This window comes from Acanthochromis polyacanthus, chromosome 11 (genome assembly GCF_021347895.1).
Source record: "Acanthochromis polyacanthus isolate Apoly-LR-REF ecotype Palm Island chromosome 11, KAUST_Apoly_ChrSc, whole genome shotgun sequence".
Lineage (NCBI taxonomy): Eukaryota > Metazoa > Chordata > Actinopteri > Pomacentridae > Acanthochromis > Acanthochromis polyacanthus.
The window spans coordinates 27,750,333-27,889,008 of record NC_067123.1 but is presented as its reverse complement, the minus strand read 5'-3'; the positions used below and the strand labels follow the sequence as shown (position 1 = coordinate 27,889,008).

Genomic DNA, 138,676 nt, shown 5'->3' with positions numbered 1-138,676 from the left:
TTTTTCTCTATTTCTCTCTCATGCTGCTGCGTCACGGTGAGATGTGCCATTCTGAGCTCGTCCAGTTGCGCCACAGCTGCAGCCACAAAAGCAGAAGCAGAGCTTATGATGTCCACCAGAGCTGGGCTCGTTTTCAACACCACCCTGCATGTGATTGAAGTCACTGCTTCAGCGGGTCTTCTGCTGTCACAAGAACGTTTGGAAACAGCACCAAAGGGCTGCCAGACTGTCAATTCCGTACAAAAGTCAACAGAACAGCTGTAGAAAGTGATGACAGTCAGAAACAACAACATCTTTACAAGCTATTAAAGCTTAAATAGCACCGAATGGACAGATTATAGGGGCTGCTGAGGGGATGAGAAAATAAAATAATTTGGCTTTTATTATCTAGGTGGTATTAAATTTACAGAGAAACGAGGGAAATGAGGAGGATTTTAAAACTTTGAATCAGCAAACCCACAATGTAGAATCATTTCAGTGTATTTGCAACTCAGACGATCTTATAATATGCGTATTTTTAAAAGACTTTCATACAAACCTAGAAAAGTCGTAGCATTGTACGGAAGCCATAATAATGACCATGATGATTTGTGTTGGTGTTTTTTGACAGTAATTGCAGATAATTGCATATAATAACCCACAGATTGATCTATCCAGATGGTTAGACATCAAATTCATTTTTTAAACAAACAAACAAAATCAAAACACCAGAAGAAGAAGAAAAAGTTAAATCTATTTTTTTGTCCAAATAGGGATCTGAAGCTTTTTCTGAGTTTTTTTTTATATGGAAACTTGTTACCAGCATAATTCCACCAGCTCCATAGGATGGATGGATGGATGGATGGATGGACGAAATGACACATCAAATATGAAGATTTAGGATTTCTTCTTTATTTCATTCATTATCTTCATAACAACAATCCACTGATGAAAGTCACAAGATGAGACCAAAAGCTCCAGAAGAAACTCTTCAATATGAACCCTTATAGATCTGTCGTATTCTATTATTGCTATTATTTTTGTCTTTTTAGCTGAATATGATGTGTGGAAAACTCGTGTGAGCGCCAGTACTGTTCCTCTCCAGTAGGGGGCAGCACCTCTCCGCAGCTTCTCACCCAGCCTGCTGTCAAACCACAGACTGTGAAAGAGAAAGAGAGAGGGAAAAAAAAAAAAAAACAAGCTGTGAGGCCCCATGTACATTCTCAGTCAAATCAAATCACAGATTGATTGAGTTTATTACACTGTAATATGGCCAGATTCAGTTGTTAAATGTTAAACTGCACAACCACACAATTTTTTAAAAAAGTGAAGTGACCACTGTGTTACAAGACACTAAAAGATGCTGCAGGTGCTAGTTATGATCATTATTAAACCATGAGCTGATTAATCTAAAAACTAATCAGCTAATTTGTGTTGGAAATTTAAAAAAAAAGTCCATCAGAGTTATGTGATTGTTCAAGTGTTTTATTTTGTCCAAACTTAATTATATCTAGTTAATTAGCATTTAAAATGACAGAGAAAGAAAGAAATACTCCTCACCAAGAAGCTGGTTTTAGTTTTAAAAAGATGACTCCCATTTGTCCCATACTTTGATGGATAACTGCTGTAGCTCAAAAATATCTCTTTTACTGTCTCTCTGTGTGTCCTCAGACTCCAGACATCACTGGATGTAAAACAGAGAAATACAAGCCAGAAAATGCGCTGTGCAGCCAGCAGGCTCTTCTTTTCTCTGTTTCTTTCCCCACTGAGAGCTTGTCGTGCCTTCTCCTTTACAGCTCTGGACGGTGGAATGCAGAAACATTCCCGGGAATGTGCACTAAAACTCTGGATCTTCACTGTGTGTGTGTGTGTGTGTGTGTGTGTGTGTGTGTGTGTGTGTGTGTGTGTGTGTGTGTGTGTGTGTGTGTGTGTGTGTGTGTGTGTGTGTGTGTGTGTGTGTGTGTCCAAGAATCTTTTGGTGTTTGTGTCTGAAAATGTGCTGGCAGTGGAAACTTCAATTCAGTGTGTGCTTTGGCTGCTCCGTGGAACATATGGGAGTGTTCACTGCCTGTGCAGCGCTGGAAATACACGAAGACCTTCTTTCTTTTCCAATCTCCGAGCGCATAAACACATTCCCACAAGAACACTGGAGTCAGGAGCCGGTCACCTCTTCTGCTCTCTCTCTCTCTCTCTCTCTCTCTCTCTCTCTCTCTCTCTCTCTCTCTCTCTCTCTCTCTCTCTCTCTCTCTCTCTCTCTCTCTCTCTCTGATCTTTTAGTGTCTCTCTTTCATTCTCAGCCTCTTTGCTACACCCTCACCTTGCTGCCTCTCTCCAGGTGTCCCTCTTCATACTGTAATCATGATCATCAGAGGCCTCTGTGCCCTGTCATCCTGAGCAGCAGAGGAGGTGGGTGTCTATGGGTGGGCTAGAATGGGAGGAAGGCAGGGAGCTGTTAATCCCACCCACTCATTCAGACACAAGAGCAGCCAGACAGCCACCACCAGGACAGTAAACTGGTGTGTGACTGCAGCCAGACTGGCCTCAGAGCTGCACAGGCTGCTCTGCCAGCTTCCATGAAACAACTTCTCTGAGCTCCAGTCAGCCACAATGCAAACCAGAGCTGCTCTGACGCAGGAGCTCTTTGTTTCTTATGATGTGGGGAAGAAAAACTGTCTGACCTTCTGCTGGCTGTCACGAAAAAAAGCTTAAAAACCCCCATCCCTCTGAGGTCACTTGGAAAATGTATTAAGGAAATTATTAGGTCATATCTTGCCATTTTCCAATGCAATCCTTACATGACATTTTCTCTTGTTTTATTTAGTGCTGTGGAAAACTCCACATGCAGTGTGGTAAAAATATGAAAAACATTTTTGTTGTCTTACAAAACACAACTATGCAAATTCCAAGTTTTCCAAAACAAAGCAGTTGAAAACAGCAACGTCTGCTGCCAAGATCTCCTCAGAGGAACCGGGGAGATCGAAGCTGCGACCGCCCCGCTTCCCGGCACTGACAGACGGTCATGAGACCACGGGGCCCGCCGCCAGCTGGCCGGAGAGCGCATCTTTGATGTGTGACGCATCGGGGGAGAGACGCCTTCACCAAGCAGACCTTCACACACGAACCAGAGGAAATATAAAAGTTTCTTTCCACTGCATGTCAGTAACTTAGAAGGAACATACAGTTGTTTCTGGAAAGTCGTGACATTTCTTCATTATGAGCTCTTGTAAAATTGTTTTTTTTTAGGAATCTTGACAAGTCTTTCCAGGAATAAAGACTCCAAATATTAAAAATTGTCCCAGAGACCTAGTGATGCAGCGTTTAACCACTTTGAATTTGTGCACCATTGTGATTTTTCTCCAGCAGCATTTGTCTAAAGTAGCTTTATAAATCTCAGTTATCAGTGGGAGGAACAGGTGGATGTGGGACGTTAGTTGGATTGTTCTGCCGGTTTACTCAAATCCAACGTGATGCAGGCTTTAGGACCGCGGGATGAGTCGAACAAGAGGCAAAGTCTGCGCACCTCCACCATTTAGAAGTTGACTTTAGGTCTTGAACCTGCGCTGTCCGTCACTCGTGTCCCAGGTCTGCTGCTTCATGGATGCAGCTCCAATCCTCACCAGACTGATGTGCAGTATGTTTACTTTTCTGTTTCTGGGATAATCCTTGTTAGTTTTCATCACTTTGGTGAAATGCAATCGACTTTAAAGTTGAGGCAAAACTCAAAAATGTGCAGTTCAAGACAGCTGAGCTGATTCTGGGTGCCCCCTTCATCTCCTCTGCGCTCCTCAGCATGAGGCTGTGGAGCAGAGCGACAGCTGTCCGGAGGAGGATGCTCTGCCTCTGGTTGCTGCTCCTCGGGTTCACCCTGGTTACTCTTGCGCTCTCGGATCTTTTCAGCCGGGATCGCGACCACAGTCGTGACAAGCCTGGTCCTCCCCGCCGCCCCCTTCTCCAGCGGATCCCCAGTCCGCCGGACCTGGAGCTCATCGTGGAGTCCCGAGACCCCGCTTTAGAGCTCGGAGTCGACGTGGCTCCGCTGAAATCATTGCAAGAAGACGAGCTTTTATTCGTGCCATCCATACAGGGCACCAAGAGCGCGCCGCAGAAGAAGGGAAGCTACAAGGTGCTCATGCCCGGAACTAATAAAGGTCCGACTGTCCCGGGGACCATGGCGCACGGTGAGATGGGTAAAGCAGTGCGACTCCACCTGGACGGTTTGGAGAAGGATATGGAGCAGGCTGCGGTGCAAAAGTACGGCTTCAACGAGGTGGTCAGCGAGAGGATTTCACTGCGTCGCAGACTGCCAGAGACGCGTCATCCTGAGTGAGTGCACAACGGCCAAAGCGCACGAAGAACTCATAACCCAAAATTTTACTCATTTTGCGTTAAAAAAGCATTCAAAACAAATGTAGTTGTGCTGACAGGGTGTATTTGTTTGCCACTAAACAGGTGTTTTGGGGAGAAATACAGCGAGTCTCTCCCTTCAGCCAGTGTTGTGATCTGTTTTCATGACGAAGCCTGGTCCACACTCCTGCGCACAGTTCACAGTGTGCTGGATACTGCACCCAAACGGTATCTGCAGGAGGTTCTGCTGGTGGACGACCTGAGCCAGCACGGTGAGTCATCCATCCATCCATCCATCCATCCATTCATCCATCCATCCATCCATCCATCCATCCATCCATCCATCCATCCATCCATCCATCCATCCATCCATCATGTTCTAATCTCATGTCCTTCTTTTTTAGGTCACCTGAAGACTGTTCTGAGTGAGTATGTGTCTCATCTGGATGGGGTGCGTTTGATTCGTAGCACTAAGCGCCTAGGTGCTGGTGGTTGCCGTACACTGGGTGCTGCAAGGGCAGTAGGGGAGGTGCTGGTGTTCATGGACTCCCACTGTGAATGCCAGAAGGGTTGGCTGGAGCCACTGCTGGAGAGAGTTGCTCAGGACAGGTACTGTTTACTCTGAATTAGAATCTGTTCTTGCATTCTTTGGTAATCGCCTGTGCCCCCAAAGTTCCTCTTTAATCACACTAATTGTTAGTTTGTCTGCTGGTTAAATGCCAAAAATATCAAAACTTAAAAGGCCAGAATTTTGTAATGAAGAATAATTAAGATCAAGGAAACTATTTGGCCTTGGAAAATCCAAACCCAGCAGTCGTGCCCAAACTCTCTGTGTCTGCTCCTCTGTTGTGTTCTGCTATTTGACAGAACCACTTGTGGGAAGTGAGAAGATGGAGGGTTCAGAGTTATCAGTTGTCCTTACTCATTAGCACAGCACAGGGATACATGTGCTGTGTGTATCCAAGACTCAGCTCTCATGATTTGGCTCCGGCCTTCTGTCTCAGGCTGCCTGCAGCGTGGCTCTAATTAGACTAGGTAATTAGGCCAGGAATCTGCAACCACTCAGCTCTCTCAGCCACATGTTTGACCCTTCTCCCATTTCTTGCTCTCCCTATCCCCCCTTTTAATCTTTTCATTCCAGTTCCTCTGAGCATCACATCACATCACACATGGCCACTTGGTAGAAATATTTCAGACAGCATATGTGAAGCAGAACAGTCCCCAACAAAGGACCGGTTTCTGTGACACAGCCTGCAACACACTCACACATAAACGTTTGTAACCAAAATCACAGATGAGAAGACATGTTTCTTTTAGATGCACACACACTTTGACTAATAAGTGAAAATGTAGCCAAGGAAGGCTGTTTAATTATCATTCATAACATCAGCTTCACCACACTTGATAAATGTCAATAAAATAAGACTAATTTGAATATAAAAAGGACTGTAGCAATAAATGTGGTGTCTCTGCAGGACTACAGTGGTGTCACCCATCATGGATGTAATAGACTGGCAGACCTTTAGGTACAATGCCACCCAGTGGCCAATAAGAGGAGTGTTCGACTGGAGACTTGACTTCTATTGGGAATCAAACCCTGAACCGGAAGATAAGGACCCAGAGATGGCTGTTCGACCTGTGAGGTGAGTTTGCAGATGCTCCGCTTGTGCCACAACAAAGCAACGTTAAATTAACCCTAAGAGAGAAGGGTACTGATCAGATATGATTCTGTCTTTTTCTAAATGTGGAATTGACCTTTGACCTTTCAGAAGCACACAGAAGTTTGTAATGTAATGATTCTCAGACACCAACATATGTTTGTTCGTAATTCTGGCTGTGACAGGAGCCCTGCTTTAGGAGGCGAAGTTGTGGCCATCGACAGACATTTCTTCCAAAGCGTGGGAGCCTATGACCCTGGGATGCTGCTGTGGGGGGCGGAACATATTGAGCTGTCAATTAGGGTAATGGAAAAGTCATTTTCTATCACCTTTCCTGCTAAAACCTTCTGTCTAGGAACCCATGCCAGACTGTGAGAAGACAGACTGCCTTTGAGTTTTCATCTTAAGTCACATGAAGTATTTTAGCCATGCATTGCCTGAGTGATTCAGTTGCCTTCTGCTCGGGCCTCAGGAGTGTTGTACTGTGAGATGATGCCTTTTGCAAATGGAAATTTCGGGATGAATAGTGGTCTGGGAATGTCCTGGCCTGTGGATGAATGCACAAGTCAAATGTTACGAGTCCAACTAGTGGCCAAAGATGACCTTAAACACATGTAAAAATCAGATTCTTGTAGAAGTAGTGCACATTGTACTTCTCTGAAACACACAGAAGAAAACAAGACATTTCTGTAAATTTTTCTCCCAAACGTCTGTCACCAAAATACCCCTCCACTCCTACAGGTGTGGTCATGTGGGGGCTCCATGGAGGTGGTTCCTTGCTCACGTGTGGCCCACCTCAATCGCCACCACCTGCCATATCACTTCCCAGACCAGGACCTGCTGCAGAGGAACAAGATCCGCATCGCTGCCATCTGGATGGATGCATACAAGAAGATCTTCTATAGGAGAGAGACGCTTGCTCATTTTATCAGGCAGGTGTGTGTGTGAGGTAACACATTTGTGTCAGGAGAGCGGCTGGTGAGTGCATCGCGATCTGAAACTCTGTCTTTGTGCAGTCTGAGAGCCCAAACATCACAGAGCGCCTGCGGCTGAAGAGGAGTCTGGGTTGTAGGAACTTCCACTGGTTTCTGACTACAGTTTACCCACAACTCTACATCCCTCAGGACAGACCTGCTCTGTCGGGAGAGGTAGCAGACACACACAGGCACACACGCACGTGACTTCTCTATGATGGACATTACAGACTGTGGTGTTACATTCTGCCTGATTACAGCTGTACAGTGTCGGCACCGGTGGCTGTGCAGACTACCCCCGTGGGCAGGGACGGCAGGGTGGAGACATGAGTATAGTGCCATGCAGCGGGACAGGCAGCCAGGTAACCATGACAACAGGTTGTTATTTAGGGATGGCAGTAGTAAAGTGTCACACAGTGGCAAAGATGGTCTCTCTTCCTGTTGTAGCACTGTGATCTAAACTCAGAGGGTGAAGTGCGATGGGGTCCCATGGGGGCTTTGTGTTTGGATGCCAAGGGAGACAGGGTGGTCCTCTCTCCCTGCCCCACCCACCGACCCACCGCCAGCAGACTCCAGTGGAAGTTCATAAAGGCAAGGCAGATAATTAGATTTTTTTTTAGCACATATACGCGTACAGATTTTTGTTGCTATCTGGGGCACTTAGTTAACTGTCTGTATCTGTTCCCCAGCTGAGCGGCCAGCTTGTGCACCAACAGTCCCAGTTATGTCTGGAAGCTGTGAAGGAAGGAGGGCTCCTGCAAAGCAGCCCAAGAGAAGCCAACATTTACCCCAGCACAGGAGGTCTCTTCCTGCGCCAATGCACACATCACCCCAGACAACAGTGGCACTTTGAGCAAGTAGTGGCTCCTAAAGGTGCCTGAAACGTGAAGCACAAAGGGGACTAGTGCATTTTCAAGATGTGAATTATAGGCGTATCAGACAGGCTTTTTCTATATGTACTATCCATAGTGGTAGAAAAATATCCTTATTCTAATTTGTCTCTCTACTCCGCCACTCAGCATGTTTTGTTCCTGTTTTAAGGATTGCAAATATCATTAACTGTTTATGATAATTAAGTAATAATAAAAGTAATTATCTATTAGGAATATCAATTTTAATATCTACTACTGTATTCTATTTATGTATATAGTCATCATATAATATATAAAGATACTGTAGGTTAAATTATCTTAAATTATCTTTTGTGTCAGAAAATGCTTTCATTAATTCAAGTGTAACTTTGTTTTGTGTACATTATGAAAAATACTTGATTATGCAGGTGAGAGAAGTCTCTGAATTCAGCACTGGATCATGCCAGTTTTACCAAAGTGACCACTGTTCCATAGGTCTATGCTGTAGACTAAATAAATACAGTACCAAAAAGCTGAGCTTGTACTTTATGCTTACAGCTCTGTCCGTACTTCTCCCCAGCTTTTCTTTGAGTGTCCTCCTCATTTTGGGCACTAAGTGTAGCTCTGCATCACTTCACTAACTTTATCTTCTTCATGACAGATACACACAGGTGACAAATTAAAGGAAAAACCTACACAGAGTGTCTTAGTGAGATGTGGAGCCACCAGAAGTCTTAGTACCTATGCTCATCATCCCTCATTTAGTGTTTTGTTGATGATGGTGGAGAGTGCTGTCTCACAAACCTGTCCAAAATCTCCCAAATGTGATCAATTCAGTTGAGATCTGGTGACTCTCAAGACCAAAATATGCGATTCACATCATTCTAAGACCTTTCGCCGACCATTTGGATGAAGGCATGATCACCCCTGAGGAGACCACTTCCATCAGGACAGAAATGTTTCATCATCATCTCTTAATACTGATTTACTTGTCATAGTATGCAAAGCAGAGATGCTATCAGTGACACAGTGAGGGACATGCACAATATTCAGACACTAAAACAGTTGAATTCAGCCATTTTCAAGTACTCCTAAGTATTTTAATCACTCCTCCAGAATTTTGCACTCTAAAATGTCTTCTTCTTTTGTGATTTGTTGCACTGCTTTCTACTAAGTACATTAAGTACCTGAAAAAGTAAGCATTTTCATACCTTATTAGCTGTCAACAGCAGAGGGAGCCATCAGCCTTCATATTCTCATCTAAAGGCCCAGCTAGTCACTTTTCTATTGTTAAACACCAATAACCACCCATGTCATTTACTTCAGAGAATTTCCATCAAGATGTTCTAAACTAAATTCCCTGTCATTAGAGCTAACATAATTACATGACACAGTAAGCCAGTCATGTGACAGTGATGTCCTGATGTGCATCTCACCAAGAGAAGTAAATGCTGTCGACAACAGGCAAACCTCTGATTAACACCCAGACTGCAGGGTAATGGGCGGCGCAGTGTTGCAGTGGGTAGCGATGTCACCTCACAGGGTTCAAACCTGCTTTGTCATCTGAGGCCTTTCTGTGAAGTGTGTTTTCCCTGTGTTGTCTGTGTAATTCCAAATAGGTTGTGGGTGTGAGCTGGCTGTCTCTTTGTGTTTGCCCTGTGATGAACTGGTCTGGGGTGCACCCCATTGTCAGCTGGTGTTGGCTCCAGCCCCTGTGACCGTCTACATGGCGGGTACCTCTAATGGATGGATGGATGGATGGCCAACAGGGTCATGTGTTTTTGTGTCTGAGTATTTAAGCCACAGTCCAATAGATCACAAGTAAAGATGCTATTTAATTCATGGTGCTTTAGGTTAAAATAATGACTGACAGGCAGAAAAGACCCAGAGCCGATCCTCTGCAACTCTTTCTTCCTGCTCCCAGGCAATGAGTTCTTATAACCCCTCATACTCTGTCACACAGTAATGCTCTTCTTAAGCTATGGTGCACTTAGCCCAGTCAAGTACACGGCACCTTTTCAATAAAAAATCAGCCTTATGTTATGTCTGCAGCCTGAAGGCATAAGTCAGACAACATGTTGTTGATTAGTATGTCTTCCTCAGTTATGTAACTCTGGGTTTCAGAGCTGTTGTAAAAGAAGGGCAGCATCTCTCTGCTGTGGGTCTTCGGAGGATGGTGAGAGGTCACAGACTAATTGTGTGGAATTCACTGCAGAAACAAAAACCATGTTTCTCTAGACCTAAAGAATGTCACAGATGAAAGTGTTTGTTTTTACTTCTTTCGCTTGAAAACTGAACAAAATATGAAATTTGTCAGAGCTGCTGCCCACACTTCTCTATACAGCAATGCCACCGCTGTTATTTTTCCTACCCATAAAGCAGTGGGGTTTGTGGAGCATAAAACAATGAAAAGTTAAAGGCAATGTCAGCAAAACTAAAATAGCACCAGCATATCTCTCATCCAAAAGAGAGAAATAAACTTTTTAATGTTTCACTGTTTGTCTGGAGAAATGTGTTTTGATGCATGGATTCTCAACCATCCATCCATTCTCTATACACCGCTTTATCCTCACTAGGGTCGCGGGGGGTGCTGGAGCCTATCCCAGCTGACTCGGGCGAAGGCAGGGGACACCCTGGACAGGTCGCATGGATTCTCAGTCACTTTAAAATACCCTGATAAAGCTGCAGCAGCTGCACTATCAATGGTACTACGAAACTTTATTGGAGAGGTGTTTAGGATAACAGATTAGCGATTTATTGAGCAGTATCATACCAGCTTGAACAGGTCACATTAAAGCTGCTGTCCGGAGTTTCTGTTTGTTTTCAATTTATGTATCATTTTTTAACAAAGCTTAAATGTGTTAGTCTAGTTCGATACTATAATATAAAGTTAGTATAACGCGATATGAAAATTTATTCCTGAGCTCCGCCTTCCTCTCATAGACCCCCATGTTATTCCAAAAAGCGCCGGTTGCTGCCGACCAATCAAGTTCGAGCTTCAGCTTTGTCATGCTGTCAATCAACGGTTACGCGCACAGCAAGCAAGCCCATGCAGAGGTGGGCGAGCTACGCACTACGCAACCGCGCGCACATTTGTTTTGCTTGTGGAGGAGAGAGCATCAGGGCTCAGCAACTTCCAGAAAAGTTACCAATCCCACGGCTTGTCAGGCCAAGAGACTGCAGGACGTTTTTTGGCTCGGGGTGCTCGCGTCGCTCCCCGACCACGGCCTCCATAGCCCGGCTGACGCCTTCGTTTAGATGCCGTGGTCGGGGTGCTCGCCTCGCTCCCCGACCACGGCCTCCATAGCCCGCCTGACGGCTTCGTTTAGATGCCGTGGTTGGGGTGCTCGCGTCGCTCCCCGACCACGGCCTCCATAGCCCGCCTGACGGCTTCGTTTAGATGCCCGACCTCTGGAGGAAGATGTTGGGGCGTCTGGGACATACTCTTCGTCAGAGGAGTCATGCAATTCTGAACTCTAGATAGAAATAAATAAACAATGTAACACATATACACGCGTAAATGCACTAAGTTTGATAAACAACGTCATCGAGAGGGATACACGAGTGTAATCACATACTGAAACTTTACTCGTTCGTCCTATCAGATTCATGTTATTTTGGTATTAGGACAAGTTAGACTCAATACAGCATTCTAACGTAATTCCTTTATTATTTACTAAATGTAGAAGAGGGGAAAACAGCAAAACAGGCGAGATGCTGCAGCACTCCGGGCACTCCTCTCATGTACTGCGCGCGTGCACAAATAAAGGGGCGAAATCAGAGGGAGGGAGGGTGGGACAACCAGTGTTTTTGGAGACGCTGCGATTCAAACTCCGGACAGCAGCTTTAAGGCAGTCATTAACAACATCAAACATGCTATCAGATGAAGAAATAAGTACATCTCATAGAAATGGTTGATTTTTTAAAACATATTTGAACAAGCAAACCTGATTTTCTTTGAAAGAGGACTTTTTATTTAAGGAAATATAAACAAATACCACAAAAGTGGCATGCTGTAGTTATTTTCAAGATTAAAATGTTTATGTGTATATAAGAAAAACACATCAGTCACATAATAAAATGAATAAGTTTATCACACCTTCAAATCTATTAAATTAGAATCTGGGCTCCAGATTAGGTGCCAGTGATTAGAACCTCCTATGGGAGTGACAGGTGGAATCTGTCTTATTTAAACTTCTGAAATCTAGAGTCTGCTGTTCTCTTTGCTTATCAAGTGTGTGGTGCCAAGATCTAAAGAGCTCTCTAAGGCCTTCAGATAAAAGATAGTGGATGCCTGTGAGTCTGGCAAGTGATTTAAAAAGAGCTCTGAATTAGTCAAAATAATTCCACTGTAAGGAAAATCAGCTACTGCAGTCAACGTATCCCGGCTGCCCTCAGTAAATTAAACCCAAGAGTAGACCGTTTTCTGCAAAGAAAAGGCTCTAAGAACCCAAATTTTATCACAGGATTTGGTGGTAACTTTGCAGCTGATGGCGTCAAAGTGCTATGTCTACAATCAAATAGACATTTCGGAAATTTGACCTGCATTGTAAGTGTGCCAGGAAAAACGTTTGCTTTCCAAAAAGAACAGAGAAAAATGCTGCAGTTTGCCAGTGGACATACAGGCAAAGAGGAGGCCTTTTCAGGACAGTCCAATCAAATAGAGCTGAATGGCCACACTAACACATGATATATTTGGTGCAGACAAATTTCAGCTTTTTAGAAGAAAAAGCTCATATCAGCTGTGAAGCCCAGTGGTGGAAATGTTATGGTTTGAAGTTGCTTCGCTGCCTTGGGGACAGGGCAGCTTGCAGTCAATGATTCTACTATGAATTCTGTATCGTATTAAAAAGTGCTCAAAGATAATATGAGGCCATCTGTCTGAAAGTTGAAGCTGAACTGGAAGTGGATCTTTCAGCAGGATAATGATGCAAGGCACACAGCAAATCCACCAAGAAATGGTTCAAAGAACATAATAAGGGTTACAGAATGACTTCACCAAAGCTCAGATTTGAATCAATCCCATTTAAATGATGGAGAGGGATTTCAAACAGGTGGTGCAGGCAACAAAATCTTGCATGTGAAGGAATTTTGCAGGAGAAATGGTCAAAATTTCAGCACGCTGATGATAGAGATGAGAGGATATTTATGCACAACGCACATTAGAAATAATTTTTTGCTAAAGGGGCTTTGGATGCCTGCGGTGTAGTTAACTACTTTCTCTACAGAGGAATGTGACATCTGTTGACAATTTGCTGAATAATTCACTGAAAAATCTAAATTTTCCTGTACCTGTATTGTTTAAAAATCGTCAGTTTCAATTGGAAGAACTACCTTCATTACATGAATGTATAGGTTGTTAAATAACAGCACCACACAACATGTTTACCAGTGGTTACACTTGTAGTTATGCTCTTCCTCCTTTCCTGGAGCTCCCAAGGGGAGATTTATTGATAATTGGACTAAAATCCATTATGGAGTATGATTAGGGTTGTTCCATTACATCCGATATTCCCGTGTTGATCTGTTGCTGTGAGGTGGTTGTGTTCATGTGGCAACAAGGTAACACTGCTCCACTGTGCAGGGTTGATGGGTCAGAAAATAAAAGATCTGAGATAGGAGCCCACAGCTAACACTCCAATTAAAAAGCTCTGTTATATATTATTATATGAATTTCATCCTATAGTCTACAGGGATCTCTGATGTTTATTTCTGTTGCAGAATATGATAAGATGTGTGAAGACTTTCCCACCAGAGAATGTGATAAGTTATATGAAATCATTACAGCAGTAGACTGTGGTCTCTGTGAAGTCTCTGAGCAATACAGTGGCGGATCTTCCGTGGGGACATGGGGGAGCAGTGGTCCCCCCGTGATCTGAAAAAATGTTCTCAGTAGGACTCAGTAATGAGTAGCTCCACCGTTCTTGTGAATCACTTCAAAAATTTGTTTGGGCATGCTTGATGCGAGTGTTTCCAGGAAGCTTTTGGGAACATTGCTCCAAGTGGTGAAGATGGCTTCACGAAGGGCATCAACTGTCTGGAACTGATGGCCATTTTTATAAACTTCCCTTACCATCCATCCTCAAATGTTCTCTATGGGATTTAAATCAGGGGAACAGGATGGTCCAAAAGAGTGATGTTCTTCTCCCTGAAGAAGTCCGTGGTCAAGCGAGCATTGTGAACTACAGCGTTGTCCTGTTGAAAAACCCAGCTGTTACCACACAGACGAGGGCCCTCAGTCAGGAGGGATGCTTTCTGCAACATCTACACGTAACCAGCCACCGTTTGACGACCCTGCACCACCTGAAGCTCCAGTGTTCCACTGAATGAAAAAGCACCCCAGATCATGATGGACCCCCCCTCCACTGTGCCGGGTAGAAACATCTCAGGTGGGATCTCCTTGTCATGCCAGTAACGTTGGAAGCCATCTGGACCGTCAAGGTTACATTTTTTCTCATCAGAGAATAAAACTTTTTTCCACCTTTCAATGTCCCATGTTTGATGCTGCCTGGCAAAGTCTAAACAGGCAGTTTTGTGGTGTTGAAGGAGACGAGACCTTTGAATTCATTTTTTGTTTTAGAAACCCTTTTCCCGCAGATGCCGTCTGATGGTTATTGCGCTGCAGTCGGCACCAGTAAGGGCCTTAATTTGGGTCGAGGACCGCAATGTGTCTTCACGGACAGCCAATCGGATCCTCCAGCTCAGCGCAGGTGTAATTTTTTTGGGTCTACCACTTGACTTTTTTTTCCCATAATATCTTTCAAAATATTTAGAATGACCGTCTTACTGTGCCGAACCTCAGCAGCAATGGCACGCTGTGAGAGGCCTTGCTTATGCAGCTTGACGATCCGACCACGTTCAAAAGAGAAAGCTTCTTAGCTTTAGCCATCAAGAGGGCATGACCGTGTGAATGGCTGACAGAAAATGAGAATTTTGAGCAGATTTTGGCTTTTATAGCCTGTGGTCTTTAACTTTTGATCAGCTGATAAACAGCCTATTTCAGTTTACTTGTTTTCAATAAATTACTTTTTCAAAGTGCTTTTTGTCACACTCCCCCTTTTTGCTTTTGCATATTGTAGCTCTACTTAAAACCTCATTAAGATCCAAATGTGCAAAAGGTAAATTCTAGCAATTTTTCAACTGGTCTTAAGATTTTGATCAGGTCTGTGTACAGAACCCTATGATTTTTTGGGTATACAGCTGAGAACTAGTTGCTAAAAGTACAGAATATTATTTCTTATTTTAGGTGTGATAATTGTCAGTAAAGATTCTAAGAAGTGGAAATCCACAGGGTTGTATATAGTGCTGTTCTTGCACAATATTTGTTACTTGACTGCCCTCAGGATACAGTCGCTGAGCTTACTAGTTTTACATAACAAGCAGATGCTGCACCTAATGATGTTGTAATTGACATAAACAAGGAAACAAGTCCATCATAATTTGAATGTTAACAGTCCAAAATGAAAAAGGTCATATCCAACGTTCCTACTGGGTTAAAGAGCCAAAAACATGAAAAATACTTTGTAAAAGCGAGAGGTTGGTTGCAGCTTTCATTTTTTCTTACAACTTTTCGGTGGACCCCCTGTGCCCCCCCACTAAAATTAGTCTGGATCCGCCCCTGGAGCAATATCTCGTCAAGTCAAGCATGCTGACAAAGCAGCACCCTTTATAGCATGTTGGTTCAGGAGGGAATACTGTACTTTTAATGGTTGCAACATATGTCAACCTAAGGAGCTATCATTAAATGCATATTTAGCACTTAAGATTGTTTGACAAGTCCTGTAAATAACCAGAATTAAAAACGCCAACATTCCCTCATCAGTTATCAGGGTTGTTAATTTATCCAGTTAGTGTTCATCTAAATTTTTGTCTCTTCACTCCATTTAAGAGCAAATATCTCCTTTGTTTTCACATTGCCGTTCCCCTGTGGCTGTACTCCCTGCGGTCCTGAAACTGTCCTCCCTCTCTGATGCTGTAAGTGACCTTTTCCCTGCCCTCCCCTCCCCTCTGTCTCCCCTCAGCAGTGTCTTCCATCTCTTCTCCATGCTGAGGTGACTGTGATAAATACAGTGAGCACCCACATCAAATGCTGATGGCTGCTGGGCATGTCACATTCTTACCAGCCTCTTTGTTTCTGCTTGTTTTTCCCCTACAAACACACTCACTCACACACACACACATATATGAACGCATCTTCCAGGTAAAGCTGGGTGACTCAGATGGATATCAGCTGCTGTGTTGGAGGAAAGTGTGGGCTCTTTATGAAGATCCATGGGGCTATTTCACCCAGGACGGAGGAGGCTGTACTTACTGTGCAAGCCTCACAGAGCCTTGGGTCTTCTTCACACAGACACTATTGTTACCAGTGATTCGTAATGTGCAATTAGGTCTTTGTGGATGGGCCTCAGGAGCAGCGCTGACACTAAGCAAAGATTAAGTGCATTAAAATGTGACAAAAACTTGGCTTGCGGCAGCAATTAAGGTCAAAGCCAAAAACAGCTATTGAATTTCTCATTTAAAAGTTCCTGGTGACACAATCACTTCACACAGGCACCTTGCAAAGTCTGAACAAGTGCAACATCAATCCATCCATTTTCAATACCTGCTGGAGCCTGTCCCAGCTGACATGGAGCTGACGGCAGGTTACACGTTGTGCAGCTCATCAATCCATCACAGCGCTAACACAGAGCCAGACAACCATCATACTCAAACCTACGGCCAATTTAGAATTATCAGTTCACTTACAACATTCATGTCTCTGGACTGTCAGAGGAAGCTGATGCACCAAGAGAAAGTCCACACAGGTGCAGAATATACATGCAGACTCCACACACAAAGCATAACCAACCTGGAGATACAAACCCGAGATCTTCTAGTTCTGAGGTGACATTGCTCACAATTAGTGTAACAAGTCACATGTGTATTTTTTTGTGACAGTTAAAAAATATTTAAAATATGTCTTCAGTCATTCATTTAACTCATAAAAACTCATCTGTTTCTGAAAGGTACTTTTTTTTTGAAGATTTGTACATGAAAATCACTCATTTTTTAAATCTTTAAATAGATTAGATGCGGCTCTACATCTTTGTTTCCTTTAGAGTGTGGAGACCTATGAAGTCCCCTCTCTCTCCATCCAGTCTTTCACACTCGTTGCAGCTCAAGCTCACCAGTTCACCCATGACCAGTTTTAGAGAAGAATAATGATACAGAAAGAAAGGACTGGTTCTTTAGGTCTGTTATGTATGAAACCCCAGAAGTGTGTATCTGTGTTTTTAGACTTATGCTGCAGTTTTGAGGTGAAAATGTTTAGTCATGGTGTTGATTGTTTTGCACATGACATATGTTCTATGCATGTAAAAAAAAAAACCCACCATATACACAATTAACAAGGTAAAAACAAAACTTGCTTTTCACCTGAGAGGGTCTTTAAATACATGCTTGAAATTGCTCTAAAAGCTGAAAGTAATAGCTGCAACCTAACTTGACTGTTTTACCCAAAAACACATTTCTTCAGTTAGTCAGTCAAAGCATCGGAAGCAGAATGTTCCCAATTTTTGCATGTACATTAAATGTTTTAATACTAGCCTTTAAGTTCAGAACTCAGAGTTAAGTTTCTGTTCACCATATGAATGTAAGTCCAATATTTATTGTTCTTTTGCTATGTGACAGAAATATCTTACTTATTACTACATACATCAACTTTAATTGTTTTCATTGTTTGATATTAATATAATATTGATTGTAGTCATTTTTTAAAAAACTCCTCATGAGCCAGACAAAGTCAATGCATGAACTCAAAGCTATGATCCCCATAATAATGTTTTCTCTCAGGGAAGAAATTCAAATACACAATATATGTTTGACAGTTCAGTGCTGTGAGATAATCTATTGGTAAAAAAGGCTTCTGGGAAAGAAATGGATTCTATCTTTTCCTGCCTGCATGATGGAAGCAGCTTTTACCTTCCCTTTTTCATCCAACATGACAGGCTAGTCTGGAAAGCATTTAGGTCAAGCACAAAATGATGGAAAATGTAATAATTCATAAATGTTTACACATGCTTGACGTGTGTTAAGAAACCAGACATGAAGAATACATGATATTTTAGGGCATGCACTTTGTAAGCTGAGTTTATTTTTGGTGACAGACAAAATGCATAGAAACCTAATTGGGGCTCACAGACCAGAAACACATGCTGAGCCAGAGCCCTGCGACCAATTTAACACTTTTAGCTGGCATCTCAGGTTCTGAAATAGCCCAGCTAAAAAAGAAAAAATGCAGGCCTCTGGGTCTTTTTTGAAATGTTAATTTTTGGGTAGCTATCGTAGAAAAAAAGAAAAAACATTCACCACACAACAGAACGGAAAAGGCCGCCATCTACGGCTGTCTAACGGTGTTAAAGAATAAAACACTGGCAGGTGTTCGCAGAGAAAGGAAAGCTCTCTTTCTTCTTGCATGAATGTCTGAGCATTTTAATCGAGACTTCTCAACAGGGACTCTTACATCAGTGCTACCTCAGCATAATGGAAGACAACTATTTTCTTCATGCCGATGAGCCTCCTATCTTCTGCTTAAAAGTGCCAGACTGCTTTGTGACAGGCGAACAACGAAAGACGCAATTTAGCAGCCATTCCAGTATCCTCGGCTGATGGGCATAGCCAGACCTACACCTCTAAGGAAAGAAGCCACCATTAATCTCTTACTTCTGACATGCGCATTGTTCTGCCGCCCCTCTCACCACTCGTACCACAACACCCAAGGGAGCAACTCAGACTCATTTATCAAACACGCAAGATGTCCTGTAAGCTCTCCCCTCCCTTCCCACTTTACACCAATGCAAATAGAAGTGTTTGGTTGTGCAACAGCAGCCACAGTCTCACTTGGAGTGGAACAGATAAATGTAAGGCCCTTGTGTGAAGAGCTTCTCTGTTTTCAACTTGTATATATGTGCTCTATAGGCACTCGGTATGTATATAAATATATATTTATATATGCATATGGACACACACATAAACCAGAACCACACACAAACACAATGCGTCCTTGGTAGAGCGCACAGACTCCTCACTTGGACAGGCAAAGCTTGAATGGAAAGACCACACCACAGCTGGCCGATTTCTAACATATCTCCATTAAGTCCACTGAGATGAAAGAGAGAGAGAGAGAGAGAGAGAGAGAGAGAGAGAGAGAGAGAGAGAGAGAGAGAGAGAGAGAGAGAGAGAGAGAGAGAGAGAGAGAGAGAGAGAGAGAGAGAGAGAGAGAGAGAGAGAGAGAGAGAGAGAGAGAGAGAGAGAGAGAGAGAGAGAGAGAGCTGGGCTGGTTTTTATTACCTGAGAGAGAAGTTCTCACCTCCTGCACAGTGAGGGTGTTTTTTCGTGCTGAAATCTGGGCCGAGGGACGAGTGTAGAGGCTCTTTTCACTGGGATAAAGTGCTCATTTGAATGGAAGAGTGAATGTGAGAGTGTGTGTATGCTCTCACGCTGCATTTCTGTGTGTGTGTGTTCAGATGAAAAGGGTGGACAGGGATGAATAGTTGCTGTATTTGGGTCAGGGCCATCATCAAACAATGTGAATCGAGTGGATTAAAAACATACACAGGCCCACGGTGAAAGAAAGGACGTGAAACACAGAGTTAAGTGTGTGTTTAAGTCTAAAAATGAATATCCAGGTATCACATCATTGCACATCAGCCTGTATTTAACAATCCTTTCATTTTTTTTAGCAGTTCTGTAGAGCTTTTTCCTCGTTCTCTCCATGTCCCTGAATCAAACCCAACTTTCATTGAAAACCACAAGTGAAAAGGGGAAAAGAAGAAAGAAAGGGCGCAAAGCACGAAGCCAGATGGGCCTCGGTTTGCTAATGACAGATAAAGTGGAAAAGCGGTGAATAAAAGATGAGTTTGCAAGCAGGTGGATAAAACGATGCATAAACAGTCAGGATGGGATTGTCTGTACACCATTAAATATGGATGGGTCTTTGAGACCCCGGGCTAAATGACAACATTCCCACAGATGTGCTTGAGATGCTACTAAACACACAAATAATCATTTTCAGTGCAAACACACCCCCACCCAGCTGCTCCGTTCTACAGACAACACATTTTCTAAGAGGGGAGTATTTTAAATCCATATTTCGCCGACTCTAAAAAGCTTTAGCTCACATAGGTGCATTGATAAAATGGACTTAGGTGCGCTGGTATCTCCATCATCTCCACTGAGCACAGATCTCATTTAGATCCATCCGATATTCCCCTCACAGCACTTCCCAAGACAGACAAAAACAAACAGTTGAGCTCGCCAGGTGAGAGCAGCTGGACCAATGACAGGTGTGCCAATGTGATCCCCGGAACATACTCACTTTACACCCCCCACCCACGTCACCAGTTGGGCACGGCGGTGAGCACACTTTCACCTCAGATGAACCGTAGCCGCAGCTAACAAAAGGCAGACACACGGAAGTACACAAAACAAATACACATTTTTAATAGAGCAAGCAACAAGTCATGTTGCATGAGAGAGCTCTGAGTCCGGGAACAACTCAGCATCATGTCAGCTGCAAGTCAGCGGCACAAATATAAGGTTTCCACAGACATGTGGCCATGAGAACAGTGTAAAGTTGTATTTATGTGTTTATTAAGATTTGCACAAGAGCAGCATTTTATTTTTTAATGTACGTGCCACAAGCATGCTTTATTCTGGACATTTATAACAACCTACATCAGTTCTAGATATTTAAAATCCCTCTTCAGTCATTAATTTAACCCTGTAAAAAATAATTTCTGTGTATCAAAGTACCATTTCTGGATCTGTAAATAAAACTAATCCCTTCCTGACTTAAAGATGCTCAAAAATGGCTCAAATGTGACTCCACACCATTGCGTCCATTATCTTTTCACTCGCCCTTCTACTACTTGCTGCAGCACACCAGCTCACCTACGATTCTGCTCAAACACTGTAAAACTACTCTGTGCTACACAATGACAAGGTATTTCATAATTTAGCCATACTTGTTCAAAATGGAAGCCAGTTCTCCACAGTGAGAGAGAATGCCCCAACCTGCAAATTGAGAGGATAAGTTTCATATGAACCCCCAGAAGTCGGAATCTGTGTTTTTGACTGTCATTGGTATACTGCAGTTCCAAGGCAGAAGTGCTCAACCACAATGTTGATTGTTTATTTTGTTCATGATATGTCATATAAAAAATACCATATGGAAACATTAATCAAGGTCAAAAACACTGGAGGGTGCCTAAAATACGTAACGCTAATAATGATCTAAAAGGGTAAAAGAAAACATACACTGGAAGTGCATACTAAATGCACTTCTCGTGTGGATTTTTGTGTTGATAAAAACTGCTAATGAACCACAAAGAGAAATGAAACTTGTGCTGTTTAAAGGACATAAAATGAAGTAAAAAGTGACGGTCTGCAGGGAGTTTCCTGTTCACAGTCTGCTGTTCCGTCAGTAGTCCGTGTCCGAGCCCTCAGCGTTGTCCACGTTCCTGGAGAGCATGTAGTTGTCCATGTCGACATGTTGTCCAAAATGTGGCCAAAAACATCATAGTTTAGTATGTCATCCAAAATGTCACAAAAACGTCACAGTTTAGTATGTCATCCAAAATGTGGTCAAAAAGGTCATAGTTTAGTATGTCTTCTAATAAATGAAAAAGAGATGCCCAGGTAGCTCAACTGGTTGAGTGGGTACTTCATAAACACTATCATCTGAGATGTGGGTTTGATTCCAGCTCGCAGGTCTTTCTTGACTTCGTATTGAAGGAAACAAACAACAACCTCCAAAAAAACTTCAAAGAAAGTCATGTTTAGTTTGTATCGTAAATGTGCCCAAAAACATCATAGTTTAGTATGTCGTCCAAAATATTACAAAAACGTCATAGTTTAGTATGTCGTCCAAAATGTGACAAAAACGTCATAGTTTAGTGTGTCGTCCAAAATATAACAAAAATGTCATATGTTTAGTGTGTCGTCCAAAATGTCACAAAAACGTCACAGTTTAGTGTGTTGTCCAAAATGTGACAAAAACATCATAGTTTAGTATGTCGTCCAAAATGTGACCAAAAACGTCATAGTTTAGTATGTCATACAAAATGTGACAAAAACGTCATAGTTTAGGTTGTCGTCCAAAATATGACAAAAACGTCATAGTTTAGTATGTTGTACAAAATGTGGCCAAAAACGTCATAGTTTAGTATGTCGTCCAAAATATAACAAAAACGTCACAGTTTAGTATGTCGTCCAAAATGTGGCCAAAAAGGTCATAGTTTAGTACGTCTTCTAATAACTGGAAAAAGGATGCCCAGGTAGCTCAGCTTGTTAAGAGGGTGCTTTTTAATCACTATTGTCAGAGATGCTGGTTCGATTCTAGCTCATGGCACTTTGTTGCAGGTCTTCCCTGCTTTCCTCTCAACTTTCTATTTAAGGAAACCAACAAAAGGGCTGAAAAAACAACTTCAAAAAAGCGTTGTGTTTAGTTTGTCGTCGTAAATGTGACCAAAAACATCATAGTTTAGTCTGTCGTCCAAAATGTCACAAAAACGTCAAAGTTTCGTATGTCGTCCAAAATGTCACAAAAACGTCATACTAAAGCCATGCGTGTCAGTCGTCTAAAATATGACAAAATATGAAAAAAATGTCACAGTTTAGTTTGTCGTCCAAAATGTGAAAAAACATCGTAGTTTAGTAAGTCATCCAAAATGTCACAAAACGTCATAGTTTAGTATGTTGTCCAAAATGTGACAAAAACTTCACAGTTTCCTATGTCGTCCAAAATGTGGCCAAAAAGGTCATAGTTTAGTACATCTTCGAATAAATGGAAAAGAGGTGCCCAGGTAGCTCAACGGGTTGAGAGTGTGATTTATAAACACAATTGTCAGAGATGTAGGTTCAATTCCAGCTCATGGCCCTTTGTTGCAGGCCTTCCTTTCAAATTCCTATTGAAGGAAACCAACAAAAGGGCCCAAAAAACAACTTCAAAATAAGTCGTGTTTAGTTTGTCATCGTAAAGTTTAGTATGTCGTCAAAAATGTGAAAAAACATCATAGTTTAGTATGTGGTCCAAAATGTCACTAATCTGGTTGAGAGAGTGATTCGTGAATTGGGCTGCATCAGCGATGCAGGTTCAATTCCAGCTCATGGTCCTTGCAGAGTGTTCCCTGTCATCCTTTCTACCTCCCTTTTGTTAAATGGGCCCAGAAAATAACTTTAAAAAAAAAGTCATCGGATGTCGTTCTAAATGTAGAAAAAAATTTCATACTTTAGTATGTGGTCCAAAATATCACTAAAACGTCATAGTTGAGAATGTAGTCGAAAATATGACATAAACGTCATAGTTTAGTATGTCATCCAAAACAGGACAACAACGTCATAGTTTAGTATGTCGCCCAAAATGTAGAAAAAAACATCATGGTTTTTTATGTTATCCACAATGTCACTAAAACGTCATAGTTTAGTATGTCATCCAAAATGTGAAAAAACATCATAGTTACCTCCGCCAAGAAGGTTATGTGACACCCGGCGTTTGTGTGCCCATCTGTCTGTCTGTCTGTCTGTCTGTTAGGAAGATAACTCAAAAACGCCTGGACATATTCACATGAAATTTTGAGGGGATGTATACTATGGTAAGAGGAAGAGCTGATTTAATTTTGGTGGCAATCCAGAAAGGATCCTGGATTCTGGATCACTTTGCATTTTTTAGTATGTTTTAGTATGTGGTCCAAAATATGACAAAAACATCATATTTAATATGTCGTCCAACAAATCAGAGCAAGGCGTCCAGATAGCTCAACTGGTTAAGGAGGTGATTTGTAAACAGAACTGTGTCAGAGATGCAGGTTTGATTCCAGCTCATGATCCTTTCCTGCATGGGTTTCCTGTTTTTCTCTCTACCCTTGGCGGAGGTCTGCACTCTGAGTGCTTTTCTAGTTTAGTATGTCGTCTAAAATATAACAAAAATGTCACAGTTTAGTATGTCGTCCAAAATTTGGCCAAAGAAGTCATAGTTTACTACGTCTTCTAATAAGCAGAATAAAGATGCCCAGGTAGCGCAACTGGTTGAGTGGGTGATTCATAAACACTGTTGTCAGAGATGCAGGTTCAATTCCAGCTCATAGCAGTTTGTTGCAGGTCTTCCCTGCCTTCCTCTCGACTTCCTATTGAAGGAAACCAACAAAAGGGCCCAAAAAACATTGTGTATAGTTTGTCGTCTTAATGTGGCCAAAAACATCATAGTTTAGTATTTCCTCAAAAATGTGGAGAAAAAAAATCGTTTAGTGTGTCATCCAAAATGTGGCCAAAAACGTCATAGTTTAGTACGTCTTCTAATAAGTGGAAAAAAGATGCCCAGGTAGCTCAACTGGTTGAGAGAGTGATTCATGAACAGTGTTGTCAGAAATGCAGCTCGTGGCCCTTTTTTGCAGGTCTTCCCTGCCTTCCTCTCTGCTTCCTAATGAAGGAAACCAACAAAAGGGCCCAAAAAACGTCGTTTGTCGTCGTAAATGAGGAGAAAGTCAGATTAATATGTCATCTAAAGTGTGACAATTTAGTGAACAGAGCAGCCTTGTCGGAGTCCTGCACTCAGTGTTTCTCTCGTTTAATGTGTTATACATTTGTGCTTTGAGGAATGTTGCGTATATTTCTTGGAGAGGAAAAAACAGTGGTTTCTCTGGATGTAATGACCTCTCAGAGCTCTTTAAAGCTTTGTTAAACACAAAAACAACACAAAAAAACAGCACATAACAGTCATGTTTTTTGTTTATTAGCATAACATTTTGTATCTAATAAATATCAAAATGTTAAGGGGAAAAAAGTTTGATTACAGTACATTCCATTTGCAGAGAAGCAGAGTCAAACCTACATGAATTCAAAAAGAGAACCGTAGATCTGTCGGGACAAGAGTTATGACCTTTTTTTTTTTTCCTGGTTTAGGATTGCATTGGCTGGTACCTGCAAACAGCACTGCCATAACCTCTGAAACAGCAGCATCATGTACTGCCATCCCACACTCTTGCATTCTTTGAAGTAAAAAAATACATCTTTAGTATTGATACATTCATAGAAATATAAAAGCGTCTTTATTTCCTTATTGTGCTTTTACGTGGGAATATTGCCATCGTTCCAAACAGCTGAGAAAATGGACCTCAGAGCTTGTAACCCTGGGTGATGATCAGGGGGAAATAACCTACATTGTGGACGGTGAACCAATTTAGTCTTGGTGATGTTTGCTCCAGGCCACTTCAGAACAGGGGCGACTACTTAGTGGCTAAAAATAACCAAGTTGTTTAAATCAAGCCCACATCCAATAAATATGCATTGGTAAATGCCAGGTTCAGCTATTAAAAGGCTGAACCGTGTTTCCTTTAAATAGATAGATACATGGCAAGCTGGATTTCCACAGGGTGACATGCAGCATGTTAATGTGTGTCTACAGGCACTACTCAAAAGGCTCGGAAAGGCATGCAGAGAGAGAGAGAGAGAGAGAGAGAGAGAAAGGAAGGGAGAAGGCGTTAGAGAGAGAGAATAGTAGGTGTATGGAGAGAAACACTGGAAAAGAGAAACACAGAGGGAGGAAGAGTCCCTGTGCTCAGTGTGACAGACGACAGCAGGGGCTGCTCTGCCCGAGGCAAACCATACCCCAACCACCACCTCCATCACCAACTTCCTCCACCCTCCCCTGTTCCCCGAGGGCCAGCGGTAAAGAGCACAATAGGTCCCATCTCTCTCCTCACACCATCCTGAGTCCAACCAGCCACAACCAGCCGCACAATCCAGAGCATCTGCCACGGGTTGAGTGAGCAAGGAGAAGAAGAAGGGGTTAAAAAGGAGGGGAAATGGTAGAGATAGAGGATCAGAGGGGGGCTTTTTCTTCTTCCAAACAACCCAGCCAGCCTGAAACCATCTCTAATCAGGAGCAAAGAAAAAAAAAGAGCACAGAAAGAAATCTCTCCTCCTCCTCCTCCTCCAATGCATCTGTCTCGTCCTCCATTATGGCACTTGGCACTCCATTATCGCTCTTGGAAGGAGCCTTAAGGTGGAGGAGGAGGAGGAGCCACCGTACAGCTCCTCAACTGACCCAGACCTCTACATACCATCTAACAAGTTTAAGTTTCTATAAGGTAAAGCTAACACACCTAAACCTTCTGTACTTGATTTCATGCAACTGGATTTTTTAAAAAAAAACGTGCCTTTATTAAAGAAAAGTTGCGTCCCTGTAAACGTCTTCCAGTGATATAGAGGGGGACCCAATTAAGTCTGATCTTTAGTTCAGGACTATATCCCCTCCAAAAACAATGTCCTGGGATAAAGGCTCCAGGAAAGTTCTGATGGAGGTTTGCTACAAACCCGTGGTTGGGTTGTGGTAGACTCCCCCTAGTCCAGTTTGAGGAGAACACCCAGAGCTCTGTAGAGGGCCCTCATCTCCCCCGTCCTGCGGAGGTGGACTGTGCACCCTTGACCTGATGGAGTGGGGAAATTCTGGTGAGCTGAGGGGTGAGGAAGGCATGTGAGGCTCTGCGGTGATGGAGGATGGCTGCAGTTGGAGGGCTGATGAGGTGGCGGGTGGAAGATGAGCTGGGATGGGGGCAGTAGGGAACCCCAGCTGGAGGTCCTGGGGTCTATGTGCGAGGGAGTCCACGTGACAGACCACACCATGTTGCTGGGGAACTGTGAGGGGGGAGGAGGGCAATGACATGGGCGTGTCTGCCCAGATGGAGGCAGTCTGAGAGGACGAAGGTGACGGGTAGGACTGAGGGGAGGCAGGGTGGTGCAGGTAGGCGTGGTGTGTCGGGGAGTAGTGTGTGGGGCAAACGACCGCAGGTTGTGGCACTGATGGCATGAGTGTCTCCATGAGCTGAGCCATTCTCTTCATGACGTGCCCGAGGTCGGCCACTTCCCTCCGGAGGGTGCTCACCTGCAGACACACACAGACCATTTTTAAGGAGAAAAAAAATGCTTTCAGCAGTGGAAGTGGTGTGGTATAATGAATGCAACTTCATGCACACAAGTGAACATTTAAAAAAAATCTTCAAGATTTTTTTAGTAAAGCATAGTCAACATTTTTCTGCGATACACTGTACAAATGTTACAATAGAAAATGAAGTTTACTGTTTAACACTGTGACTAGACTTTCCAATAATATACTGTATGTAGTGTTTCCATTGTAATCCACATTAACTGTTAGTGTAATTCCTGTAAATTTGGATGGCTTCTTCTTTTCAAATATATGACTATGAATTGCATACATATATTACCATTCAAAAGTTTGGGGGTCACTTAGAAATGTCCTTATTTTTGAAAGAAAAGCATTTTTTTTCAATGACGATATGATTAAGTTGATCAGAAATACAGTCTAGACATCGTTAATGTGGTAAACGACTATTCTAGCTGGAAACGGCTGATTTTTAATGGAATATCTACATAGAGGTACAGAGGAACATTTCCAGCAACCATCACTCCTGTGTTCTAATGCTACATTGTGTTGGCTAATGGTGTTGAAAGGCTAATTGGTGATAAGAAAATCTCTGTGCAATTATGTTAGCATATGAATAAAACTGTGAGTTTTCATGGAAAACATGAGATTGTCTGAGTGACCCCAAATTTTTGAATGGTAGTGTATATCATAAATAATGTGTGTTTAATATTTATGATCCAGTACTGACATGGACCAACTGAATATCTAAAAATGCATAAAGCACTAAAACACCTACAACAATAAAGAATAAAGGGAGAAACCAGTTACATTTTTAAGTATGGGAGCAAAGGAATCAATGTCTGAAAAATTATGACGTAAAAACAAAATAAACAAGAAGGTAAAGTAGTCAGTATCAGTATCAAGTTAGTATTAATATCCTTAGCTGCCTAAATCAAGTCAAGACTCAAAACAGCGCTTCATGAACTGTAAATGTGAAATATTTTTGTCCATTTCACACTGAATTTTTACAGTAGCCTTCTGTTAATCATCATTTTTGTTTTTGACTCCAAAAAAGCATCAGTGCTTATAATTTATAACTATATTTTCAATAAACAAAAGCGTAGTTAATGCCTCTGTGTAGCAGTTTTTTGGAGTAGCGGTAAAGTTGGCTGTTCCTCTTCTGGATACAGATGCACACGGGATTTATAGATAATGATGCACACGTGTAATTAAACACAATCTTCTTTCAATGTTTCCTGCTGACTCTCTTTACACTGTGTGCTCAGTTACTGCTAATGCAGATGGAGCCGACTGCAGCTGCTTCACATTTAAGACATTCAAACGGCGAGACATGGGAGTGGCCTCTGACAGCTACTAGAAACAGTAAGTGCTAACAAAACACTGCAAAAGTACTCTGCTACAAGTAAAAAAATAAAATAAAATCTGTGCATCAAAAACAACAGTAAAAGTTAAAGCAAGTACTTTTTCATTAAGTGGTACTTAGAGGATTAAAAGTACTTAATGCTTATTATTATCAGCTTGTTATTCCTCATGCATTATGTAAAAGTTGTGGATGGTGGAGGTGGATCTGCGCCTGCTGATAATTTATTTTATTATGAATTAATCTAATGAGTGTTTTCTCTATTAATCAATGGTCTCATTTGTATAAATACAGAAAAGATGCTATCACAAGTACACTGAATGATTGTGAGAATATTTCCCAACTTTCTGTTGATTAATTGTCTAATTTCGTCAGGTGTACTTGTATAAACTGTTGGGTAGTTCAATTTATAACAAAACATCGTATTTTATAAGTTCCTTGTATGTTTTGTGTACAAAAATCTTAATTTGTAAAGTAACTAAAGCTCTCAGATAAACGTAGTGAATTAAGAAGTGCTAAATTTGCCTCTGGGATGTGAAAGTGAACTAGAAAGTGACTTGAGCCGTGAAATGAAGAACTGCACACCAAACAAACTGAACACCTCCGACTCCTCAGCAAGGTAGCCAACTTCACTGTGCCTTGCTGTTTCGAGGAAAACGAATCACACCGTGCGCTGCATGAAATCAGATTACAATTGCAATTATTCTGACTGACTTTCTTTTTTTAAAGCAATGTGTGCTTATTTGTTTATGGTGTAAACGAATACATTAGCTGCTCTGCATTACTTGTTATTTTTGAAAATGCAGCAAATCAACAAATATTGGCTGTTGTATTACATTAAACCACACTGGCTGTTACCGTGGCAACCACAGACAGCACAGAGTTAGTAAAGACTAAGATCTCACAGACTGCATTGGAAATGTACATGTGGTGTTTTTCTACACTGGAAGACACCATGAGAAAAACAAGCAGTAGACGTCATGGTTAAGTATTTTCTCGGAACTGTAGCTGCCTGATGACAGTCCAAAAAAAAAAAAAAAAAAAAAAAAACGGATTGAGATTTACAGAGTTTGTGATGTAAAGTTAAGGAGGCAATCCTGTCTTACTACAGGGTGGAACTTTCTGTACTGTCATCCATCTTCAGAATTAGTTTTTGATTCGGAAATGTATAGCTAAATTACAACTTGCCACTGTATTGTGTAGAGGAGTTGTAGTAGGTGAGCTGGTGTGCTCGAGTGGGAAGGAATGAAAGGAGACGGAGTAGAGCTACATTATTACTTTTTTATGGGGATAAACATGTAATTTTGATTGATAGAGATTAGTTTTTTTTAGGAGCTGAATTAACAGCCACAGAGGGAGGACTAGAAATTAAGTAAAAAAACAGACAGGAATACTTGTCTTTCTTGTAACTCAAACCAACAAAATTAAACTAGTAGGTGGTTTAATTGTACAGAGCTGCAATAAGGTGAACCCAATACCCGAATGCAAGTACATAGAGCACTTCTAGAGCAGCTAGTACTATGCTTCATAATGTTAATTAATAAATTAGATGAATATCTGCCATAGCAAAACAAGTCATGTTCAGAGTGACTTGTGTTTATGAGGCTATAGATTCAGTTTGTCTCTTATTTCTTGTGGTATTTGACTCACATTTATGTAGCTTCATTGGAAACGAACTTTCAGGAAGAAAAAGCCCACAGGATTATTATGAATTTGGTATTTTCTGGAAATCCTCTTTGGGTCAAAATATCCGTCTTGTGCCTGCCGTTCTGCATGTAACATCAAGCTGCCATAATTGGTCATTACACTGATGAGGGGCGCTGGTGATTAGCTGCTCTCTGCACGTGTCGAGTCCACACAGGGCACGACCATGAAGCTCTGCCAAGGTGCCATCTGCTTCTGCCAGTCAAAATGCTCATGACCATTCATCAGGCCAATCACGCACATCAGTGCCACTGGATGCACATCAGCCCTCAGCAGGACACACAACTCCAGGTGGGAACCGCTCCAGTCGCTGGGCGAATATGTCAAGAGGTGATCACGACACACCAAATCAGACCCAGGGCTCCCTCTTCTCCTTCTCTGTTACATGGACACCCTTTACAAAGCATTCTATACATACAGTACGAGCATTTAGGAGTGCGTTTTGAACATGTTGGCCAAATTCTTTTATCCCACTCAGACATCAGGTAATGGCCAGAATCTCTTTCAGGATCTTGTTACATCACTGTTGTTTAACTTTGATCTACTGTAGTGAGTCAGTGGTGATACAGGGGCTTTAACAGGACAAAATAGTCTCTCTCCCTCTTTCACAGTTGTCCCATCTCTCCTCCTCTCAAGTGGCTGATAAAAAGCCCGGGTCTAAACTCCAGCTCTGACAAAAATAGAAAAGCTGAGAGTGGCAGGGCAGTCCAATCTGACACGCTGTCAACATGATTCCGGTCCTCCTACATCAGAGACGAGCATCTGTGGAGATGGTCGGAGAAAACAGCAGCAACAGATGACCAATGCAGCTACAGGTCCATGTTAAGCCCCCTAAAAATCCATAAAAGCATTGTTCGACCAAACAAAGTTGATGCTTTTTGTCTGTGAGACTTTTTAAAAAGTATTTGAATCTGAATAAGTGTGTAAGAGTAGTACTACAGTGTACAATCCACCATATTAAGCAGCTTCTGATTCATCATATTGCATTAAAATCAGCCTGACTGCCCACTGGGCTGCCTGGGTGATCATACAATTAAAAAAATGTCCGTCTTTGCTCGCTGTTCGGTGCAATCTCACGCTCACAATGTAATGAATAAACATTCTCTTGTAGCTCATTTACATTTTGTTATTCAAATTTCAGTTTTGCATAAATACTCCAGCAAAAACGAAGCTCCGCTGCCCCCCAGCTGACCGACTGAAAAAAATAAATGACTGCCTCTTCAAGTCTATGCGCTGCTTAAAAATTCTGTCCTAAGTGCTTGATTTTGTTTCTTTACAAAAGTGGGTCGCTACTGCTGAGCAGGCAAGTGTGTGCCTCACTCAGCATGCGTATCATTTCGTAATGTGTTTCTAGCTGACTCTTCTGGTAATTACAAGTGCAGTCACTCAGGCTGCACAGGCAACGCTCTCATTGTTCAGCTCTCCTGTGCGGCTGTGCGTTAGGATTTCCTCGACACAGTACGGAGGTCAGTGCATCGGGTCTTGCTTCAGTCTTGTTAATTCCTTATTCATCTCCCGCTGGAACAAACACTTTCCAATGCACAGTTTTAGTTTCAAGTCAAAGGGTGAAGGTAAGAGACCATGGTTTAGAGGCAGGGCTGCTGTATTGCTGTGTGCACACGATTTGTAGTTCATTAAACTGTTGCCATGCTTGTCAGAATAAGCAATTGCATTAACCTTGTCAGTTGGTGGTTCAAATAAATGTTCCTCACAGCGAATATTGAGTCATGTTCTGCTATTCAAACAAACAGTGAAATGGAGAATCAATTGAAAGAATATACTCTTTGAAATAACGTCTGGCTTGATTTGAACATTTTATTGTAGAAATAAGGCACAAATTACTCAGAATGGCACAAAATAAATCGTTCAGTCAACCCTTTCATCCGTTATGGATTATGGTGATTTAATTTATATGCATGCTCCTGACTTCTCCTTTTAACCTTTCAAAGCAGTTTATCATTCTGCCCTTAGGCTCAAATCTGCTTCAGAACTCATTGTGTTTTCTATATGAGACTCTTAGGTTCCAGTCATTGGCAGAGTAAAGAGAACAGTTCTGAATTTCATTTAATTAAGGCACTTTTTGGCAAATTTGGCAAAAGAAGGCTTTATAACTATTAATACTTAGGTTTCACGTTATACAAGTCATAGAATATTTGGTTTTCATAAACATCATGCCAACACTGACATTAGGAAATTAAATTAAAAGCGTGTACCACATAAAATAATCTGTAAAAGCCGATAAAATTAAATAAGAATTAATCCATGTATTTTTTAACTGATGGTGTCCTTTACATTGATGCTCTTGGTGTATTTGTTGTCATTTTTATGTGCTTTTACGGTTTCATATATTGTGAATCCAAGCATCCTTGCAAAAAAAGAGCTCGATCTCAACGGGCCTCCCTGTTTAAACAAAGGTTAAATTAATAAATTAAACTAAATTAGTCTGCTGCGTAACTGTGGAAAATGTTCTCCACAGGCTCTTGCTCTCTGATTTTAATTTAAAAATCAGTACCTTGTTTTTTTGGGGGTTAATTATTGGGGTTTTTACGAAGCAGCAGAAACAACAAGGAAGCAGGAACGGATGACTGGTTTGACTTGACCACCTTAAACTCCCGAGGAAGGCAGTTCAAGTCAGCAGTGTTACAGCCTCAACACGAAGGAAATGGGCTAAAACAAACACACTATAAACTGCATGTATTAATTTTTTTGATAATAAACCTGATTTTGCACCTAAATGCACCGTATAAAATACAATGTCCTCATCTGCCATTTTGTCATTGTGTGTGCGTATTTGCGTATCAAATTAATCGCCTATGGTGATCAGTGTGGATGGATCCAAGTGTGGATTAACAACCACCAAGACCATGCTGAGAGTCTTCCTGTCAAACACTGCCAACCCACAGAGACAGAAAAAGCGCAACAGAGCTGATATGAAAAACTGTGAAAGTGCTGTGCCGTTGTCTCACTCCTCTCACGTTTCATCTTTTTCTTGCTTTCCATTCATCAAGTTTACTGTGATGAGAAGACTTTACTTCCTCATCTTTTTCCTCTCTTTGTGTCTTATATGTCTCTCTGCCTCTGCTCATCCCATGATGCACACTAAGGCTTAGCGGGAGGAAGCAAACACCCCTCCTCAGCTGCCAAAAGTCTAATGTCAATTTAGCCACTCGCCACTCAAAACCACAGGACGCAGCACGAGAGTCTGAGTGTGTATGTGTGAACAGATTATGCCAAGCTGGACAACAGACCACTCGGATCTATTAAACCTATACATATAATCCAACACCATCATATGCATAGAGACAACACGCAGCATATTCACTATACATTAACGTAAAACTATCATAGAAACTGTGTGTGGGAAGAATTCACAGCCTTAATAACCATTTTACCTTGTTATGGTTCAGTTTTTGGTTCATTACTTCTTTCGGTCTGACATGCTGATACAACCATATGGCTCGTGCTTCCTTGAGCCCACCTGTCTGTCTCTCTGTCTGCCTCACCTCACACACATACAGAGTCATGTTTCTTCAGAGGATTTGGCTCCCGTTCATATCCTGGAGGCTTAACCTAACGCTAACCCTAACCAGCCACTACTTCCTTAATCCTAATGCTGACCTCAAACCAACCTTAAATTGAATTATTCGCAACAGTCCTACCTGCCGGTCGAGGTGTCGCAGTTGTCCTCTGGTCTCCTCTGCTTTCGCTGCTAATTCTGCTGTGCTGATGTGCAGCAAGTCTGTGACAAATTGGACAAAATTATATATCACTTCAAGCAAGTACAAATTTCCACCCCACAGTCGTTACGTCAAGACAGCAGATATATACTGTAGACTTCCAAAGACATTAATCAGCCTCATTACTCCAAAGTACGGTAGGAGAACATTTTTCACTGAGACTTTAAGTGGTTTTATGTGATATCTGAGAGGTACGCTGCTGTGTGCGGTGCTGTGCTGTGATGGGAAGACCTGTGGTGGAGGCTGAGGCACTGGTTGGTTCTTTGACAGGACAACCTCGGCCAGTAGGGAAGGAGAAGGAACCCTCTGTCCTCTCGCTGTCCTCAGTACCATCCACTATCCTGCAGAGACACACCAGTGTTGGCTATTGAATCCTGGTGATGGATGTTGCTTAAATGTGGTCTTGAATCAGTAGCTAGACATTTTAGGAACACTTATTTGCTTGTTTTTTTGCTGAGTAGAAGTTAAAAGTTTGCTCTCATGTGAGACAATCAGACCAATTAAGAAGCTCCTGGGTTTTTACTACTAGAGGCTGTTGTCACGTCTCGATATGAGCCCACAGCTGCAGCCCGCTACATCTCTGTTGCTACAACTGCTCTCTTCCTCAGCTCCGGAGATCAGTCTTTGCTGGTTGATATAAAACATGGCTACCAGCGTGCCAGTGTAGGAATATCGGCACAGAAAAATAGATTTAAAACTTCGGCATACTGTCAAATACAGAGTGATTATCTGGTGCTGATAGGCTTTGTTATTATTGTGTGAAGTTGTTTGGCCAGAGATTGACTGTAGTGCATGGTGATTTATGTGTAAATTAAATTTTTCAACCAGCACTTTTAAATCTCTCAAATTATAGCGTTGCATCCTCTTTGTTCCAATGAAGTCTAAAAAAAATCAGTGCCAATATAATAAGCTTAAAAAAAATGAACCAAAACCAAACAAAAATAAACCCAAAAAGTAAAAATCACTTTATTAAACATGTCTAATTTAAAATTCAGTAAAAAATAAATTCTTTGCTCTAACCAGATTCTATAAAAAACAAAAAATTCTGCAGTTCTCAAGAAAACTAGAAAAGCATTAGTGGCTTAGCTGCGACCATTAATCACACACAAAAAAAATCTGAGTGTTTCGGCTGAACTGTTGGCAGCGGTTACACATAGCAGAAGCCAGGTAAAAATGCTACACGTATGTAGAGTCGACCTTGTTTCCACTATTGATAACACCTCTGGGTATTTGGTAAAAATGTTGCACATACCGATTCCTTTTTCTCATTTTTGTTGAAATTGAAGAAATGTAACTATTTTTTCATTTCTTTGAAGTTATGGCATTATAACTTTGTCATTCCGCACAAAAGACATTTTTGGATTCTCTCTCACAGTCATAGTTGAGGTTTTTCCACATACTGCAGTGAAAATTGAGCCCACAGTGAATGATAAAAAGTGTGTAAAAAGAGCGAGACACAGAAACTGCTTGGTGTTCAGAGGGTTAATAAAACAAATAAAAATGACGGTTTGCAGTTTTACTGAAACATTTACTGCACACAAACAAAGCTCCCTGTCTGTAGCTGCTTATAGTCTTTATGCTAACTATACTAACCAGCTCATTGGTGATTCATTCCTTTTTCTGTCAGGCTCCCCTTCATAAAAAAACAAACTTCCTCTATCCCAGAAGGCTGTACTATGAACATTAAAGGGTTAGCGAGGTATGTTGAGCCAAAGTTGAAAGCCTGAGTTGACAAAGAAAGTTGATAACCTCCTTTGTGATACCTGTTATCTCTGACTGAGGCTTTAGTTTTTGTCGAGCCGGATTACACAAAGAAAGTCTGGATATGTTGAACTGGCTTTGGCATACAGCCCTCTTATCTGGTCAATAGGCCACATCAAAGAAAATCAGATTCTTCTTCTTCTTCTTCTTCTGAATTCCGGCAGACTAGGTGCCTCACGGCACATTGCTGCCTTTCTTGGTGAAGCCTGAAATCGCAGCTACTATTAAATCCTTAGCAGATCAGTGGCTGCCAGAAAGCTCAAAATCGCCCTTACGGCAAAACCCTGTCCCTTGGACGGGCTTAGAACAGTTTTTAAGTTGATACTACTTCCACATACTGGTGTGATAGTATGAAACATCTGCTCTCTCTTGTCTTCATACAGTGGACAATCTATAAGGACGTGCTTAACAGTTTGAGGTTGTTTGCAGTGTTGACACAACCCATCTGGGTGTTTGCCCATTTTAACCAGATCCCACTCAAGCCCGCAATGACCCAGTCTCAGTCTGGTTAAAATTACAGCCGTTTTCCTGTCTAAAATCAGATTCTCTAACTTCAATTTGACTGTGACAAAGTTTAGCAAATCAAACAATGAAATTTAAATTTTGTGAGTCACTTTGACTCAGTCCTTGTTTGTACCACATGTACAAAGACTGACAAAAATAAACATGACAGAGACAGGCCTGGACAGGCCGACAGATAAATCACTGGTGATGAAACTCACCTGGGGCTGAGGCTGGAAGGATCTAGAGCGGTGACACTAATTTCCTGGATTTTCCTCCGAGATCTACTGGAGATCTGAGCCATGGTCTTCTGACTGGGCTGGCACAGAGGAGACCTACCACCAGCATCCCTGAGGTTCACCGCTCGGTTCTGCTCTGATGCCAGAGAAACAGACATGGCCTCTCGTTCCTCCTCTTCCTCCTCCTCTGCATCTTCCTCGTGTTCCTCCTGCGCCTCTATGATGGGCGGATAGCCCTGAACCACTCGCCCATTCCTTCTCACCCCTGACTGGTAGAAAAATTAACAAAAAAAAAAGACGTTGAAAGCAGCATCAAGCATGTGACTTGAGGACATGTTGGAATGATGTTGGAGCGTGGATGCTTAGAGAACTTTTGTACATTGTGTGACTATGAAGAAAGCTGAGAGCTGACATGAAATTAGAATATATTTATGTTGAATTGAGTCATGTGAATCATGTGTATTAATGATATCCACTTTGCTTAAATACCTCGTTTTCAAGAAAACTTAAATCTCCATATTTAAATGTTGCTATCATATTGTTTCTGCTTCCTCTAAAGATGTTGAATGTAAATTTGCACAGTTAGTACTGTGAACCTGAAAGGCTCAAAAGGTTCCTTCAGTACAAAGAAATGCACTTTTAAGATGAAGGAGCAGCTCACTCAGCTGGATTTATGAGTGACATGGGTGACCGGAAAGCCTCACATCAACATTTTAGACTACAGAAGAGGAAATTCAACACTGGTGACCTCTGACATCTGTCTCAACAAACACACACACCTGTTTCTTTTGGCAAAGGTCTGCAGTGTCGTTAAATTGCTGTGGAGCTGATCAACTGTAAGACGAGGAAACAATCTGATAACAACAGTCTACAGTACCCTATTGATCAGCGGCCTGTGACCCATCTTTCTGAGACCAAAATACCGCCAGTGTGAGGTTAATGGCCTCGACAGATGAATTGATTCAGCTGTAAAACATCTGAGCGGCTTGACAGTATGTATTTCATCGCCCTCTATTCTGGTGCCGCCACGATTTAATGACTGCAACTAATTTTGTGCAGAATTGATCTTTTTCCTTCATCAATCTTCACACTATATAAAAAAATCTCTATCTGAATCATTAAGTTGAAAAGAATGACTGCTTCCATTATCAGTGATGGAGGTCTGCTGGCGGGTCGACCTACAGACTTTTCAAAGGACAGAAAAATCAAACTGTGCTCAATTTGAGTCTTATTTTTGTATATTGTGGGCTGATGGGTGTTAACATATAAGGCGATGTGACTAGTCTGATGCATTAAGGCGACGTTACTGTTTGCGTGCTGACGGTTTGTTACCTGAGTCTCCAGAGCTGATGTGGACAGCCTTGCTTTCACCTGGAAGACAGCCAGAGAGGAAATATACAGTAAATGAAGTGCAGGGAAAAGCAATCAACATGTGCTCTTTCATTTCTCAGCTCTAATTTACAGAGGAGCAAGTTCACAGGGTTCTACAGTGAATTGTTTTCTGAAATGAGTACAGCAATGCAATGCATGAGGACGAAAAATAATTCACCTTAAAGGGGCACCGAGGAAGATTTTTATGCTCGTAACAAAGTCTCATATTAATGTGGATGAATCTTCGTTATTTACACTTATTAATGCCCCCATTTTCGATTCCTGAATCATTTGGTTTTGTAAATATTTGTATTTTATTAATTTTTTGTTGACTCGTCCAGAATTTCCTGTGAGAGACGGAGCGATTTACAGCAAATACGGTGTGCGTGCGCTGACGGAGCGTAGCAAAGCGGAGCTAGTTGTTTTTAGCAGTAGCAGAGCGGAGAGTTGGTTGAGAAGACGGCACACATGGAATGCAAAAGGAAGCGAACGGAGCAAAGTCTGCAAGCAAAAAGGTTGTCAGATCGACAAGGAAGCAAAAGAAAAGTTAATCTTGGACAGGCATTTCAGAGGTGGAGAGAATTCCGGGAGCAAAAAGAAATCAAAACAGATGCCGAGCTGGCTGTGCTTCTGCTAGACAGGTACGTAACTTTAGCGCTTTGTAAGTTTGATACAATTCTTTTGTCTTTTGCGTGTGTTGCTTGCGATGTGTGGTTAGTAGACTATGGGATTCATTTGACTGTGACTGGTTTAGCTGACTAACTTTGTGGCAAAAACACTGTGTGGGTATTGGCTAATGTAACGTTAGCTCGGAGCTAATGTAACGTTAGCTCGGAGCTAACGTTCGGTTAACTCCGTAGCTCCGAGCAGCTTTGACAACTCGGTTTTACAACATTAGACCGCGGAGTCATTTACACACGTTATTGTTCAACAATGATTTCAACTCCGCCAGCTTTCCTGAGGCTTGCTCGCTCGTTTATGACGGTTTGTGCGCGCCGAGGCTCACGGGAAATGTAGGCAACGCTACATTTCCACTAAAATCTTCCTCGGTGCCCCTTTAATGCACTGACACTGTTGTGTTTCAGTCAAACAGCAACATTTTAGCCACAAACAGCTCTCCATCCTGAACTGCTTCCTTCCTCCCGTCTTCATTTAAACTCCACTCAGTGCTGAGATTTGGGCTGCCCCTCTGCACACCTAAAAGCCCTGCGGCATGTAGTGTGTGTGAAACTGGGCCAGTGGTGTTTGAGCAGGAGAGACTGAAACACCTGACTTTAATTACAGCAGCAGAGCTTCTCCAAGCACCCCGGCTATTTTTGCCCTCCCTCAAGCTCTCTCACTCTCACACACACACTCATGATTTTAAAGCTTTTCCCTCTCTTGTTTTCTCCAGCCACTTTTAAAGTCCATTTCTTGCCCTCCAAACTTCTTTCCTCTCTTTCCGCTCATCAGTCTGTCTCTCACTGTTACATTACTCTGATTCCTTACACAGTGCAATTGACAAGTGAACAATAATTGCTTTCCTTGCACTGTACCGCTGTGAGTTACACTACGAGCCCATTCATTTATTTTTTTCTAATACAAAAAATTAAAATTTGCCACTATCAGGGACTATGAAGTTAAAAGATTATTTAGTTTTGCTGTTTCTATTTAAATATTTCCTGGCATAATCGGCTCCTCACATGTTTTCGAACCATTTTTCTCATCACAGTGAGACACAGTGACTCTTGGGTGCGTGAAGTCTAATTGAAAATCAGTTTAATCCTCTAAATCTTAAGTGCTCTCTGGACGTTTTTGGCTCCTGTGACATGTTTCATCACTGTAGGCTCATTTTTCACTACAGTATAAAGTCCTGCACCTCTATGGAAAAGGCACAACCATGACTAGAAGTAGAGAGAACTCAAGTAAGTCTTTTATGGAGTATAATGAAGTCACAATATAAACATAAATAATAAAACATTTCTCCTATTTTTCCTCTTTTGTATTTCACAAAAATGGAAAAAGACTGGAAAAAAGATGTACAATTTTTTTGACAGTGCCCACAATTGTTACCAACACTTGAAAAACATGGAAACTCTGTATGCTATATATATTTTACTATCTATATTTTGGTTTGTGTCCACTTGTTTTGTATGTGGTCAGTGTGAATACCGCCTGCAGTTCAGCCTAGATAAGCCAAAAAGTCCAGGAATTAGTTTTTTTTTGTGTTTTTAACAGAATCTAGAATAATTTTTGACATTTTTAAAATGAGGCACGTACAATAAAGAGATTTTGATGAAGTATTGCAAATTGAAGCTTAGATTTAGTACAAGCGCTGTCGGAAAGTTAAAAATCCGACAGTTCAGTAGTTTGTTGAATGTGCGATTTTGGTGTTTTTTTTAAAACATCAGTTCTTTAAAACCTGCTTCAAGGTTTAAGAGTTGGACGGTTAAACCACGGAGCTCCTTTTAAGAAAGTTTTTTCACTTTGAGTGTAATCGTTGGCGAATTTCATATTTATCTTTCAGTACTACTTGGATGCACTTACATGTGTCTCATGTCCCTCCCTCAGGTTGTATGTGAGGTCCTGCTGGATATCCTGGACAAAGTGATGAGAGTACTCCGGGTAGAGGTCCAACACTTCATAGAGTCCTTTCAGATTAATACACTGCAGGTCACAGTAGGTCAGGGCTTTCACATCCGCGTTGGTTTTTATCACCCGATCATCTAAGGACAGGTTCGCTCCGATCAGGTCACCTTTACCTGCTCAGACAGATATGGAGAAGACGGGTCAGAGAAAAGGGGTCACAGAATAAAATGTTCACATGCCCGTAAAAGAGGTGGAAGATGCAGCCTGTGTAGCTTCTAATGCAGACGCTCCGACATGTTTCAGATGTTCCATTTATTGAAGGCTTTCTAAGACAGCACTCAGCTTGGAGGGTGTGAGAGGTTTTGGAGCAGAATAACACTGAAGCATTAACCCCCGAACACTCACAAGCCTGAATACACGCCAAGAGAAGATTCACTGTTGTTCTATTTTACTGGCTCTCGCCCCAATTATACATTGTTTGAAAGCACAAAGCCTCGAGATTCAAATGGTGTAAATGATTTTAGGATTCTAGTATCACAGCTCCAGCAGCAACAGTTTCATACTTTGTAACAAGAGTGTGTAAAGAATAAAAGGGCTGCTTCTTATCTTTCCTGTTGTCTAGCAACACACACTTGTTGAATCATTATGTACTGCACAGTATTTTCACCTTAAGAGACCGACAAACCTTTTAGTCTTTTTCGACAAATAAAGGAGCACAGACAAAGCTTTAGCACCACACAACTGCATTCAAAATGAATGTAAGAAGTTGGAAAGCAAGAGCTGCATGATGGTGCACTGGTTAGTACAGACGCCTCTCTGCAAGAAGGTTCTTGGTTTTAACCCAGTCAGACACTGCAATGGTATATCCAGAACCAACCTTGTGAGAGAAACAGCAGCTGTGGATAAGAGCGATGTTGACGTTGTGCCATCTGCTTTATTTGAGTATGGAAAAGGTGGAACATTTTCCATAAAGTTAGTCAATGCCCCTCAACTAAGATAATATCACACTAAAAAGTTAACTTTAGCTTATTTTTAGGCTGCAGGCAGCTCATTTACAAACCAGCTCATTCTCCTGGCAGTAAAGTTCCCACATAAGTCCCTGTATCGTGCCAAAAAATGAAAAATGGAAACTTCACCCACATACACAAAAAAACTACTTGATTTTCATTGGTAATGGACAGCGGAAAAATGAAATGTACAAAAAAAAAAAGGACTATATTCTTGTTTTAAGTTTGAAATAGATAAAAAAGAAGGTATACCCAATTTAAAAAAGCTTCAATTTCCACTTAATTGCATTTGGTATTTATCAATAAAAAAAAGTGAGCAACTTTGTTTTTGTCAATACTTAGAATTTGTATTTGCGTTGCTAATGTACAAATAAGTCAAACAGAATTCTAGTCAGTAAATTATTCACGAATAAGTACAATAATACACCAAATCTATAACTGTCAATAAGTTTCGGAAAGAGGGATTTTAATTGACATGTGAGGAGGTTATGCAAAGAAGCAAATGCTGTTATACATTACGAGCATTACTATGTTAACTAATTAGCCATTGATGCCTTCCTTTCATCTCCATATGGCTTCTGCATGATTTTAAAGATCCATCTATTTTAGGGGAATGCAGTTTGGCCCTTTGATGTTTGAAGCATTCACTTCATTGTCATTTATCCATTTAATCTACACAATTTTGGGCATCATTTATAATTTTTTACCATAGAGTGTTTTTCTGTATGTTATTGAAAATTTCCCATTTGGTAGAATTAAGTTTTTGGATTAATGCTTTCCTATAGAGCAAGAGGAATTGTGGAGTTACAGCCAGTCTTTAGTTGAGACGGCTTCTCTTTGTAACAAACTATTCCCCTGATGAAATGGATTTTTGCAAATTAGATCATTTGCCGAAGTCTGTTTGAAGCTTTTTCATGGATGAAGTCTCATGAATAAATATGTGAATAATTTCTTTGTCCTAAGAATGAAAATGTTAAAGGGTCATCTGTGCATGTATCAATTTTTTTTTTGGACCGCAAAGTGAAAAACAGGAACTACTTTAATGACGCAATGAACATCCCTGTTTTGTTTTGGTGTGAGATTATTATTTGAAAAGCACAATGACTCTCAGTGTTTTGACTAAATGTTACGTGGCTATGACAGCTGTTCTCTGCATACAGCGTGAAGATGAGCACCCCGTTCGTCTTCATGTCCCTTCAGCAGGGATAAATAATTCATTATGGTCATTGTGAACGGTGAACGCTGCTAAATTACACTGCAGCTGATGGAGTGGCAGTCATGACTGTTCTTATTCTCTCCCTCTCCTTCCAACCCACTCCTCCTCAGCTCAGTCATTATGCCCATCCTCTTTCCTTCGAGCTCCATTTCTAGGTTTCTCACTGGTCCAAAAGTCCTTGTCACTGTCTTCTGTTTCCTCATTGCGGCCTTCCTTTTTGGGTTCCCCGATTCTTTTCTTACTCTTTTCTGTCTTTCGTGTTTTTTAATTACATTTTCCTTCCTTAATTCTTGCTACTTAGTGTTTTCTATCTTCTCATACTTTCCCACTTCTTTTCTCAGAATTTCAAATCTTATTCCTTTCCAAACTCATTCATGTTCATGAATATCTCTTCATTCTTTCCTCCTCTCTTATTTTCCTTTTGTCTTCCTTTTTCAGTGTTCTTTCCTCTTCCTTTCTGCCACTGTTACTTCTTTCTTTTACTTTGACTTCCTTCATTTCTTCCCCCATTCTTTTTTCTTCTTGTCTACTTCTTTCTGTGCCATTCAATTTTTGCTTTGCGTTATACTTTCTTCTGGTTTCTGTCCTTCCTTCCCTTATCATTTCTTCTTCTTTCCTTCTGTCTCCTCACTCTCCTCAATGGGCTTCAGCTTTCTAGTTTTCACTCTCCTCAATTCTTCTGCTGCCCTTTTATTTAATTTTCTCATCCCCTCCTCTCATCTAATTCACAACCTTTCATCTCTTCCCACTCTTGTTATTCACTTTTTCTTTCTTTCTTCCTCTAATTCCATTCTTCTTGTATTTCTCCTTTCATCCTCTCTGCTCCCTCTCAGTCCAGCCTCTGCAAATTTGGTTTCTTTTTGTTTTTTTAAATATCCCGCTACTCCTTTCTCCTCTTCCTCTCACTCTGTGGTGTCTCGCTCTCACCCACTCTCTGTTTTTTTGGGGGGCTGAGCTGCAGCCTTGTGGTGTGACAAGAAAGAGGAGGGGGATACAGAAAGACGCACAGAAAGAGAAGAAGAATGGGCGAGAAAGAAGCTTTTTCTCCTTCAGTCAGACACTCAATGTCAGCCTGACCTTCTGCACAGTCAGCAAGCGAGCACAGAGACAATGCTCTCTGCCTGTCAAGCCTCCACACACATATGCACCCACACACACACACACACACACACACACACACACACACACACACACACACACACACACACACACACACACACACACACACACACACACACACACACACACACACACACACACACACACACACACACACACGCCATTCTGTGCAGCAGTAAACAATTCCACCTACTCGATACACACAAACGCCCGAACGCATGCAAACTTTTGCTTTCAACGGCAGCACTTGCATGCAGGTGGTGAGAAAAACAGCAGGTAGACACACACACACACACACACATACACACAAACATCACACACGCAAAGATTGACACAGAGATTGTGAGCTCCACTCCAGCAGAGACAAAGCGACGGATGGAGTTTCAGATTTAGATCTTTAATTCACTTTCTGTGACTCACTCCCTCTCACACTCAGACACACACTTGTGCCAGATTGGTCTGTAGCTCTGTGTCATGAGGGTCAGCTAGCAGAAGCCACCGGGGTCACTCATGGCGAGAGGTTGTGTTACACAGCAGATGTGCGTGGTCAGAATTACAGCATGGTGGAGTTTGCATGTTGTTTCAGATTTATTCTGCGGGCAATGATATTTGTGGTGCTTTTCTCTACAGTCCTAAATGTTTATACAATTTGCGAGCATCAAGAGACTCTCCAGGATGCAAAAGCAGGTACACGCTCATGCAGATGTACTTAAAGGAAGTTGTGATGCAGACCAGAGGATGTAACCATCTGTCCACCTGAATGGTGCTAAATTAATTCCACAACAACTTCTGCAAGTAGCTGCTTTACAAAGATGGAAATCGGACAGATTGCTTCTGCTGATCTGATCTTCTCATTTACAGGACTATTTTGGGAGAATACAATAAATGGTGAAGAAGCTGCATTGGTAGACATATATTGTAATGGAGCAGATTTAGTAACCTTTTCTCCATCTATTCATCCAGGAGCTATATCTGCTTGTACCCTTTGAAGGATTGTGGTGTTTGGATCCTATCCAAGCTAACTCTTGCTGAAAAATAATGCCCAACCATCCCCACACTTACACCTGCAGCCAGTTTATAATCACCAGTTAACCTGCCATGCGTGCCTTTTTGATATTATTCCACATTGTTAGATTATTTCTTAGCATTTCTGCCTGTATTGACACCGGTAGGGTAGGGGGTATAACGTGCAACAAAAGGTCCAAGTTCTACCCGTTTGTAGTCTTAACCCTTTGATGCACAACATAGGTCAGGAGATACCCATTTTCCATTGAATGTGGGTCACTTTTGACCAATGTTGTACATCAAAGGGATAATCTAAGCCAATGAACAGCCGTCTGAACAAATTAAAGAGTGTTACTGATCATGTATTTAAACTCTCTGCAAGCAAGAGGATAAACCTACTGTAAATGACACATAATTCCTGTAATAACAAAAAAAAAATCATTTTATGTTTGTAGTGCACAAACTATTAAATCCAGATGCTAATAGGGGATACACGCATCAGCCACAACATTAAAACCACTGACAGCTGTATGACATTGATCATGTCGCTACAATGCAATCCTGGCATTCATGTGGATGTTACTTTGGCATGCACCACCTACCTAAACACTGTTACAGATCAACCATAGCCCCCAATGGAAGCACTGCTCGCAGATGGCAGGGACTTTTCCCTTGCAGGATGCTCTGGAAAGGCTCTAGAAACACATCAAAGAACTTAACCTGGCCTTCAAACTCCACAGATCTGAATCTCGAAGGTGTACTGGCACCACCTGGAACCCACAAGACCCAAAGGATCCACCTGTCAATATCTCAGTATCAGATACCACAGGACATCTCAAGAGGTCCCATGTCCATGTTTTAACTTGTCAGAGATATTTTGGTGGGACAAGAGGGAGCGAAACAACATTAGGCAGGTGGCTGTAATGTTGTGGCTGATGGGTTTGTGTTAAATGTTTCAATCAATTAAAGTTGATTACTTCATAAGAAAAGTGTAAAAAGGTGACTTTGCCATTTATTTTGATGTTTACTGCATTTTGATGAGCCCTTATGGATGCTCTCTGTTAGATTGTTTGCTGTCATTTGAGAGAGTGTTTGATTACTGAATGCCCTGCGGTTTTGTGTTTTAATATTTGCATTTTCTGTGCACCAAGAAGAGTAGCACTCCCAATTTCACTGCATGCAGAGCTCACAATGACAATAAAGGCGCTCTGATTCTGATTCGGAGTCTGATTCAGTTCCCTGTCACTGGCTACAATGGCTTGTCTGTTTTTCTTTTATGCCTCTTTTGAAGCTATTTCATCTGCTTTTTCTTTCAGTAGAACTTCACATAATGACTTCTGCTGCATGAATAGAGCAGCCTGTTCGATAAAAATGATGATCATTATGGTTTTATGAATAAAGACACACAAATATATTTTCTTAGTTTGAGCTGAATTGCAGCTTTTGCAAATGTTTTGGAATCTCATCTCTTCATTAATGAGAAGCCAGTTTCTATTTTAGCATGCAGCTTGTTTTTGGAATTGCTGATTTCGGGTTATCTGAAGCAGACCTTTTAAGTATGATGTTGTTCTGCTTCTGTTGTAGAATAAATAGAAGTTGATGCTGGAAGCTGATACTGAAATTAGCTGTACCTCTAGCAAATCAAACGTTAATTTAAAACTGCAAGTGAGAATGCAGAACAAACTTGGCCCCGGGCACCATATAAAGACTGATTTCAACAAACAATAAGGAACTGGGCCAGACAGCAGTAAACTAGTCTAGACTAGATGGACCTTAAATGATCCAACTCCAGTGAATTGGATGGATTGAATGGGCTGGACTTAACTAGACAGCACAGATTGAACGTGACAGAGGCCTGAATTACAATGCTGTGGAGTAGACTTGACCATGCTCAGCTGGACATCACTGGCTTGGGAATGGCTTAACCAGTACAGAATTGGAAAATCATGGGTTGAATGGATTACTGCTAGATAATATAATCCAATCTGCAGAAGCTGTATGCTTGTCTCTGTTCCAACATCTGCCTGTCAGCTCTGCTCAGCGAACCTGCAAATAATTTTCAAGGTAGCATCAAGAAAAGCTGTATAAATGAGGAATGCACCTCCCTCCTGTTGTATGCACAGCTAGATAAGGCCTTCTTCAGCTCTTACTGCTAGAACATATTGTTGAAAAATGACATCTAACTAGAGATGATTTTATGGGAGCTTAATAACAATAGCCTCCGGGATGTTCTATAGCCCTCAGGACACTGTAATGCCCCTTTCTTTTCATTTCATTTCTAAACAATGAGCTCATTTACAGGACCTGGCTTTAACATAATGAGCCACACAGAGCTTTATTATAAAGACTGCTGCAGGGAGTTTCTTTGTGAAACTATAATAATGGACACAGAGAGATTCTTGCTCCATCTTATCCACCAACAACCTCCCTCTTCATCCCTTTATCATACCCAGGATGGCCAGCACCATGCCATCTTTCAGCACCTCCATGGAGCCCGAGCAGACAAAGAAGATGGCCTGGAGAGCATCGCCCTGTCGGAGCAGGTACTCCCCGGGAGCGCAGAACGAGGTCTTGATGTGCAGTGACAGCGAGCGAAGGCAGCCACGACTGGCAGAGGCAAACAGTGACAGCTCCAGGATCTCCTTGTTAAGGTGCATGGTGATGTCGGATCGCAGCTCATCTGGAAAGTCCTTCAGCAGCTGTGAAGATGATGGAGGAAGAGAGGCAGAGAATGAAACGGAATAAAAAAAGAGAAAGCAGGCAGGAGACTGGGGGAACACGACAGCTGTGAAAACACTCACTAATTAAATTTTCAGCCTTCGTTATGTCTTATCTGATTCCTAACCTATGACACAGCAAGGAATGTTAGCATCGAGTTAGGACTTATATTGACTCAATGAGAGACCTTCAGAGAAAACATGTCATGTAAAACAAGCTGAATTTTGCATTATTACTTCTATGCTAATGCAGAAAATCAACATGTGGTTGCTGCACACATTAACATACAGTCAAAGACAATTTGGAAAACCCTTTTAAAAAAAAAAAGGAGAAAAAATAATCGCATGTCTGTCTGTCTTTCTGTTTGCCAGGACAAAAATCCGGGGCTCCCCGTCACGTAGAGTTGATCAATGAGTCATCAGATGCAGGCTGACTTTAATCAACAAGCCCATCTATAATTCATCTGTCGGATTTATCATCATCATCACTCCATCTAAGCCCTGCTCGGAGCTCTGACAGCTGTCTCGCAGGCATTCACAGCCTGGAGGGACGACTTACTATTAGACTCCTGACTGGCTGCTTCTGTTTAACAGAGCTTGTCAAGGGAAGGTGTTGTTCACTCCGCTTTTCTGTTTTCTCTAAATGCCAAACTTAGCCACTTGTCTCTATTTTTCTCCACTTTCTGGGGTTCATTAATGTGTGCTGTTCACTGTCTGCTGCTGTTAGCCTAAATTCTGTTCAAAACGAGGCGACGGAAAGGAAATTAAATCTGGTTGGGAAAACCACGGAGCAGCCACGGGATTGTATTTAACCTGATGTACTTCATCGAAATTGAGTTGAGGTTAACTAATTTTTCCAGTTTTCACACACCACAGGTCAAAATGTGTGAAACCAAATGGCCAAAAAGACTGCTGCATCTTAAGCTGAAATAAAACTAAACATCCTGTCATCCAAATATCACCATGTATGAGAGAAAAGTGGGATCTTTCCTTCATCATCGGTTCGATCCGAGAGTGAGAACATGCTCCTACATTGTGGAGGATTGTGTCATATCGATCTCTCTCATGATGTGCTTAAATGTGGCTGATATGGGAGTACTGAGAAGCATGTGATCTTTCAAATGAATTATTGATCCCGCTTTGTTCTGCTGTTGCATGTCTAAAACATCCTTGATGTGGGAACGGAGGGAAAGAGCTAACGCCAATTTAACTGAAAACTGCCTGAAAACAAAAACAATTCTGATTCGCACAAATGAATCAGATTGTCCTAGTTTGTTTTTTTTACCTCATTACAGTCGATGCCATTGTTGACCGACCAGGTTGTCTGAAAGTACTCCAACATTCGCTGCTTGAGGCTCTGCGGCAGATGATGGACGCGTATGAAGTCCTTGAGGTCTTTGGTTCTGGTGTGGTACTGGGACCAGCGTGAGTACATCCTCTGGATAATGGCTGTCACATTACCAAAGACCAAAGCATGCATCAGCGCTGCAGGTGAGCACACAGAGAAAAGGGATGAGAGTTAGACAGGTCATTGATAATGGAGCATAAGCAGGAATGAAATATAGTGAAAGGCTCACGATGGACTGTCAAGACGGGAAACCAAAACATAGAAACGTCTAGCCTTTGGGGCTTGCAGAGGCATATTTAGTGTATTTAGTGTAAGTGTAGGAACATTTATTCAACATTAGTAGGATGACTAGGAGATGCCTGTTCAAACCAGGTCACCAGTGCACTGAGAGAAATGGAGCAGTCAGGTGTATTCTCATGTCATAGATAAAAAGATATGTTCAAACAAAAACAATCTGGAATAAGGCCTAGTGCCTAAGTGCCTGTAGGTTGTAATCTAATGAACAGACAAACCATCCAGATCTTATATTTACAGTCATGTCTTGCACCTCTCCTCCTCCCAGAGGAATATCAATGTCAGGACTGACAGGAGCTTATTTGATCGGTATGACAGATACCTGCCCTTCCCACGCCCACAGATAATGTATTCTCCTAATCTCATTCAGTTTTCAACTGCAGCCGCAGCTGCGCTGCACGCCAGCAGACATGAAAGTATGATTGCTGTACAACTGATCACTGTTTCTGACATGGAGCATTGAAGAAAGAAAATTGAGCTTTTAGCCACACAATGGAGAGCTTTGAAAGTTTATTTTACAGTACAGCAATGGTTACTACAGGAATTATAGCAAAATTATGCCTCTTTAGGTGCACAGTTATTCACATTTTGAACTGTGCAGTGGAATAAAAGAGCATACGCTACCTGGAATTCTATTCCATCTATACATTTGACTCATAGGCACCTATAAATATGAACAGGTGCTTTGTTTTAGTTCTCCCCAGAGATGATGTGGCTGTGTTTGCGCAAGCACATGTATGTACTGTGTGTCTGTGACTGCTCCTGCCTCCAGGCAGTGGGAGACATTTAGCATTTAGCCCAACCAGAGTTTGGAGTGTCTACAGGGAAAACCCCACCACAGTGACCTCTCTTCATCCCCAAAAACCAAACCTAGTGTATCAATCCAGTTTAAACCGGATCAGACCATCCTGCAAATATTCTGTTATAATGGCACATGTGAAAGGTTTGGGTAGAAAAATCTGATTTGTTGATACTCCTATTGAACCTTTAAACTGAGACAAGATGAATTAGTCGTGGATTTGAAAATGAATGAAGAATGAAAATGAATGGAGTCTCAATCATCTGATCATTAGTGTTAGACACAAAGTGGGAGTCATTTCTGAAATGTAGTTTGTATTTTGCCCTGTCCTGGTTTTGAAGGTCTCATCTGTTCTGATCTGCAGTTACTGATCTAACCAACCACCAAGCTATTTATTGCTCTCTTATGCATTGTCTGCTGTTTCTCTGCTACCTCTCCCTTTCACCTCATGCCAACCAAGAGGTTTTCCTTCTTGGTAAAGGGGACTTTTTTCTCTCCACTGCTGCCAAGTGCTTCCTAAAAGGTTTTCAAAATGAAACTTTGGATATTTTGAGTTCTTCTGCTTAGATCTGGTAAAGTCTTTGCTATACGAAGTGCCTTGAGATGAAATGTGCTGTGAATTGACGCTATATAAATAAAACTGAATTGTAAATGTGTGCGCCTACACTAATGTGACTTTATTTTAGAGCAGTTCATGTAGTCTATGTATTCTGTATACCTCCGATAAGCATGACACAAACAGAGAAGATCTTCTCAGCGTCGGTGTTGGCCGACACGTTGCCAAAGCCCACGCTGGTCAGACTGCTGAGGGTGAAGTAGAGTGAAGCGATGTAGACGCTGCGGATGGAGGGACCATTGCCAGTCCCATTAACTCCTCCTATGGCAAAGTACGGTGACTCCAGACGTTTCCCCAACTCATGGAGCCATCCTGTTTTTAACAAGGTATATATATATATATAAAAAAAGAGACAGGGATGGTTACATAGACAAGTGGTAGGAACTAATTAACTTTCATTACAGTAAAAGAAAAACATGTGCCTTATTACAAATTTCCACAAATATGGCCCACTCATTGTCTTTAGTCATCTCATTGCTCCATGTAGTGCAGCATGTAGATACAGACAAACCAAACAGCATTGTGGTTAGCTGTCCTCCATGCTTTGTACATCCAGAACAATGGATCTCAGTGGAGGCAGATCAGATAGTTTGGGAACCAGAACTGATCCCTGGTCAGCACAGAGCAGAGACATGCATTTGATCCCAGGAGAGGCTCCTGCAGACACTGATGAATGGTAATTGGATGGGAGCACCTCATAGCTGCCTGACTTCAACACTCACTCCGGCATCAGAAATGCATAATTAGGATACAACACATTAATCCTGCCACATGTACTGGCCTGTTATTGTATGACACTGAAATGCCGTAATTGGAGAAGAGAAATCTGCATTGCTCCCATGACCCAGTCAATGCTGACCTGGAACCAGTTATGAAGACGCAAGAGCGAGGGAATTGCAGGCAGCGCAGCTCATTGATACTGACCGGAGATCAGCCCAGGGGGCCTCATTATATGAGTGACCTGGAGGCTGAAGGAGGAAGCCTGGAGACGCCATCATAATTATGAAAAGAATCAAACCATTTACCATGATTTTACAATACACACACACACACACACACACAACTGATGTAGTTGGCGCTTTCACATTTTCCATTCAATAAATATTTAACAACAGACTGACGAATCAATAAAATCAATGAGGAAATCCTAATTTTAATATAGCTGCTAAAACACACAATCTGCACTTGAAAGTCACATGCATGTGGAGTTTTTAATGTCACTCCGTGAGGGATTGCACCGTTGCTGTAATGCTTTATTACCAAACAACAAATCCATACTTGTGCAATATGCTTCATCCTGGATGGTTTTTAAACTTAAAATCTTCTAGGAGCATGACAAACACGACAACATGTGAATATCTTGCTGAACAAAACAGCAGCTTTTGTCTTTTTAGATACACAGTTGGTTTGAAAATAATGAAAAATTAAACTGCTCTGCACAAGCATGATGTCAAATGCACAATGAATTCAGTTTAAAAACAAAAACAGAAGAATGTGTCTCCAACACATTAATACGTATATAAATCTATATAAATATGTACATATATATGTTTAGATACAGACAGATGATCAGTACAAAATACAGCATTTTAGCTTTATGTCCTTTATTATGCATCACAAGCCACCATGTAATTTACAGATTTTTCGTAATAAAAGCCCAGTGTTTCCTTTTTATTGATTCAGTCCAGAGTTTGACAAACCTGGGTAATGGCTCTCTCAACTAGAAAAATAGACAGACCCCCCACCTCCACCCCCCCAAACATCCTCCCTTTTTCCACAAAGAACTCTTTATTGATTTAAAGCTCCAATCTGCAGCTGGTTTTCAGGCCCACATTTCTGGCCCGTGTTTGATGCCACTCGGATCCATTTTTTTTCCCCTTTTTTCATCTTGGAACAAAGTTGATGCTGCATGCACACCTCACATGCTACGCAACCCTCACCACAGCTACAGGTAGGAGACATGGAGCACTCATCTAGGATCACCGTTTTCATTTTTCTTGTGTTTCCGTTTCAGTGTCTGCAACAATACAACTGGTTTGCCGGAGAAATATCCAACAGCTGCTTTTACATAAGTTTTTACTTTCCTGTCAGCATTGATTCTTCTCGACTAGTTTGCCTGTAAACAAACCCTAACATATTATTTTCTTTCTCATTTTGGCAGTCACAGTTTTTTGATCTCATTAAAGCTTTGTATTAAGTGTCATTTTGAAATCTGATATTATAATATATTGAAGTGTCTCTCGAGACACAACAGGGAAACAAATTATTGTTTTCACTTTGTCTGACATTCCACAGTGTAATTGTGTTGAGACTTCTGGCAAAACACAAAATACTACTTTAAATGAAGGCAAACAATAAAGAGGCTTGTGAAATCAAACACATATACCTTGGATTATTTTACAATCCCTAGTTACACTAATCCAAGCACCAACAGCGCTGAAAGGATGCTCCGACTGATTTTGGTGTGGAGTCCAATAGCTCCCCCGGTGGGCTGAAAGTAACAGCAACGGAGCAGCCAACACTTCACTGTTTGTTTGAACATCAATGGAGCTTGTAGGCGTTCTGGGATTTAGGATACTACTTGGCATCATTTTGCTGCAACACTCACCGATATCCCAGTTGTAGGCATTGGCCTCCATCTCCATCTTGCCGATAATGTACCAGATGCAGGCCATCCAGTGGGCCAGGAGGGCAAACATGGACATCAGCAGGGTCAGGACCACTGTGCTGTGCTGCGAGTAGCGGTCCATCTTTTGCAGCAGCCTCAGCAAGCGAAGCAGACGCACAGTTTTTAACAGGTGCACCACGGACACCTGGGGACAAGGAACGAGAAACCAAGGTGAATTCATTCTTGGGATGCAGGTGGCGAAATTGTCAATTTCATGCAGTTCTTGTCATGAACAACATTTCCATAAAGACTAATTAGAATTGCGTTTACTTACTGTTGGGTCTTTTTAACAGAGAGGTACAAGCAAACATTTGATTTTCTTTGAAGCAACGTCTATTCACGAAGGCAAACAAATGGCACAGAAAATTTCCATTTTGTAGACATATACATAATTGAAATGCAAAATAAAATAGATCAGTCATCTTTATCATACCTTCAAATGTATGAGATTAGGATTAGGGTCCTCGGATTAGGTGCCAATGATTAGAACGTCCTTTGGCAGTGACAGGTGGAGTCTGTCTTGTTTAAACCTTTGAACTGCTGCTATTCATTTCGCTACTGAAGTGTGCGTTGAATCATAAGACCCAAATCTAAAGAGAACCTCAGAAACAAACACTGTGGATGCCCATGAGTCTGGCAACAGGCTTAAAATGATTTTCATTTAAAAAACAAAACAAATCATTCCACTGTAAGGACAATCTACTAATGGTGTAGATTTCGAATGACTGCTGCCAGGACTGGCCGCCCCTGCAAATTCAGCCCGAGAGCAGAACATTTGAAGCAAAAAGAGGTCTCCAAGAAGCCAAAAATTTCATCACGGGATCTGCATATAACTCTGCAATTGTTGGTGTCAAAGTGCATGGAAAAGCTGTTGCCATCCAAAAAGATGCTCAGAGCAAAACTACAGTTTGCCAATGAACATTTACCACCTCAGGAACCAGACGGCTTGGAGTCTTTGATTCATCAATAAATTCTGCATCGTGTCAAAGGCTGCTATAAAAAATAATCCGAGAATGTTCCTACAAAAGTTAAAGTTGGGGGGACTGCTGCTATATAAATAAAAGTGAAATGAACTGAAATCATATTTTACACTTCACTTGTTTAATTGTTACAGTGATAAGTAAGATGAAGTAGACTTTAGGCTAGAAGAAAAGCAAGCTGATGTCAGAGACTGGAGGACATTTCTATAAAATGCCTAAAAAAAGGTGTTTTTGCTAAAGGGTGTAATGCTACCTTCTGGTGCCAAAGGTATAGTTACTTTTTTGCGTAGAAAGATTGTAAATCTAATGGTATTTTTGGATGGCAAATAAAAAGTTTCTTATAGTTGTGTCCAAGTATACCATCTTTATCTGTACATTTTAAAAAATAAAGGTATCCTTGCCAAAAAAAAAAGCTTTTTCATCTCACTTTACTACCAAAACACACAACACTAGCTTCACTATATAGCAACACTATATCATGACACAGACACAGAGAGAGTAAAACAGAAATGCCTGAAAGAGAGGAGCAGAGCGCAGTCATTTCCCTTTTTGCAGGCAGTTAATCTCATGAGAAGAGTGATAAACCAGCTTAATACACACAGAAAGTAATATACGGCTGCAGACACACGCTAAATGAAGTGGCAAAAAGCATGCTTCATGTCCTCTCCAACGCTCAAATGCTCTCCGATTCTATAATTAGAACTTGACAAATGCTTGTAAACATTTCTGCAATATGATCTATATGAAGATTTCCTGATGAAGGACTCTTAGATGTAAAAATACCAATTAGAGCAATCAGGCGCTCACTAGCAGGTGTGTTTGTTTTGTTGTTTTTAACTTCCCATCCTCATCATCAGCATGCATAGCTCTGCTCCAGCTTCCTTCTTTATCTTCGTTGCCTTTTCAAAAGTCTTTCTCTCACCCTCCAGCAAATTTAACCGCTCTGGCCAAAGCTTTCTGAACCTGGATTTACACACACACAATGTTAAATTCCTTTTCACACCTTTCCCACTTTCATGTACTGCAGATGTAATGTGAATGTCATCCATTGTGCACCTGCTCCTCACGCAATCTCCACCAATAGTCTATCATTTGGGGCTTGCTGTCATGTATCCCCAATGGAGATATGCGCACACACACACACACACACACACATACATCAGCTATTATTTAGAGGGATATAGGCCATGGAGGATATTTGATGTATGTTGCATGTGTGTTTCTATAGTGGTGAAGGGCTGAGGGAGGGGTGGCGAGTGGAAAAGTGGGACATAGATTCTACAGAAAATGCATGTTGATGTAATAAAAAAAGGGGAAAAGAGGGATGATGAATAAGAAAGGTGAGAGAGAGGAAACAAGAGGGCAAAAAAGAGAATCAGAGCATCTGAACAAAGGGAAGAAGCTATGTGGACAGTCCTTATCAGAGCTGCTCCTGCACACGGCTGCCGCATGTTTTATGGTGGTTTTTCTACACTCTCTCTGTGAGAAATAGAGAACTGGTGCAGCACAAGGGGTAATGAAGCCTCCTACCGAGCCCTGGGGAGAAGCTCCATCTCCTCTCCACCATCTATCACCACCACACATCCCACCTATGGAGCGAGCAGGCTGCACCACATCCCATTCTCCTCCAGCAGCACGAGCAGTAAGCAATCTAACGTACCCAACTACGCATACACACCTCCTGCCACTTCGTCCTTCAAGTTCTCCCCTTGCCACTTCCATCTCACCTCCACGTCGTTCACATTTTCATTTCCTCTGCCCATCAGGTGTGAAATTTACGTTCAGCTACCTGATATTTTTAACTTTCTTTCTGCTTTTCAAGGCAGCATTTGCACACATGAGACTATAACTTCATATAAATGCTCATTATTTCTCCCCCTGCAGCCACGCCTTAAGTCCTACAAGCCTATCACAACAGCACGACTGGTCATGCAGTTTTATTTATTTTACTGATGAAGCTTTATCGGGCCAATAAGTATGAATAACGGTGTTATGGCAACAAGAGAATAATACCAGTGAGGCATCCAGCTCCTAAAGACACATTCACAGGAGCTTTAATAATAGCACTTAATATCTAGTAGAGGTTTGTGTTTGCATAACCATCTTTCTGTTGACCAAAATATTCAAGATATGTAAGATGGACGGTAAGTGACAATGCTAAAAGAAAAAAAACTCCTAAAGAAGAAGTGCTGCTCAATATGTTATAAGAAACAGAAACTTAGATGAGGTTGTTTTTCAATTCTTCTTATTTGTTTTCCTGAAAAACTACTTCAGCCTCCTCAGTCACCGGCTTCCATGTGTGGGGTCTCCAGAAAAATATGAAGAACTTGAGAATTAAGATCTAGCTGCTCAGATGTAACCTGATTAGACTGGATCAAATCTTGAAAAAAGCCAGTTTAAAAGCAAAAAAAAAAAAAAAAAAAAAAAAAAAAAAAAAAGGATTTCTGAAATGAGATCATGGAATTCAGTCTTGATTTTGATCCAGATCAAGTAGGCGTTATATCACAAAATCTGGAACTACGCGCCTCTGATCAGCAGTCACTAACCTCATCAACCTCTTCAGTGTTCTTTTATGTAGTTTGTCTGTTTTCTTTTTGCTTTTCTTCTGACTCTCCTCCTTTACCTTCACCTTAACTGGTCGAGAAAGATGGACGCCCTCACAGAACCTGGTTCTGTCAGAGGTTTCTTCCTGTTAAAGAGGAGAATTTTTTTCTTCCTTCCGTTGTCAAAGAGCTACTCAAAGTCAATACTTTGGGCTTCTCTCTGTAATACAATATTATAAGACCTTCACATTACAATGTGAAGTGCCTTGAGGTGATGTATGTTTTAAATCGCTGCTAAACAAATACACCTAAATCGAATTTAATTCATATTTTACACTATTTGCTGAAGTAGACTTTAGGCTCAGTATTAAGTCTTTTAGTACAGTTATTTTAAAAATGGTTTTGTCCCCAGCTGTCAATATAGGAGTAATATATTTAATTGTGACTGTCATTTATCAATGTATATCAATCGCAGTATGTCACTGCGCCTCTTAAAAGCTTCAAAAATCTGAACAAATGTAAAATTCTGAACATAATTTTATTAACTGTTCGGCATAAATGTCATTTAGGGATTTTAAATATAAATTTATAATATTTCAATTGGATTGATAAAAAAAGTACATTTATTTGTGTTTATTTGTTGTTTATTAGATTGATCAGAGGATGTTTGTGTTGTGTAATTGCACAGTTTTTTGCAAATAAAAACTTTTGAAGTGACTTCATGTTGGTTATTTTACCGGTTATTCTTTACAAACTGTATTTAGTAGTCGAGATAGAGAAATGTGGTTCCATCCAGAGCACTAGTAATCAGTATTTGGCACATTGTTTCTAGATGAGAGTGATTCAGTCCAATGCTGTTCTGAAACGCTGGCACAGTGCGATGGATTATCTGATCCTGAATAGCAAAACATGGGATTTCCAAACCCAAATTCGAGTCAATCTGTTTGGGTACTTTGTTTGAACTGGAACCAGGAAAAGAGCGCAATGAAAGAGAAGTGTAGTTTAACTTAACAGACAAATGCCAAAAAAGCAGAAAGGATTGCGACATAGAACTAAAACAAAAGAAAAGAAAGAACATGAGCGGGATGCTGCTGAGGCCCCGCGGCTCATTTTTGGCTTCTGTCCACAAAAGGGACATCAGTTTGAATGCTTCGTCCTGAGAGGGGACATCACGCAGAACATTCAGCAATTACCAGCCATTCCTGCTCTCCCCCCGTGGCGATGAGGGAAGTTGTGGCCTAGTGGCCGTACATCCAAATCCAGGCCTACTGGGATTGTGTGGTATTTCCATTAATAGAGTCGGGAGCCAAACTGGCACCTTCGCCTGAAGCAGTCTCTCACTACTCCTTCCAGTTTCCCTTCAGAGTAAAAAACACAGCATATCCTTTTTTTCTTAATTATTTTTCTATTCTCGTTCATTTTCACAGGTGAAAGTTTCAAAAATATGAACTTGGCGGGTGCCCCGGTAGCTCAGCAGGTTGAGCGGGTGACCCATAAACAGGGACTCTCCCACTCTTCTCCCCCACTTTCAGTTTCCATCATAATTTATCTGAAAAGTATGAAAACAGACACCAAGCTGACCACGAAGGGACATTGACTGAATCTCACTAAATTTACACTGGATTAGAATCACTTACTCCAGCTTTACGGCGGATCTTTTTGTTCTAGTTGCTCACACTAGAAAAATTCTAATTTAAATCAAGTGTTGTACAAAGAGCAATTATAGGAAATGTCGTGCAGTAAAAACACAGCATTTGAGTAGAATTACAAAGTTGAACAAAATGGAAAAACAAGTAACTGAACAAAAAATTGGTACTTAGTTCTAGTCTACCACTACCAAGCGCAACAGACACAACATATACAGTAAAAAATGAACATTTCAGTTTTCAACTGTATTTTTTTGCTTAGCAATTTACTTTTGTTTGGTAGATTTTTCCTGTTTTGTTAAATTACAGGAAAAATGCTTTAATTTCATGTTTGACTGCAAAAACATTATAAATTTTCTTTTTATTCTACAAATGGTGATTTGTACTTTTACAATGTTTGTCTATAAAAATTCACAACTTTTCTGTATTTCAATCAGCAAAAAATATCATCTTACATATATTGGGAGATATTTGAAAGAAAAAGAGTAAGATTAAAGATTCAAAAAGGTAAATATTTTCTTAACTGTTATTTTACAGATTTTCTCTTTACAATAAAATATAATATCTAATAAAACCACAGAAAAAAGTATCAATTTACACGCTGATTGTAAAACAAACAAAAAAAACAGACCAAAACTATACATAATGTCCACATCAAAATTTGAATTTTTCCAAAAAGGAATTAAGTCTGTCAGAATATGTGACCATAAAATGACATTGTTTTCCTGTAAATCAGCTTAAAACTCCCTTTTTTTTAAACAAATGATTGCCATTATTTTCATAATTTTATAGTTTTTGAATATTACAGAATTCCATATTTTTTATGTATTTTTGCTGCCAGGTTTTCACAGTTTAAAAATATGAACTTGGTGGACACCCCGGTAGCTCAGCAGGTTGAGCGGGTAAACCGTAAACAGGAGCTATAGTGGGTTCAAATCCAGCTCATGGCCCTTTACTGCAGATCCTTCCCCCATTCTTCTCCCCCACTTTCAATTTCCATCATAATTTATCTGAAAAGTTTGAAAATGGACACCAAAGCTGACCATGAAGGGACATTCACTGAATCACTTACTCCAGCTTTAAGGTGGATCTTTTTGTTCTAGTTGTTCACACTTGCACCGATGAGTGATTGGATACTCGTGTGCATCAGTCCAATACTGTGTATTGACCCCTTTGATTCACATTACTGTGCTTCTGGAAGCAAACAGCACTCAAAGCATCTCTCCATTTCTAAATTAGAGGACCAGAAAGCAAAAACTCACACGAGTCACCAATCAAAACCTCCCTATATTGCACTACTTCGATTGGGTGATATCATTCAGCCGGGGACAAGACAAGATAGTCCACCTAATTGCTCCGGATCTCCGTTTCTTCCTCCGCTCAACTATTCTTAAGGGGGCCGTGTATTTGACTCAAGCAGAACAGAAAAAAAAAAAAGGTTTTAACGATTCGGATTTGATTGTTTTGTCAGAGCTTGTACAATATGTGGAATCAATATAGCAAATCAAAGAGGCCAGGACAGCTTCAGGAAACAATCCAGATGATGTATTCTTATGAAATGTGAACTGTGCTGGAGGTGCTGTTCTTTACAATGACAGGATTAGAGGTGGCTGTTACCGGGCAACACATCAATCATGGGGTTTTTTGCTTTTCCACAATAGCAGTCGTGTGCTATTAACTTGTACGTAAACAGTAGCTCTAATTTCTTGAGTAATAAAAGTTGTATTAGATAAGACTCAGCTATTTGACTTCCAGTTTGGAAGTCAAATTGCGAACAAAAACTAACAAATGACACTGAGAACGTATTGTGTCTCTTTAATGACTTTCTATATTAAACCTGGGGGAGGTTAAGGAACAATTCAGCGGCTACTCACCACGCTGACTTTGAAGGCATAGAGCAGATCAAAGGGCAAAGCAGCCACCAGGTCGATGATGAACCATGTGGTTAGGTAATGGATGCATATCTGTCGAGCGTCGAAGATCACCTGCCCCGACTTGCTGACGTAAGTGGTACGAAAATTGAAAACAATGTCTGATAGTGAAGAAAAGAAGCACAGGATTTGATTATTGAAAATGCTGCTGATCTTAAAAGCTCAGTCATTCCTACTCAGATAGTTTAGAAGCCCACCTATTATGAACAGTATCTCCACAGCGATGTCACTGACAGTGGTGCTGCGGGTCAGATCATCGTCATCGCCGATGAAGCAAACGTTATACGGCACCGTCACAGCGACGTAGAACGTAGCGAGCAGAATCAGCCAGTCCCAGCCTGCTTTAAATGTGCTGTAGTGAAGCAGGATGAATTTGGACTTCTTGGCATCTGCTACCTTGTACTCTGGCAAAGCAGGCAGGTCCCCAAACACATTCTGAGCAGGAAAAGAGAAGTTATGCAGACTGTGTTTAATAGTTCTGATAGTACGTCCACCAAAGGGTGCAGAGCTCATCATACAGGAGCATCAGTGCATGGCACCAAATTAAATGACAAACCTCAGTGGTGGAAGAAGTGCTCAGATCCTTTACTTAAGTAAAAACAGCAATGCCACAATGTGAAAATAGTCCATAAAAGTTATAGTACTGTATTCCAATCATGTCTTAAGTATGTAGGAATTATCAAGATTTACTTTTGCTGAAAAATGTTCTGTCAGTGTTTTACTATTTTATATGATATTTTTGGGAAAACATCACACATAAAGATGCTGCATTTTACTGCTGTAGCTTATTTTAACTATTTTTACTTCATATACGGTTAAGTAGTTCAATCTACAGTAATATATCATATTTTATAAGATTGTCAAGCTTGCATTGTTGCTGTCCTATGTGAATTGTGCATTTCTTAAAAGTACATATTTATGAGCTCAGAAAAACAGCCTTTTTTCACCTTTGTACCATTTTTCACCTAAATCAAGAGGATTTTTGTTACCGTAAATTGCAAAATGTCTTAAGAAGTAGGAGACTATTCTCAACTTATAAAGGAACAAATGTTTAGTTTTTCAGAAAAATTCAAATTTGAATCAAATGTTGTACAAAGAATAATTATCGCAAATGTATTGCAGTAAAAAACAGTATTGGAGTAGAATTACAAAGCTGAACAAAATGAAAAAACTCAAGTCACCGAACAAATATCTTGAATGTGTATTTAGTTCTAGTCTACCGCTATTGAGCACAACAGACACTGTATATACTGTAAAGAAATGAACGTTGCAGGTTTCAACTGTATTTTTTGCTCAACAATTTACTTTTATTGGGCAGATTTTCCCTGTTTTGCTAAACTACAGGTAACTAGTAAAGTCACAGGAAAAATGTATGAATTTCATGTTTCATGTCTGACTACAAAAACATTAAAAATCTTTTTTTTTGGATATTTGAAAGAAAAAGACTTAAGGATTAAAAATGGTAAATCATTTCCTTAAAGGGGAACTTCGTTTGTTTTCAACCTGGGGTCTGTTTTCATATGTCATTTCATACATGTGAGTGATTGAGAAATTAATTTTCGACATAGCTCCAGTATTTAGCCAGGCAGGCAGCTTAGCAGCTCAGCTAGCAGCTCAGCTAGTGAAAAGTATGGGGCAACTTGCCCCCCCACTTCAAAGTCCGCCCTAACATGCTTTTTTTCCCCACACTGACCAGCTTGGATAGTCTCAACAAGTGTCCCACAACATACTAGAGATGAGAAGTGAACGAAAACCTCCACATTACCTGGCGATGGCTCTTTGTTGTGGTCTGTATCCAAATCTCAGGACGCTAGAAAGCAAATCTTGTTCCAAAATCACGTGAAAGCTCGCGCCAAAACCGGTGTTTTGGTGCGAGCTATTGCACGATTTCATTGTAATTGGGTTGGAGTTAACTGATGTTAAAACACATGTTGGAAAGTTCTGTTTAACTGCATTTTAGTAGGGCAGTATTATTAATATAGCAGTCAGTGGAACAAATAACAGATAGTTTTGTTCCTCGGCCATTTATGGGAGAATTGTGTTTATCAAATTTACCCCTCTCAGCTTTCTCAGTTTCCTGCCTTTGCTTTTGTCCCCTGTGCTTTAATAAAAACACTTCTCTTCTTATTTCCCATATTATACAGTTTGCCTCCACCCACTTTTGAATGGTCCTTCATGATGGTACATCCCATTGTGTGAAGGGTCTGATGGTACCTTGTTGAGTTTAATCTTGCTCTTCTCTCTGCTGTGGAGGTGACCAGAGATGTGGTAGAGAACGGTGCTGCTCCTCATCCGAGCCGAGCTGAATGGAGAGCCTGTTTTCACCCTGCCGCGCCGCCGCTCTGCAAACACACAGACAGCACACACACTATCACACTCCCATCTACAATACTTTACCCCCCAAGGTTAACTCCTGATGACTGAATCAGTCATTATGCTTGATGAAATACATAATATTCTGTCCTGAATAGGGAAACATGAATATGCAACAGCAAGAACGCTTCAATTCTGAGCAAACTGTGCAATTTGCTCAGAAATGCAAAGAGAGCGAGGTGTGGAAGGAAAAAAAAACTGTTTACTGTCATTTTGCTTTTGTGCATTCAAAGAAAATTTGCTACCTGCTTTGATTATTCAAAAATACATTTTGGTTGATAATGGCTTATTGTGTAAACGATTTCTATGGTGTAAACACCATTTCCAACAAAACAGGGCAATTTTAAGCTTTGACTAGTCGCCACTGGGGCAGGGAGGCAGTTAAGTAGTGGGGTATATTTTCTTTGCTAGATTGCCACTCGTGCTTTTGTGTGAGTGTTTCTTCCAAGTGTATTGCAGTGCCAGATAAAGCAGATATGGTGCAGGAGTGATGTGTTCGGACTGAGGAGTTGGGTAATAGGAGAGGGCACTTTACTGCTGCTGGGTTCTGAGTCCAGTTCTCCTTGCCGTGAGCCCACTGCAAGGCCAGATTTGCTCGAGGAGGGGGGATAACGACAATAACAAAGCCGGAGAAGAGACACGATAACTGATTCTGAACATCCTTTGGAGAAGTGAGTGTGTTCGGAGGTGTGTGTTGCGCGTACGGACCTCAGACGAGGCAATCAGACAGGGCCCATCCATAACACGGTGCAGCCTTGGGGGACGCGACACGGCAGGAGCACCGAGACAGAGACATGCTTATTTTTAGATCGAATGAATTTCCCCTCCACTTTTATAGTCGTTCTTGTGTAGGGGAGAGGGGAGAGTATAGGTAGGGAGTGTTGTGTATAAAGGTGGGGGGGGGGGGGGGGGGGGGGGTAGAGGCATGTAGGGCAGATTGGGGAGGCGGGAGGGGACAGATATTGTAAAAGGAGCAGAAACGGATGAGACGTGGAGGTGATGGAGAGGAAGCTAGAAATGACGAGACAAAGCAGGTGAAAAGAAAATGAAAGAACAGAAAAGAAGGAGAGGAGTTAGAGGTAGAGAGACCTCTTTTGTCCACCTTGTCGAGACAGACAGCTAAGTGGGTCATGCCCAAAGTATCTGTCTGCCCTTGAAAGGCTTCCCCGGCATGGATGGAAATGCCCCACTGATGTCATACTGTCTGTGCCACAGTGTTTCCTGGATCTTCACATTCCTATTTTAAGCACTAATAATTTCGTCTGTAATTATTGTTAAAGAGACTTTTCTGCTTACTTTGTAACTTAAAACAAGTTTACCTACACATTAAGTAACATTTCTTCGCTGCCGTAACCCTCGTGTCATCCTGCGGCGCAAAATTGACCAGTTTTAAGTTTGAAAATGTGGGAAAAAAATATATTTTCACAGTGAAAGTTTTGATGTCCACATTTTGAACATTTTTGGGAAATCTTGAACATTTTTTGGTGAAAAAAAAGAAATGTTAAAAATGTTACTTAAGAACATAAAAAAAAAAATCAACCAAAATCCAGCAAATTTCGCTGGATTTTGATTGATTTTTTTGTGAATGATCTTAAAGAAAATATTACAAGTTTTACTTACATATATATGTCAGGGTAGAGACTGCGATTTGGTAGAATTGGAGTCTCTACCAGTAGAGACTGCGATCGCAATCTCTACCAGGAGAAACTCCAATCCTACCAGTAGAGATTTGTCAGGGCTAAGGTTAGACTTTTAAGGTTAGGGTCAGGGGTCAGGGCAGGGGTCAGATTTAAAGTTCCATCTCCACTGGTAGGATTGGAGTGTCTACTGGTAGAGATTACAATCGTAAACTCTACTGGTAGAGACTCCAATCACAATCTCTACTGGTAGAAACTCCAATTCTACCAAATCGCAGTCTCTACCCTGACATATATATATATATATATATATATATATATATATATATATATATATATATATATATATATATATATATATGTAATCACTTTAGATAATTTTAGGATTATTTTTTTGAAGATTTTTACTCATTTTTTGAAAACATTTACAAGAATTTTCTTGCCAAATTTGGGGGATTTTTTTTTGAAAATAAAACTTTTAATGAATTATTTGAATTTTCTTCCTGAAGGTTTTGCAAATTTTCAGAAATTTGGGGAATTTTTTGACTGAATATTTGGATTTTTATCAGACAAGAAAACAGTATTTTTTGGTGCCTGTAAATGAGGACAACAGGAGGGTTAAACATGCACCTTCTATGTCTGCACTGAGAACAGAATTCAAATGTTTGTGAGACACACAGGGTTTTCATTTTAAACAAGCTTGTCAGACCCAAAGCCATTATAGTGAGGCGTTGGCTTCTGTCGGAGCCATGCACTATCAGCCTCTTTACTTTCTTATGAAAAGCGTGTCATTACGCGAGCGAAAATAACTTTTCTTTTTGCTTCTCGCTCTCCATTATTTACTGTAATGAGACTAATTAGGCAAATCCAGGGGAGGCAGGCCTGAGATGAGAAAAGTCAGTTTGCTGACTTCACACACACACCCGACATGCTCACACACTGCCCTTCTGTCTGGCTTTGTACGCTGCTTTTGACTTGAGCTTAGGTGTTGCCCTTTGAGGATATTGAAACAAAGTTTGAGGGCAAACTTTGCTTCCTTCAGTTGCTCATTGTATTTACAATAATGACGATAATTAGAATACCGGAAGCATGGAGTGAAGTATTTGTATCCCGCCATCCACCCCAACCAGCTGCATATGACTTGTGTGCATATTAAATCATTACACTTCCTGAACAGGGAACATTGCCACCAAACATAACCCAGGTGACGATCCCTTAAAACACACTTGATGAAATAAATGAGTAGTGTATGAACCTAACTTGGAGGAGACTGGGCTACTTTGAAATGAAACACAAGCCTAATGCATTGAGGTGTCAAAATAATCGAACCCTTCCACTCCTGGAGGTCCATGTACCGTGACCAGGCTATTATAAGAATGCAGCCGGCGCCGTTTTTCGAAGGTTGCCAAGCGTGGCATTTTCACTTGAGCAGGCTGTCTGGTCCTGCTACGACTAAATGGATGTAGCATTTGTTGTGCTTCAAGGCTCTTATTCAGTCTCTGATTTACAGTTTTGATTAAGTAGAAATGTCAAATATTGCTGGAGTTTTTCAGATCTAACCCTGGCCTGCTGATGAGAACAAGGAGGTTTATTGTGTTCCAAAATATATAAACAGTGTTTGTCATCCTTAGATTCCAAAGTTTTTTACCTTTGGTTTTATAGTTTTGTAGCTGGTACTGGCCGGTAAAGTTGTTTTGCTGTTTTGAGCCACGAGCTCTCTCTGTGTAGTTTCTTAGTCATCCATGTAATTGTAAGAGTTTCAGCAGAAAGCAACTAGACATCTCTAAGGCTCTTGAAGATGTTTCATCTCTCATCTAAGAGGCTCCTTCAGTTCTTTCAGTTCTCTCAGAAGTGGAGAAGCCTCTTGTATGGGAAGTGAAATGTCTTCAAGAAACTAAATGACAAGTCCAGTAGATTTCTACTGAACCATCTAGGACGGGCTTAAGGCTTTAGCGGAAGAATCTGGTGATGGTATAGTGATTCAGGAAGAACATTTTCTCATCTTTAACACAGATTTTGCGTTAGGTGTTGGCTTTCTCTAGAAAAGCAAACAAATGTTAGCAATTTGGTCTGATGGATAAACTGCTGCTTAGTTGACCAAAATCAGGATGCTAAATAAAAAGTGAGTATTTCAGGGGTTTGTGGATATTGTCATCCCCTATAAGGAAACCATTTCTATTCATTCAACAACTTTAACATGCACACTGACCTTCTCTTTTGTCTTCTTGGATGGCTTTGGCTTTAGTGTCAGTGATGTCCTTAAATGAAGCCAGAAAAAGCACCACGTCGCCTTTCTCATTCTTAATTGGCACAATGTCCAGCAGGCACCAGAACAGCACCGCTGAAAGAGAAAAACACTCCGATTAACACCTTTAAACAACGTCTCTGATTTGACTCTGAATGGGTTTACAATGTGTGTGTGTGTGTGTGTGTGTGTAGACCAGTTTGTGTGCGTCACAGAGCAACAGTTTCACAGATTCCCAGACTTATTAGTGAGCCTATCCACAGTTGGAAGTCCCTCGAGAGAAGCAGTGCCTTTAAATAGACCAAGCCACAGTTCCCCAGGCACAGCAAGAGATGAACCCATCTCTGAGGTCCCATCTCCTACTAAATAGATTGCTTTTCAAAGGAACTGCAGGTCAGCGTCTGGAAGCATGTGTGTTTCTGCAGCAGCATTGTGGTGCCTGTGCTGATTTTTGTGAAATGCTTGATTTATCAAAGAAATGTCATTTGGACACAGACACTATGTTAAGAAAATGCAAGTAGTGTATATTATCCTGTACATGGGTGTTATTCACACCCATGTACAGGATAATATATATTGTTTTACATACACAGAGCATTAACGAGTTTTAGTGTCTTTCAGGTCACTGTGGTTTTGCAGCTCAATACTTTACTTCACCCTCTGAACCCCAAGGAGTTTCTGGGTGTTTCTTTGTTCCTGTCCTTCTTACTCACAAAGGGCTCAATTTTCACTGTGGTCTGAAATCCTGTGCCTCAGTGGAAACAACACAACCACAGCTAGAAGTACAGCAAACACAAAAATATCTCTTCTACCCTGGAACAAAGTTAAAATGCCACAAATCCTAAACAAGTAAATACAAAGTTGGATTTCTTTGACTATTGATTTTATAAAATTTGCAAAAACCTTGAATCAGCTTGTCCAAATCTTTTCCAAATGCCAGTATGTGTTACAAACACTGGAAAACCGGTTGTTTTATATACTACAGATGTTTCAGTATATATTTTTAAAAGTGTTTCTATACTTATTTCTTATGTGTCTGGCAAACAAAGAAGGTAGTTTTACCCAATTCAGCGAAAAAGTCCTTGAAATTTTCTCACGCGATTCTTGGTTGCTGCCGAGTCATTAATGTTGTCTCAGTTGTTAAGAGGAATACTGAATTGTATGAATTTTACAGAATCAGGATATTTTAAACTATGTATGTGTATATATATATATATATATATATATATTTTATTTTTTTTTTTAATGAAAAATGTAGAAAACTGTGAAATACCATGATTTTAAGCCTTGATTTGGTTAATTCTCCTGACAACTACATGTCAAAAATATGCTCAAGAACTGTTTCAAAGTTGGAAATCCAATGATTATGTCTGCTTTTATTGGTTCTGTCTCTGATAAATGGCGTACTTTTGGCAATTTAAAAGAGGACATGCTTTTTGGGGTGCAGAGCGATAATGTTTGAAATCACTCCTACAGCTCTCATCCTCCCTGTTTTCAGTAACAACAGGAAGCTGTTTCCATCAAAAGGATAACCCCACTATGAAATGCCTGCCCGGCACCAAACAGACGACAATTAGCAACTTGCCAGAGAACACACTGGAACATTTAGTCGCCAAGAGACAGATACTATGTACTAGAATTTGGTTGAGCTGGATCATATCTCAAAGGAGTCAGTATTGGATTTGCGTGGCCAGAAAACTAATGTTGGTCCACGTCTCCTGGATCTGAACACAGGCAACTGTTTCTCATGAATTTGCCATATCAGCTCAAAATCCATTCAATAAACCCCTAAAAATCCATCTCTGTCTGTCAAAATTGCATATTTAGAAGTTCTTTCAATTAAATCAATCCCTTTCAGCCTTAAAATGGCATAGATGCAACTCTACACTGTTGCTTTCTATAAAATGTGCAGATCTACAAGTCCTAACTTATCTGTCCAGCACAAGCTGCAGCTCCAGCACAACCACAATTCTACTCAGCACAATAAAATTATTCCATGTCACACAACAGAAAGTTGTAATATTGGAATAATAAAGCCATAAAAGTTAGAGTCGGACACCAATCCTCAAGAAGATTAATGATTGTTGTTAGGGAATTCTGCCATGTAGAGAGATGAACTCTGGAGACTCAGATGACTTATGTTAGAATAAGGTTTGCTGATATCAGGAGAAGTGATACGAGCAACACAGTGATGTGACTGGCAGCATCAATTCTGAGGATTCTCTTCGACCTTCGGTATATAAGGAGCTGAGAGGAGGCCATGTTCAGATTACGGATGAATACGGAGCCTACTTGTCTTCTCAAGAACATCACACTAAACAGTATCTAATCTCAACCAAGTCATGCTTTTTCTATCTCATGTATCTTTGCAGCATCTGCCTTTCTCAGGTTCATATTAGGGACATGGAGGGCCTGAATGTGCTTCCAGCCTCAGTTTGGGAGAAGCCATTTCGAACAGGAATCAATATGAGGTGATCTATAGGTTCTACAACTTGATTTAAGATGACTGTACTTGACAGATGCAACCTGCATGTTCTGGGATGTCTTCATCTAACAGCTACGAGGAAATATCTCAATAAGGGGAAAGAGTCAATTTTCCTTCACAATTGTTTATTCTCCAATGTTGTACTTGAAAGGGAGAATTTGTGTGAAAATGCCACTTCTTGACTATTTGGTCACAATGAAAGTCATCTAAGTAGAAATTTGGCTCCACTTTTCATTCTATTCCATGCTGATCAGGAGGGATTTCCCACGGAGTTTCCTCCCGTCACTCCCACCCACTAAATCCTCCTCGCATGGTGATGTCTCAATCACAGTATTTGTGTCTCCGCATGTGTGTCTATGTGTGTGTGTGAGAATATCTGCATGCCTGGGAGACAAGGCAGCACTATCAAGCGCACAGCGCCAGAAAGAGCATTCCTGATTGCGAACACGCAGCGCTCTCTTCTCTCAGGCAGACAGACGGAGGACAAACTGAGTCTCAATCAGCTACGTTTACTTTCAGGACTCTGCTGTGACAGACGAAAAGAGAGGGATGAAGCAACAAAAAAAGAAAAAAAAAGGTTGAGGCAGGGAAGGAAGAGGCAAGACAAACACAGGAGACAAACTAGCACCTAGAGAACAATGTGGAGACTGTAAAAGAGGTGGAAAAAAATGCCACGAGAGGCACAAAAGGTACCAAACAGGAAGTGAGAGAGAACAGAAGGGATGATGGTGGAGCGCAATATAAGGCAACAAAGCAAGAGACAGAGTGGTGCAGACAGTCACATCTGTGATGGTATTAGCAAAGCTGTGTGTATGCAAACTGCACTGAGCTGCCTGGTAAATTTGCTTTATAATTCAGGCAAAGAAAATATCTTTTAAAAAAAAAGCAGCAGCACATCTAAGTCATGCACATGCCATCAAAGCTGTATTAGTCACTTTCAGCATCACAAACAATCTCTGCAGCCGCAGTCAAAGCAACATCATCATAAGGTGCATTTAATAGCTGCTCTGGAGTTTTTCATCAAATCACACGATCACTAATCTGCCTCCAGACCTCTCAAACGTCTGGCAGCATCTCAGATTTGTGGCTGCACAATTTCAAACAGGTCTGCTGTTGTGCTCTCTCTCTCTTACAGAAACGATTCGCCAACATTTGTAAGTGAGGCAAGTTACAGGAACAGCGGCACTTAATCAACATGTTCATTTGATCAATGAGAAAAACATTAGTTGCTCCTATAGCAACCGCTGCCACTTCTCAGTGCCAAGTGAAAAAGATGCGGTTGGGACAGATTCATTACTCACCGCCGACAAAACAAAACAAAATAACCCCGTTTTACAACAGGAAATTGGCTGACAGGAACACATTGTCAGGCTGAGTGAATGAAGCGGAAATAAAAGGTGATTCAGACAAGGAGCTGTGCTGTACACGTCCAGATTTCCATTTTTCCCCAAGACTATAAAGATATATTGTATGTCAGACAGCTCAAGAATGAACTACAATAGAGAGCTCCAGAACAGCAACTAAATGGAAATTGTGGAGGGAAATTAGAAAGCATGCAGAACTGACATAACAAGTGACTCTCCTCCTGGATTGTACAGTGAAATTCAAACACAAATGTTGCCTGGCCTGATTAAAATACCTTTTTTTTTGCTACATCCACGCTAGTGAATCGACTGCAACACACACAAGAAGCATCCAAGTCTCTGATAAATATGCAGGGGCACATGGCAACATCTCATATCACAGCGAGCGCACATCCACGGAGGCCGAGATGCGCTCATTATTTTCAACTCCATTTTGTTCGTCGGCCAGCTGGCTAATCAGCGTGGCACACACCAAACCGTACCACACCACAGCTACATACTGGGCTCAGTGTAATTGAAGGAGACAGGTTTAAAGAGTCGGCCATTAAAGCTTAATGCATTACATAATAACTGGGGGACACTTCTGACTGATGGCTTTGTTTAATCACCTTTTAATGAGAATGGGTCAATAAAAGAAGTTATACGTCCAGTCCTGCAGCCCTTAGTCCGTCGATCCATCGGCTCATCTACGCCAATTTAAATGGAGCTTCTTCAGAAATAGCCACGGAGAGATCTGCCCTCCATTTATGGTAATATGAAAGGCAATGCCTCACATGGTAATCGCTCTGTCTGTGCGCTCCCTAATGGCTTTCTCTGCTTGTCTACTGGCCTTCGTTCTAATACTTAATTGGTAAATTGTGGAGGAAGGCGCAGAGTCAGGATGGCACCTCGGACACAACGAGCTTTGGACTCCTTACCTGTCTTTTTGTAGAACATGATCTCATCTTTAAACTCTTTGCGCTCCTCCAAGGCGTCGTCGATGCTGAGGATGATGCTTTCGCTGGTCTCGGGCCCGTATAGGAACTTACAGGCACAGCTCTTCTGCATGACCTCGGCCCGAGAGAAGCCCGTGAGCTCGCAGAAGCCATCGGAGCAGTAGACGATGGGAAAGCCCTTCGACACCTGAGCGTTGGCCAGGATGAAGTTGCTGTCTGCGGGAGAAGGAGGGAAAAAAGGAGACAGGATGAAAGGACAGACAGAGCTGAGCTGGTGACGTCATTGTGAAGATTATGTGGAGTTATGATAGAATTTCGCTCGTCATGGGTGTCGTTTTGATGCTTCTGTTTAAAGGAAAGGTGTCTGGACAGTTTAGCCTAGCTTATATCTATTCCCAGGTGCTTTAAAAAGAAAGGAAATACACTGTTACAGGTCCCCGAAGACGGTTTAGGATATCTGCACTCTGAATGCAGGCACATAAAAATAAAATCCAGTGTGTTTAGTTGGCTCTAGGCAAGGAGACCAAAATCATTATTTTACTCCTTCAAGACTCCCTCGAGGTTTCAGCACCAACCCCTTAGCAACCACAGAGTTATTCTGATGTCTGGCAAAACAAAGCGTGGAAATTGTTACTTAGCATCCCCAAGAAAAGAAGTTTTTAACTTTCTATCTTTTTGCAGATAGTGTATATTGGATATTTGAGAGGTTTTTCACTGCAAACAGTGTCCTTCTATGGTGGGAAACAAGGCTAAATGAGATTAAGGGGAAAAGTGCAAAGCAGTGATAATTTTCATTCACAAGCGAGCACTCTTACTATGAGACAACTTTCATATCAACACCCTCTTAAAATAATCAATAAGCCATTTTTTCAAAAAACACAAACCACATCACACTGAACCTTGACCCAGGCCATTATACTACAGGGGTAGAATTGCATGATTGCAACTGAAGATGTAGACGATTTTACCATCATGAGGAGATGATTTAGACAAAAAAAAAAAAAATCACTTGTCAGAAAATGACATTTTAGGAAGGTGATGATACTAAAAGACTGTCATTTCATCCAGTTTTTGGTGTTGTGACAGTGGAGAGAGGCCAGAAATGTGGGGAAAGACAGCGAGTGAATGACATGCAGTAAAGCTCCAGGCTGGCCGGGAATTGAACCGGTGTCAACTTTTATTTCCTGTCTTACAAGTGTTCCATGTGGCCACCGCATGCAGCACGGTCAACATCAAAGCGATAAGAGAATTCCTCCCAGACGCGTATCAGCATATCACGATCCACCGAGTTGATCGCTGCCGTTATTCGATGTCATTCGATGTCATTCGATGTCATTCGATGACCTTAAACATCAAATAAAAGTTGATTGTGAGTAGAGTACTTGCGACTTCGCTGGAGTTTTCTATTGCCTCTCCTTATTAAAATATTGCGTAATGAAATTGGTTCATTCTGTTTGAATAACCCTGTATGATAATCTGTAATAAAATTATGTTAACCGGTGAACAAAGTTAAGAGTTTTAATGAGCAGACACTTCATAATTGGTAACATAAACAAGTTTTTAAGCATCGAAATCCTGAACTGAAGGTGAAGTAAAATGAAGTAATATATGCCAATTTAATTAATTTACTACAACTTCATTTTTGCTTAAAAGCAAATAACACAGAATTCTTCGTGTAAACGGAAGACAATATTAAATTGGCATAACTACTACTAACTATTCCTATTTCAACACAATGTTTGTGACTTAAAAGGTTTGTCTATATATATATATATATATACATACACACACACACACGTTTGTACTTCTATCTTAGTGAGGACATCCATAGGCGTAATGCATTTCCTAGAGCCTTACCCTAACCTTAACCATCACAACTGATTGCCTAACCCTAATCCTTACCCTAACCAAACCTCAATTCATACCTGTTCTCTAAAAACAAGTCTTCACCCTCAAACATGGCTGTTTCAAATTGAGGACCGGCCAAAATGTCCTCACTTTGTAAAAATGTCCTCACTTTGATAGTTAAATGCAGAAAATGGTACTCACCATGTAGCAAGTACAAGAACACACACACACACACACACACACACACACACACACACACACACACACACACACACACACACACACACACACACACACACACACACACACACACACACACACACACACACACACACACACACACACTTCAGTTGCCATCTTTCAACAATGCATTTAATTGAGTGGTGGAATTAGGTCCAATGCACTACATTTTAGAGTGTATTTGAGATTTCTTAGCAAATTCATCCTTAAATAAAGTTGACTTAAGTAAAATAAAATTAAAAATTCCACTATTTGGTTGCCTATTTGCAGCAATAGTGACTTTTTCATCACCATGGATGGATTTACATCAGGACAACAGTCCCTGAAAGTACTTTAGCGTAGCCGGAAATGAGATCACCAACACTGGCTGTCAGACCCCTGTTGTAACCTCCCAGCTACCAGTATTAACCACTGAAACTTCACAAAGCAGAAATAGAAGCAAATTCAACTGGTCAAGTGGTGCCTCTCCAGCTGGTTCAATAAATCTCTCTCAGTCGCCACTGGGGCCAAAATGTGACTTTTAACACAGAGATACAAAGGCTGATGGGATCTTCAGCTCGGGTGGATGAATACCTGTGTGGGCTGCGAAATGAAGGTCATTTACCTCAATAAGTGACTGATTTATCTGCACACAGAAGGGCAACAGAATCCTACTCATTCCCCAGTGTCAAGAAACCAACCCTGAATTCATAACACTTTGAGTGAGCGCTACGTTGAAAAACGGGTTGTGTGTTCGGGGGTTGATTTTGGTAAAGAAGAGAGCGAGAGAACGAGCGGGAGTGGAGGATAAATGGGGAAGCGCTGGAGTAGTGACAGAGAAAGCAAGAATCTCATAAGTGCTGAAGTCTATCACAATTAATTAGCCTATTTGTGTCACGCTCTACATACAGAGTTGAAGAGGAACAGCTGTTTATACCTGAATCCATCCATTATGGCACACAAACACACACCCATCCGAGCAAACAAACACCCACATCGCCAGTGTGTGCAGACTGATGCTGAACCGTGCTGATAGACAGCCAATGTTTACAGTACAATGCCCATTGTAAAAGACAGTGGACAGCAATTTGACAGATTCTATAATGTGCGTGTGGGGATGTAGGGTTTGTGTATTTGCTGTAATTCGATATCCAGTCAAACCAGCCAACACAAGCCTACAAACTGCACAAATAATGCAGATACACATACACATATACGCTTAAATTTTTTCGAGATATCTCCATAATTACGGTAAATAAATGAGCAGCACACACATTCATATCCACAAACACACAAAGTGACACGAGCCTGTTTATAACTGCTTGAGACGTCCCGCAAAGCAACTTGTTTCAATTACATTTCATTACAAAAATCAATTTTCTGCATCAATAATTCCTTTTTCCGCCAACCTGCATGTTTAATTGTTTTATGTTGCACGTCAGGCTTTGTTGAAGGAAACCACCTCAGATTTGAACTGGGAATACAACGCCAGAGAGCAAAAGTCTTGTATGCGTCTCTCAAGAGGAATGAGCAACATGTTCCCTTTTATGATCCCATTCAGAAGCGAACGACTGCATCTGCACGCCTGCCGCACTCGCTAAAAATTATGATTCCTGTCACTTTATTCTACACTCTGAGATTACGTAATAGCGAACAAAGGATAGCTCTGGTTTAATAAAGCTTCTTTTTATCATTATAGACATCATTTCTATTACCGACACGGAGCAAAATAAGATGTGGAGTAACAGCAGCAGTAGTAATGGGGGCAACAAACCACTTTAGACATAATATTGATGTGCCTTGTCACATCCCTTCCAAATAAGTTTAGCTAACTAGAATTTAGGCCTTTCTATAATCTTTACTTTTGTTGCCAAAACCAAAAATAACAATGCATTAGTCCATCTCATCAGCCACATCATTAAAACCCACTTACAAGTGGAGTGAATGACAAGGATCATCTCGTTACAATGCAATGTTCTGCCGGGAAATGTTGGGTCCTGGCATTAATGTTGCTGTTAATTTGACATGTGCCACTCACCGATTCATTGTTCCAGACCAACCAAACACACACACAGTTACTTATTTTTGCCCTTTTTGGCCATTTCAGCAACTGTGACAGAGGAAAAAAATGAGAGCGGTCCAACAGAAAGGTTCGAAACAAGCCTTGTGAACAGTCACGCTATCCAACTCTTTATTTGGAGACAAAATTGAAAGTGAGCGTGCCTGAAATGCAAATCTTTCACTGCACACGAAAACTATGTGCAACCTGTGATGAATGTTTCCAATACAGCAAACCTCCATCTTTTACAGCAAATAAGTTTGGCTTCCCTGAAGGCTTGTTTAAAACCGATAAGCTCGCCATTGTTGCATCTGACTTCTTCACATTGTCACTGGGATTTCTAGATCTCTGGTTAGTGCAATGCCAGTTTTACACATACAGGTGGAAATAAAACATCCACACTTTATGGAATCGCAGCTAGGATCAATGAATAAATCGCAGTGACAGTGATGCCCATTTGGGAAAGAGAAAGATGCGTGAGAACGTGTCATGTCAGCAGTAATGCTCAAACAGATGGTCAGAGAGGGTCTCAGGGTTGGGATCAGCTGTCAGACGTGAGGCCCTCGAGGCTCGGGGAAAGAGAGAGAGAGACCGACAGGACCGGTGGAGTCTCAGAGACCCGAAGCAAAGGCCTGCAGCCTATCTGTTGGCAGCTCCCAGAGCAGACAGAAAACTAATGTTTACAGAGAAATACACACTATAGTGTGTTTGACAGCAGATTACTTTGGTTGCATAGAATTGACAGATATGCTGCATATAGTCTGAGTGTACAGTATGCGTGTAGTATATGGTACTGAGGGGAGACATGAGGATGTTAGGGAACATATAATGTGCTTTATGATGTAGACAGGACCTTTAATGTGTGCACAATGATCACAGGAAAATCAAGCACAAGACAGTCTTCACTTGAAAGATCCTTGTTATATCACAGAATAAACTACACTGAAAAAAAATTGGGAAAATGTTGCAGTTAAGGTACCAGACAAAAAAGTGGCAGAATATTCTAACATTCAAAAACTGTAATTACTGCAAAAATAAAAGCACATATAAATATTATTATTTTTAGTTAATTTAAATACAGTAAAACAAATTCTGCAGTCAGACATTATAAAAGAACACACTACTACATTACTAGATGCAAAAATACAAATTTTGGGGGAGGACATTCTGAATTCTATTTGTAATTTAGTAGCACAGGAAAAATCTGTAAAATAACAGTTAAAATGTTTCATCACCTTTTCAATCCCTAATATACAGACTGTTTCTATCAAATAATAGCAATTATCTGCAAAATTGTGTTTATTTTCACCTTGATTTAAATTTAAAAAATGTGCAATTTTACAGTGAAATATACAATCAAACTTTTTTGAGGGCAGTTTGGGGATTTTTGTAAGCGTTACCATGTCAATAAATTCTTCTGTTCCATGATTTTACTAGTCACTGTCTGCATTTAAAAAAAAAGAAGGAAAATCTTTAATAAAATATCAGGAAATTGTTGGAAAAATTACAATTAAAACTGAAAATATGTTTTTGTTTTTTTTACACTGTACAACCAAGGAAACAGACTAATGAAGTATATAAAGACATCACCATATCGCAAATGAAGACCAACTGTTTTCTTTATTTATTTAATTTTGCTCATTTGGCACATGAGGATGGTCCAGTGTTTTAAAACCAATATGTGAAAAACCAAAACCATTTGGAATGAAAATCCACACCTATCGGCTCAACATTAAAACGACTGAGAGGCTCCTCTTGTTACAATTCAATGTTTGGCTGGAAAACCTTGGGCACATCCCCTCATGGCAACAACACTCCAAACAATCCCAAACATCGACTCGGCCGCCAAAACTCCCACACCTCGATCTGATTCAGCATTCAGAGGATGCGTCAGGACAAGCCGGATCCACGGAGGACCCACACCAAAAGGACCCAATGTTACAGTGCCAGACACCACAGACACCCAAAGAGCTACTGTGGCCATGCCTGGACTGGTCAGAGAGTGCATTTTAAATGGATGAATAGATGAATAAATAAACAGAAAACAAGAAAAATGATTTTGTCACTGATTTTCGTGTTGTTTCAAATCAGTGCTGGCTAACTCAGAAACAGATAAAGTTGCAAATCAGGATTTTAACACATGCATTTAGTCATAAATATTTATTTTAAATAGAGAATTTTCTAACTTTTAAGAGGTCTGATTGTTTCTGTATCATTTTTTAACATTCTCAGCAAAAAAAAAAAAAAAACACAACTGTCGTATTTTTTCATCTACAACTGCAATAGGTTGACATCTGTTTGTGGTTGACAGAACCATTATCCTATCTTTTGTCCTTTGTCTGAAATTTCCTCATTTATCTTTTCTATACCTTTCCTTCTCCCCCTCCCGAACACTGTCCTACTTTCCCCTTCTCCTTCCCTCCCTCCTTCGCTTTTGCACCAGCATCATGTCACACCTTGTCTCCCTCCTCATCTCTAAATTTTCCAACCTTTGCTCCGTCTGCTCCCTCCCTCCCCTTCTCAATCACTCCAACCGTCCTTCACCCCATCCCCTGCCTATCAACCTTGCTTTCCCCCCAGCTGTTCTTCACGTCCCTCCTACCGTTATTGGATCTTGCCGCCTAATTACTCTTCATCTCCCCTCTGCCCCTGGAATTCCACCAGACCTCCCTCTTTTTCCCAGATCCATTTATTTCCTCCACTCTCCACACACATTCACCTTCTTCTTCACTGACTGCCTCAACAAAAGCATCATCTGTCTACTTTTATCTTTCCGCTGCACCCTGAACCTCTACTAAAGCAAAATTCTGAATCATCTTTTCCTTCCGACTCCCTTTTAGATTTCATATCACTGTCTTCCCTCTCTTCTCTTTCTTATGCTCCTTTAATTTAAAACTATGCATCTCCTCTCTTCTATCTCACCCTCTTCATTACCACCCCTTTCTCCGTGTCTTCTCCTTCATTCTGATTTTCTTTTGGCTAATTGCTCTGATGCAGAAGCCCATAGATCATCTCACCTCTTGCTCACACTGCTGCATGACAGCTGCTGGAGAAACCCCACAGGTACACAGGGAATAGAGGAAGGAGGAACGACAGAGACAAAGGAAAGGGGGCAGCGAGAGGAGAGAGGAGTGCAAGATGAAGGAAGAGAAAAATGGTTACAAAGTCTTCCTAAGTGATTAAAGACAACTGGAGGACCTTGGTGGTGCACAAATGATGTGGAAAACACATGCAAGCTATTAATCAAAGACACTTTTGAGTGTAATTACAGAAAGAAAATACCAGTATATAAACAGCTGTTTCATTTCGCAAAGTGCTTTGTTTGGTGGCTTGGAGATTTATTTCCTTAAAATCTTTCAAATAATTTAGTTGTTTAGTGAAATGCTTGGATAAAATTTTGCATTTTCTTGACAAGCCACCCTTGTTATTGCACAAAAATGACTTTTCTAATCGAGTAGTTGTTAGCCAAGTTAGCAGGGCTGCATTAAGGATGGAAATTTTGGCTGAATTTTTGCCCACAATAAATGTGTGTATAAATACATTTTTATTAAACACACAAAGAAAAGCCTCACAGAGCAGCTAAAATACCTCATGGAGACTTTTAGTGTTAGAAATGTAACTATTTTCTAAGCTTACTCAAGTAGTATAGCATTTACATTACATCAAATCAATCAAACTTCATTCATACAGGACTTTTTATACCAATGAAAAGCAACACAGATGAAAGGCATAAATGTAATAAAATGATACAAACAACTCCACCCATGTTGTAAATAAATTATTCAGACACAGGGATTGAAGAACTGAGGAAACACTATCCTAGAATGAGGAAACGAAAAAATATGATAAAATTGACGAAATAAATACATTTAATTCAATTTAAAAGTAAAAAAAAATACAATACCTATTACTCAGATATAGATGGAAGAGAAGGGCAAGATAAAAATCAAAATTCACAAACAGAAAAAAAAGCTAACACTACACTAAAGAGACTAAAATGTGTAAATAATAAATAGAGAAATAAAGAGATAAAATGATTTCTAAGTATTAAATATATAAAATCCAGCAAATCAATGAAAAGCCAGACTAAAAACGTAGGTCTTGAGTTTGCCTTTCATGGTATAGTAATATATGATGTCTTTACAGTCGGGTTGTCGGGTCAGAAAACATCATGTCAGTCGTTTTCGTCGACAATAAGAAACTGCATGTTTTGCTATTTCAGTCCTGAGTTCATATTTAAGCCCGTTTCCACAGCAGGTCAGCGCTACAATAACTAGGAGTGTCAGAGGTGTATTCGCTCAGCGGCGCTCTCTTAAGCAGATACAGTGCAGGAGAGGCGAGTGTGTGCTTTTGTGGCGTCTTGTTCACACACTGCTTTGTCCCAGATTTGTGGGTTTTAAACACACTCACAAAATGCTCCGTGTGAACATTCACCAGCTCATCGGCAAGCCCTCGCGCCGCCACATAAAGCAGCCCCAGGAGCTATTTAAGGCACAACGGTTCTTATGATGGCTGACCAAGCATGAGGAAGCAATGGAGACATAAAGAGAGAGAGAGGGGGAGTAAGAGAGGGAGGTGGGGAAGCAGAAACCAGCAGAACTACACAGCAGCCAGAGAAAGAGATGGATGACAAAGCAGCAGAGAGTGAAAGCTGAAAGGAGAGGACGTGGATAGGTAAGGGGGGGAACAGAAGGGGGAGGCTGAGAAATACACTGAGGCAGACAGATGAGGATGGGAAAAGGGGCATGGGGTGAGGGGGTGACGTGAAAAGTAAGTGAGATGGAGCTGTGAGAGGTGGAATGATGAAAGATGGAGGGTAGTCAAAATTGGCTGGGAAAGAGGGGAGATGGATGGAGAGACCTCCTCACCTTTTTTTGCCTAAATTCATGTAGCCTTCGAAGAAAACCGCTACACAGCCCTTACATAAGCACAAAAAAAGTCACAGTTGCCACAGTAACCACTGACACACACCATGGCAACCAAGGTTACAACTGTACAGTTTGCTTTTTGGATACAGACTTGAGTCAGCATATGGGATTATGAGATTAATGTCACACGCTAAAGTCGTGATCAACTAATTCTAGTCGGTGTATCAATTATTCTTTAAAACATGCACACATATGCAAGCACACACCCATTCAAACGTAATCCTCTCACACCATGTAGCTGAAAGGAGAGAATCATTACAGCCTTAATCACTTCTGTGGCTCTTTATCAAACAATCCCTCCAGGCTCTCACTGAATGAAACATCACACTAGTCATTACAACATTCTCAGGCTCGTGCTTTTGTTCCTCTGTCTCTCTGGGTCAATATCTCTTTCACCCTTCCTCTTAAAACTCATGTCATAAAGCTCCTCTCCCTTCATCGCAAAGCAATTAACAGAGTCTAAAAATGGTCATCGTGCCCCAGACTTCCGCCGGTGGAACCCCCGTTTGTCGATCCTTTCGGACAGCCCATTAGAGACGGTGATTAGGAGTCTGGCTAATTAGGCGGTTTAACAAGGCAGAACATCCGCGGTGGCGTGGAGGCTCTCCTAGAGAGGTCCCACAAGTTTGGAGAGACAGATGAGAGCCTCGCCCTTCTCCCCCCACACTCACACTTTTAGTCCACAGCAATAATCAAGTCCAGTGAACTTACAGTGAGGACAGAAATCGCCCGCAGAGTTCGTGGTGATGAAGGTTGCTGTGGTCTCTGAACTGAAAACTTCATCAAAGCCTTGTTGAAGCTGGGTTGCTATTAGTTCAATGCAGTAGTGTACATTTTCCACAGATGATGCCAGTGACTTTTAATCAATGTTGGTTTTACAATGAGGGGTTGGGTAGATGCTGCGAGGGGTCTTGTTACTTTTACCACGACATGCAGCTGATGAAGCCCCCTGGCCCCAGCCCCAGCAGCATTAACAACCCCTCCTCTAGTCTGGGTCCTTTATTAAGTATGCTGGCACCACGCTTGCAAGTGAACCGACCATATGACTCCAGTCCAAGCTGCTGTTCATTTGTTACTGGCGACTTTTAGAATTTATTTGAAGATCTTGCTGCTTGCTTGAAAAGTCTCAACGGTCTGCTGACTCCCTAAGAACTTTATCACTGTCTGAGATCCTCCTGCAGCATCTTACTAGTGGTTTTTAAAGTCTTGACGTGCCACTAAATGTGATCAAGCCCTTACCTGTTGGGCCCCTCAGCTGTGAAACCTCCTGCCTGGAGATCTCAAGCATGCAGACTTTGTATCATTTAAATCTCTTCTTTAGACACTTTGCTATTAAAGATTCAAGAGGTTTACTGTCATATACACAGAAAACCAGGTACACTGCACAATGAAAGTCTTACTTTGCTGATCATCCTTAACCAAACAGACACAATCTAAGAAAAACTATAGCAATTCTGAACAAATAAGCATATGTGAACCAACTGCGGCAGTGGTTGTGAAGAGCACTGTGCATTATTGTCAACCTTGGTTTAAATAAAGTGATAGAGGCAGTGATAAGGTGATTACAGCAGTAATTAGTGCTTATTGCATTGCAGTAATTCATTATGTCTAGTGATGATATGGCTCCTATTTACTTGTAATATTTGTTTTATAGTAAAAGACTTGTTTTAAATATGCTTTGTAAAGGAAGTTATCATTGCTATGTTGCATGTTTTTGAATATTACAAGCTCAACATGCTGGCTTGAGGCTCATAATTGTTCTTCCTACAGTGGAAAAGCAGGCAGACTGCACTCTACCTGCCCAGAAACTAATGGAAAATAAAGTTAATGTCAAGCTAGCTGTGGGAACAGGTGACTGTCTGTTAAAACCACATCAACTTAATGTGTTGCTCTTACAGCTTACGGCACAAAGGGCAACAAACATACATCAGCGTCAAATATACACCGAACCTCCAGGGCTGCATCAGCCACTATACAGCACTGCACCACTATTTGTGTTTATTTATTTTTTTACCCTGAAATGAAACAGTCTCAATATTAAGTGGGCTTTGGAGAAAATTGGAACAGTAGTGCCAATCCAGTGGCAGTAAGTGAGGGCCCCTCTGCACCCTGCAGCACTGCAGTCGATGATGATTGATTACTCCCTCACAGTCTCATAACTGCACTCATTATTTCTTTCAGAGTCGTTCACGCACTGAAGACAACGCAAGACCTGTTTTTTCACAAGTTAGCATAATTATATTGGAAAATATCACTCTTCTAGGCAGTTGTTAAGGGAGAATAAAGTGTTTTTGTGGTTTTTGGTGCTCTATGACGTGTAATCCTGGTTAATTCCTGAACACAGCGCCAAGTAGCTTCCCTTTAAAAAGCCTTGCTGAAACATATGTGCATCAGTATGTGGTCTGTGGGCTTTCATACTCAGTAATTAGCTCCCTCGGTCTTCTCGCAGGTCATAGGGCTGCTGGTGAGCCACGGGAACACTGACAATATACACTCTGTCTTGTCTGAGACAGCAGGATATGATGGTGACGACTTCCTCTGTTGTGTGCGATGGGCTTTTAAACATTCACCTGGCAGCAAGTGGTAATCAATGCGGGTGCCCACAGTGGCTTTTTACTCACATAATTAGATGTGCTGCACTTAAAGAAAGTTAATCAGTGGAGAGGAAACTTCAGTTTTACTATTCTTATGTTCAAAGACAGCTGAGCACACAAACACACACACAGAAAGTTCAGTGACACAAACAGGGAAAGTGTGGAAAAAGCTCTCCTCCTTCCTCTCTCTTTAGTTTCTTTATCTTCTTTACTCTCTCTCCTGCTTTCATTCACATACACACTTAAACATTACGACTGCCGTCCTGTTCCGGCTCAACACACAGCTGTTCCAAGGCTCAATGATTGTGACAGTAATTACCTGCCTAGTGGAGGTGGAACTAGTGTGCTGAGAGCTAGAAAATGGCAATCTGGGAGGATGGTGGTGGACGGGGCGCAGGCAGCACACTGGGAGCCCTCTGCTGCAGCACCAAGCCGTAAGCTTAATTTGGCAGGAGGACAGTCCAGTACCATCTCCTTCTCCCTCAATGAAGGCCGTCACTGGTTGACAGAGAGTCAAGTCAGCAAGTATTCTGTGCTGCTGATGAGTTTAGTTTAGAGGTAGTCTGATAACTAGATAAATCTACGCTTCAGTCACACGATCATTTATGCATTCTACTGTGAGTGCCAGAAGCTAAATCTTTTTAAAAAACACACTTAATTTTATTTTGAAGTAAGTTTTAGAACATAAAATACCAGAAATGTGCTTTCTATCATATAAAGTGGAATATTTGAGCTTTGGATGTTGTCTGGACAGAACTCAATTAGAATAAGTCAATTTGAGCTTTAGAAAATTAAAAACTGACAATTTATGGATCAACAATTAACAAAAAAATTAAAAAATTGTTACTTGCAACCCTAAAGAGCCAACAGAATTTACTACATCATGGCCCAAGTGACAATATGCGAATGTGACGAGCAGCACCACTAGTGAAGGAGTGAGTTAGTGAGATTAGTCACCTGGATGCTGTTCAGTTGTAGTGATGACAGAATTTGGTAGTTTGATAACTGGATAAATTTACGGATGCACTTCAGTCACTTGGTCATTTATGTGGTCGACTACTAGCCTAGCCGCGCTAGACAACCCACGGCAACGAATTTAATTCTCTGCCAGGGTGGGTCTAGTTACCCTCCATAAGGCTCGAGGCTGGATTCTCCTAAAACTGGCCGGACCAATCACCATGAAGTGTAGAGTCAGAAGGCGGGTGTAACTAAGTGACGACAGAGGCGCGACGATTCTGACAGAAACAACCGGAAACAACTAACCTAGCCGCGCTAGACAACACACGGCAACGAATTTAATTCTCTGCCAGGGTCGACAACAAAAACGACAACAGTTGTTGAGCTCCATTAGCACCGACTCTGAATAATCTTTCTGTTAACATGTCTGTAATATACTTGAGCTTCACCCATTGACTGTATAAATAAGGCTTCTCCGAACTCCCGCATCCTCTGATTTCCGGCGCTCTAGGAGCCTATTCGTTGCACTGATTGGTTGTATACCTACCCAATTGCTGCAGAGTGATTTGATAGACAACCTTTTAGCCCGCCTCCCTCCCTGTCGAGCGTGCCTAGACCCTTGTGCCTTCAGAAACATGGGTCTAGCTGGCTAGGCTAGTCGACTACAGGTGCCAGATACTAATTCTTAAGAAAATACATACTTTTCATTTCAATTTAAGTCATTTTTCAAAATGTGTCTTTTATCACATACAATCAAAAATCTTTTAGTTTTGATTCTAGAGTAAGTCAACTTGAGCTTTGAAAATTCAGCCAAAAATGACAGAAATTGTTACTTACAGCCCAAAGCTTTAGATACTCTTTAACTTACTGCGTGATGGCCTGAGTGGCAATATGTGATTTTGATGAGCAGCTACACCACAACATGCAGCATGAGTGATGGACAGGTGGTGAGATTAGTCACCTGGATGCAGCTCAGTTGTAGTGATGACAGAAGGTGTCACAGCATTCTCACACAGTCATCGCAGTGCACAGCCACAGGGAGATTCTGTTATTTTAGTTGTACTGTGGACAAACAGGTACAATACCGAGCCCAACACCAGCAATCTGAGGTGTTTGTGTCTGTCAACAAATCAGTCGACAAAGCACATGGTGAAACACACACTCTGTTACTTTGTAATGTCACCGAGTGATAGATGAGATGAGTTTGTTCAAAGTAAATGGCAGCCTAATGTGAGCTGCGGGACGCTGGAGAAATCATTTGAAAAAAATTGTAACTTCTCCCTCATTCTCACGGGAATTTGGAGAAATTGCAAAGCTGCTACTTCCTCCAAATGTAGAAAAATGATTTAAAGCCTTAAATATTCTACATCTACCCTCATCGGAGCTATTTAAATGCGGGCATTTTGTGTCTTCTCAAAGCTGTTAACAGGATTGATCCTGAATGTTTCCTGTTAATGACTGTCTCTGAAGACTCTGCTTGTAAAAGGGGCAGCTCAATTTATTCCAAAAGAAAAAAAAAACCTCAGTCTCAACATAGAAGAGAATATCACCCTTTGTGAGCATGGAAACCCTAAATCCATTGAAAGGGTCGCCAGCAAATATAAAAACCCTTTCTGCGAGTACAGATCACATTAAATACTTGGCTACTTTTACATTCATCCATTTGTAAGTGCTCGCAGCTCCGACCTGTCCGCCTTGGGCTCTGGATGACGTCAGAGGGGATCACATAGCAGTGAACCTCGCTCTTCCTCCTATATTTGCTCTTGGCCAGGCCATCAGACCCAATTTGTCCTGTCAGGCTCTGCTGCCTCTAGTCTGCCCCATCGTGCAGTTCAAATCCAACGTTAATTTCCTATACCTCGCCGGCTCAAGGACAGCAGTTCATTCTCTGGGGCTTGACAACCCACTTGTGCTAGGTACAGCACCACTCCAATTCCCCTGTGTTAGGACGGAGCTCCTGCCCAGGCAGCTGAATGTTTGTTGCCACTCGACATATAGGCTGCTCCTACCCGGCAGATATTGGGACTGAATCAGGATGGATGTCTCCAGTTATTACTATGTCTCGAGCACAGTGGAGGAAAGGCAGAATGTTCAGAAAAATAAAGGAGTAAGGTGGTGAGCTTGAGTTGAAATCAGCCACTAGATGCAGGATGCTTTATCATCATTAGGGTCTATAATGGATTTTCAGATTAGATGGAAAGCACTGGAACAGATGGAAGTGCGTTGCAGTGACAATTTTGGTACAGTTTCAGGCTCTAAGAATGTGTGTTTTGACCAAATTACCAATAAATAAGAGTAGTCTCTGTGCAATACACTTCTCAGATGCACTGACTCTGGAATAAACAGCAAAATCACAACACTTAAACCACAATTTCTAAACCAAGCACATCTTTGCAAAAACGCCTGCCCAGGGGCCTGCACAGCTCCCCTAACAAACAAACAACACCATTTCCTTCCATGCAACTCTCGAAAAACCTGAAGATAAACTGATTCCAAGAAAAAAAAAGAAGAAAGAAGAAGCTCAGATGGACTAAACCTCAGCTGCACAGCAAGACTGATTCCCAAGAGATGATTAAGGCAGTATCTTAGTTTGAAACATGATGAAAGAAAGCAGACCACTAGGATTAGAGGCAAGAGTTCAGACAAAAGTTGTCGCTGAAAAATGCCTCTGTGTGTGTCTGCGTGTGTGTTTCAGTCAGAGGAAGGTCTTTCTGTAATGCTGCCGTCGACCAATTAACTTTGATAAATGTGACTGCCGGTTTCGGCGGGAGGAAAGGCTGCAGGATTCCTAATCATCATCATAATAAAAAAAAACAGAGATAACATAGGTTAGCAACGCTGCAAAGTGACTGTGTAAAATTAAAAAAAAAAAAAAAAAAAAGCCAGACTGATTGAAATGCGCTCACAAGTCTAAATCTATGTTGAATATGTGACACAACTTGTGAACAAGTTGTCCAAACGCGCGCTGAGGAGCTGGAAGCTGGGAGTGTGAGCGCAGTTAACCCGTTGGTCGCTGTCCGTGGTGCTGAAAGCGCAGCACCTCGGACAGCGACAACCTCACCAATCACTGTGGGAGCTCTGCTGCCTTTGTTTGCTGCCTTCTCTTGAAGCTAGAAACAATTTGTGTTGCATTAAAGTTCACTAAAATGGGAGAAAGCAGCAGGCCTGAGATACCTGACGCCCTGATGTCATCTTTAACTGAAAAGCCATTTGCACCGAGAGCAAAAAAATGAAATTGCAAGTGTGGAAACATAATGAAAGGCGCGGACAACTCCCTATTCTTTGTTTGATTTAGCATTCTTACAAACTAAGCAATTCAAATCAGCCAAGCAAGAAAAACTTACTACTAAAAAACTGCACGAGAAGGATTAATCAAAAGAAAACTTACGAGTGCCATCAAACCGTGTGGCTATAGTGTCCAGAAACGTGTTCTGCGGCGCTAATAATCCCTTCATCACAGGCATTTTCCCTGCTTAGTGTCGAAGTCCCCATCAAAGTTACTGGAGAGAAGGTGCAAGTCGTCCAAACGCGGGAGGCGCTCCCATTTAAGGCGCCGAGGCTGGAAATGAAGCAGCAGCTATCCAGTCAACTCAGCACAATGCCAGTCCTGGCTGGTGGAGGGTGCACGTGATGCGCGCACCCGTGCGTCTGTTTGCATGCGTAAACGGCGGGAGGAGACGGCGCCCACAGGTGCAGATCAGGTAATAGCCGGGGACGAACCGTGAGAGAGGGAGGCTCCCTGTCAGCGGTGCCATTATTGTGCCGCTTGGATTCAATGATCGTCTCTCCGCGGCGCGCAATGCTGGAAGACACCAATCACTCTCAACAGCAACTGTGACTAAAAGCGCAAACGGGGGAGTTTGTCAGGGTGGAGGCCCACAGAAATGACGGAAGAAAAACGGAACTTATATTTGCATTGTTAAAAAATATTTGCTTGCTTGGTTTGTTTTTCTCTGCAGCTTCTTTAAGGAAACAGAAAAAAAACATATGCTATCCAGACATCCTGCAAAGGTGCCGGAGACTAACCAATAATGTATGAACTTGCACAATCGTGAATAAAAAGATGGAAAAATGAAGAAAAAAGCACAACACATTGCAGAGTAATTGATTCTAGAGTTACACAACTCATACAGCTGCACTGTTGCGTCGGTCCACACTGCTCTCTACTACAGCACCTGTCAGCAGGTACACAACTATCCAAGATACCATGACTTTTTAGTGCCACCTGGTGGTAAGATCCATTCACGACATGCACGAAACGCAACTCTCCACAGACCAGACTCCAAATACAAGCAGCAAAATACTCAGCAGACCAGATCCGTTGCATTATAGCGCCCTCGTGTGCACAGTTACATGCCAAGCCCTAATACATGACATAATATTTCTTAAAAAGATGTTAATTTAACTTCATAAATCCACATACAGCCAGTAGAGAGTGCAATGTAGCAAATACAGTCAGGGAAAGGAACATATCTGGACAAGCAAGCAATTATTTGTAATTAAGGTGGTTCCAACTAATGATGTGGAAAACTGACATTTGGTAGTCATTTTGATAATTGAACAAATATTTTTATCAGCTCTTCCAATCCATAAAATTTTAATAACAGGTTCCAGATTAGTTGCCAGTGATCAGAACCTCCTTAGACAGTGACAGGTGGAACCTTAGATGGACAGATTCTGGTAATCTCATTTTTCTTGAAGTGTGTTGTGCCATCATGTTTAAGATCTAAACAAGTCTTCAGTAGAAAAAAAAAAGGTTGGATATCTGGGTATATTAGATGCAAAAAGAAGTCTCTAAAATCCCTCAAAATTTCACAACAGGATTTGCAGGTGTTTGTGCCAAGGTGCTGTGTCTCCAATCAGAGAGAAATTGCACAAATTTAACCTCCATGGGAAGCGTGCCATGATAAAAGCCTTTGCGCTCCAAAAAAAGATTAAAGCAAAATGAGAGTTTCCCAAAATGAGCAAAGACCAAGCCTTTTAGACTAATGTGTGGTGGCTGGACGATAATAGATGCTTGGCACAGACCAAAGGCAGCTTTTTTTTTTAGGAGAACATCCTCAAACCAGCTGTGAAGCCTGGTGGTGGTAGTGTTATGGTGTGGGGTTGTTTTGCTGCCTCAGATACTGAATGAATACTACGTTATTACAAAAAGGGCTGTACATGTAAGAACCTTTTCAAAAGCCATGCAACTAAACGGATTTGACAGGAACAGTGGTCAAAATTTTCAGAAAGTTGATGGCACACACTAGAGGACAAATATGCATATTGCCTACAAGCAGTTATTTCTGCTAAAGGGAGCAACAGTAGCCTCTGGTGGCATGGTTGTAGTTACTTTTTCCATTAAAAATATCATATCTACTGATAATTTTGTTGAATAAATGATTGAAAAAGATCGTCTACATTGTGATGTTGTTGTAGTATATCAGCTTTACCTGTAGGTGTCCAAATATGTCAAAAAAAGTCCACAATGTTCATGGTTTGAACCTATGCTGCTTAATCTTCTTCATGGTTATTTCAGTTGTGGGCCAAACATGTTCAGCCTACTTGACAGGTCATGTTGTTCATAAAGACCACGGTTGTTTTAAGGTCAGATACACTCGTTTCATGTCAAAGCATCGCTGAAATTGTAGGCAAGAAGACTCCAAATTCTGATACAACTAATGACAAAATCCAAATTTGCAAACCCCCATTTTTAACTATACAACAACTGTACAGCCAACAGTTTTTCCCTTACTAGTTTTATGTTCCAGTTACAAAGAGCCTCCAGCAAACTACAAGAAACCTTCACACACACGCGGACACAAACACACATACGTATGCATGCAAAACATAACACACACAACCCAATTCCATTCTAGGTCAATCCCATTACCAACGGTGTCACACTAAAAGTCAAGCACTGCGCCTCCTACTCGGATTCTCCACTAAAGCGAAGCAGCTGTTGCAGCAGTTATGTCATTTGGACACAGTGTAGTCATCAGGGGCTCTAAGGCTCAATGCTGTGAATCATGGATCACTTCAGTGGCTTCAAACAAGTCCACACACTCAAACGTTCAGCATAAAGAAATTTGTGAATCACAGCAGAGGTGAGGCGGCGTGCAGCGGTTAAGCACACAGAGATACTTCCGTCGGCTAATGAAATTAAAACAGGCAGCCAACGCACAGCGATGCTTCACCTGAGTAATTAAATTGTTAATGCATCATTTAATCCTGATCACAGCTCCAAACACACATTTTATGTGTGTGTGTGTGTGTGCTACATTTAAGAGCACAGCAAAGCGACAGCTGACTCAAAGTGAGTCATTGTGGACTGTAGTGTTACTTCACCAAAAACTTTATTACAGTCTCTTTATTCCAGTTAATGTTCAGCAGTCGTTTAATTAGCAGTCGATCACTGTAGCTGCGACACCACTGAGATAAACTGTACGTTGAAGTACGGCTCTATAAAGTTAGTACATACAAACTTTACCGCTTTCTGTCTAGATAGCTTTACTTTCTATATATATATATATATTTTATTTTCAAATAAAACATTACTACTCATTCATGTTTGTTGCCATTTTAAGATGGAAATATCTTATAAAATCAGTGATCTATGTGAGGTGATGATATAAATAAACCTTTTGTCTGTCATATGTCTCATTGCTAACTTGGCTGAGTGTTTCAGTGCTGGTCCTAATGTGCACATTTACAGACTGCTTTGACTGAACCATTGTTAACATTTATAATTATACAAGAAACAACCAGATGCAAAACATACATCTGATTTTTTTTAAAAAGTACATTTATTCAAGACAAATCTGAGCTGCTTGTCCTTTACTTGTGTCCATCCATAGTGTACATCTTTATACTTCTACTCCACCTTATCCTCATATTTTTTGCTCCACTACATTCATCTGATCGCTTTTGTTACTTCTCAGAATAAAATTGCTCATGTCCTTCTTTCTTGCTTTCCAGTGTAAACCACAGATGTGCCGATTTTGAATGTATGTGATAAACAAAACAACTGTTTTCCTTTATGGGTTGAGAAAATTCTTCTACTTCTTAAGCTAAATAAACAGTTGAATAACTCTTTTGGCTCAGCTGAAAAATGTATTGTTGCAATGCTGTGAACGGGACAGTTTTTCAAACTCAAATTGAATTTTATATGGTTCTTACTGGACTGCACTGGTGCAAACAAGGATCTCAGAATATGTTGCATCGCTTTAGATTTAACTTCCCAACAGGATATAAAGCACTTAATATCAGCTCAAACTTAGAATTCTACATACACATTAATGCAGCAATAGCATTGATCCAACTCATGTAACACATGGTTCACTTAAGTAAAAGCAGATTTTTCTATATTTTTATTCTTGATACTAAAGTACATTTTTCAAATAATATCTAAGAAGGTGCTGGAATGCATAAGTTACTTGTAAAGAAGTATTTTAATGGCACAAAATTACTACTTTGGCAAAAATAAAGTGGCAAAAACTTCTTCCACCCCTGCCAGTTTGTCAGACGCTGTTTTTGATTGCACCACTAGAGGTCGCCAAAATTTACTTTTGCTTTAAAATCCTGCTCCCAGATTTTGACCGTATAGAAATGTGCATTTAATTTCGAAATATGCATGCATAAAAGTCCTTCAAATGGGCTACTCAAGCCTGTTTTAAATTCCATCACAGAAGTTGAATGAGTGCACAATCATACAAACTGTAAAGATGACAGTTTCATCTGTATAGATTTGGTTTTGAATGAGTCGTGCGATGGTTTTACTGTGATTTCCGCTCCAGTTCCGTGTCTCTGTGTTCTCTGGTTTCATTTAAACAGTCTGATCTGGCTTTGTCCCTCGAATACATACAGTTATGCTTAGGACTCCCCTGCTGCATTGCAAGCGCAACACTGTGCCAGCATTTTAACTTTATGGTTTTTATGATGCCTCCGGGTGTCGTACAGGGAGAGGGAATGGCTGTTTAAAGATACGGCTATAAGTTCATCTAGCGCACGCACTTTCACAAAAGCCTTTATTTTATATGCGGCGTGTACAATCACACTGCAGTCATCACTGCACACGACCTCCTAATAGAAGCAATTATAGAACTATCAGATGACATGTATGACCCATGTGCCATCTTCTAACCCACTGCTTACACTTTCTATCCCTTCCCCTCATTTTAAACAAACAACCCACAACATGTTTTTCATTCTTCCCACAAAACCAAACCCATCAATTTTTCAATCAAATAGGCAAAGAGGGCAGCATCTTGCATCTGATCCTGGGCTCACAATCTCATCTGAAAGCTGGAGGGCCCTGAATTCAAACCTCCTTTGTGAGAGACTTTCTGATTTGTATACATACACCACAATCACCTTAACCCGAGGCTATGTTTTTCTCAGCCAGCGTTTGATACCCATGCCGGTGCGCTGACAGACTGAGGAGCCACCCCAGATCGGGAGAAACCTGAGGAGAGGCAGCTGCCTTCAAGCCGAGCTCTGGCACAATGTCAGCGATAAGATTATTGTATGGACATCTAATACGCTTGCAGGGCGAGGTTTCTGGGTTAGGATGTGTCAGATTAGAGCTATGACAAGGACAGAGGTGGAAAAAGACCAAAATATTACTGTCTTGGTACACTGCATGTAAAAGCCCTGTATTCAAAATTCTAATAAAGTAAAAGAGCATAAATATTGCAAGCAAAATGCAATTGGCTCAGCTGAAATGTTGCTTGCACCGATGCACGAGCAGTGTTTCATTGATGTAGCTTATCTAAGTGCTACTTGAAACTGTTTTTTTTTTTTTTTTTTGCAGTTTATTAGACAGTTCACAGTTAGACACTGTGTCTGACAGGATCACAACGTGAAATAAATGAAAAACATTCATTTAATCCTAAGTAATATATTGAATTTCATGAGCTGAAGATGTTTGTTTTTTAATAAGTGCAACCTTAATTTATGAAGTAACTGGCGACTATAGCTGCCACATGGGTACAATGTGCAAAAAAGTGCAACATTTTTCCTTGAAACGTAGCGGAGTAAAAGCATAAAAGATATACAGTGTTGAAGAAAACTGGAAACACCCATACAAGGATCCAAAATATGTATTTAAACCCAACCCTTAGTGACTTTCCATCACTAGACAAGAGAATGAAAGTGCAAAATTGGTGTCTGAAGCCCCGCTTTGTGCATGTCAGTCTGCACAAACGCCTCCATGCATGCATTTGTCAGTAACTGTGTATGTTTAGCATTTCATTGTGTGTATCAGATTGTAAAGCATTTGTGTGCAAATCGGAGCACACACGAGCAAGAGAAACAGAAAATGTGCAGTACTGAGTGCTGGCAATCCATTTCCCCCCTTTAACGCGCCAACATGATGCCTCCACCCATCTAACGGCAGCAGGCTCACTAACCATATCATGAGTTTATAATAACCACATCACATCCATGGCGAATGAGGTGGAATGAAAATCTAACCTAATTTGGAGAGATACACGACTGTGTGAGTAGTAGGGTGTCCCCTGAGATGAGGCTCCGATTTGAGGGAGCCGTGTGCTGCACTGGTAGCATGCTCTGTGAGCGTGTAATGGTCTTAATTATCATTTAGCATGCCAGCCTCATCGGCGACGTATCGAGCCACTGATAAAATAGTGGAGCAGAGGGTGAAATGAAAACTTAAAGACACACGCACACACAAAACAGTAGTAGACTGCACTCAAATGCATACACACACAAAAAAACAGTGCAACATAACCAGAGGTGCAAGTAGAATGATACACACACACACACACACACACACACACACACACACACACACACACACACACACACACACACACACACACACACACACACACACACACACACACACACACACACACACACACACACACACACACACACACACACACACACACACACACACACACACACACACACACACACACACACACACACACACACACACACACACACACACACACGTTTCCACCCGGCTGAGTGACATCTCTCTCTCTGAATTAGTCACGATGAATGATGTGTAACCAGCCATGACTCGTTCTGGCTGGGGAGATAGCTAATTCACTTTGTTTAATTAGTCAAAAGTAGTAGAGCACACTCCCTCTCCTCAAACACACACTTCCACTGCACAACATCTACGTGCCTGGAGAAAAAGCCGACCTGTAACATTTCACGGGAGCAAGTCTTTGACTATTATCTGCCAGGATGAAGGATCTCTGACTCCTTCTCATCCCCTCTTTTTCCCACACACAAACAGCACATCTTGCTTTCTGATATCTTTCACAGAGATTTCATCCGGACATGAAGATCATCTTGTGTTCAGTGGACCACATGGTGGAGGTCCGCTGATGCTCGACTGCAGCTTCCTGTAAACGGGACGGAGGACAAGTTGTTTTCTATGCTAATTGATTCAGCTCTATCAACACTTTGAGGTACAGTGAAGAAATGTTTCCCTTTCATGTGCCTTTTTTTAAATATATTTGTGAGCTTGGGTGCTTTTGTTGGTGCCACTTTGAAGTGTTTTTAAAGTGTGATTTAGCAGTGTCAGAGTTAAATTTGTAGCATCTGCATCTTTGCTCACCTTATGAGTTAATATATATTTTGCATCATAAAAGTTACTACAATACCCTGTACTGTATCAACTTTATAGTGCAGTATAGGGCCTACTTATAGCCCCTATAATATCATGTCTGGCTTATTACAGGACTCCTGCTTAAATTTGATGGGACATGGAGCACATTCTTGGAATAAAAACATATTAAAGATGAGCTATGGATGATCTGGAGACAACACAATATCAGCCTTCAAAAGTTAATATCAGGGAGCCAGTTTCCACCTTGCCCTGCTCCACTTTGTTACCATGGAGAGCTCCAATACCCTAAAGACAATAATAAGTGCGTGCACAGCATGCGGGAGAACATAATAAATAGATTTATGCGCAATTGTCACATTTAATACATTTACGGAGCGCGCTAGTGAATTCATTATTACACCATATGTTAATGCAGCTGGGGCCGTGTATTTCTGAGACTGTGTGTGTGTGTGTCTGTGCAGTGTGTGTGTTGGGGGTCTCTCTCCCTCTCTCTCTCTTCTCTCTCCCTTTCCCTCTCCCGCCCTCTCTCTCCGTGGGCGCACAAGGCTTTGAAGTGTAACCAACAACTGCTGTCCCGGAGTCAGCGGTGCAGCCTCATATATATGATCATCGGGAGCCTGTCATCCTCCTACAGGAGCTCCTCGCCGCGCATTGTTCTCCTCCACACAGGCAGCGTGTCCCGGCGCTCCGGATGGGAGGTCGCTCACAACTTGCGCTGAGGCCAATTTATCGTTTCATCGGAAAAGCGACGCGCCGCCGGAGAACAAGGGAGGGCACAGGCAGAGAACTACTCACACTGTAAACACGAGGCGATTTCGGTGCTAAACGAGCGATTTATTGTGAAGGAAAAGGACGCACGGGAGCGCACGGGGGATCCGTTCCTCAGCTGGAGATCAATGGAAGCGAGCAAAACATATGGATACAGCCGGTGTCTCCAGGAACGGACTGTTGATGTATGATAGCAGGCCGGGCGTGCACGTTGTGCCGACTGAAACAGGTTGGTTTCACCTCGATCAAACTTCATCAGGATCACACGTTGGATGATTAGAGCTCGTCTAGGTGCTAAAACGAAGTGAATCGCAGCGGCGCGTCTGGAGATGACAGCAGGGTTTATTGTGGGAAACTGCACTGGCGCATCCAGTGGACTTTTACTGGATTTAGAGGGGTTTTCTAATCGCTGCATCTGAGTGAAGGTCACTGCTGAAAGGAATATCCTTCACATCTGACTGTGTTTGTGTGTCAGCATTGTGCTTTCTGAATTCAGACTACTTGTTAGACACAGAACTGTTAAATAAATGACTGACAGTTTTTTCTCCTGGCACTTAACAGGTACAGAAATAAATGTGCACTTAGTGTGCAATTATTTCATTGCTGTTTAGTGATGATGGGCATATTCAGACAGAACATTAGTTACAATGACTGTCACTGCAAAACTTATTTTAAATTATGTGTAATATTCTTTGGAAACAAAACATTGGGTCAGAGCACAAACGCATCACCATGGTTACACATGGTCAGTTTACCACATTACCAGAAAACAATCTCTTTAAATTTTAGAGTTTGGTTGTGTTTTCGTGGAGATCCATCACAAAGAGTTTGTGTGAGGAAATTTATTTTCACAATTGTGTTTTGTTAAGTGAGTTGTGCACAAAGACCCCAACCCAACCTCACACTATTATAAAAAACGTTTTTGGAAAATGTGCCCAACTCATAGAAAACGGTATTTAGGGGTCACATTTATAATAATATAGACATTAAAAAGGTGATTATTGTAACTTTTTATTCCTACAGAGTGAGACATCCATCAATCAGATTGGGCTCCGGCAGACTTTTGGCTCCCAAACTATATTCTGTAGCTCATGAATATGTTTTTGATCCATTGTCAACAACAATAAGTTTGCCAATGACTGACAGTCTTGGGTCAATATTCATATATTGCAAATATTGTTGTGAAAATATTCCATCTATCTAGATCCATCTCTCCATCCATCTGAATATTAAGTGACGATAGACTGATAGATGAAGGATAACTAGACCTCTATGGACGCTTTTACATCCATCTGTGATGTGGGTTTATGTCCACACATACATATTTATCCTTCATCTATTATGGATGGAAAGGAATAGACAGGTGGATCGTATTGATCATGCCATCCATGATGAATGGATGGTTCCATGACGGATCAATAGATGGACAGAAGTGTGGACATCCATCAATTATATAGATCCACAGCATCCACTTATAACACTATTGCACTGAATTATTTACATTCAAATTGACTTTTCAAGCAATGTACAGCTAACCATCTGTCTTTTACAATTCACGCCACCCCAGGGGTCAGTGGGAACATTTCACTCATGCTTTTCTGCGTGGCATTGTACAAGAAAAGTAGGTCGCATAAAAATAAAGAGTGTTCATGTGTCGCAGAGATGTGTGTGGTGCTTGTTAACTAAAAGCATGATTATTCTAGCTCTGATATTAAGTTATTTAGCCAAACTGAAAACATGTTATCTTTTCCTTTGATCTTCCCCACTAAGTGATGTGTGTGAGGTTACCTTGTCCAGTCTTTGATGTTTAACTGTCTCCATCTCCGTAACAGTGTGACACCACAGATGGATCCCCTGTGCAATGGAATCAAGAAATCAGAGGGCTGTGATCTTGTCATTGACCCACGGGCCCCTCCTGCTAAGCTGGCTCGACTGGAACAACACGAGGTGGGACCCTTGAGCCAGGAGATGAACCGCCAGGGGAGTCCTGTGGCCGTAAACCCCTGTCTGGCCCAGAAACCCACGGCAGCGAGGCCACAGGGCAAGAGCTGGCACACCAGAGGTACACGGGCTGAAACGGGGAAGGGTTTAGAGAATAGATGCAAAGGAGGAGCCCAGAGGGGGAAAGATATTTTTAGTCACATGTACTTGAAGCTTTACAAGATCGGATCTTCAGTGCAGTGACTCCTGATGAACTGAGGGTTGTCCTACCATCACTGTAAATGTGACTCTGATTAGGATTAGGTTCTGACATGTTTAGATTTTAAAGAAGAAACTCAAAAGCATGAATTGCATTAATATGTTGTGAGAAAAAAATGCTTGTGAAACGACAATGAAATTAATCATTACTTTATAAGCTAATGAACTACTTAGGACTGCATCCCCAAATGTCATGCTGCATGGAATCATTTGTGTCACCTCAGGGAGCCTGCTGCCGGTGTTCTGCGTGGTGGAGCACAGGGAAAGCCTGTTGGAGGGAGAGAGGAGGGAAGAGCATGCTGAGTTTGTGTTGGTCAAGAGAGATCTGCTGTTTAACCAGCTCATAGAGATGGCCCTGCTCACACTGGGATACTCACACAGCTCTGCTGCACAGGCTAAAGGTACAGAACACACACAGTTCACAGAGAACACAGCTACGCCTTTAAGCATTCTCAGATTTCACGTGTGTGTGTGTGTGTGTGTGTGTGTGTGTGTGTGTGTGTGTGTGTGTGTGTGTGTGTGTGTGTGTGTGTGTGTGTGTGTTCAGGGCTCATCCAGGTGGGAAGGTGGAACCCGGTGCCTCTGTCCTGTGTAACAGATGCTCCAGATGCCACAGTGGCTGATATGCTGCAGGATGTTCACCATGTTATCACCCTCAAAATACAACTGCACAGGTACAGAGCAGATATATGTGACTACAGTTCTAGTCAGGCTCCATCTACATGCTGTCTATGTGGAGTCAAATTAACATACGCCTTTTTTTTTCTCTAAGAAGACATTCAGACATATAGCAGGAAAAGCATGTGTTATTAATGCCATTAATTATTCCTCTGTTCTACTCAAACATCCCAGTGTGTGACATTTGAAGTGTTTAGTTTTTTCTCTTAGCCCAGACATTCATTTATACTGTGTGTGTGTGTGTGTGTGTGTGTGTGTGTGTGTGTGTGTGTGTGTGTGTGTGTGTGTGTGTGTGTGTGTGTGTGTTCTCTTCAACAACATTAGTCATTTTATGCATGTGGTTCAGTATTTAGACAAGAAGTCCATGCTGTGAGTGTGAATAAAAGTCTGAGTGTGATTACTGCAGTGCTGTCAACAACTCAGCTCTCCGTTAGGCTGAATACGTGCCTGGGATCTTACATATGTAGCAAGCAAGGAGATAGTTTTTAGGGACATCTTCTACTGACTTTCCACATGAGGTTGAGTTTACTCATCACAGAAAGAACAACTGAGTCTGTGAAAACAATTGTATAAAATCTTCCGTGGCTTTCATTTTTAGTTTCTAACATCTAAGCTAAAAACATAACCTAGTCTAGTATCTAATGAAAGACACCTTTGATTTACATTATGGGAAGTCTTTAAGTCTTTTGAAAGTCCAATACTTAAGTCAAGTCACTGTTACTTACATAGTGTAGCACTTGTAATAGAAATGTGCTACCATTAGGTGGGCTTAGGGCTAGGTTAAGGAAAAGGTTCGGCTCTGGGAGCTGTGTGAAAATTATTGAACACAAGACTCAGAAATTAGGTTACCGGTAATGTATTAAAAATAAACAGAAAATACTTGAATATATCAAGATAGAACAATGATCAAAATAAAACAGAACAATAACAGAAGATCGGAGTCAGAATAAATGAATAAATCAAACATTCACCTGTAATTCAAGCGATTAAATCATAATTCAGCAGCTTCACTTTTAACAATTAAAAGCGACAGTGCTATGTACAGTTCGACAATTCAACGACAGTTCTGAATTCAGGTTCGTTGCTCACCAACGTTCAGCACAGTATGGGTTCAGGTGGGTGGCATCCAGAAATCCAGAAGTATGGTTCCAGTGGTGAAGGCCTGTTAGCATTGGCATGAGCATTAGCATGATACTAAACAGCTTTCAACATGCTTAGCAAGAGTTTGAACTCGCTTTCTCCTTGATGGTGTGATTTCCAGGTTTCTAGGCTTGTGAAAAGTGAATGGTTTCCAGAGATGAGTGGTGTGGGGTGATCCTGTTGTTCAAGTTACTGCTGTGTGTGACTGAATGAAGTTGATGTGCTTCAAACAAAGGAATGGGGTGGAATCCAGGTGGGAGAGAGACTGCTGGTGATTGGTTCAAGTGTTGTGACTGACAGTGAGGAGGTCCAATAATATGGAAGTGACTGACTGTGACTGCTTGTGACTGGCAGGTGTCTGTTGATGTTGGGAATCTTGATGGCCAACATGAACTATTACAGAGTGAGTGCTACAATAGCACATTTAAAACAGCTGTCAAGCTAAACTGTTTTCTTGCATAGAAATTAGATTGGCCTTGCAACTTTTCCACACAATCATAATATTAAAAATGATAATTAAAACTACAAAATTCAAAATAAAATAAAATTTAAGGGTTGTTGGATACTCTACAGTATTACTAATTATGGAGATTTGCCTGACTAATTTAAAAATTGCAGTCTACAACACTACACATGGAAAACCAAATGAATCGGAAGATTCCCAACGAGCAGGCATATGGCGAATGTGGAGAGGACTGGTTCCCTTTTAACAGGAGGAGACCTCCAGCAGAACCAGGCTCAGGGAGGGCGGCCATCTGCCTCCTCCAGTTGGGGTGAGGGTGAAGGGGGGAAAGCCAAAAAGCATGGCAGAGCTGGAGCACAGCTTAAAAACTACAATATATAGAATACATACTGCAGTTCATTGTCTTTCCTTTGCTCTTTGTTTAGCTGCCCCAAACTGGAGGACTTGCCAGCAGAGCAGTGGAGTCACTCGACAGTGAGAAACGCTCTGAAGGAGCTCCTCAAGGACATGAACCAGAGCACCCTGGCTAAGGAGTGTCCACTGTCCCAGGTAGAAGACACACACATAGAGTGAGCAGACCAAAAAAAAGAAAAAGATATATTTGACTTTAGTTCAAAATGTGCATGTAATGTCTTTGCCCTTCCATGTCCTGTGTGTGTTTGTGTCTACTCTGACGCAGGACAAAGAGCAAGCATGTGGTCCAATAGTTAGACAGGAGCTCCAGATGCAGAGCTAGATAAGGTGTGGGGGCAGAGCACAGGAGAGAGAGGCAGATAAAGAGAGATGGCTATCTCTTAAAAAGCTACACTGCCTGGGCTGCTGCCTATCTGAATCCTGTCGACTGCCAGCCTGTCTGTCACCCTTACTATCTGTCTGTCCGTCTCATCAGCCGTCTCACTCTCGCTCACGCTATCTGTCCATCACTCTCACTCGTTGCTATTTAGCTTTTTCTGCACTCTTGACTGATTCAGCAATAACATAAAAATCTGGTTTTAAGATCTTTCCTCAATTCTTGTGTGTTTAATTAAGCAAATACAGACACAAGTGCAGAAATCATTTACATTAATCATGCAGTGTTTGGGGAAGGCCTCTTTATGAATATTCATAATTATCAACTTAGTCTATCAGTTATTTTGCCTGAGGGTGCGTAGGACATCTACGGTTTGATAAAGGGAAAATGTTCACTATCTCTCTCTGCTTCATATTCCTTCCTTCTCTGCAGTGTTAAGATCAGATACAAGCCAATCCTTCCTCCCCCATCTCTCTCTCTCCTATCACTCCCTTAACCCCCCTCTCTTGTTTGCAAGAAGCAGATTAAAATAAATATGAGAAGATGAAAGGTGTAATCAGATGTAAAGATTGCACAGGATGGTCTTTTGGGAAAAACTGTGTGTGTGTGTGTGTGTGTGTGTGTGTGTGTGTGTGTGTGTGTGTGTGTGTGTGTGTGTGTGTGTGTGTGTGTGTGTGTGTGTGTGTGTGTGTGTGTGTGTGTGTGTGTGTGAGAGAGAGACACAGTCTCTGATGACCTCTAGTGTTTTGTTTCACCACACACACACACACGGAAAGACACACAGCTCTCACAGACTGACACACTCATCTGTCTTTATTATCCTATTTACCTGGGGGTCTTTTTAATAACACAGATCGGAGTTCATTAATATCAGATGTGTGAACAGCTGAGACACCCAGACCGCCCATAGCAGGAGCCTGGAAAATGTAATGAATTTCTATTGTCTTTTCCCCTCTGTTTCAGAGTATGATATCATCTATTGTAAATAGCACTTACTATGCAAATGTGTCAGCTGCCAAGTGTCATGAGTTTGGTCGATGGTACAAGCACTTCAAGAAGTCCAAATGCTTCAAGGGTGAGAGATTACAGTCTCGCCTGTGAACACTGAATGCACATTTTATGTTTTACTCCATGTCCCAAATCAATTTCACATACAAAACATATGCAGCATATAGTAATAATAGTACATCTAGGTGTCTTCTGGCAGTCACAACACAAAAAATATATAATAAATAAACTCGTTACCATTTCTGAAATATGAAAATACATTCAATTAAAATATATTCAGAGCTTCATCTTACTTACAATTCTGAACAAACAATCTATTTTAACTGAGAGCAAAAATCTACATACTGTCCAAATGAAATACATTATTTAGACATTCACAGTATGTGAATGAGGCTAATTACACCAAAAAAGTCAAATCCAACTAGAGTCTTCAAACGTGGTGTCTAATTAATGAAACAAGATTGGATGTGTGTGAAAGAACTATAGAGACTCATGAAAACATTTTGAGTTTATTCACCATCTGCTGATGTCAACCAGGCCTCACAGATAAGACACCTCAGCTGGAAAGACTTACAAAGTAATCAGTCTGCTCTCTGACAGACAGACAATAAATGTAGATAATTCAGGCAACTTTTCCTTTATGTAGGTGCCTTGCGAAGATGACTAAAAAAGAAGGCCAGAGTAACTGCTAAAGGTTATCATCTCTGTCCATGAGTCTAACATACACTAATTATGGTGCATGACTTTACAGAGGAAGCCTCTGTTCGTTCTCCCACCTTGACCCTCCACGATACTCCAGGGAAATTTTGTGTTTGACTGATGAAGCTAAGGTTAAATCATTTGGGGAGAACGTGCTGTATGTATGCCATTAAAAGGTCACAGTATGCCAACCCAAAAACAGCATCCCAAAGGTACAGCATTGTGATTTGTAGCTGCTTTGCTTCTTATGGGCTTGCCATCATCAAGTAGAACATAATTTCCAATTTTGTCACGGTATCAAACAAGATAATGACAGGATGGACGTCCGCCAGCTGAAACTCAGTAGAAACTATGTGATGGGGCAAGACAGGGAGCCTAAATGTGTCACAGAATGGCTTCAAAGAAAGAAAAATCACCTCATGGAGTAGCCCAGTCAGAGATCAGACCCAACAGAGACACTGCTGAAGGCCCTCAACAAAGGTTAACAAATTGTGTTTATCTGTACTTGTGACTTTGATGAAGCTCAGATTTGTATTTCATGACCAGTAAGTGTAGAAGAAATTGGTAATTCCAAAGTAAAAATATTTTTTCTAGACACAGTGTCAGACATAATCACACTGCAATTTTCAAATGTGACTGCAAATTGACAAAAAGAAAGCAAACTGCCTTATTTTTTTGCAGTTTAGTATTTTCACTACCACACACAGTTTATTGCAATTTTTCTAGCTGATTATACCTCTACTATTTAGTGCATGGGATCGAAAATTGACCACAAGTAGAAAGTATTCTCAGTACTTTTTTTTTTGTTAGATTTCCAGTCTAAATACACATACTCAAAATCAGCCTACAATTAGTCTGTACTATTGATTTGGGACTCATTTGCAGTATTTAAAGCGTTAATAATGGTATATCTGTCTTTGCTTTCCTTCTTCTTTCCCCAGAGATTGACACTTTTTCTGACCAGTCCACACATATCACCCTCACCCAGCAGCCAGTCACAAGTAGCCCCACTGATCAGGGCTCAACCCTAATATTCCCTCGTGCAGCAGTAGCCAACATACACGGTCGCTCCCCCCTCAGTCTGCACCCTCCCGGTCTGGTAACTCAGCCTCTCAGCTCCCACATGGTCAACCAGCAGCTGGTGATGGCCCAGTTTCTCAACCAGCAGTATGCTGTTAGCCGCATGTTAGCCGGCCAGGGTCTCTCATCATCACCACAGCAGTATCTCAACCACCCGCCTGTAGGGAGGTCCCCTGCCAAGGTCTTTTCCAAAGCCCCGGATTCCCAAACCCCACAGCAGGTACAGTGCGGCTCAGGGGGAGGCCCTGTGGCTGGGCTGCAAAATCAGACTTCAGCAGGGTCTTCTCTGGGACCCACAGACGTGCCAAGTGACATCTACCAGTGTGTGAGGGAGGAACTGAAGCGAGCAGGCATCTCCCAGGCCATCTTTGCTCGTGTGGCCTTTAACAGGACCCAGGTATGTTAAGAGGAGGGGGCAGTTTGGTGGTTATTACCTCCTGTGTTTTCTGGTGTGGTGATTGGAGCGATAATGCGCTCAGTGAATATGTGTGTTTGATGGTTGGCACATTGGCATGGCCTTTGCCGCAGTCCCCCCTCCCCCTGTGCATGTGTGTCTGTATGTGTGTGTGTGTGTGTCTGTGTGTGTGTTTGTGCCAGCTCTCTGCAGCACAAAGCCGGTGCCAGCACTGAAGCAGCTGCTAGGCCAACTAATCACAACCCCTCGGAGAAATGCTGTCTCCCTCCCTACCGCTTCTCCTATCTCGCCGTCCTTCCATCTTGCCACCTTTCACACTGGCGACCCTTCTATTCATTTAGTCTCTAACTCATCTGCATATTGAATTTTTACTTTTTTAATCTTTCCCTTTCTTTACCCAATGCAGTCCCTCATTTTGAATCCATATCTCCCTCTCCAACACTAAAATCCTACATTTTCTGTGCACGTCATCTCGGATGCAACAACGCGCCCACAGAAATGGGGCTCAAAGGACAGGCTAAGCCCGTTGTTATTATTATTATTACCATCATTATCATTTTCATCACAATAAGCCGAGTTAGTTATTATCCACCCCCGTGTTTCCCCGTTGCCAAGTCCAAGGTGCTCTGGTGCCAGCCATGCAAGTTGGGCACGATGCCAAAATGTCATCTAGAAGTGAAGGAAGCATTTGTCATCTGATTCACATAAAGCCTCCGTCTCTTTGGAAGGCAGGGTATGCTGGGTCCATCCAACGGTGATCCATGATTTGAATAAGAAGGCTGTTTCCTCGCTTGCCATTCTTCTGCCAGCGTGAAATCTCATTTCGTTTCAGGAAGGAAGCCCTACAATTTGCATGTGGTGCTTGTATAGACTGATAGACGCAGAATAGTGCTAGCTGTACAGGCGAGTAGAACTCTTAGCAGTGACAAGGAACTGGCTGTGAAACACTAAACTGCAAGATTTTGGATGCCTCTTTGAGGAGGATCCATAGTTGGATATGGGGAGTTTGTGAGAAATTTCTTCAGGCAACCTTTGCATAAAGACAATTAAAGTATACCTAATTTTTCCTATGAAGTTTATCTCCTGTAAGTGTGATGCACAAGAGATTTCTAGGTTGTTGAACTGAGTTTTACTGTATGCCGACATGTTGAGCATACAGAACCAAGGAAAAGAAGTCAGTGTTATCTGTGCATTTGGCTCCTCATTGGACATCTGTCATCCTACTGTCCAGCTAAATGTTTTCTTTTTCTCTGCTTTGGAAAAAAAGTGGCAGTTCAGAGTTAAATAAGAGGATCAGTAACTCTCATATCTGTTTGCTACATATAAAGCTACAGACATCAACTGGAAACCAGTTTAAACCGGTGGTCTAACTCAGTCAAAAGTAAATCCAGCCAACTACACCACAAAAGATCACTAATTCAAGCGTTATACTGTGCTTGATCCATTCATACAAAATCAAACTATAAAGCAGTAAGTTGTGGTTGTATGTAAGTGTTAGGAGTCAGATTGCTTCTTAGAGTCTGTAAATCCCCCAATGCCAGCTTTAAACCACCAACCGTTCCCTAAAAGAATGAATCCAAAAACAGGATACATCAGTATCTCTAAATGAGACTGACGTTGCATGCGTCCCACTGAGCACTGCTACAAGATGTTGGATGAAGGATCGCAGTGTGACCGTATTTCACCAGGATTTTCAAGAGTTAAACTTTTCATCTAGGTCCAAGCGAGAAATTATTTACTTACTACTATTTACTTATTGAGGAAGATAAAAATACACGCCACAGCCTTTTAGTGCATATTCTGGAAGAGCGGAGGACACATTCCACCTTTGTAGTCGAAGCTGTAACTCTAACTACTTGTGCGTGCGTGTTACAGCAGTAATTGTGCAATTTCTTACCTTATGTTAAAGTATAAAGCTCTTGTTGGTGGGCAGCACATAGCCATATCTATCCATATTCATGAGATTTTATGAAAAACATTAAATGCATCAAAGTGACTTCTCTATCCACATCACATTTCACCTACTATTGTAATACAACTTTGAAGAATTATGTTTATCCATATATTGTATTTTTGTATTTTCTTCACTTCTAAACTACCAACTTAATATTTTTGACTTGTTTCTTTAATGACACTGGAGAAATTTCATCACCCTACAACTGAACAAAAGATCAGAAAGACCAAACAGACATTCTAACCGTGTTTTAGCAGGCCTAAAAGAGGGCGTTTAAATCAAACAATACTCAGTTTTCAACTACAAATCTACATTCAAATCCTGGTTTCTGCTCACAATAATGTATCACCGCGTTTTGCGTAATTATACTGAGCAGTGAGTATCATCTTACATGTGTTTGTTTACCAGGGCCTGCTCTCAGAGATCCTACGAAAGGAGGAAGACCCCAAACATGCCTCTCAGTCTCTGCTGGTCAACCTGCGGGCCATGTACAGCTTCCTGCAGCTCCCCGAGGCTGAGAGGGAACGATTCTACCAGGAGGAGAAGGAGAGAAGTCTGACAGGGTTCACTCCCAGCTGTAACAACACACCACCCAGATCCACACAGGTCAGCGGGCAGAAACACTGAAAGATGTGAAATCGAAAGTCAGCCTCGCGAAGCTGCTGTGAATTGTTTTAACTGAGTTTCTGCTCATAAAAGAGTTCCAACAGAATGATGAATTGTGTGTATGTGTAAGGCTACTAGCATGACTGTAGACTATTATTTGTGTGATTTTATTAGTTTTCAAAATGCAGTATTTTGTTAAAAAGAGATCTTGATATGCTCATACTAACTGGTCCACTAACCAACACATCAGACTTTCTTTTTTTTTTGCTTCTGTTATTTGATTTTCCAAAACTGCAGGAAAGATTATATGAACTGCGTGAGTTCTAATAGCTCCAATGAGTCTTTCTTCTGTGAGGTCTCCTGTTTTTTTTTTTTTCCAACCATTCTTTGCCCCAAATACAAGCACCCCTAGGGCCGCATAAAGGACACGATCTCTCACTGGCTTCACATTTCTGAAAACTTTTGTCTGCGCTCTGTTTTAGTTTCATCTCACTGCCCATTAGCCTACTTTGTGCAGCTTGTATTTGAACCTGATCCTCTTTCTTTTCAGGCAAGACTGTCCCCAATTACAGCAGACAGAGGGCTGAGGACAGACAGCTGCGTTCTCAGTGTCAGTGCCTCCATCTATGAGGAGATTCAGCATGAGATGAAGAGAGCCAAGGTATCTCAGGCTCTGTTTGCTAAGGTGGCCGCCTCCAAGAGTCAGGTACTTGCTTTCTTGTTAATGTAAATCTAACAGAGTCTGATGCCAAAGCCGTACATATTGCAGCCCAATCGTCTCCATCGCTTGATCACATGTACAAATTTAGCAGCTATGATGATGACTCCATCTCCTGAGTAGAAGCAGGGATGGCTAGTGTGCATGTGGAGGAAAGCCCAGATAATCAAGCAGCAGCTGTACTCTGCAGAGGACTATCATCAGTGCATCAGACTGCTATTGTGCCCTAAATTATCACTTTAATAGTCGGCATACACACACACACACCGTTTACTTGTGCACACAGACACACTGTACAAGCACATGCAACTACACACCATTACACAAGCACACACAAATGCACAAATACAAATATGCACACAAGCACGATTTGAGTGTTTATTGTTCTCATTTTTATAGCGGCCCCATAAGCTTGTTATTGCCTTTTGTTTTGAGGATAATTTCCCTTCATGGAATGGGGGGATTTTAGCGGTCTCGTTTTCTCTTCCTCTCGAGCGTACCTCCAATTTTTAACTTCTCTCTTCCTTTCTGGAAATTTGCTCGCTCTCTCTGTCCTCATCATTAAGATGTTTAGAGGTCATTCAGCGGTCATGTCAGTACAGCCAGGTGGCCCAAACCCCCGAGGTTCCTTTTCTATCTCTTTGCTGGCCTCCATTTTTACCGTACTTTCTCTATGTTCTCTCTCTCTATCTCTATTCCCCCCATCTCTCTCTCTCCGTCTCTGTATTACCCGGTTGTTTGGCAGGCAGAACCATGCTGGATCTCTCTGTTCTATCTGCACTGTGCATCTGGATGGCATTGTGTGCTAGAGTTGGGCTATAGCCAGGTGTAAGTGTGTATGTGTGTGTGTGTGAGAGCGGGCGAGCATATCAGCCTGCTCGCAAGTATAATCATGCTCCAGTTCATGAATCTGAAAACCTGCTCGGCTTTACGTTCCTCAGTCTGCCACTCACAAATTTCTTCTGTCGTGATACAGAAACAATTCAAGCTGATGAGGAAATCTCACTGTGATCTTCAGATTAGCCAGTTGAGCATCTTCAGATTTACTCTTTTATTTGCTCATGTTTGTATATTGGCAATAAACAGAAACTGGTTTTGAGTCAACGTGTAAAGAAAATAACTGGACATGTTGGTAAAAAGATCAACAGAAGGTGGAGCATGTTTGCTTTTTTACTTGTCACCTGCAATTTTGGAGGTATAACCGTTAATATCTATTAAAATTATTACTTTGTGAAAGATATTTCTGCATAAATACTCTTAATGAATAGAATTACTTGTATATAGTAATCTAATATTGCACCTGTTTTAAATTTTCCACCTTACTTGGCATTGGACAAACATACACCTTTTAGCCTGTGCATTTTCACAGTGACGATAGCCTAAGTTTGTCTGTGGAATCAATTTGCAGACAGTAAGATCAACATATATTCAAAAAGAAATATGAAGATGAGCTTGTTAATATGGCATGGCTAATAGACAAATGTGCTACAGTGGAGTTCAATGGGTGTCAGGGTCTTATTTAAGAGCACATCCGAAGTATACGAGTGTGCCGACACAGCTGCTTGACCTCTGGGTGAAGGACAGACTGTTTCATATCACAGAACATTTTCATTTGCTCAGTCTGACACATACCTTCACACAAAGGTCGCTGTGTGTGCGCTGTATCCTCCTCCTGTAGGGCTGGCTGTGTGAGCTGCTGCGCTGGAAGGAGGATCCCAGTCCAGAGAACCGGACCCTGTGGGAGAACCTGTGCATGATCCAGCGGTTCCTCAGCCTGTCGCAGACTGAACGAGATGCCATCTACGAGCAGGAGAGCAGCAACATGACAGCACAGCAGCACTGCGCTGACAGGCTCTCACTGCTCAGCAACGACAATACGCTGGTAAGCCTACAAAAAGACAAGACAAATACAGTATTATCACACACAGACAGCTGTTTTGGACTAGGCAGATAATCATCAGATGTAGAGTTTTGTCATGCTATGTTGCTAGCTATAAAAAAAAAACAGCAACAGAGAAAGAAGAGAATACAAAGAAAATTCATCACAGTGAATGCCAATAGATCTCATGGGTGTGCAACGGAAAAGCAGCGCGGTAATGACAGCTAAATGCCAAAGATGTCAGAAACAAAGATGATTACCACATTAAGCAATGATCCATGAGGCTAATTATTTATTATTATTTCACTTCCATTACTTGTACATTCGATTTATGGCTTGATTGTGGCACAGACTCATTGTTAACATGTGAAAACTGATTGTGTATGACTTTGTTTGTGAGACACAGTGAGTACAGTATGTTGCATGACATGCTATTGCAACATTAGACAAAAAAAGGCAACTACACATGATCAGGTTCAGATTCTGGTCTGCTCTGTAGATATCAGTCCTGGATGGCTGCATTGCAGACCACCTCATAAATGAAAACTAAGCAGATCCAGATCAAACAGCCCACAATAGCTTTGATTTGTTACCAGATTAGCATGTCCTGGGTTGGCTCATATTGGTACCCAGCTAATATGTACATACAGTGCAGATTTAAATAAATGTGGTCCTAGCCCTGTATGTAACTGTGTCTTCTACTAACATAATAATAAGATGATATTGGGTAATATTCTGTAAATTAATAATTCAACCTCATTTAAATTCAGTTTATATATTCATTATCAGGATATGGGCAATAAAGGCAAAAAAAAAATGCAAAAAAATACAATATTCATTATATGTAAGACCTATCACTTCAGATCATACAAAAACATTTCTGTGCAGGCCGAATTCATCTTTACTTCATTCCATACAATTAAAATGAAACACAATAACATTCATATTACCATAATGGAAATTAGCTCATTAACTACCACTTTTTACTCTAATTACTTCTAATTTCTGTCATCAGTACCAACGCAACTCCCCGATGTCACAGCAACACCATCTTCAACCCCATCAACCCCTGCAGCCCGAGGCCGGACCTCACCTGTCTCCACGGCAACCCTGCACCGCATCGCCAGCCGAGTCCGATGCTGGGGCCACCTGGGGGCACCTCAGAATGCGTCTGCAGGGCAGAAGCAGTAGCAGTGAGAGAGGGGACAGTAAGGACTGGGTGGAGGGGGAGGAGGAGACAGGGGCAGTCTGGGTGGGGACTGGGGTTGTACCGGAAGAGTGAGGGACAAGAGCACAGAGAGCAGTGAGCAGGTCAGGGATGGAAATTTGGTCAAGGAAGGCGTGGATGAGATCAGTGGAGACAACAAAAAGGGCAAGGTTAAGGAGAAGCTGTCTGTGAAGTGGCCCAGTGTGAAGAATGAGGACCACGGCGGGGCTGGGGTTTGCTTTGGACCAGAGAACAATGGAGGTCGAGATGAGGTGCAAGGTGAGGGGTTAAGCGTGTCCAGTGAGGCTTTGGGAATCCTGCAGAGCTTCATCCAGGATGTGGGCCTCAACCCAGACGAGGAGGCTGTCCACACTCTGTCTGCACAGCTGGGGTTACCCAAACACACCATCCGCAGCTTCTTCAACAGCCAATACAGAGGACAAATCGAGGACCGCAGCCAGACCCCAAAACACAGTCACGACAACCAGCACGGCTGTCCAGACCCAAACCCCTGCGAGGCAGAAATAACTACACAGGAACTAGAAGAGGAAGGCAATGAAAAGACTGAGACAGAACGAAAGGAGGAGCAGAAGCAAACAGGGAGAAGTGAAACAAGTGAGATAACTGTTTTGAAAGAACTGGATGTCGGGACTCAAACCCTTCCTCCTATGAAGGAGGAGCAGGAGAGCTACATCTGAGCTGCCTACATCCAGTGACAGAGCTTGAAGAAGCCATATGTTCCCTGTGAGCTACAAACAGGTGCTTTTCTTCTCTAAATATACTGCAACCTTGGTACAAACTCAACTGCATATCGTTGCAGTTCAGATTCACAGTGTTTTGGTGTTGATGTGTTACTGGCGTGTGACATTACACACTGTGGAAAAACTCATTCTTACCATTTCTGCCACAGCTTTCACAAGCAGAGACTTATATTAAGTATTTATATAGAAAGCTGTTCTGTGATTTGAGGACCCTTAATGCACTTGAGACAGAGTTTACTGTGACTATGTGTACAGATAATGTTTCTGTGTGTAGATACACATCTGGAATAACGGGAGCCAGTACAATGAGCCTCAGATTACATATCACTATTTAAAAAGAGTAATAGTAACTGGTTGACTGATGTACATTTTGGAGAAATGTTCATACCAGAAATGCCTTGTAGAAAGTGGCACTGCCAATCAGTTTTTTTTTTTAAAAATCATAAATATTTCCAATTTTATTTTTATTATGTTTTAAAATGCTACGTCATTTGGCTCTGACTTTCTCTAAATCATTGCTGTTTCCTTCATGAATCTGTTCATGTTTGTCTGTCGAATCATATTTAAATATCAAGTTTCCTCATTTTGTTTTAAATTAAATGTGTATGAGGAAAACAAATGGATTTGCGTAACGCACGTAATATGCTACTGACACGATGGCATTATACAGTGTGACATCCAATGAACTTTAAGCATAGTCATTTAAAAACAATTACGGTTGAAAATGAAACGAGTTACCGAAACCGAATAACATGTGAAATGCTTCTACTGGAAATGAGTCCTTGCCTAGTCCTACTTCTCACATTTGTCTGCAATATCAAATCTGAACACAATGTAAGCCTCTGACAATGTACTGTTGCTATTTTAAAAGTCTCTTAAGCTTTTTTTTCTCATTTTATGGTTCACACAGAGTGTAGAGTGCACAGTGTTTAATGTTTCTTCATGAAGAAAGAATTGTGGGCTGAACAATTAAACAAAATCACAACATGGCTGAATACAGTATCTAATAACAGGGGGGCATTTTTTTTTGATGAAGCTAAAATGTGTTGTAAAATACTGTTTCAAATGAAGCACTGTGGTGCTTAAGACATGCTCCAGTCTACAAATTATATTATCTAGACATGAAGTAACATGCTTGTTTGGTTCACACAGCAGCAAAAATCACATCACCATTATTTTTCCAGGTGAAAAAGAAATTACAAGAATTTGCACTAAAATTGGGATTCATAGCACAATATCTGCAAATAATCACAACATGATTTTTTTTTTTTTTTTTTGCAAAGCAATCCGCTCCACTGGACAGAACGCACCTAAAGATATCTAGAGAACATGACAGCACTTACAGCATATGCAAAAATACTAACTTTACCTGTTTCCTAATTATGTTTTTGTCATTTTAATCTATTTCAACCACCTTCCAGTAGTAAGCCACTTTTTCACAAACACTCCGAGTAAGAATATTTGAGTAAGCCTAGACCGCTACCGATAAACAACAAACAAATGTGTGAATCTAGCTACATTGATTTATTTTTCCTCAGATGATCCCTTTCATTACAATAAAAAGTGGAAACTTCCCTTACAGAGAGTGACACATCATATTTCCCACAAGGAAACTTCAGCTGAGGTTTCTAACCTTTAGAACCTTGTGACCAAATCTGTGTGAGCGCACAGAAAATAACTGGAGGCCATCATGCTATTTCTGTTTTCTGACAGACAATAAGATGGTTGCATTCATCTTAAATAGCATAAAAACCTGTAGGTAACATTTGTACTTTAGAAAACATTCAGTTTGCATGTGTTAGCAATGCATAGTACTGGATTTGAGGACAGTATATAAGATTTATCACACTTTGAATCAAGCAGAGAGATAAAGTTAATTTATAACTACTACTTTAAACCTGCTGTAGAAGAGCTGTTAAAGATTAACTCAATGGTTCTAAAGCCCACTGTCTGCATTAGTGTTAGTACTGATGATTTTCTCTTACATTACTGTCTCTGAATCGTGTCATTGTTTCCAACCATCAGACAGTATTCCTTTGTGTTGATTACCCCTCTGTACCAGTACATCTGTGGCTCTCCGCGATCACATGCCCTCCAGTGCTGACGGTGTTTTCTATCTTTTCTCTCTTTGTATTCTTTTCTCTATTTTATAAGTGTGAACTGCTATTTTCATCCCTGTTTCTGTCCCTCCTTCTCTGCGTCTGACTGTCATGTGTCTCTGCTCAGGACTTTTCACATTGCTGCTCCTTTACAGACAATGCAACATTCAAGCCCCATTTGGTCTGAATAGCTTCATGGAGTAATTCAATAAAGTTACGCTCCTTTCTGTCATCCGTTTCCATGACAATACCTTAGTCTGGGCCAACGAGAGGCCACGGAAGCCTCATCATCAGTAATATTAGCTATAATAATGACGATAATGGCGCTCTTGAAATGCCAAGCCTGTGATGATGATGGTAATAGTGATGATGGTCATTACTCCCGCTTTGTGTCAATTCCCCACCACCAACAACAACACCACACAAACACAAGCACACACTACTAATGCACACATTTAAAGCAGTAATGTTATTTAATGACGCCACCCGTATATATTATCCCACGAACTTCTGTTTTTTTCCTCCATCAAGACCATTTCACTGCTTTGATTTAGTGTTTTCTTGTGGTTTGTCTTTTTCTCCTAGAAGCACTTTGTGATAAAGCTGTTTGTTAAAAGCGCTCCACAGATAAACTTGACTTGGCTGACCTCAGAAATCGCTGTAATTAAGTCTACATAAAACTGTTTTAATTACCCGTCATGTTGTTCTGCCCCTTTGGTGGTCTTGCTTATTCATGATTCGTTTTATTTCTCCTTGGTGCTGTGATCCACCACAACTTTGTGCTTTTCAAATGCACATTAACATCATCATTCTGTCTGTCTTGGGTTCTTTCTTTCTTTTTCTTTATTCTGAACAGTACCTCCTATATAGATTCTTCTACACAACAATATGTCGTCTCCTTTCTCATGCAAATGAAGACCCCGAAAGCCGCAGTCTATGTGCTGATAAAATTGTAACTGAATTTGCAATCTTCTGTGCCGTTTTATCTTTGCAATCTCAAGTGATTGGAGTAATCTCAGCATTATTTTCTGAGCCTGCCTAGTGGCTGAGAAGGGACAATGAAAAAGACAAATGCTATGGTACAATGCAGAGAATATAAAGTACATCACGTCTGCCACGAAGCTCAGTGTGGACAATCAGTCCTCCTGTTTGTCATCTGTAAGACTAAGTTCTTTCCACAACTTCCAGGTGTGTGTCTACGAATAAACAAAGTAATTATTCTAAATAAGTACGCCTTTACATCAGATTATGTTTCAATTTATGTTTGCCCTGAAAAGTACTATAGCTTAACTAGAAATAAATTGGTAAAGTCCTACTACTTTCTGAAAATGAAATAAGCTACCTACACTGATTGCATGCTTTACAGATCAATTACAAGTAGGGTTCGAACACTTATCGACCTTGGAAAACTGTTAATAGGATACTCAGCATTTGTCTCATTAAAGCATTATTGTGCCTACATATAATGTGATTGGTTAGACATCACAGGCGACATCAGTATGAAAGCACAGAGGTTAAAAAAAATTCTCTTTTAATCAAATATATGTCAAACATAAATAAAATAAAGCACTAAGTAAAGGTTCTGTGTTGGAATTTGTGTTACTCTAAATACTTTAAGATTTTGACTTCAAATGTGTGTCGCTTCCAAACATAGGTTATCTGTCTCCTTTTCACAAGAGCACCACCTAATAAGCTGATTATCTGAGAGAGTATCTTTACCTCACAAAAACTGAAATTCAGTGATATTTCTGCTTTCCATTAAATTTCAAGGGGTGACAGTGATGTCCTGTAATCTTACACTGTAGTTAATTTTTTTCTGCTTAATCATTTGGGTTGTTTTTGCTTGTCTTTTATTTGACAATGGATTGCTAACCTAACCTTAATGTTATTCCCTTCATTTTCTTTATCCTAACCTTAACCTCTGTGGATTTAGACTGACTGAACAGTAACTCTCCTAATCTTAACCTCTTTGGCTATGTAAATAATTTGTTGAATATTCAAATCATTATAACCAGACTCTAAACTCCATTCCTAACTTTGATGTTTCTGAAAATGGCAGCAGCAAATACGATTATATTCTGGGTGCATTCTAATGTCACTTTAAAGGTCCACATTCTTGTGTTTTCGAAGTTCAAAAGACAAAATCTTAAAAGAATAACCATCATCCAGACCAATGCTTGTGGCAGGACAACAGTGCAACTCTAAGAGTTATGGATTAAGTCACCCAACAAAACATCCTCCAGTCACAAAACTGCAGCTTCCTCTAGTGCAGACACATCATACTGTTATGTACCCTGGAAAATATACACATTTCTCAAGCCCTAGTTGTAAATAATAAAAGAGTGAGCTTTTGTTTTGCATAATATACTAGTTGGTGCTTTTCCTCTTTATGCAGGACACTAGTAGGGTTACTGTCTCACTTCTTCAATAGACTGTCTGACTTGTACGACGTAGATCTGTGAATTAAAATAATTACATTCAAAACTAATCAACATGTAGTGGCAGGATTCATTTGAAGATCTTCATTGCTGAGTTACAAACATTTGCGGACACGTGTCCTGCCGAAGGAGGATCTACTCCAGGACTTTCACAAGCTAGAAAACCTGAATAAAACAAGCACCGGTGCATGATTTAAAACCTTCGTGTGTGGCAAAGTATAAATCCCCTCGCTTGAAACAGAACAAGCAGAAGTTGATGTTTTCTCCAGAGAGCACCTGCAGACATGATCCTCAGTCTGCAGGTCACATGACCAGTCAGCTGGTCTGCGCACATCCGCCTGACCCGCTGCTGTTTACAAATCAGCAGACACTCCGACAGCAGAATGAGGATTCCTGCATGATTTGAACAGGTACTTGAACAACACCGAGAACCCGTAGCTGCTAACTAATTGCTCTCTGCTGCCGATCGCGGTTGTGTCGCCTTGTCTCTGTGTGTGAGAGTGCGTGGTACAACTTAGTTTCGTGGTGTGCAGCGGCAGTGTGTGTGTCGGAAGTAACGGCAGGCCGCTGCGTCGGCCCCGGTTACTCGCTAACAGCCAGGCTAGCTCCCATTAGCCCCGCTGCTGCTGTCGTCTCCAATCATATTCAGTCAACACCGACAGCTACAGCATGCTATAGTATGAGTTTACCTGCTTTAGCCTTCATTTAGCTTCGCTAGCTAGCACAAAGTACATGCTAGCTTAGCTGTTGTTTGGCGTCTTGCCCCGTCTGCCTCCACAATCCCGCTGACTGCCTCCTCCGTGCTGCACCAAACACGGACTCTTTGCGCATTTTACGCCAAATTTGAGCTGAAACGTCAGTGCTACATATAAGATATCTAGTCAGAATTGTGGAAAAACACATTTCTATGGCGGCTTTGGTAAGTGTAGGGAGTGTTTAACCTGCTCTGTTGGGCTGGGCCATCTTGCATGACAGGTTTAGTGATGAGTTCAGGGCAATGCAGAGGTTCGGTAACATCTGCCTGTCTCTGTGGTTTCACGCTCTTCTCCACACCGCCAAGATACTGCGAGTGTAGACTACAGTCTCTGCAGGATATTTTGGACAGACATGCCTGACTAGAAAGGCAGAGAAAAAGCTGTGTTGTTTACACCAGGCACTATGCATCCTTGCACAATCTCAGGTGAATTATTTGCACATTCTTGCACACTATTAATATTTCTGTTGCTTCATGTTCCACTTATAATACCTTGGATTGCTACACTTGCTGTGATTGGACTTCTGAAACCTCTCTTTTTTTTATCCTTCTTTAACAAGTTTTTACAAGTTAGTTTTTACTGTTGTGCGTTAAAGCACCAAGTCAAGTTCCTCGTTTTTGAAAACTTACTTGGCAATAAAACTGATTCCTTTTTTCTATCATTTCACTGTAGAAAGGACTGAGACTGGCCCATTGCTGAAACACACTACCTATTGTGTAGGGAGGCCTTCGCTGCTAGTATCTGCACTAACTTGTACAGTAGGAGGAAGTAGGCTGAAGGTGAATGTTAGGAAAATTTGCTGTACTTGCTGTTCCAGTCTCTTCCTTTAAACCACACATTATTTCTGAATGTTACAAGGTTTTGTCTACTTTCACCATAGGTCTTTCCTAAGTGCATTGTTTCCCAGACTTGCTTGTGATCTGTTATCCCAGAGGTATTTCTCTTCTCTTAGCAATGCTGAACCTACTGAGCTGTGAGCAGGGATTGTTTTATTTGCATAGTTTTAGGCCTGACAGAGTAGAATTATCCAGTCTTTTCCAAAAATGAAGCGAAGATCAGATGAAGAACTAGCTCCTTTTAGATTTATCTTGTGACTCGTTGAGGGTGTATTGAGCCCCAGGTTAAAACGTGGCTCTACTTCCTCTATACAGACAGATGCCTGTCAGATCTCATCGCTGGTAATTGAATCAGTCAAGACCCAGCAAGCTTACGGTATTTTGCCAAGGTTAAGTTTCCAACATGTTCTCAGCCTTTTGTGGAGCATGTGACTGTTAAGGCTCCTGAGCTCTCGCTGTGTGCTGAAGTAGAGGCATGTGAGTTTGTTTAGCTGGGGTGTTTCTTCACTTTGACTGAGCTACAATCTGCCGCTTCGACTGCAGCTGCCAGTGACAGCTCCTCTCATCGCTGTTCGCTGAATCCTCTTTGAATATTCATCCTTTAAAAAGCCTACAAGCTGATTCTTCTTCTGTATTTCTTGCCACGGCTCTGACAATTGTGGATCTGAGATAAAGACTAGTGGACTGGCTCAGTTAATGGCTCTTGTTATTAGTAAATTCCTGAAAGTCTGGACTTGATTATTATGAGAAATAATAGAAAGCATCTTCCAAGGCTGGAGACAAAGCGGCAGTTGTAATTCAGTCGGATGTCTTTTGGTGGAAATTCTGTAGGCACTTCAGCAAACCATTTAATACAGTTGAGTAATCTGGATTTAGTTTTCAGAATAGTTTAGCCTTTGTGCCTTTAGACCAGTGAGACTGGAGCTTTCCTTTGTGTTGCAGCTGCACATGAATATGAGATCTTTTAGCGGGTGGTTGTCCGGTCAATACACGGCCAAAACCAGTCAGTGAATGTTAAAGAAGAGTTTAATTGAGTTTTGTATATATCAGTCTGACTGCTGCGGTGAACAACTCTGTGCCTCTACTACTCAGCTGATCTAAAATTTGCTCATGAGGCTGCCTGGTTTTGATCAAGCAGAAAAACAAAGAAGTGGAGGGAAGCTTTAGGCTGAAATCTTGTGATATTCATGGCTGCTTTCAGACTCGGTAAAAAGGCTCTATGTATGATTTTAGCATTCAGTCCAAAGCTTCAACATTTTTTGTTTTACAATTATGCGTAAGGTAATAACTTTGAGAAAGATAACACTTACAAAGTTAACTTAAGATGGTGTAATGGCTGCAATTTGGATTTAGAGTTCCACACTTTTGCTGGTAAATCCCAGGAACAGATCTTCTACCTCTGAACAGATGGACTCACTGTTATTTGTCTGTTGATTTATTTATGCATTTCATTATGTATTGATTTGATTATTTCATGAAAGATTCGTGCTTTGAATTATTGAGGTGTTTCCAGGTGCTGTGAATTAAATTATGCAGAAGTTAATTTGCCTTGATTATTATTTAGCAAAAGTTCGGGTGTCGTTTCACATTCGGCTCTGGTAAGAAGCAGCAGAAGGCCAAGAGAAAACCCGCTTCAAGCAAAATTGTGGTAACACGGCAAGGCCTCGAGTCTTCTACCCCAACATCATCTTTTGCTCAGACACATAAGACGTGATTCCTCAAAGAACGAGTAGCAATGAGTGATCTGTAAAGGCGTCTTTAGAAAGTTTAGAATGACGTTTTATTTTTGGAAAGAAGGGACAAAGCACTGGATGCGTCTGTGGGCCTGCAGGGAAAAATGTTTCTCAAAATATCTTTGACTTTGTGCAAGGCAAATTTCTCTGAGATAGTGATAATATGAATTAATATTCTGTGCAAGATGACTGCTGTTTATATTTGTAGTCACTCAGGAGACTTCAAATCTTTCATGCCAATCTTCTAAAGTAAAACTAAGAAAAACAGGCTATTATTGGAGATGCTTATTCACAGCATTCGTCTGGTTCTCCCTATAGTTGTGGATTAGTTCCGATTATTTAACGGGATAATGTTGTTTTTATGAGAGAAGGGAGAAACCCCCCCCATTGACTGAAGGAGAGCATTAGTCTTTGAGTAGAACAGATGTCCTAAGAAAACAGGCACATACATTATGCATATGAAATCATTTCTATTTTGATGGCGTGTGTAGCTAATTTATCGAGCAGTGTTTCATTCACATGGCTAATAGGTTTAAGAGATGCCTTTGTTGTGTTATTTCCACAATTAATAAAGTGAATGAAAACATAATGCTCTGTGGGCGCATGCTATTCTGTAGGCCTGTGTATTAGGCTAACCATATTCATAAACATGGAATAATCCCAAGCCGGATAAAGAACGGAGGCAGAATTGGTTAACCTAGATTGCGTTGTCTCACTGAGAAAGTAAAACTTTTCTGAGAACTTGGCGGAAGAGAAGAGTTGGCAAAGAGTTTACCTGGTCAGGATCTTGTTTTTCTTGTGTGAATTTTTAGATGATTTCCGTTTTGTACGTGGCTCGACGTCAAATCAGTACAAGTTGGAGCATTTACCACCAGAGCTGGTTTGGTGCCACGAGGGGGACCTACACAATAATAGGCATGTGTTTACAGTGCATAGACTGTATATAAAGATGGACATAGCATCTGGCTCCAGAATTGAAGCCCACCCGGAAGTGTCAAAAACTTGCAATATCACGCCGTCCGCTAGGGTTGGCTCCGAAAAGCTTTTGCTCCATAGACCCCAATTCATTTTTGGAAAAAAATAAAATTTGATAGACTGATTTTCTACAGCTCAGGATTTTTTCCCGTTAGTTTTCATGGTCAAAATGAGAGATCAGGTGGCCGATCTTAAAATAAATCAATACTGAATTTTAAATAAATCGTTAAAGTTGGCGGAGCCAGGGGGCATGGCTATACTTGATTGACAGTCCCATTGACTGGTCCTGCCCCGAGTTGCTCTCTGGTCCAGTCTGTTTGATGACGCTTTTCACTGGCTCCAAAAAATCCAAAATGGCGACCAGGAAGTAGCAAAATCCGAGCTTCATTTTCTCGGCGTTGAAACCAACAGGTGACGTCACGGTTAGTTCACGCCTGTTACAGTGTTATAGCTGAACAGTGTATATTGAAAGCTGAGAAGAGCAGCATTAAGCAGTTTGCAATTAGGCTTGGTTAATTAGCAAAACTATAAATCGCTGCTGATCAATTTTCTGATAGAGAGTTGATTATTAAACAATTGTTCTTTCACGGATAACTATTAGCGATCATCTTTTTGTTCATGAGTGCTTTCTTTCTGTCCTGTTGGTGACTAACTTGTGAAGCTTTTGTCCTGATTATTTACAATTAAACAGGACTGTGCTGTTATCGGCTTCATAGGGATTTTTAGCCATACGTTATTGAATGTTGAATCATTTTATGTTTTACTTGATGATGCGATTTGATATATTTTGCCTCCTGCCACTGTGCGGAATATTATGTGTGTACAGACACATATTACTCAACACCAGTACATTAACCCCCCCTGCAGTGTTAGATGATGTGATTACATTTTGAAGCGCAGCGCCACATATATTTGCATTTATGAGGAACAGCCGATTTTCTAGAAACTACATTTCCTTAATTATTTCAGAAGCTCTGCTGTTTGTGTGCTATGTGAAGACGAGTCTGTTGACATTAGAATATTTAATTAATGCATTAATTTGCCTCCTTAATGACCTCATTAGCTTTGCTAGTTATGTTCAGTATATCACGTCGAGCACGGTGGAGCATCATGCAGCTCGAGTGCTTCTTGTTAATATCAGCCATTCTTCACTGACTGTAATGACTGTCAGTGTTTTATTTTATGCTGTGAAATTGGGATAAATCCAAAAGGAGGATACACTGTAGCCCTGTTTGATGATCATGCTCCAAAAAAATCACAAGTATAATCCAAATTGTCTGTGAAATTGACTGAAACGCTTATGAATGTTTCCTAAAGTCTTCAATATTTATTATTCTTGCTGCTGTTTTAAAGTGAATGTGATATCAGTGCTTTATGTAAATACTATTCTAAAAATAAAACAGTGGTTTTGCCATCATCTACTTCCTTGATTTTAGAGCTATGTTGTATTTAGAGGCATGTCAGGTCAAAGTGCTCTGCTGTACCTTAGCAAACAACATTTCTTTTATCAACCACTTTTAAGTAGTCTTTCTGTTCTGTCTGCAGCTGTTCTGTTGACTTTTACCACACTGCATATTTGTTTGGCCCTTGACCAGCGTCGTCCTTTGTTTCTCCCGAAGCTGAAGGTGTTAAGTTTCATTTTGCTTTTTTCTTGCAGAACCTACTTTTTCTTCTGACTGAGGAGAATCACGAGGCTGTGGCAGTAAGTACTGAACTCATACTGTTCAAAGAGTGTCGTGTTTGTTAATGATCAGCGGAGAAAATTTACAGATTTTCCTGCACAGTTACATGAAGGGGTCAGAGGGTGGGGTCAGCTAGAGGTCAAGAAGAGTCAAAAGATGCCTGTCACCCCCCTTAAAGAAAATCTGTTCCTCATCACCAGAACTTTGGGAGTTCAAAAGTCATGTGTATGAAAACCAAAAATATGAAATGCTAGTCGCTTGAGTTTTTGTTACCGTTTTCTATCGTTTAATTCAGATATTCTCTTTTTCCGTTTTTTCCTCATTCTCCAGGTCCAGCTGGGTCGCGGTCATGCAGCACCCCAATTTTGAGACCCCTCACCCACTCCAGACTGACGAGCAGCAGGAGACGGGGTTTGACCCACTCAACAATTTTAACAAGAATCGCAGCAGTACGTCGCCTCTTTTCACTTTCCAAACCCTTTTCCCGTGACCTCGATCCATATCTTCATATACCAGTTGGCTCCTTGATTAATTTTAAAGAAACCGACTCGATACTTTTGAGTCATTTCATGAAAGTACTCCCATCAGGCCCTTCTAGAGATGGAGGAAACCTACTTTTAGAGTGATGGATACGCTAACAGATGCTTGGACCAATAGACAAGGTATAAAGTGGAAGATGTAGCGATGATGAGTTAAGATTCATAATAGAGATAATAAAACAAGTAAATTCTGAGCTGACTGAAGCGTGAGTCACAGACGGGGCTGGCAGCACCCCCGGGCTGAGGGTGTTTTTATGTTTACGTGCGAGAGAGAGAAAATGTTGCGGGCTGGCATGTTGTGGAACTGATGAATATTCATACTGAGTGTCCCTGTGGAATGATCTACTCCTGTAACTAATGTTGATAGACAGCTTTCCGACTTGAATGCATGTTCACCTGCAGGCCAAATTAGACTTATTACCGCCAATATAGAGGAAGATAAGTACGGTGCTTTACTTTTTGTCATCGCTTTCCCTGCCTCTGGCCCCTTTTTTGCTCGACTGCGTGGTTTGTAAAAGAAGCAACAAAAAAAAAAGGGTGATGAGTCATATGGAAACAGTAAAAAAGACAGTTTCTTGTTATAGTTGTAAAAGTTTTTTATGGTCTCCCAAGCTGTAAAAAAATAGTGATTTCTACTTTCACTCTCGAGCACTTGTTGCTCACATCTCCCTCCTGTGCTTGTGTCTGTTTCATCAGGAGGCTCTCTTGACGACGGCGCTCACTCACTGTCTCAGTCCACCTTCCTCTCATACAGGTGAGTTTCTCCCGGCATCTTCTGTTGTGGTTGCATCGTTGGCACTCGGTTCAAATCGCTGCTCCAGCGTCTTGGTTTACTGCTGGACGACACTTTAGATGGAACACTGTGCCCAATTTGGGTTGAGAAGCTCATAAATCTCCTCATCCTCTGCCTCCCCTCCCCTGTGCAGGAAAGAATGGGACGACTTGTTCCTCAACAGTAATTACCTGGCCAGGATCCGGCAGGCAGGCATCAACGGTCGACTGAGGAGCAGCCGCTTTCGGAGCGTGTGCTGGAAGGTAACTGCCAGATGGATCAAGCAGTCTATCGAGTTTGATTAAAGGGGCTTTGGCAAGTTCCCTGACACAGGAAGGAGTGTGGTTCTGGCAGCTTGGAGGCCTTTTTTTTTTTTCTTTGTGGAAATATCTGCCGAGAGTTTAGTTTTGAAAGTTTGTGAGTTCTGAGAAAGGAATGCTCGTTGGCGTAGAATGGACTCACCTGTTCGCTGTGTGTCTGCAGTTGTACCTGGAGGCTCTTCCTGAAGATAAGGGGCAGTGGATCAACAAGACTAAGGAGCTGCGGGCCCAGTATGAGAAGATCAAGGAGACGGTGAGATCGCCTCTCTGACCATTTTCTTCAGTGTGTTGAGAAATTAATTATATGGAGCATTTTGCCTTTTTTTTTTTCTTGATATAGATGTCCCACTTAGTAATTGCTTCTACAGTTATTGATACTGCTTAGAATACAGTCATGCATTTTTAGCAGTGTGGCCCATGAGGAAGTGTATAAAGTCAAGAGAGTATGTTTTGTATAACACATTTGAAACAACAGCTATTTCGGTAAATTGATTTAAAGCAAAAATGGTTATGATTTGCATTTCATATTAACCCAGCAAGTTTAAATATTGGGGTAAGACCCTGTGGTTATTTTGTATGCTGTGATGTTACCTGAATACATGCTAGGAACTAAAATCCTACAAAAAGTAAATAAACTTCTACTTCAGTTGACCATAACATAAAGGCTGAGACCCTAAAGTGGCATTAATGATGGAAAATAATGTCACTCGTGTAGTAATCCTGCTAGATCCCTGCGATATTATAGAATACGAAACTTATCCTAACTAGTATTTATATTAATGCTAAGACCTCACATCATTAGCAATTATGGAGATCAACCTGATGATTTAGAGCGGAAGTTTTGAACCTAATAAAAAAAAATACACAAAACCCTCATTGATGGCTGTCCATTGTTTTTTTTGTTTTTTTTGGTTGCTTGGTTTTTGTCACAGCACATCACAAACCCCCGCAAAGCTGCAGGCCAGCAGGACTTGGTGGTCAACAACCCACTGTCCCAGGATGAGGGGGTGAGTGTAAATTTATTTTGAAATGGAGCTCCGTGTGTGCAGTGCCCTTTCTCCATCTTTATTTTCATCACTCAGCTGTTTCAGGTTTGCTTGTATAACGTTCCCATTCCCTTCATACTGCGTCATTGTACGCATAGACAATGTCGGTGATTGCTATTGCTTCATTAACCACAACTTCTCAGTAACTTTTTGGAGGTAATTATTAATTTTATGTTAATTAAAGCAACTATCAAAATATCCAAAAGCTTATTTCATTTTTTTTCTCTGAACCTTTATTTGTCCTCCTTTTATCAGAGGGCATTTTTGGATGTTTTCATATTTGGCCATGTTTTATTATCCCTGTCTGGTTTCCCTTTTGTTTTATGATCTCTGCTTTTTTTATGATTTTCATTTATTTTTATGATCTCTGTTACTTACTGAATGCGTTTGAGTCTTTTTTGTTTGTTAAGCACTTGGTAGCTTTGTTAAGAAAAGTGCTATCTAACAGACGTTGTTATATTTCTTTTTTTTTTAAATCTGAAAATTATTTGCTTTGCACTTTTTTACTGAGTGAAAGCCACTAAGAATGACTGAGAGGCAAGAGGGGCCCTTAATTGGCTACTATGGAAAAGTCATCATACTTTCCCAGTAAATTCGTTAAAATGTCTTGGTCTGATTCTTAGGATGGACTGCACAATCTGATAGTAATTACAGAGAAAATGGAATCAGTGTTCAGTCAGTATGCTTCTCTATAATGAAGTCAAAGTAAATGATAGGATTTTTAGTCAGCACAGCTGGTCGACAGAACATAGAAAATGAAAACCCTTGGCACACAAGCAAGCATTTTAATACGTATTAAAGAAGTTTCCAGTAATTAATGAATGTTGACTTTGGTTTAAATTTAAGAAAATTGAAACAGCCTAGAAACTAAACACAACTGCTTTCACTCAAATAGGATCCTCAAGCCTTTACCTCTATTTTTACTTTAATTATTACTAAATCGCATATTTGTTTTCGGGAAATTGTTCTATCTTTGATCAATTTCTGCATAAAATGCTGTTGAATTCCACCAAAATGACCAGATACTTTAGCAGTTACAATTCCTGTCATTTAATCAATCAAAGTTTGAACTAGACAGCTAGTTTGGTTAAAGAATTATTATTAAAAAGTTTTAAGTGCGTTATTTGATCTGTCTTCTGTTGATGGATGGACTTTAGTCACTAAACTGTTATTGTTCTTAATTAATGCAGCAACGCACGCATTACTTCATTACTTTTTGACTACATTTTGTCTTCCTGCCCCATCCAGAGCCTGTGGAACAAGTTCTTCCAGGACAAAGAGCTGAAGGGGATGATCAAGCAGGACGTGTTGAGGACGTAAGTATCTTTGCCACTCAGTGCATTTGTTTTCAGCTGTCACCATGAAGTAAGTAACCTTATGTGCTCTCTGTGTTTTTTCATCTTGTATAAGATTCCCGGAGATCCGTTACTTCCAGGACGAGGACGTGAGGACCAAGCTGACGGATATTCTCTTCTGTTACGCCAGAGAGAATGAACAGTTACTGTATAAGCAGGTAAGATCACACATCGCCCCAGCAGTAGATGGACAGAGTTTAATGGTGAAACTTGTACATCTTTGCTTATTTGAAAATGGGTCCTTCCTCCTCTGGGAGGCTTTTCTCAGAGAGTCATTGTGTTGATAATCCAGGCATGTGTGCGGGTGTGGACTTGACAGTACCCAATGAGCTTCGACAGAAGAACAAAATGCCTTTGTAACCTAATCATTATCAGTGTCTCTAACAGGTGCCAGTGAATGAATAGATGGCCAGTACAGCATCTTTTTGCAAACTGGAAGTGACGCGTGGCCGAGCAGTGGCTAACAATATCTAAATTAAACCTGTCATCACGGATTAGAAACCTCGTGCATCACTATTAAAGAAAGACTGACCACAAATGAACCATATTTTCTCTCTTTCCCCCTGCCCTTATACGTCTCAACCTCCCTCTGCTGCTGTCTGTTTTTCTTTTTCTGTAGGGGATGCATGAGCTGCTGGCTCCCATAGTGTTTGTGCTGCACTGTGACCATCAAGCCTTCCAGCATGCCAGTGAGACGGCCAGTCCCAGGTGAGTTTGTACTCGATGTGAAACTGAATCTGTCACTCTTTAGCTGCCATTAACACCTTTTGACCTGCGACTGCACCAGCAGCTTGTGCTCTCGTCTGAAGCCAACAAAGCTTTGCATTTTCAAAGGTGAAATGTAAGGGGTCTGTCTTTTTTTTCACAGCGAGGAGATGAAGTGTCTGCTGAACCCAGAGTACCTTGAACATGATGCCTAGTGAGTACACGAATATCAGGCTAATATCAAGTCGTCAAATTAAAGAAACGTAAGTAACTATAGCTGGAAATGTTTTTGTCTGTAGTGCCATGTTCTCACAGCTGATGGAGACGGCGGAGCCATGGTTCTCCAGCTTTGAGAGGGAAGTGAGGAAGGTCAGTGTCATAAACTGCTTTGGGCTTTTTAATTACAATAATTGTTTGTACAATGTAACACAACGTCACCGGATTGATGATGGCACGTCATGACAGGATAACGGCGCTCAAAAGTTATAATGTTGATAATTTTAATAAAAGTTGATTTGGTGACACGGGTGGTTACCATGGTAACAGCAAGTGCAGTTTAATAACATGGCAAATACACATTGAGTGGCTGCAGTTGAGAAACAGAAAAAGCAACTTAGTCTGTGTTTAATATTTGTGTCTTGGGCTCAAACAGATCCATTTTTCATAAAGACTTCAGGAGCTGCTATCTAGGGCTGAAAAATTAATCAATTCTAAATCAGAATTGCAATTTTAAACAATGCAATTAGTAAATTGCAAAACTGCAATTTAGTCTGTATTTATATTGGTCTATATTATTTATGACTCAGGTTTTACACTGTCATGCCAATCATGCCGCCTCACTTGTGTGACCATCACTCTTTTGATACTATTTCCTTTGGTAATGCTCACACATTTTAAATCTATTACATGGTGAGTATTAAACTTGTGTCCCAAATCAAATTGCAATATCTGCTGAAAAATTGCAATTCGATACTTTCTCCAAATCGTTCAGCCCTATCGCTATCTGATTTCATGCTGCACACAACATGAAAGGTTTTCCATATCAGGGCGCTGTGAATATGTTTGCCTGGCAGAAGAGCTGGAGGTGTGCAGCCTGTCACCTGAAACTCTTCATCTGTCTGCTCACTGTGGCTGTTCCTGTTACTCCCTGCATTATTTAAACTGATCTGCTGTCAAAAACAGTGTGCAGGAAGATCGCCGTCTTGTTTCGTAGATGCATTTTTGATGGATCACAGTCACCAATAAAGTAACTGTTTTTTTTGTTCAAGTGAAATTCAATATCCTTATCAGATTATTACATCAGTCCAGGAGACTGTAAAGCTCCTTGAGGCCAATATAATTTACAATTTATAAATAATGGGATATAGTGTTGTATAAATAGAACTGACTGAAACTAACAGATTTCTTGTGACTGTCTCGCAACAAAAGCCATCAGGTGTCCTTCCAAATGGAGGCTTTTAATGTGTACTAGCAGCATTAGGAAATGTTGGGTTTGCACCAGTCGTAACCTGATTAATCTTAGCTATTGCTGCAGGAGTAGGACAGTAAACAGTGGAGCAATGAAATAAAAATGGATTATATACTGCATTGTTTCTCATAAATCCCTAGTGCTCTGGTTGGCAATTTGAATCCAGCTGCCACTAACAATAACAACTACTATATAGAAAGGTAATTACTCTGTGTGCATTTATTAAATGTGTATTGCAGGAGAAAGGACTGACCATAAATTGTATAAAAATAAGACTAGGTATAATTCAAATCTTGGTAGCAAACAGCAAATTTTGACAGGCTTTTGTTTTAACTCCCAATGGGATCCTTCCAAAAAGAGGTTATTGTTCCTCATCAGCACATGTATTGAATGTTGGTCAGTCAGATGCTGCTGATTGATGTTTATGCAACGATTTGACAGTTATGTAATAACCTTCTTGCCTAGGGTAAGGAAGAAATGCTGACCAGCATCCCATTTGCTCGGCCTCAGGATTCAGGGCCGTCTGTTGCCATAGTGACCAAAGTCAACCGCATCCAAGACCAGCTTGTGAAGAAGCATGACATAGAGCTGCACATGCACCTCAACCGGCTGGAGATCGCCCCGCAGATCTACGGCATGTCAGTATTCACACCTTCACACCCGTCTGATTGCTTTGTTAACCCGCAGCTGTGCACAAACGCACTTTAACCCGTTTGTCTGTGCCTCCAGCCGGTGGGTCCGTCTGCTGTTTGGCCGCGAGTTCCCTCTTCAGGACCTGCTGGTGGTGTGGGATGCCCTGTTTGCTGACAGCATCACTCTGGACCTGGTGGACTACATCTTCGTGGCCATGCTGCTCTACATCCGAGACGCCCGTACGCTCCATTTATGACTTAAATAATCCAATAATGCCATGTGTTGTCTTTGTAGCATGTAATTTCATAAGGCACACTTAACTGGAAGAATGTGATTTACTCTGCCTCATTTAATCAGATGGAGTCATGGTGCTCTAAATAGAATCCAGTCGATTTTTTTTTTCTCCTGCCATTCATGCAAAGCAGAGTTGTAGTTTAAGCTCTAATGTTAGCAAACATCCTCCCTGTCTTCTAATAAGACACCATGCAGCTAAATGGCAGATGCCAATCAACCAAATGCAAATGGATGTTGCATTTTGAGCACCTTTCACATGCAAGACGTAACGGAAAACCAAAATACAAAGTTCTAATGACTAAACTAGGATATTGTTATCTGCAGCCATGTAGCACTGTTATAGAGCTATTTGCTGTCAGAATAATGAGTAAGCTGCTCATGAGAGAGGTGCATTTCTGGGAGATATTCTGAAGGGACAGTTTGATGGAAACACTTGTGTTGCCCAGATTAATTTTTATTTTTTATGTTGAGTGCATTTCATAACAGATGAGTTGAATAGGGAGCGTAGTGATCATGTGGGTGGATTGTCCCCTGCTAGAAACAACAGCTTGTGTCCTTTGGTGTGTTAGCAGCACACAAAGACTGTTGCCAGATTTCAATTTTAGAGATTCTAGTAAGTTCTGTTTTTCTTTTTTCAGTCATCGCTAGTAACTTCCAGACCTGCTTGGGCCTGCTAATGCACTACCCTCCAATAGGAGACATCAGCGCTCTGCTGCAAAAGGCTCTGTTCCTCCGAGATCCCAAAGTAAGTTAACGTTACACTGCCATAAATAATCGAAAGACTTCTGATACATGTTGCTACTGCAAGCACTTATGTAGTTGCTTTATTACTCTTAAATCTTCCTGGAAGTCCTGGTGTGTGACTGCCTAAACTGAAGAGGAGAAATATTAGAAAGAAAACGGGAACCAACGAGCTTGGAATTGCACTCACTATACCTACTCATGTTTCTTTTACTCGGTGGATATGACACATGACGCAAAGTGATTAGTCTTGTTTTCTTGCATAGGAAGTAGAAGATTTACAGAAGTGAAACATTTACCCACAAACAAAGCAGTGGGCTGAAATCTCTCGAGCAACAGTCGTGTAGCGTAGACCAAAAATGTCCTGTAGTATTGTGACAACAGGAAAAAGCACTTGGGTGCAAAAACGTGAAGTTAAATTTGGCAGCAGATGTTTCGGTTCCTCTCACTTGAGTGGTAAACGTTTTAGTGAGTTCCAGGCACTTACAGTAAATATAGTAGACACAGCTGCAATCAATGAAGCAGTCACTGCAGTTAATAAAAAGGAAGTTGCACAGATATATATATATATATATACTAGTACATGTTTATTATTTGCATGTAGTGATTGGGCATCTGCGTTTGTAATCCATGAATACTGCATTTTAATCTTAATCCTGTAACATTTAAATAATATCGGGGATATTTAGACGGTCAATGATGACTAAAGTTGTTTGACCGTTTTACTTAAAGCAGATATGAAAGTACAGCTGACACAGAAAACCCAGTTCCAGTCTACAAATGAAAATGAATTTACAAGAGCTGGAACATATGGAAAAGCAGGACATAGATTCTTTTTTATTGTGTATATTAAGACAAATACGGAAGTCAGGTGATTATTTGAAGCCAGTGGTCAGTCAGTGAGTGATTTCATTTACACATACAGCTGTGTGTTGTATGTTACTGACTGTGTCTGCATGGACTTGAGAATCACGCTTAAGATATAATCCAAAAGAAATGGGGATCCTGTTCCATTTATGCATGTTAGCCTGGTTTCTGACTGATGCTGTGACTAACTGAATAAATGCAGCTTGTGCCATGTAATGTAGTTTGTGGTAACTTTGTGGCTCATATCCACGTTTCTTCTGTAAACTCCACACTTTCTAGCAACATTCCCCACAGCTGCCCAGTTCGTACAACACTACGGACACTGTCATCTGTAATTGAGCTGGTTTTCATGCTGCCACTGTTCCTCGGTTTCCTCTGGTCCCATGAATGATTTAACTGTGTCACGCTGCTGCTAAAGGAAAGCCCTACTCGTATGGAAATGCTCACTTTACTCATCAGGGTCACTGATCTTATCACTGCCTCAGCTTACTACGATTCCTATTTATATTATGCTGTAAGTTCAGTAGCCATGCTCTGAAGCAGCAACCTGTCTGAAAGTCTTTCAGGGTTTGTTTTTGTCATTGCAAACTGACAGAAGTTGTTTTGCTCAATGTTTGCTCTCATGTAATACCTAGGTTGCTCAAACTGAAGGTGGTACATCAAAGTTGAAACAGGATTTCCAACAAACCTGTGAGGCAATTATGAATGTAGCCAAATTTTGCATGCTGTGTGTGCAGCTAGCTTGACGCATTGCCTCTTGCAAGAAAAAAAAATGCTTATCTAGCTTAGTGTCTTCTTTTGCAATTTTTGTATCTAACCCAGATTTGCTTTAGGTTCATAAATCACAGCCTTAAATCTGCTTTTGAGACTTTAAGCCTTCTGTTTTATGGTTGTAACTTTTTCAGTCGAACACAATTATGTTCAAGAGGAAAATCCCTGTCCTGAGTCTGAACATGCAAACATTTTAGTTCCTGAAATTACACTCCCTAATTGCTGTTGCTGCTTCCTCTTGCAGCAGTGTAAGTGTTTGAAATTTTAATCTTTGTAACTGCAAGACAGCGAGGTGAAAGGAGAACTTGATGTTGATGCTTTTTGAACTTGTGGTTAGTTAGTGTGAAACTATACTGAGCTGCTTCGTGCCAAAAGCTAGTTTTAGTTCTGAAATGTAAAACTGGTATTCAGAAGCTAAAGAAGAGCTGGAATGTTTTGCCAGGATCTTTTTTTTTCCTGTTGCACACTTGTTTCGTTACTTCTGTTTATGTGCAGAAGATTCTCATTCTTCCTTTCATCTTTACTTGTAAGCCGGGTCACGCTGTACATGCAGGATCAGGCAGATCTTTGACCTCAGCTAAAACCTCACTGTCTTGGTACAAATAATCTTTTGTCCCGCCTCCAAATTCACTGACCTGTACGCCCAAACACTACAGCTCACCACACTCCTGTCCACTAATCTGCTCGGATGAAATTCCAGGAAGGTGTTGATCCAACATGACAGTGTTTCCCCAAGGCGAATGACCGTGTCGCACCATGTCCATTTCTTATTTACACCTGAGGGGGAATCATCCCTAATAACAGGAGAAGAGGGGGCAGGATCGAGGCTTGTTGCTCATAAGTACTGACTCAGAAACACGTGTTTGCTTATTTACGTAGTCATGCATAGATGCAGATTTTAGGTTTCCTCGGTTATGATAGTTGTATATCACGCACAGCCGAGACACTTTTTCTGACTTGTAAACTTGCTGACCCTAAAAACTGTTTGGGTTCTCCCTGCTTTTGCAGAACAATCCACGCCCTGTGAACTACCAATTTCAGCAGAACCTGGATTACTACAAAACACGGGGAGCTGACCTGATGAACAAGACCCGGTAAAATACTGACACAGCTCTTATCTCTAACATTTAAACATAGCCATGGAAAGCTTGTACTTTCATCCTCTGCTAGTAACAGAGGTTACGTTTCATTTAAACCCACTTTGACTGCAACAGATTTCAACCTTTCGCAGTTTTCACACTTGATAAAAGCACCGAAATGTGCAAAACGTAACACTCCACCATCCATCTATGTGTTCCATTCAGACATGCATTTGCCAAAATGTAGCTGGACATGTTTGATACTTAATGCTTATAATGCATTTGTAGTAGGTTTGGTGCAGCGTTGGTTCACTAACCTTTTGTAAAGATATTAAAGTATTTCAGTTCAGTTTTACAACAACTGTTGGATGTTCAGTAATTAAAATGCCAACAATAAGTTGTTTATTACAAACTCAAGTCTTACAGTTTCACTCTTCCTTTTGATCAATTTTCTTTATTAACGTTTTTGAAATTGGTATTATTTATTGTATGTCTCTCTCCTTATTTACACATTATGGTCTATTTCATCTCTCTTTTTTTCCACTGTTTTTTCTATTTTTTGTCTTATTTTGCTCATCTGAATTTTGACTTATCCTGTCACTGGTGCTTCCTCATTGTGTATCCTCAGTTCCTCTTTTATTTGGTCCTTCATGTATAACATAATGTTTATGGAGGTGGGTTTGTTTGCATTGTTTTTAAGGTTGAGCTTTATTGTATTTGTTCTGTCAAGCACTTTGTGTTGCCTTTCATTTGATTGAAAAGTGTTACACAAACTAATTCTGATAGACTGTTGTTTACTTGTCTTTTGTCTGAGATTGATTTTCTGATAATGGAACTTTGAAGTTTGCTTCCTTTGGATAGCCTCAGTGAACTCTCACAGCCCAGCTTCTGGAGAGTTTGTCAGTGTCATAATAATGCTCGTACTTGTAACTGGTTGGTGGTTCTGACACCCAGAAATATACAAATAAACCGCATGTGTTTGGTTGTTCACTGTGATGGATGAACCACCTCAAGGTAATTTCAAGTTTCTGCAAGTGAATTTAATTTTACAATGTCGTACAATACAAATAACTGGCTGCCTGGAAGGTGGGACACTTTTAAGGAAGTGTTAGTACAAGTATAGGGTTTGGATAATGGCAGCTAAGTATGCAAAGTTTGTTGGTAAATTTTCAAGGAGCCAAAACAAAAGTATGGTCCCGTAATTCCTGAGAAGACTGTGTTATTCTCTCTCTTTTTTTTTTTTAATTCTCTGAAATTGGGATTCTTATTGCTGCCTTTCCAGGTCCAGTTCCAGTGCAAAAGCTGCTCCCCTCAACATCAACAAAGTCTCCAGCAGCCTGCTGAACTTTGGCAGGAAGCTGATTGCTCCAGCCATGTCGGGTGCATCCAGCGGCGTTTCGCCAATCAACAGCGAGGTGCACTCCTCCTCTTCTTCCTCCTCGTCCACCTCCCCTGCCTCGGCGCCTGCACCCATCCTGCCACACCCACTGGCCGAGCCACCCGCCCCAGCGCAGACCGAGACCCAAACCCAGATCCAGGTCCAGGCCCAGAATCAGCACTACCGCCTGCTCAAGTCGGAAAGCATGCCAGTCCACCTCAGCAAAGGTGAGCAGCAGGACGCCAGCTCAGGGAAGCTGCATTACAGACGACAGAGCTCATTCCCCATCCACTAATGGGCATTTTTGTTGGCAGTTTTGTAACTGGTGAATTATTTGCATGCGCAGTTTGACAGTGATGATCTGAATACCTTCAGGCGTTGGTTTGTGTGGTTGTGGCAGCATCAGCTTTGACTCTCCTGTCTGTTAGATGGAGTTTCTGGTGGAGTGTCTCAGGTCTCTCACCCAGCCCAGACTCACACTGACACACAAGGTAACTGCTGCCATGGCAACCGCTTGTGTGACACGCCCCCTCATTCGTTCATGCTTTTGTCACTGCCGCCGCATGTCTAAGCAAGTGTGTTGCTTGTCGTTTGTTCATGTGCTCCTGGTGCTCGTTAGATTCAAATTGCAGCAAACAGACATTAGGATCATCTGCATGCGATACTAAACTGTGACCAGCAGAGGGAGATCACAGCTTGATAGCATGTTGGGACTTCTGCTGAGTGCTGCTTTGAACCTGTCACGTGTTCCTGCTTTGTTTCTGGATCACAATAGCAGTAAATATTGATTTGTTGTTTGTGTGTTGGCAAGTTTGCCCATTTTCTTTGCACAGAAAGAAAAATGCAAAGAAAATGTTTTGTCTGTTGAATAGTTTGCAGACTAACAGTTAATCTTATGAATTGATTGCTTACTTTTGCATTTAAGTGATGCATTAATAAGCATCATTCACGGAGCAGCAGCAGGAGCTCTGATTCGTCTGAATCTACATACGACTCCCGTCAACCTGCAGCAGCTGGCCTATCAGAGCTCCTGCTGCTGCTCCGTGGGTTGGCAGACGGCTGCATATCTTTACATTAGTTAGGAGACATCACGAAAAGCAAACTCTGGGAAATGAAATATATGACAAACAGAATAATTAGTGTACGAGGAAACTGCAAATATAAGTTCAACAGTGGATTTTTTTTTTGTTGTGCTTTAATTCACTTAATTCATTATTTGAAGGCAGAAGCAGGACGTTTTATTAACTATTAATTAGCTAGTTTAATTATGTTTTTTTTAACTCGTGGAATAATGCATTATTTAAATCCAAATTTAATGAATCAATTTGTTCTCGGTTTTTCATTTTTTTTAATTATTTGATTATAATTTAGCACTAAAAAGGTCTGTAATAGATCCAGTGGCGTAGTCCAGGTTTCACATTTTTTCCCCCTATCTTTCTCCTCCTTATTTAAATACTATTAGATACTAAAAGAACTTAACTTCAACATGTATGTATAAGATTAAGCCTCTTCTTTTGATCTCCTTAGCACCATTATTATTGAGCTTGAACCAGAGTTTGATATTGAAAAAACCTTGATTTCCAAAGCCGGCTTACAATTTTTGCTTTGGAAACGCCTGCTAAAAGCTGCTTTTTGTGTTGAGCATCATTTAATCAAAAATCTAAGCTGTTCTGCTGTAAATGCAAACACAGTTCGATCGCAGGTTTTCCTCCGTGGTTCATCTTCCTAATGTCTCTGATAGTTTGTCTTGTCCCTCCATCTTTCTGTTGCTCCTTCAGGGCAAAGCTCCAGGACAGTCAGCTCCTCCCCCAGCATAGAAAGTCTCTCTGGTGGGCGGGGCCAATCCACCGCCTCCCCGCCTCTTCCCCTGTCCAGAGGGAGCGATGTCAGCACTTCCTCTCCGCCGCTCTCCGCCACCAAGAAGGAGTCTTTCTTCAACATCACTCGCTCTCGATCCCACAGTAAGACCATGGGCAAGAAAGAGACGGTGAGCCGTTTGACCTGCTGTCTGCTCTAACAACCTTTCATCTCTTTTCCTCTGTCAGCCTGCCTGCATGTCTTTGAGTCTCTTTGTTTCTCTGTTTCTCACTTTTTGATCTTCTCTCACAGCTTCAACCTTAATCCCTTCACTGCAGGTTTCCCCTTAACTTTATTATCTCCTGGTCTGCGCGTGTGTGTGTGTGCGTGTGTGCGTGTGTGCGTGTGTGCGTGTGTGCGTGTGCGTGTGCGCGTGTGCGTGTGCGTGTGCGTGTGCGTGTGCGTGTGCGTGTGCGTGTGTGTGTGTGTGTGTGTGTGTTTATCTACAGGAGGAGGATCTGGAAGCGCAGGTATCTTTCCTGCAGGGCCAGATCAACGACCTGGAGGCCATGAGCAAATACTGCGCCAAGATGATGAATACACACATCTGTGAGTTCATTTAGCTACAGATGGCCAAGTCACCATGTTTAATATTCAACATCCAAATGCAAAATTGACATTAAAAGCAATCCTAAACATGCTCAGTTACAGCATTTTAATCTAAATACTATCACAGGATTTAAGTTTGTATAAAAATAACATTTCATGCCTGATATCTGTCATTCTTTGGTTATTTGTTTTTTTCCAAATTGCAAGTTTATTTTTTCATTCTATCATTGCATTCCCTTTTACTTCAGTTGTTTTATGTATACATGCACACTTTGAAATCAGGGGTGTATGTTGCATTACATTTAAACAAGCACAGCTGCTACATTTTATTTATTTTTTGCTCAGCTGTGTGATTTTCATCTGTATATTTTACACCTAGATCACAGAAGAAAATTGACAGTGTAATGCAATGCAGTGTAGATAACACGGAGGAAATGGATTTTGGTCTCCTCGTTCCGAGTCATTTCAATTATTCATTCAGCCAGTGGGGGAATTTTTACCCATGGAGGAATGAATCATTTTGTGGGTGGTTGCATAACTCAGTGACTAATAATTCTTTTTCCACAGGTAAAATCCAAGAAGTGATTCTCCAAGAACACCTGGAAAAAGAGGATGAAGTCTTGGTGTCACTGGCTGGACTCAAACAGGTATGAGCTGACCTAAGTGTGAACAGACAAGTGTGGGTTTTTTTTTTTGTAATCTTGCTCACTTTGTCTTTTTCATACTTCATCCTGTCAGATAAAAGACATCCTTAAGGGGGCGCTGCGCTTCAATCAGAGCCAGCTGGAGGCCGAGGAGAATGAAGAAATCACCATCGCTGATGATCACTACACCTCCACAGCAGCTGCTGAAACTGATCTAAACACCAACAGTCACCATAGTGACCACCCACAGCGAGGAAACAGCCGGCCGAGCCGAGACTGTGATCTGGACGGGAGCGTGAGCATGGACGAGAAAGAGGAAGAGGAGCAGGCGAGGACTCCACCTGAGCAACAGGTAAATGGAACAGAATGGCTTTATTGTCATCATACGTGGGGGCTTGATGAAAATCTAAGTAGCTGCCACTGGACGGTGCATTGAACCAATGTTTTGAGAATAAGAGTTCTTTTTAGACAAGGAACATTTCAGATGATAGTCCAACCATCCTCTTCTAAGCTGATAAAGTACTGCTCTGTGCTTTCAGCAGCTCTGTTGGTATTAACTCCAGTTTATACTCAGTTCAGACAGGATTGGTTTTCAGTTGTCTGGTTTGACCTTTTGACCCAGGATTCAGCACACTTAAATCTGATCATTTTTATGTCTCTAAGTCACGTCCTGTGTCCAAACTTCTTAGTATTTGTACCAGCATTGTGTTGTTTCCAGGATTAGACCACGTGACACCAAGTCTGTCTCACTGTGAGTGAAACATTTAATACAGCGACTGCATCATTAAAATGCTCAGCCACGTGCTCCATAGAGTTTTGTTGGGTTTGAATACATTGAAGTTAAATGCTGGGAAAGTAGGTTGTACATGTTGGGTCCATGTGCACGACTTCTAACTAATTCTCATGTGTGCAGGTGGCATCTTCTCTGGGCTCGGAGGGTAAGAACTGGGACGACTACATCCTCGTGTCGCAGGACGGAGACCTACAGGCTGAGGGAGGAGGAGGAGGAGGAAGGGCTGCTTCTGATCGCACTCCTCCAATCAGACGAGGGCGCGGCATGGTGCGTCTGGAGCCCGAAGGCGCCGTCGGGACTTTCCACGACCCCCTGATGGCCGGCATCACCTCGGGCTCCTCCAGCCCAGACGAGGGCTCCACCCACAGCAAAGACTCTGACTTTACCATAGTTAACCCGAACGACCTGTGAATGAGCGAATCGCCCCTCCTCTCCTTCTCTCGTACCCGTGCTGTTTCATATCCCTTTCAGGGGGTCTGATAAAACAAAAACTGACTTGGAGCCAGAGAGGGGAACCGGCAGTTTTGGGCGGAGAGTCGCCAAAGCTGTTCTCAACTTAAAAATTGCACATGTGGACTGTGACACTCGGAGTCACAAATACCTAATATTCTGTCTCTTTAACTGTCATCTGTGCCACTTGAGTCCTGTCTGAGCTGATGCTGTATGCTGTCTCATCTACCCAATGCCTGTCTCCTCAGTGGGCCTTTCGTGGCTCCCATCCAACCTCACACCTGTCGCTCAAGATGTTTTATTGTAGTTCCCTGCTCTACAGAGAGAGGGTGCCATTGAACTGCTTACCCCATCACTACATGATTACTCTAAAAAGTTGGACCTCAAACTGCAATTTACCTTCAGGGGAGGACTCTCTCCTTTTACTGTAATGATTGGGAGTGTGATGCTTTCTTCTGAATGTGGAGATCCGGCCATACCCCTGCCTACGTTATGTCTGTGTGTCTGTCTGCGTCCTTACAGAGGAAGCTCTCTTCTCTGATACTCAAAGGAAAGAAGGATGGTGTCCTCGTGTGTTGTCGAGGGCAGCTTTCTGCCCCTCCTAAACCAGTGCCTCAGACCATAATTCTTCTCTTAGCCAAACAAAACCTAACTCTGTGATCTTACTCTTTTTTTGTTCTTAGTTTTTTTTTTTCAGTTTTAAAGAAAATATTTTTAACACTTTAGACTTTTAATTTCCCAGATAAAAAGTTATTAAATTATCAAAGAAGTCTTTTTTTTCTTTAGTTTTTTTTTAAAAAATCGATTCCAATGTGGACATTTTAATGTGACAGTTTTTGTTTCTCACATTACAAGACCGTTGTTCTCGTGTTCTGTGAAAATGATGTAAAGCAGCACACAAAGAATGTCCCTCTAGCTGCCCATTCAGCATAATTAACCTTAGACCAATAAAACTACATTGCTCTTGCTACACAATGGAGTTCTGTTGTCTTGATTGGAGGATGCTTTGCTTGCTTTTATGACCGTGAGGTAACAGTTTGTGTTGGTGTTTGTCAAAGTACACAGTGCTGCTGTATAATATGTTTTTTATACCAATAAGGGTCAAACAATTAAATTCTACTGAAGCTTGGAAACAGCATTTGAGATAATGGTCTCAGTAAGATCCACTTAGTAGCTGTGTGGGAGCTTTTGGGCAAATAATCTGGTCTTTATCAGTTGTAGAAATTGCTCAATTGACAGAAATATAGTTTTGTTTTGTTTTTTAGTAGGCTCAGAAAGAAAAGTCACAGTATCAGGCTGTACAAAAGCAAAACCATGCCTTAAACTAAACCCCAACATTAGCATGCTAAAATGCTCAAAATGACAATGTGAACATTATGATGTGTAGCACTGTAGCATCATAGTTTAAACATGGTGTTGAT

At 41.2% G+C, this 138,676-nt stretch overlaps 4 protein-coding genes across 5 annotated transcripts; 3 read left to right on the top strand and 1 right to left on the bottom strand.

Moving 5' to 3' along the window:
• The first annotated feature begins 3,045 nt into the window (after positions 1 to 3,045).
• LOC110955550 (polypeptide N-acetylgalactosaminyltransferase 15) lies at positions 3,046 to 8,355 on the top strand. The gene is made up of 10 exons (XM_022200589.2): positions 3,046 to 4,302; positions 4,429 to 4,595; positions 4,728 to 4,932; positions 5,799 to 5,966; positions 6,167 to 6,284; positions 6,723 to 6,917; positions 6,998 to 7,129; positions 7,216 to 7,317; positions 7,403 to 7,546; positions 7,645 to 8,355. The coding sequence occupies exons 1-10, from the start codon at positions 3,770 to 3,772 to the stop codon at positions 7,834 to 7,836; spliced, it is 1,956 nt and encodes a 651-aa protein (XP_022056281.2). The 5' UTR covers positions 3,046 to 3,769; the 3' UTR covers positions 7,837 to 8,355.
• A 16,197-nt stretch (positions 8,356 to 24,552) lies between these two features.
• kcnh8 (potassium voltage-gated channel, subfamily H (eag-related), member 8) lies at positions 24,553 to 87,332 on the bottom strand. Its single transcript, XM_022200611.2, is given in 17 exon segments — positions 24,553 to 26,232; positions 26,234 to 26,725; positions 33,470 to 33,549; positions 33,779 to 33,888; positions 36,031 to 36,317; positions 37,381 to 37,419; positions 39,946 to 40,160; positions 46,784 to 47,033; positions 48,337 to 48,536; positions 50,211 to 50,420; positions 52,717 to 52,921; positions 59,820 to 59,977; positions 60,074 to 60,311; positions 62,091 to 62,218; positions 66,096 to 66,227; positions 70,898 to 71,131; positions 86,909 to 87,332. Coding segments are annotated over 17 exon segments (3,102 nt in total). The 5' UTR covers positions 86,985 to 87,332; the 3' UTR covers positions 24,553 to 26,184.
• A 9,368-nt stretch (positions 87,333 to 96,700) lies between these two features.
• Positions 96,701 to 113,536, top strand: satb1a (SATB homeobox 1a). Its single transcript, XM_022200613.2, is given in 11 exon segments — positions 96,701 to 96,941; positions 97,303 to 97,479; positions 97,626 to 97,752; positions 99,785 to 99,908; positions 101,113 to 101,224; positions 102,798 to 103,333; positions 105,714 to 105,911; positions 106,462 to 106,617; positions 108,308 to 108,511; positions 109,524 to 109,749; positions 109,752 to 113,536. Coding segments are annotated over 11 exon segments (2,739 nt in total). The 5' UTR covers positions 96,701 to 96,724; the 3' UTR covers positions 110,414 to 113,536.
• Positions 113,537 to 115,316: 1,780 nt separating this feature from the next.
• Positions 115,317 to 138,230, top strand: tbc1d5 (TBC1 domain family, member 5). Of its 2 annotated transcripts, XM_022200615.2 has the most exons (23): positions 115,317 to 115,423; positions 120,970 to 121,014; positions 121,325 to 121,443; positions 122,230 to 122,287; positions 122,460 to 122,568; positions 122,789 to 122,878; positions 123,558 to 123,632; positions 124,920 to 124,987; positions 125,082 to 125,184; positions 125,646 to 125,734; positions 125,895 to 125,945; positions 126,031 to 126,100; positions 127,665 to 127,837; positions 127,929 to 128,071; positions 128,765 to 128,871; positions 131,514 to 131,599; positions 132,867 to 133,189; positions 133,391 to 133,453; positions 134,741 to 134,949; positions 135,269 to 135,368; positions 135,936 to 136,015; positions 136,107 to 136,364; positions 136,926 to 138,230. In XM_022200615.2, the coding sequence occupies exons 3-23, from the start codon at positions 121,344 to 121,346 to the stop codon at positions 137,214 to 137,216; spliced, it is 2,646 nt and encodes an 881-aa protein (XP_022056307.1). In that variant the 5' UTR covers positions 115,317 to 115,423; positions 120,970 to 121,014; positions 121,325 to 121,343; the 3' UTR covers positions 137,217 to 138,230. The 2 variants fall into 2 exon arrangements, with proteins under 2 accessions (XP_022056307.1, XP_022056308.1); XM_022200616.2 differs by lacking the exon at positions 133,391 to 133,453.
• Positions 138,231 to 138,676: the final 446 nt, after the last annotated feature.

Coding starts and splice junctions, on each gene's coding strand:
- LOC110955550 (XM_022200589.2), top strand. CDS start 3,770: ATGAGGCTGTGGAGCAGAGCGACAGCTGTCCGGAGGAGGATGCTCTGC. Junction 5,967..6,166: donor ATGGCTGTTCGACCTGTGAG/GTGAGTTTGCAG, acceptor TGGCTGTGACAG/GAGCCCTGCTTTAGGAGGCG. Junction 6,918..6,997: donor TTGCTCATTTTATCAGGCAG/GTGTGTGTGTGA, acceptor GTCTTTGTGCAG/TCTGAGAGCCCAAACATCAC.
- tbc1d5 (XM_022200615.2), top strand. CDS start 121,344: ATGCAGCACCCCAATTTTGAGACCCCTCACCCACTCCAGACTGACGAG. Junction 123,633..124,919: donor CACTGTCCCAGGATGAGGGG/GTGAGTGTAAAT, acceptor TGCCCCATCCAG/AGCCTGTGGAACAAGTTCTT. Junction 126,101..127,664: donor TTGAGAGGGAAGTGAGGAAG/GTCAGTGTCATA, acceptor CTTCTTGCCTAG/GGTAAGGAAGAAATGCTGAC.